Here is a 126,751-nt window from a genome sequence, read left to right as displayed (position 1 = left end):
ACAACACCTTTAAAATAAATTGGATAAAAACTGTATCAATAAGCCCTCATCTATATGGAATCTGATCCCTGATGTTGTTTTTTCCAAACTAGGTGGTTTAAGTTTCTTATTAATCTGTAACTATAACATCATGAAAATCCCTGTCAAATGATCTCTTTTTCATAGGCAAAAAAACACAATTTTACACCTCACTCGTATCTAATCTGGAATAACAAGAATCTACTGTATAAACACAAATCTCTTTTTTTTTTAAATCTGGTTATTTTTGTGTCTTAACCTTTCAATCAAAATGGTTCAATCTGTAATTTGAGTTTTTAGCTAAGCGTGGAATTCCTGTTCGTCTGAAAGAGTTTGCAGTTGTTGCTGATGCACTGCCACATGGGGTTCTCATGCTTTTTAGAGGTCTTTCTTTCCCAATCTCATGTCACTCAGTGGATCTTTGTAAAACATTTGTTGGAAAACAGTGTCTTTCGTCATCCAAGTCAAAAAACAATAAGAAAATTAGAGTTTTGTTTCAGATGGAGTCTATTTCTGTGCTTTATGTAATCTCTTATTGGAATGGTTTAGTAAGTGATATTCCTGGAAGAAAGTTTGGTCATTACCTCACAAATATTTAATTACTAACAAAACGAGAGAAATTGCATTTAAGTTGATTCATAGAATATAAGTGCTCTCTTAAAAGACTTAAGAATGATATTAATACCAGCTGTTCTTTCTGTTTAGAAAACAATGAAACATCTTTACATTTATTCTGGAGTTGCTCTTACACAACATCATTTTAGTGTGATATTCTAGACTTTATCAAATGTTATGTGAATCCTAATTTTATGTTTACTTACAGAAATGTTATTTTTGGCTTTCATGAATGTGAAAAAAGAAATGATGCTTATTTTATAAACCTTATTTTCCTGTTAGCTAAATATCATATTCATAAATGTAAATTTTCTAAAAGCAAACCTCTTTTTTTAAGATTCAAAATTGAACTGAACATGTATTTTGATTCAATTGAGTTCTCTACGAACTTGAAAGCATTGAGAACGGTGGCTTTGCCGAGGGACTTGGCGCTTCCTTTGGACTGAGAGACCCTGGATTGTTATGTTATTGTGAGTTAACAATGTTGACAATTGTTATTGTTCTTTTTCAAGTATTCAATCAAAAAAAAAAGAAGAAAAACTGCAGGGACTGCTCAGGATAGATTTTTGGCTTGTTTCTAATAATTTTGATAAGAATAATATTCAAGTTAATGTAATGGCGACTCCATTAACTGACCATAAAGCTATTTTTAAAATGAATATTTCTCCAAATGCAAACTGCAACAGGCAGCACTCATACTGGAAAATAAATAGCTCTCTGATAAAATTAAGTGAAGTTAAACAGGAAATGGAAAGACTAATGAATTATTATTGGGTTAAAGCCAAAAGTGAAGGATAGTTTCAATGTAATTGGGAATTATTAAAATTTGAAATCAGAAAATATCTGAGATAATTTAGTACAATAGCTAAATCAAAGCGTCACATGGAAGAGAAAACTGTTGAAGAGATTTTATCTTTAACAAGTATTCCTACTGATAATTTACTGGATGAGCAGAGAGTGCGCCTAATGGAACTACAAAATAAGCTTGATGATATGTACAGAACGCGAGCACAGGGAGCCTATATTTGATCGAGACAAAAATGGTTAGAGCATGGAGAGCAGATGGAAAAGATGGTAAAGAGCAGATTTAATATATGGTTACAGAGAGCTTTATCTCTTAAAGGTCATGCTCTGCTGGCTAAAGCGGAAGGCATTTCTAGGCTTACCTATGTTGCTTCCTCCATTCATTCAGATAGTAAAATAAATAAGATAATTGATCAAACAATGTTGAATTTTCTGTGGAAAAACCATGTGCATTATATGTGAAAATCTGTAATAGTTAATTCATATAAAAATGGTGGTCTTGATTATTTAGATTTTTCAATCTTAAATAACACTTTCAAAATTAACTGGTTGAAGTATTTCTTGAGAAACCCTTCTTCTATGTGGAAATCAGTATCTAGTACTGTTTTTGACCAACTTGGTGGTCTCTCATTTTTGTTAATGTGTGATTACAAAATTGAAAAATTGCCTGTTAAATTGTCAGCTTTTCACAGGCAAGTACTTTTGGGGTGGAAGTTAATTTACAAGCACAATTTTTCTCCACACCAATATTATATCTGGAATAATAGTAATATTCTGTATAAACACAAAAGTATATTTATGAAAACCTGGTTTGATAAAGGGATTCTTTTGGTAGGACAGTTGTTGAATTCTCAGGGGTATTTAATGACTTTGATGAATTTTGATGAATTTCTTTCATATTTTAATTTCCCTGTAACCCCAAAAGAATATGCCTCTGTAATTGGAGCTATTTCTTCTAGTATCGTGTCTTTATGTTGAGGTATTTCATACTCTAAACATGCTTTTTTACTTCACCTTGCTGATACTTTCTGTGGCAGAATTTGTTTTTCATCTGGCAAAAAATAAATAAATAAGTTATAAGTTTATTGTTTCAAAAAGAAATCGTTAGTAAGCCAAGTGCTATTTTCTATTGGTCTAAGTTTATCAGAAATATTAATTGGAGGAAAGTTTAGGTATTACCTAATAAATATCTCATTACAAATAAAATTAAAGAAGTTTCATTTAAGATACTGTATGAATTTTACCCTGCTAAGCATTTTCTAACCACATTTATTGAAGATATAGATGTAAATTGTTGATTTTATTCACGACACCCTGAAACGGTACCTCATATTTTCTGGCATTGTCAATATACAAAGAGGTTATGGTGGGAGGTTTCTAGATTTATAAATGACAAAAGTTTGTGCAATTTTCTTTTACTATATGAACATGTAATATTTGTTTTTTTTTAACTATGACAAGAAGTTTGAAAATGAGGCTTACATAATAAATCTCCTGATTATACTCGTTAAGTTTCATATTCATCGTTGTAAATTCAGCAATCAGAAGCCTCTTTTTTCTGTGGTACTTAAGGAATTAGAAATCTATATAAGCACCATTATGGAGAGTACAAATAAAAAAGCTGTAAAAACTGTGCATCTATTTGATATATTTAATTTATTGTGATTTAGTAAGGCCTTTCATTATTTCATTTTATTTTATTTTAATTTATTTGTTGACTTTATACATACATGTATAGTTAATATGTACTTTTTTATTATTATTATTTGTTTTTATTATTTGTGTGTATACCCTTGGCACTTTTGTTCTGTATTTGTTCAAGCATTAAAAAAAAAAAAAAAAACTGCAGAGACTGCTGCTGGGCAACATGTCAGCTTTATTTGAGCACGAGATGCATCACGGTAATTATAAAGTATATACATTTTGTTTTTCTGTATATTATTGTGTACATGCGAAAAGCGCATATTATGAACCCAATATGTTACAAGGACAGTTTATCGATACATATTTTTACTTGTCAACAGCATTTGTCTTGGTAAGGACGCCATATTTAATTTTTCACAAAAGAAAACAAGGCTCTGGGGGTGGATGTGCAATACAGTTATTAATAAAAAAGTCTCCACAAATAGGCTAACTAAAAGACAATTTGAAACATTTCAAATAAAACACGCATGCATCCAATAAATATACAATTAGGGCAATTAAAAGTTTTGTTCAATGGGTTGTAATGTTATAAACAAATAATATAATAAAGTTAAAGTTTTTCATGTAACCCGAATTCCAGAAATGTTGGGACATTTTTACATTTGAATAAAATGAAAACTAAAAGACTTTCAAATCACATGAGCCAATATTTTAATCACAATGGAACATAGAGAACATAACAAATGTTTACACTGAGAAATTTTACACTTTTATCCACTAAATGAGCCTAAGGACGTCAAATTTGATGCCTGCTACAGGTCTCAAATAAGTTGGCAGGGGGGCAACAAAGGGCTGAAAAAGCAAGAGATTTGGAAAAGATTCAGCTGGGATAACATTTAGCAACTAATTAAGTTAATTGACATCAGGTCTGTAACATGATTAGCTATAAAAAGGATGTCTTAGAGAGGCAGTCTCTCAGAAGTAAAGATGGGCAGAGGCTCTCCAATCTGTGAAAGAGTGTGTAAAAAGATTGTGGAATACTTTAAAAACAACGTTCCTCAATGTCAAATTGCAAAGACTTTGCAAATCTCATCATCTACAGTGCATAACATTATCAAAATATTCAGAGAAACTGGAGAAATCTGTGCATAAGGGACAAGGCCGAAGACCTTAGTTGGTTGCCCGTGGTCTTCGGGCCCTCAGACGACACTGCATCACTCATCGGCATGATTCTGTCATAGACATTACTAAATGGGCCCAGGAATACTTCCAGAAACCACAACCGGTAAACCCAATCTTCCGTGCCATCTGCAGATGCCAACTAAAGCTGTATCATGCAAAAAAGGAAGCCATATGTGAACATGGTCCAGAAGCACCATTGTGTCCTGTGGGCAAAAGGCTCATTTAAAATGGACTGTTTCAAAGTGGAAAAGTGTTTTATGGTCAGACGAGTCCAAATATGACATTCTTGTTGGAAATCACGGATGCTGTGTCCTCCGGGCTAAAGAGGAGAGAGACCTTCTAGTGTGTTATCAGCGTTCAGTTCAAAAGCCAGCATCTCTGATGGTATGGGGGTGCATAAAAGCCCCGATATACTTCAAACGAAGTTCGTTTTCGTTCTTCGTTTGGGGGCAAAAAGAACTTCGAAAAGGCTAAGCGGCGGTATACTGTTTTTGAACATTTTGACACCTCTTCGCTGCTGGAGGCGGGGTGTAAATTAAAGTAAACATGTGTCACGAGTCACGACACTCGCACGAATGCCCTAAACACAACAACGATGCAATGATGCTGTATCTAGGTCTTTTATTAAACTGGATAAATTATTACATGTTTTATTTTGGTTTATTATTGTATGTTCTTTTGGCATTTCATTTATTTTATACCTTTTAAATTCGCTAATTGAAAGAAAAACAGCTGCAGCAGTATGGTGTAACATTTATTTGAAACACATGTATTTGGTACTTGCTACCTTATATCTTTATGCTTTCATTTCATTCTTTTCATGGCTTTGGAAAACTTGCATCTGATGTTTCTCTATGTCGCTTTTTGCATAACTACGGGTCGTCGACACCAAGCTTCGTTGCAATTTCTCTCTAGGAATTAAATGATTTCTCTGAATCTTTAGAGTCTCTCTGCGAGTAATCGTACAGGTGCGAATATATTTGTGGCAGTTCAGTTATTCGACACAGTGTATTTATGTTGCTAATGGCTTGGAGATGTTGTTCTCCTGCCTGACCTTTGTTGAATGAGAAACAAACCGGGGAAAAAAAAATTGTGAGTCAAAGAAGGTGGAGCTCCAGAACACACCCACCGATTGCGTAATCGCCACGGACCAATGGTAGCTCAAAGGTGTTCAGGAGCCAAAACGAACTCCCCAGAAAGTTTGCTTTGGTGAGCTGTATCAAACTGCCAAAACTAACTCAAAACGAACTTCGTTTCGGCCTGATTTAGTTCGAAATGACGTCATATCAGTTCGTTCTTCGATTTCGTTTGAAGTATATCAGGGCCTTAAGTGCATATGGTATGGGCAGCTTTCATGTTTTAGAAGGCACTATGAATGCTGAAAGGTATATAAAGGTTTTATAGCAACATATGCTCCCCTCCAGATGACGTCTATTTCAGGGAAGGCCTTGTGTATTTCAGCAGGACAATGCAAAACCACACACTGCAGCTATTACAACAGCATGGCTTCATAGTAGAAGAGTCCGGGTGATGAATTGCCTGCAGTCCAGATCTTTCACCTATAGAGAACATTTGGCGCATCATTAAATTAAAAATACGTCAAAGACGACCACGAACTCTTCAGCAGCTGGAAACCTATATCAGACAAGAAAAAAAAACAAATTCCAACACCAAAACTCCAGAAACTCATAACCTCGACGCCTCAAAACTCATAACCTCAACCTCGTCCTTCAAACTGTTTTGAAAAGAAGAGGAGATGCTACACCATGGTAAACATGCCCCCCTCCCAACTATTTTGAGACCTGTAGCAGGCATCAAATTTAAAATGAGCTCATTTTGTGCAGAAAATTTAAAAATTTAAAAAGAAAATTTAAAAAGTTTAAACATTTGTTATCTTATCTATGTTCTATTGTGAATAAAATATTGGCTTTCATTTTATTCAAATTTGAAAAAAGTCCCAACATTTCTGGAATTTTGGTTGTAATTTAATGCAGGCCTAACAGTTTGGAGACTGGATGTGTGAATTTAGATTTTATTTCAGCATCATTTTAGTTAGTGAAGATAATTTTTTCATAGTTTTAGTTAACAATAACAACACTGATGGTAAGCTATATATAAGGACTTTCCTCACAGCCTCATTTTCATTTAAGGAAAATTAAATATGGTATCTTCCTTTAAAAAAAGAAAACTCATTACTTGGAAAAACCAAGTCTAAATTCAATCTAAAAGCTGGAGGCTGTTGGAATGTGTTTGAAGAAGCAAATGTCTGCAAATGTGAATTTGTGTACAGCTATAAATATAATCCTGTGACATAGATTCACACAATCTTCATGATGTGGATGTGCAGATCTATGTAGTCGAGTTGGCTCGTGGTGTGTTACCATTACTTTCACAGTCCATCTCTTGATCTGAAACAAGCCCAAGGCCTGTGTGACACAGCTGTCTCTCAAGCACTGTGATTCTTTGCTTCAGTCTGCTTTGAGTGGCAGTGAACTCCCCAAGCAACCGCGCAAATCGTGCTTGCAGAACATCCAGTGAGCCCTCCAGGCGTTCGACCTTCTCATCAGTATCCATGACGAGCAACCCTCCCTGTGCGGTGCTTTCATCCAGAAGCCCTTGCTTTCTCAGAATCTCCCTTCCACGCTCCTCCAGAACCTTCTGTGCATCTGGGTATTCGGTAACAGCCTCCATAAGGTCGTCCTTTGACAGGCAGAAGAGGTCAGAGTAGCCAATGCTGCGAATGTTAGCCGTCCGGCGGTTTCCCATTTTACTGCCCTGAATGTTAAGAATGCTAATCTCACCAAAGCAACCCCCAGCCGTTAGCAATGCAAACTGTGTCACTCCGTCATCAGCAACAACTGCTAATTTTCCCTCTTTAATGATGTACATCTCTTTTCCAATGTCTCCTTTTCGGCAGATGTAGTCGCCAGGACTGTACACTTGGGGGCGCAGCTTTAAAACCAGTTCTACTAGCAGCCCGGCCTCGCAATCTTGAAAGATGCGCACTTTCTTTAGAGTAGATAAATGAACATTGATAGCAATTTCTGCACGTAGCTTGTCGGGAAGATTCTTTAAGACTTCCTGTTCATCCACTGCTTTCTGATTTGTCCATAGGTAGTCGAACCATTTAATGACACGTGTCTCAAGATGGCGACTGACTTTGCGGAAGTGCATGTAATGTTTAATAGCATCAATCCGTGCCTGGAACTCTGCCCGTGTGGCGTTCATATTGGAAATCATGGAACCCACGTTACCTACAATGGTGGCAAAAATCAAGACTCCGACAAGAAAATCGAACACCACAAACACATATTCCTCGTCCCGTACGGGTGGTGGCATCTCACCGATGGTGGTGAGTGTCAGCGTGGACCAGTAGAAGCAGTATATGTAGCTCCGCCTCAGAGCTCCTTCCTCTGTGGATGAGATGTTGGGATAAACCCACTGATCTGACCCAAAACCTAGAGACTTCGAGATGGCATAGAAGATGCAGCCATTCCAGTGGATGATAACCAGAATGTAGAGAACCAAGTTCCAGATGCGGAAGATGTTTGGGTAGTTGGTTCTCGTCTCCGTCCGATTAAAGAACTCGAACATACGAGAGAAGCGCAAGAGGCGGTTGAAGCGTAGCTGTGGTGTGTTGATGCCCAAGATGATGTACGCCAGGTCTGTGGGGAGGATGGAGATAACGTCCAGTTTGAACTGAAATGTGTGAATGTAGCTGTCTCTGAGTTTCGCCAAGTCCTTCACAAGAAGTCCTTGCTCCAGGTAACCTGGGAGGGCATACAATGCTTTATAAGAGGCAATTCCAGAATACAAAGAAGATAAAAATCTGCACGTTGTTCAGCTTCCAAGATGCTGAAGGACCAAATGTTGTTTGAGTCTGAGTAAAGAATTGACAGTATATTCAATAAATTGTCTGTCATATAATTTTTTATTGTACATAAACAAAAATGTTCATGAGATGAATCTTCAATTCATGCCAACTTTTAATACAAATATGAACTGGCCCAACAACATGCAATTTTTTTTAACATGACTTTGCCTGAATAGGAAAATGGGCAACTTCGTAAATGCATAAAAATAAATTAGTCGTGACGTATTGTCAAGTATGGTGACCCATACTCGAAATTGGTGCTCTGCGTTTAACCCATCCAAGTGCACACACACAACAGTGAGTAGTGAACAAATGCACACACACACACACACACACCGTGAACACACACCCGGAGCAGTGGGCAGCCATGCTGCGGCGCCCGGGGAGCAGTTGGGGGTTCGGTGCCTTGCTCAAGGGCACCTCAGTCGTGGTATTGAGGGTGGAGAGAGCGCTGGAGATTCACTCTCCCCACCTACAATCCCTGCCGGCCGGGGTTAGTTCCATGAGAAGTGTGATCTCATGGAACTAACACTGAGCAAAATATTGTACTATTATTAGCCACATTAATTGTCAGGCAAAATACTGATTTTGATTTGATGTGCAGCCTTTGATGGCAAAAACAAAAGATTTGGGAAGGGTTGTCTCTTAAAAGTTTTTATTTTAAACTATTCACAATTAGTTATGCAACCAATAAAATGCAACTAAAATAGTTAGCTGCATTTTATTTGTGTTCAGCACTGATTTATCCATGCACTTCTATATCTCATACAGTCGAGCATGACGCTAGCAACACCAAGGTTATGGGTTCAATTCCCAATGAATGCATAAATTGATCAAATGTTTAACTGCAGTTTATTACATTTTCTTCCCAACGCAATGCAATGCAAGATTTTGCAATGATAATATGAAACCTGATTTCCTAAATAATGTTTGAGTGAAGGCACTAAATGAATCGAATTATTGGGATCATATGTGATATATAAATCAGGAATTTTGAGTATGTGTGTGTGTATATACCCGTCCTTAGCCGCATACATGAATCCAGTATGTAGACAAAGTCACACAAGTAGTCAAACACCAGCCAGACAACAGGATTCTCAGTCTGCAGCTGATCAAAACATGCTCTGTACACAGAGATGAAGAAGGAGAAAGAACATGAGAACCATAACTACTGTACACAGATAACCAGCACATACACACATCTGTACAGTAAGTCAAACAGGGGTCTCAGAGGGCTGTTCTGTTTGTGAAAGGCTGACAGGCGTAACGAAAGAGCGTTGCAGCACTGTAGCAATTAGTTACGCCAGAAAACAAAACACGCCAACACAGGGGACTGTGCTCTCTTTATGGTTTATTAAGTGCACATTAACGAAGGGTAATGTTGAATATGTAAAGGAGAACCACTAGGTGAAAAGCCGCACCTTGCCACAAGCAGTACCCAGTTATAAAGCACAGCAGCGGCGATAAAGAACAGCCAGTAGTAGTAAATATCATCAGAGGGATAAACTATAAATGTCTCCCATTGCTTCCTGTAAAAAAAAACACAAATTTGTAATGCAAGTTATCAAATTTATTCTCACTATATGCAGAATTATTTGCTTTTAATGTCCATTTGTCATTGCTTTTTTTCATTTTATTGTTTTTATTGAAAAGATAAATCAATAAATATAAATATCTGTGTCACAAATGTAATATTACTTTGTGATTCCCTTAGTGTTTCCATTGGCGTCTGGTTGGTTGTTGCTCCTTTGACTGGGTGGAGCGCGTACTTCGGGTCCCCGGAATCTCTCTAGGAAAGAATCGGGTCTCTCCTCCTCCTCTATCAGACTCCTGTGTGCCCAGTCTCTCAGAGTCACCACCAGAGTCACCAACCTGGCAACACAAGAGAGAAAGCTGTTATCCAGACACACGTGAGAATGTGTATGTGCATGTTTGTATGGATCCTGAACCTGGACAGGGCTCCTCTTCCTCTAAAAGAGTTTCTGGATGGTGCATCCTGAGGCTCTAGGGCAGCTACTCGCTGCAGCTCAGACGAGGTGTCATCACACGCAGACTGAGACCTGAGAGAATAACAGAAAGGAGACAGAGCATAGAAGCAAGAAATGTGTTTACAGTTGATTTGCAATATATTGAGGAATCATATTCACACCATATTTTATAGTATCATGGTGAACTCAGGTAAAATATTTTATGTTATATTGCTATATTGACAGCATGAGTGACTAAATTATTTTAATATTATTCAAAGTCAGTAAAACAACAACAACAAAAAAAGCAGTAATGTACATACCAAACAAAAGTTTGGGGGCAGTTAAGATTGTTAATTGTTTTAAAAGGTGTCTCAGTTTAAAAATACAGTAAAAGCAGTAATATTGTGAAAAATTATTACAATTTAAAATAACAATTTTAAGATATTTTAAAATGTAATTTCATCTAATTCTAATATGCTGATTGCACGCTCAAAAAACATTTCTTATTATAATCAATGTTGATAACGGTTGTTCTGCTTCATATTTTTGTGGAAACTGTCTCACATTTTTTCAAGATCCTTTAATAATTAGAACATTCAAATGAAGAGCATTTATTTGAAGTAGAAATAATTTGTAAAATTCAATTAAATCACTTCTGTAATGCTTGCTATCCATGCTGAATGAAAAACTACATTCTTTCAGAAAAAATTTTTATCTTTGTGACCACAAAGTTGGGAACGGTAGTGTTTTGTTACATCACATGAATAAAATATTTATAATAAATATTTATTAAATATTTAAATATTTAATTAAATATTTATTTTTAGTTATATAATTATTAGTCACAAATTTAAATTATATCCTTGTATAGATTGTAAAGTTTAAAGTGTATGATACAGCTCAATTTTGAGTTAATGACAGCATATCAACGATGCTGTTGATAAGAGTATTGATAAAGTAAAAAAGTAGATTTTTGAAACTGCTTTGTCCCATTATGACACTTCCTTCATGAGGACCACAAGCTAGGTCACCACAGTGGTTTTACTGTCATTGCAGAGAAGGAAAAACCAAGTCTACACACAGATGCACACAGTCACTGACCTGCTGAGCACACTCTCTGCTCGGTCCTGCTCGTCCTCTTGAGTTTGCACAGAGAGTTGATGAGAGCAGGGAGATCCCTCAGCAGCCGACTGGCCCGTCATACTGTACACACAACACACCTTTACTTACATACTATCCATTACAACTGTTATCTAAAGTTAAATATTTAAAACAATAATAATAAAAACCGATGTTTATGTAATTTATGAACAATTTGTTAATAACATTATAGTCTCCAAAAGAATATTTTATTAAAAGTTAGCTAACTTTTGTGGACATCCCCAGTTGGGCCAAATTTTATCCCCAAAGGCATTAGTGCAATCTCGTCAGTGCATGTGCCATTACATTCCACTGACGCTCGCTAGATTTCAGCAGAACATGGCCCTTCAGACTTCTCAGGAGCGCATGTTGGAGTCAGTGGTGAAGTGCAGAGGGACAGCAGGTCAGGGGAGTTACCAGCAAACACTTCTCACCTGGGAATGTGGTCACTATGACAATCACCTCAGCTTACCGTAAGATATAGACAGAACAGGGAGAGAGGGACAGCGAGAGATTTAATAACTACTGCTTCAAAAGCGGACTGAGGAATGATCTCATAATGATGGAACGGCTTTAGGGACTGATGGATGGATGGCTTAACGGACAGATGGATGGTACCATGTCTAGATGAATGATATCAATGTTTTTGTTAATTGTCTCATCATTAAAGAAACATAGAACACAGAGTGACACAGAACTCTTCCCAGAGGACAAACACACAGAGCTAATGTCCCACGAGAAATCATGGTTGCTAACACAAGTTTTTAAGACACACACACACACACTTACTGCTAGAGTTTTAGTTGTATCTTAAGTACAGATCATTGTCCTCTTTAACTAAAAATATTTTTGGAATATATATATTTTTAAGGTTTTTTTCCCCCCAATTATTTTACTGTACGAGCTGTAAATATGTTGTTCTTTAAAGACACTTCATGAATTAAGTATAAGTAAAAAAAAACAATTTGCCATAAATATTAAGAATTTAAGAAAACTAAATATTATTTTAATATATAATATTATAAATACAATAAAGAATACATACATTGTATAATATTATAAATTATTCCAATGAATGAAACCATGTTATATCTGTTCATGATAAATTATGTGTTCAAATTCCCTGACTCACCTTCAGCGGCTCCTCTTCTTTAGGATTCCCAAAAACTCTGGAATGTTGGTCCATATTACATCCTTATGCTCAACAAGAAACATACAAAGTGTGTTTCTGATCTTCATACTAGAAATGTACAGTTCTCTATTTATGATCTCTGTGTAAACAGAATAATACTGTGATCGGTCATACCATCTCACTTTCTCATCTCTAGTGTGGAGAGAGGTAGAGAGAGAGACAGCGGGTGAGATTGAAAGGCTGGGTATGCAGGGGCAGGGCAAAGAGAATGGGAGGAGAAAAAAATGAGAAATGGACACATAAATTAGTGAAATCTTTAATAAACACTGAACAGTGCACAGTAGCAAAATAGCATGGACAAGAGCTGTTTTCATTACTTGTGAAACACTACCAGAGTTTACCCTTGTTTTACCTAGTTTCTGTCTTTGTGTATTATGAAGTCTTTACATTTTAAAGTTGTCCAAATGAAGTTCTTAGCAATGCATATTACTAATCAAAAATAAAGTTTTGATATATTTACAGCAGGAAATTTACAAAATATCTTCATGGTACATTATCTTTACTAAATATCCTAATGATTTTTGGCATAAAAGAAAAATCCATAATTTTGTCCCATACAATGTAGTTTTTGGCTATTGCTACAAATATACCAGTGCTACTTATGACTGGTTTTGTGGTCCAGGGTCATACATATCTCATCTCTCTTGATTGTTTCAAAGTGTTTTCTTCATCTCTCTCATTGGTCTCTGCATGAAAACAAGGATTCTGATCATTATCTTCTACAATAAATATCTGCATATTTACAGGCGCCCACACAAAATCAGGTAAGACTCCAACGGGAAATTATATGAATATACTTGGTTTTGGTTTCTGAGCTTCTCATTTCACCTTGGACTCCAGATCCAGTGTACCAGTAACAGCTGCTGAACCCAACGGACCAATCAAAACATCAAAACCTATCACTGTTCTAACTCTTGAGCTCAAAGGACCAATCAAAATCAAAATCTGGTAAAATCACTCTGGACCCCTTACATCCAGCACACTCCCTCTTTGAACTGTTGCCGTCTGATCGACTCTACAGAGCTCTAAGCACCAGAACGGCCAGACACAGAAACAGTTTCTTCCCTCAGGTAATCCATCTCATGAACTCTTAACAATAAGCATGAAACACACAACACTATCATACTTTTAATTTTTTATTTAACACACATACTTATTACATAAATCCTCACATATATAATTTTTCTCTAAGAAGGAACATAGTTGTGATGATACTACCTTTTCTACTATCTTTGACAGAAAAGGGAGATTCGAGATCGGTCTGTAATTAATTAATTATTTGGGGTCAAGTTGTGTTTTTTTAATGAGAGGCTTAATAACAGGCACTTTGAAGGTTTTTGGGACATATCCTAATGACAATGATGAGTTAATAATATTCAGAAGAGGATCTATTACTTCTGGAAGCACCTCTTTTAGGAGCTTAGATGGAACAGGGTCTAAAATACAGGTTGTTGATTTAGATGATTTAACAAGTTTATACAATTCTTCGTTTCCAATAGAAGAGAATGAGTGGAATTGTTCCTCATGGGATCTATAGTGCACTATCTGATGCGATACTGTGGCTGACAGCTGCATGGTTACAATTTTATCCCTAATAATTTCGATCTTGGAAGTAAAGTAGTTCATAAAGTCATTACTACTGTGCTGCTGGGTAGTGTCTGCACCTGCTGATGTTATATTTTTTTGTTAATTTAGCCACTGTATTAAATAAATACTTGGGGTTGTGTTTGTTTTCTTCTAAAAGAGACGTAAAGTAAGCAGATCTAGCAGTTTTTAATGCTTTTCTGTAGGATAGGGTACTTTCCTGCCAAGCAATACGAAATACCTCTAATTTTGTTTTACTCCAGCTGCGCTCCATTTTCTGGGCTGCTCTCTTTAGGGCCCGAGTGTGCTCATTATACCACGGTGTTGGCCTCTTTTCCTTAATCTTCATTAAGCGTAAAGGAGCAACTGTATCTAAAGTGCTAGAGAAGAGAGAGTCCATAGTGTCTGTTACATCATCAAGTTGTTCTGAGCTATTGGATATGCTGAGGAACTGAGATAAGTCAGGAAGATTATTTATAAAGTAGTCTTTTGTGGTAGAAGTCATGGTTCTACCATATTTGTAACAAGGAGTTGGCTTTACAGCTTTAGCTATATGGAATATACACTAAACTAGATAATGATCTGAGATATCATCGCTCCATATGACAGTATTAAATCAAGAGTATGATTTTGACAATGAGTAGGTCCTGAAACGTGTTGTATAACACCAATGGAGTTTAGAATGTCTAGAAATGCTGATCCCAACGGATCTCTTTCATTTTCAACATGGATATTAAAATCACCAGTAATTAGGACTTTATCTGCAGCCAGCACTACCTCAGATAGAAAATCAGCAAATTCGTTAATAAAGTCTGTATGGTGCCCTGTATACAGTACAAACATCGCAGGGGATTTATCATTAGCACTTGTTTCTTTGGATAACGTTATATGAAAGCACCATTACTTCAAACGAATTATACTTGAAACCCGACCTCTGAGAAAAACTGAAAATATTGCTATAAATTGTGGCAACACCTCCCCCTTTACCTTTTGGACACGGTTCATGTTTGTAACTGTAATCTTGGGGGGGTAGACTCGTTTAAAGTAATGTGACTCAAGGCCCAACAGGCCAATCACACAGTCATTGTACCAAGTCTGAAAACCAATATCATCATAATATCAGAGATTCAGCGTGTCATTTTAGTCATAAACAGAGAAAAGAATCTGCAAAATGTTTATTTATATACACACAAACATATATATTTCTGTCATGATAACTCTCGGAGGGATTGGCATGGTAATGTACATGACAATGTTAATGTATTTGGTCTTGACGGAATAGACCTGCTACGCTGCTGCTGCGACAGAGCAAGTACCGAGACTTGCTACTGCCAATACATCCACAAAATGGTGCTGGAGCATGTAAGAAATACTGCTGCTGCAAATATAACATACATGAAATAACCCCCTATAGCATACATGAATCATGAATGGTTTCTGAAGCACGCTGCAAAACTGCTACAACAAGCACAAGTCATATATTTGAATGTTGAGCAGAGAGCTCATTGGCTGCTGATACAGGAGAGAACCAATCAGCTGTGCCATGTCAATGATGTCATTAGGTCAGATTGAGTTAGACCTACAGGAAGGTGCCATCTAGAGTTTCATGCCAGAACTCTGTGTATATACACATATGTTCTCATTTTAGCCAGCTTTACATTGCCAAAAGCTTTTTTTTTTTTTACATTTTGGATAAACCAAAATAAAATAAATGAACATAAAGATCAGTGTTTCTCTAAAGACATAAAAAATAAATAATCTGATAAACTGGGGATTTTACTGCTTTGGACAAAATGATGAGACTTTATTCAAATCATCATCTTGATCACATGCATTTTAGGATACAAATTCCCACAATTCATCGAAGCAGAGGCAAGCCATGTGTGCAGCAGGAAGAAACAGAAATCACGATTTTACTCAACATTTGTCTGATATTAACGCTGGTGCAGGTTAATGTAGTTACACTGGCATAAAACTTATTTGAAAGACAAGCAGGTATTTAAAACATGAACGCAAATAAAAAGAGCACTATTACAAAGAAATGTATAATAATCTTTAATTCAATTATTACTGAGTTCAGAGCAAGACCCCAGAACTAACCTGATGCCAGCAGCATCACCACGTAATATTTGTAATTTTGTCTAATTGAGATTCCTGTGTGTTATTGTGGATATTGAAAGCTGCACACCCATCCTGAACAGCATAAAAAGAAAACTAATCACAAATAAGCAATGAGTCCAATATTTACAGAGGTCAGTAAACAGGGGATATGTTTCTTACAAACTCGCATATACAGCATCTCTTTTTCACATACATACACACACACACACACGCACGGTTCTCCTTAAACCTGGTCTCTTAGTTTGGCCAGTCTCTGAGAGAGCTCGTCCTATAGTGACAAAGACAAATATAAAACCATCAGAGTACATATCTGACATGAGTTTGTCCGTATTTCTATATTTAAGTGTGTGTGTGTGTGTGTGTTATATAAAATACCTGTTCTGCAGATGCTACGCTGGTTCCCACAGATCCTGTCTGACCTTGAGGAAGCTCCATATTGAGGTCCAGCCTAAACACACAAGTACAGACATTGGTTTTTATCTTAAATTGGGTTGAGTTATGAAAAAGATTTCATTAACTGAATATTGGTAGTTATTGCCTGATTAAATTGTCTTAATAAATCAACAATTGAATCATAGTCTGATCTATGATTTAGTAGTAATAATTAATAGTACACTACTGTTCAAAAGTTTGGAATTAACTTCTTTTCTTTTCTATTGAGCAAATGCATTGAATTGACCAAAAAAGGATAGCAGTCATTTACCATGTTACAATTGGTTTCTATTAAAAAATGCTGTTCTTTTGAACTTTTTTTTTTTTATGAAAGAGTTCTAAAAATAATCTTGGTTTCCACAAAAACATTAAGTAGCATATCCTTTTTTACCATTCATATAAAAAAAAATGTTACTTGAACACCAGATCAGCATATTAGAATGATTTCTGAAGGATCATGTGACACTGGAGAGCTTTGCCATCACAGGAATAAATTACATTTTAAAATGTATAAAAACAGAAAACAATTATTCTATATTTTAATAATATTTCACAATATTATGGTTTTTACGACTTTTGAAAAAAATTAATAAAAACTTATCAACCCCAGACTTTTAAAGGTAGTGTGTGCGTTATAGTATCTACTTAATTTTTTTTTTAAATAATCTCAGCATTTGAAATGTTCTTACCCGGCCTCATCCGCCATTTCCATCATCAGAGCATCGACTTGACCCTAAAACACAGCACAGTGTCACAAACGGAAAAACAACTATGTCAGTGTATATCTGACCTACAGTGTGGTCGTTGTAGTAAGCGAGTGTATGCATCACCTGTGGTGTAGTGAGTGTTGTGGTGCTGCTCATTGTGTCCTCCATCTGAGCCGTCTGTACGTCCAGAGTTTCAAACTGACGCTCAAACTTATCCATTAGAGCTGAAATCTGACCAATCAGAACATAGGGAATTAATACTGCCAGTCAAATCTAGACAACTCAGATTACCGCAATTGTTTTTATGAGCTGCTCTGCTCAATGAAAATACTTCAAGAACAAAGAAGTCGTCCTCTCACCTTCTCAAGGTTCATGCTCTTCAGGGTTGCATCCATGCCTTTCACCACCCCAGCCATAGATTTGGTGACCTGGAGAATAAAAATCAAAAGTTAACTGTTAAATCTACTGGAAAATTACTTGGGTATGTCTAGTTTAAAAGAAAAAAAAGAAAAGCAGTTTGCGTACCTGGTTCATGGTGACTGCTGTCTGTACTCGCGCAGCCACCGCATCCACTCTCGCGCTCATTCTGAGGAAGTTCACGGATTGGTTCTTCTGGCGAATGGCGTTTTCTGCATGTATCCGCGCAACCTCCATATTGCCCTTCTGGACTGCCTAAGCAACACAAACATACGCAGTTCAGAGTGCTTTACAAAGTTTGAAAAATTAATGAAATTAGTCAATTTCAAAAGCTTAGCTAGGCAACATTTACTTTTAAATACTGTATAACTAAATGTAGTTAGTTTTTTTTTTTTATAACTTTCACTCAAGTATGTTTTTGGCTAGATATTTTGACTTTAAGATTAATATAATTCTTGACAATGTATGACAAAATCTGATGCTACAGCCTAAAGTTACTTTCTCTGAATGGATGTAGTGTCTAAATGCCATTCAGTGGCTATGTGTTTTGTTTTTGTTTGTTTGTTTACCTTCTTGACCTTGGCCTTCTCTGCCTTCTCTTCTTTGTCGCATTTCTTGGAGCTCCGCTGAAGTTCTTTGGCTGCAAATTTGAGGTTAAACAAATTCTCTGAAGTCAAAAGTCAAGGAAAGATTAAAAAAAAAAGAACAGCAGTGTTTGTGTTATTATCTGATCCCTTCAATAGATTTTAAATAATATGCACAATCCACACCTCAACATTATATATGAACAATGACATTATATGAACAATGACATTATATGAACAATGACATTATATACAAACAGTGTACACCGCCTCGAAACTGAACAAAGTAGTCTCACAGGCTGGGCTGAGAGTTCACCTAAATAACACATGGGCGGCGACATTACGTAATTCTACGTGACAGTCGTACCTGGCGGGATTTGACGATGTTTTTGATAACGCAATTAACAACATAATCACCTTTAACGATATAAACTGAGAACATTAAAAACAGTACTGGGAGCTCACGCCTTTATATGACTTTATATAATATGACCCGACCAACTAGTATATACTAAAATGTTGCCAACACAGAGTTAAACCCATAAATAACTCTCAGTAAAGGTGATTATGGTCCCATCGACAAAGTGAGTCTCGGGCCCGACCACTCCAGTCCGCGAGGATACTTTCCATGTTGGACAAAACAATCCGGTTCGGCTGCTGGCTGGTGCTTCTTGAGGAAGTGTGAAGATTAGACAGCAGTAGTCTTCGCCAAGCTCTTCGTGAGGATCACTAACTGTCCCCCGCTCTGTTTGTTGTAATTTTCCTGCATTCACTTCCGGCTTCTCCAAACAACTGGAGTGATGTCACAGTCATGCGCTCAGGTGATGTCACGAGCAAAACAGCGAAAGAGAAAGATAACGTGCTGACTGTTTTATTCTCTTTTTAGATTGATAGCTTGACTCTCTCAATCACGAATTTATCTTCTTATCTCTCAAAAAGCTTGGATTTGGTGACCCATTCTGTAAATTTGTAAGAACTCTCTACAATAACGTTCTTTCAATCTTAAATGGGGTACCTCTCCTAGATTTCAGTTGTCAAGAGGAGTTCGTCAGGGTTGCCCTGTCTCTCCTTATTTATTTCTTATAGCTGCACAACTTCTTTCCTCCTCCCTTTCAAGTAGTGATCTACAAGGTATTACTGTTGCCAATAAGCATATACTTATTAGTCAGCTAGCCGATGACACTACTTTGTTTCTTAAAGATAAATTACAAATTCCAGTCGCTATCGAACTCATTAAAAGCTTCCGGTTTAAAGCTAAATCTTGATAAATGTGAATTATTAGCCATTAAAACTTGTTCTCTCCTTCTCTTTACGGTATCCTAGTTAAATCACAGGGGACCTATCTTGGTGTGTCTATATGTAAGGATGATAAAGCCAGATGCAGGTTAAACTTTGACCCAGTTGTTGGAAAAGCTAAAAGGAAATTTAATTCATGGTTACAGAGAGATTTATCATAAAGAGGCCGAGCCCTCATTGCTAAAAATAATTATTTTTAAAAATAAATCCTTATTTTTCCCAAATTGGATCAATACTAATATTATTCTAGTTTCTCAGTTATTAAACACTGATGGTTATTTATATTCTTACTCTGAATTTCTAAATAAATATAATATTCCTGTCACTCCTCGAGAGTTCGCCATTGTAATGGACGCCATTCCCTGTGGGGCCATAACTCTTCTCAAGGGCTTCGCTAGATCCCAGTTTTCTGTGTCAGAGAATCATCCTTTTGATACAGTGATTGGGAAGATTTGCTTTTTATCTCCCTCTTCCGGTCGGAACCAAAAACCTGAAAACTGTTTCAGGCTGAGATAACTTCTCTCCCATATATTTTATCCCACTGGAATGGCTTATACGATAATATTCTATGGAAGAAAGTGTGGACTTTGTCATCTAAATATTTAATAACTAATAAGGTGAAGGAGGTTTCTTACAAATTACTTAATCTTGTTTACCCTGTTAAGCTATATATGAAAAAAATATTTCTAGATATTGACTCTTTATGCTCCTTTTGTGAGGCTAAAGATGAATCTATGCCCCATCTCTTTTGGGAATGTACATATACTAATTTATTTTGGAAAGATTTTTGTACATGATTTTTCTTCACAGAGTTTCTTTTTGTTATATAAGGATGTCTTATTTGGTTGTCATAACTTTACTAAAGAAGACAAGGACAGATATTGTCTGATAAACATTCATTTTTCTTGCAAAATTCTTTTTACACAAATGTAAGTTTCAAGGTGCTAAACCTTACTTTCCTGTTTTCTGTAAGGACCTTAAATCTTACCTGGACACTCTTCTTACATCCAACAATTACAACGCTCTTAAAACTGTCTCATTGAGTCATTTTAATAATATTTTCAGGATTTTGTAACTAATAACTGTATTCCTAATTGCACTCACCCCTGGCATTGATTCTTTTATTTTTTGTATGTTCTTTATGGCTTTTAATAAAATAAAAAACGCGCTGAAATTCAATCCATTTTTTCAATAAATATAATAATAATAACCCTCTACTATATAGTGTTGGCCTCAGGTAACGGAAAGTTTTTCTTATGCCCCATGTTCAGTACATATTTTTTAAATGATTGCAACCAATTAAAATGCTTGCAAAGTATCAAAGAACAGTCCAATAAGGTGTGGGAGTCACTATCAAGCACCATTTGAAGGTAGGACGTCCTGTTCTGACACATGGTCACAGGAGCACATGGTGTGAGAAGAAATCCAGATTATTTGCTTTAGTAATCTTATTTAAAATGATATAAACTGTACATATAAAATATGTGTGTGTGCGTGAAGGTGTAGAGAAGACTTTTGTCAGGTTTTATTAATTTGTTTTTATTTTGCATGTCCAAAAATTCTGTTTTTCTTTTCGTTGCCTCAGGGCAGCATTGTGCGATAAGGGCTAAGGAAGCAGGGGTCCACAGCTCCCATCCCTAACCAGGATTTCCCATTGACAATACATACGGGCAAATAATGTGACAAAAAGTGAAGATGCAAGGTTCCTGGGTGCACAGGAAAACCCAAAGTGATGTGCAAAAAGTGCAATGTGCACCTCTGTTTCACAGCAGAGAAGAAGTGCTTCTTGAAGTTTAACACAGAGTATAATCTCATTCCACGAAGAACATATGACACGACACAGTATACATCCGTGCTGGGAAACTTCGGTCCGGTTAGCACAAACCGTAATCAAACACATCAGAACCAGCTAATGAATGTCTTTTAAGATCACTAGAAAGCTACAGGCAGGTGTTTTTAATGGGAGCTAAACTCTGCAGGACAGTGGTCCTCCAGGACCCAATGCTTCCCAGCCCTGCACTACAACACAAACATACGTCTGGATCAAATGCAATATATCAATGTGTTTCAAGTGTTTTCCCCTTTTCACAATCGATTTGTGATTTTGTATTGCTCTCTGAACATTGTCTTATATGAACAGAGAATTTCCTCAGTGATTCAGCACCATTGTTGCACCATGTTGCCCTGAGGGGTGGTCAAAAAAATGTTTTATCAATAAAATTTTCCCAAATAAACCAAAAAATGATATGGAATAATTTATCATCATGTACCATCAAAATGCATGCAGTAGAGGGATAATAATAATATATAATACATCATACTTTTATCTTCATGTCATTTTGTCAGGTAGAGATCAAATAGATACTAATCACAGTTTTACACCTTTATTATAAAAAACAATCCAAAATGTGTAGGAAAAAAAAGGACACATACGTTAATGACATCTAACATCATGACCATCTTCACTATTATTGTCACTGAACAGATCGAGGCTTTGTTACAACATGACAACAGATCCCTGATACAATTTTTTTTTTTAAAAGTCATGAGAAATGGAAAGGAAATGAACAGACAAAATTAACTCATCTAGTCAACTCCTTTCTAAACAAAGGGAACGGCGCAGAACCTGAAGAGGTTAATGCTGTATCTGGATTGGCTGGGAAACATCTTTCAAAGAGGTGAGGACAAGCAGTTTAGGGGTTGGATGGCGAGGGTGTTTTCCAACTTTCCAAAATAGTGCAAGAGAGAGAAAAACAAAAGCGAGAAAGAGGGATAAACAGCAGAAGAGAAGGGCAAAACAGAATGAGATCGAGAGAGAGCTGTACCAATGTTTAAAAAAAAAAAAAGTTTGTACATAGCCTTTGACACCACAAACCAAACTCAGATTCAACTTATGATCTCTTCAATTTATAATGCTTTGTCTTCGTCATCCTGAAAATACACCAGTGAAACATACCATTGATTACATGATCACATGCGATGATTTTCAGAGGGTTTCTTGTTGTCTTCCTTGTTTAAAACATAACAGCCTTTTCAGTCTTTCATGATAATAGCATAGAGAAAAAACATTGCAAAAAAAAAAAAAAGGAAAATAAAAAGGTGAGAAAATAAACAGTCTGTTGCTCTTCAGATTTACATTAAATATCTGAACCAGTCAGAGTCCAGGATTCAGATATCACCTCACATCCACCAATCAGCTGCCACATATACTTGACATAAAATGTGCAAACATTATCAATACTAATGTTCTCCTTACTGCAAGATAAGAATGAATTAAAGTGTATCATACAAGAGTGGAAAAATATAAATATATTCTGTAAAAACAGTCTGAAGTGTTTTTGTGTATTTGAACAAGAGGAGAAGGGAGAAGTGCATTTTCTCCTACATTTCCCATAATCCTTCTCGTGTCTGTGCTCAAATGGATGAGGATTACCATGAGTGATCTGGAAGTAGTTAATGCATCTCAGAGGTTGCACCTGCACCAAAATTGATTATATTATTGAACAGAGGTAAATGCATAACCTGATTGAATAGTAAAGTCAAGTCAGTTGAATCACATGGTAAACTTAAGTGTTCTCAAAAAAAAAAAAAAGGTACGAAAAGAATGCGAGATGGAGACGTGAGAGGAGAGCAGCACCATCTTTCTGACAGAATAGATTCCTCAGAGTGAAAGAAGCCAGAAACCAAAAGAATCAAAGCCAAACAGGAGGAGGAAGGGAGGAAAGTTGACTCTTTTCCGCTCTGGACCAGAATAAGGCAGAGGTGGCTGATTAGTTGATGGCGTGGTAGTTTCTGTGGAAGCCACAGAGAAGAGAGAGCACCGCAGTCCAGCAAGAGTCATGAACATCAAGTTTCGGAGACGACAACAACAGCAAAAAAAAATAAAAATAAAAAAATCAAATCACAAAAAGACAGTACTAAAAACAAAATCCCTGCAGTATCGCTGTAGTGAGTCTGTGTAAAGATCATAAAAATGTCAATGTGTCCAGCCCATAAGATGGCTGACCCTCGCACGTTCAGTCATGCGACGGACCCTTCCAGACCGCGACATTCCTAGATTCAGCGGGTCTGTCGTCGGCCCCTCATCCTCAGAGTCATCGTTGTACAGAACAGTCCTTCGACCCTGGTTACGAGTGTTAACCCGCCCTGACTTTGGAGTCCTTTGATTTGACCCCTGACTTCCAGTTTTTGTTGATGACGAAATGACATCGTCTTCCTCCTCCGACTCCTCCTCTTCGTCATCAAGCTCCTCCTCTGGTTCCTCCTCTTCCTCCTCTGGTTCCTCCTCTTCCTCCTCTGGTTCCTCCTCTTCCTCATCTCTTTCATTTGCTCGCCGTGCTCGTTTCACAGGCGTTGTTTGCGCTTCTCCTTTGCGCTTTCTTGTTGTGTTATCGATGGAGGCCACTGCCTCTTTGCCTTTCTCTGTGTGTTGCGGGGCTTTGCTGTAGTCGTGATCGCCGCCATCGGCAAAGCTGCCCACCTCAGTCCCACTGTCGTCACTCTCAGACGAAGACGATGAGGTACCAGAGGAGGACGATGATGCAGATGTTGAGGATGATGATGAGCTGGTGCTCTCGCATTCAGAAACCTCTCCCTCTTCAGGTAACGCAGCCCCTCTCCTACGTGAACTTCGACCTCCGTTTGGCAGTAAGCCATGGCCACCTATATATAGAAGCACAGAGGACACAATTTCATGGTCAAACTGGAGGTAAAACAAATCCTTTGCAAAATACACTACAATTCAAAAGCTTGTGGTCAGTAAGATGTCTCTTATTCTCATCAAGAATGCATTTGTTTGATCAAAAATACAGTAAAAACAGTGATACTGTGAAATATTAATACAATTTTACACAACTGTTATATTTAAAAATATAATTTATTCTTGTGATGCAAAGCTGAATTTTCAGCATCATTACTCCAGTCTTCAGTGTCACATGATCCTTCAGAAATCTTTCTATTATGCTGATTTGTTGCTCAAGAAACATTTCTTATTATCAGTTTTGCTGCTGAATATTTTTGGTGTGTGACACTGTGATACTTTTTTCTTACTTAAAAAAAAAAAAAAAAAAAAAAAAAAAAAAAAAAGAAAGATCAAAAGAACAACTTTAAAACAGAAATCCATTAAAAAGTCCTTGCTGAATAAAAGATCTAATTTCTTTAAAAAATACAATCTTACTGTACCCATGCTTTTGAAAGGTAATATAGGTTTGTTTGTGTATGAGTGTGTACCTGAGGATTTGTTTGGTGTAACACAGCTGCGTGTAACTCTGTTGGCTCCTGCCTGCTCTGATGAAGAGGACAAGGAAGATGAGGAGGAAGAGGATGAGGAGGTAGAGGATGGCTGACTGTCTTCATCGACTGCAACATTCAAATCTTGTGAAAGAGTTGAACACTTTATTTAGAATGCATATAAACTAAATTCACCATTAGTATGATCATTTGCAATTCTGTTCCAGTGGTTAATTTTGACATCCCCAATTTAGAAAGAAAAAATCCATGTTGAACTCTCTTACCTTGAGAGGATTTCCGTGAGCGGCCTTTTGCAGACACCTGGGAAGTTTTCTTTCCTGCTTTCTGTTTACCTTTGGGGCTGCAGAAACACACAGGTTTAAAAAAGGGTAAAAAGGAATGAAAAATCTACAGGTGCATCTCAAATTAGAATGTCGTGAAAAAGTTCTTTTTTTCTTGCGAGTTATTTCAAAAAGTGAAACTCATATATTTTAGATTCATTGCATGTAAAGTAAAACATTTCAAAAGTTTTGTTGTTTTAATTTTGATGATTAGAGCTTACAGCTCATGAAAGTCAAAAATCCGTATCACTAAATATTAGAATATTTACATTTGAGTTTCAATAAATGACCATCCCTACAGTATAAATTCCGGGTATCTCTTGTTCTTTGAAACCATAATAATGGGGAAGACTGCTGACTTGGCAATGATCCAGAAGACGAACATTGACACACAGAGGGCCATTACTGAAAGGTGTAGCTGTTTACAGAGTGCTGTATCAAAGCATATTAAATGCAAAGTTGACTGGAAGGAAGAATTTGGTTAGGAAAAGGTGCACAAGCAACAGGGATGACCACAAGCTTGAGAATACTGTCAAGCAAAGCCGATTCAAACACTTATGAGAGCTTCACAAGGAGTGGACTCAAGCTGGAGTCAGTGCATCAAGAGTCACCATGCTCAGACGTCTTCAGGAAAAGGCCTACCAAGCCACTTCTGAACCAGAGAAAACGTCAGAAGCGTCTTACCTGGGCTGTGGAGAAAAAGAACTGGACTGTTGCTCATGGTCCAAAGTCCTCTTTTCAGATGAAAGTAAATTTTGCATCTCATTTGGAAATCAAGGTCCCAGAGTCTGAAGGAAGAGTGGAGAGGCACAGAATCCATGTTGCTTGAAGTCCAGTGTGAAGTTTCCACAGTCAGTGATGGTTTGGGCTGCCATGTCATCTGCTGGTGTTGCTCCACTGTGTTTTCTGAAGTCCACAGTCAACGCAGCCATCTACCAGGAAATTTTAGAGCACTTCATGCTTCCTTCTGCTGACAAGCTTTATGGAAATGGGGATTTCATTTTCCAGCAGGACTTAGCACCTGCCCACACTGTCAAAGGTACCAAAAGCTGGTTCAATGACTATGGTGTTACTGTGCTTGATTGGCCAGCAAACTCGCCTGACCTGAACCCCATAGAGAATCTATGGGGTATTGTCAAGAGGAAGATGAGAGACACCAGACCCAACAATGCAGATGACCTGAAGGCCGCTACCAAAGCAACCTGGGCTTCCATTACACCTGAGCAGTGCCACAGGCTGATCACCTCCATGCCACGCCGCATTAAGGCAGTAATTAAAGCAAAAGGAGCCCCAACCAAGTATTGAGTACATATACAGTAAATGAACACACTTCCCAGAAGGCCAACAAGTCACTAAAAATGAAGTATGAAGTATTCTAATTTGTTGAGATTGCTGAGAATTGGTGGGTTTTTGTTAAATGTGAGCCTAAATCATCACAATTAAAAAGAACCAAAGATTTAAACTACTTCAGTCTGTGTGCAATGAATTTATTTAATAGACGAGTTTCACAATTTGAGTTGAATTACTGAAATAAATGAACTTTTCCACGACATTCTAATTTATTGAGATGCACCTGTATGTGCACTCGGTATTGTGGATTTGACAGTGGGTGCATGTGTTTTACCTGTTGGGATAGGAGCTCTGTAATCTCTTGCTGCAACTGAGTCTCTGTTGACTCCTACGTTGATTCTGAACTGCAGATTTGTAGTCTGAGATTAAGGGAATGATCTGATTCTCAAAGAACGCAGAGAGACTCAGAGTCATACTGTAGATCTAAACAACAAACAATATCAAAGTCATACTGTGGATCAACTGTAAACCTTCTCTGACTATTTTACCGTAGCTGCATAAAAAATGCAGACAAAAAAAAAAAAAAAATCAGTCCAAGGAAGACTGCAAATCCATATTAAAAAAAAGACAGAAATATACGGTTTTAGTTATACAAAAGTACAGTTAACAGCACAACAGCATTATATATAAAAAAAAAGAAAAAAGTAATAATATTTATTTGCATTTATTTGATAAAAACAAAAAATAAAAACAGTAAAACAGTAAGATGTGTAATGTTGTTACAACTTAAAATACATTTCTTAAAATGTAATTTATTCCTGTGATGGCAAAGCTTAATTTTAAACATCATTGCTCCAGTCTTCACTGTCACAAGATCCTACAGAAATCATTCTAATATGCTAATTTGGTGCTCTAGAAATATTTCTTATTATCAGTGTTGAAAACAGATGCACTGCTTAATGTTTTTGTGGAAATGGGGATATATTTATTTAAATTTTATTTAACAAAGTCTTTATCAATTTAATGCGTCTTTGCTAAATAAAAGTACTTATTTCTTTCAAAAAGCCTGAAAATGAATACACCTTAGCAGGTATTGAAATTAACTTTTTAACTCACCAGCCAATGTGGCTACTAATTTAAGTTACCGGCCATTCATAACTTGTACTAGCCAAAAAAACCCAACAGAAATAAACCAACAGCTTGAGGCTGTCTACACTGGAAGTGACAAAGCAACCGTTACAAATCATTTTGTGTCAGTACTAGGGGTGTGCAATACTAACAAAAAAATTATCTCAACATTTTCTGGGATTTTAATCGATAAAGATAATTAGATGATTTTTGCGGAGTGTGTTATTGTGCTGGTATCTTAAGGACTGCCGTGGACAGCTGGCTCCTAAAGTTTTTGATATTCTTCATATTCTGTGTGGTCAGTTCACAGCAGTGATAGAAATTAATCTTTCCCAATAAGTTTAAAGTGACATTGATTTTTACCTTTTATGGGCATTTTTACCTTTATAAAACCTTTTTTTTCTAAAAGTGTGCATCATCTTTTGGGTCAAATTCTTACATTTAATCAGTCAATTATAATAATAATAATAATAATAATACATTTAGGCCGTTACTAAAATGAAATCAGTATCAATAAAATTCATCGTTACAGAAGATGCATCTGAAGTGGCATTTAGATGTATTTACACATGTTAATGTAGAAATGTATAAATAATGTTTTGATATTTTGAACATGAAATGTTGAATACTGATTTGAAATTATTTTTTAAAAAAAACGAAAAGCTACTGTAAATGTGAAATTAAAACCGCCAGTAAGTGGCATCAAGTCACTGTTAATTAGGGAGTCATTGCGATTGAACCGAATCATTAAACAATTGATTGATTCATTCAGTAACAAAACACCATCATGTTGCTCAGAGTGTGGCTGTATTTGGAATATTTTTTTGTTGTCGAAATAGCACAAAAACAGGAAATATGGTGTCTAAAACGTAAGTCTCTTGATATTAACTTATTGTTTATTGAACTGTTGAATAAAATCAATATAACATTTGCAACCATGCTGATTTTTTAAGAAAAAAATGGCACTCTTCGTGTGATATTGATTAACTATATGAATTGATATAAATATATACGTTTTCTGCCCCCTTATCTTGAATTGTGATTACTCTTAATGTATATTCTTCCATCTTAGAAACATTGCCAAGCTTCGAAACATGCTACCTGTTTCTGATGCAGAAAAGCTAGTCCATGCATTCATGACCTCTAGACTGGACTATTGTAATGCACTGCTAGCTGGTTGTCCTGCATCCTCAATAAACAAGCTACAGATAGTCCAAAATGCAGCGGCTAGAGTTCTTACCAGGTCAAGAAAATATGATCATATTACCCCAATTTTACAGTCTCTGCACTGGCTACCTATTCAGTTCCGTATCATTTACAAAATATTATTACTTGCCTATAAGGCCCTAAAGGGTTTAGCTCCTGCGTACCTAACTTGTCTTCTACCACGCTACAATCCAACCCGCACCCTAAGGTCGCAAAACTCTGAACTTTTGGTAGTACCTAGGATAGCAAAGTCCACTAAAGGAGGTAGAGCTTTTTCACATTTGGCTCCCAAACTCTGGAATAGCCTTCCTGATAACATTCGGGGTTCAGACACACTCTCTCTGTTTAAATCTAGATTAAAGACACATCTCTTTAGCCAAGCATTCACATAATGCATCTTATAATCTTGTACTGCATTTATATCTGATCAAATGTACGTTTATTATTATTCTTTAGCTTGGGTTGAACAAATAATTTTTGCTTAGATGGAACAGCAGCTACGCTAATTATGTCTCTATTTGTTTCTCTGTTTCTGCCATGGGATTAACATCCCATGGTAACTAGGAATTACAGAAGCTTCAGTCTGGATCCAACCCTTAAATGATCTGAGATGACCGAACACCTGAGAAAAGATAATGCCAACCCCTCAGAGGACCTCAGAGGATGCCAATGCTCAGACAACATACAGAATTACCAAATTTTGCCATAAGTTAAATATATTAAGGTTCTGCAATATATAAATATATTGTGGAAACTTAATTTTGATACAAACTTTGCAACGATTTGTATCATAAAAAGCGCTATACAAATAAACTTGAAACTTGAACATATTAATAGACTGAATCATGCAGTGAAAGAATGCACTCTAAATGCGCACGCATCTAACCAGACTTCATCACATAGTCGAGTGCACTCTGTAGGTCTGTTTTGTTTGTTTTTTTGCAATATACTCGATAATGTCATGATGTCTCACAAGTTCAGTATTTGCGCTAAACTTACGCAGATTTTGCTTGCATGAACTTCCACAAGAAATTAATGAGTGAACATAACTTACGAAAAGTAACCTGCCAAATTGGCTAGTGATTTGACAGCGTTACCCGCTGATTTTAATTTCAAACCCTGCACCTTATTAATTAATTAATTGTAATGTCTGTCTATCAACGTGCTGAGTGTGTTCATTGAACAGCTAGAAAAACGGGTTCTGGTCTTACTTGAGACTTCTTGTTGGGCGTGAAAGCCTTTGAATTACTGAAGATAAGACGCACGTCTTTGGCAAACTCCATGGGATTCTCGTAGTTTCCACCCATCAGGGTCTCAGAGACTGTGCCTAAATCCATAGGAGTGTCTATAATATCACGATAATCCTGATACATTGACAGAAAGAGAAATTAGGTCAGAATGATTTCCAACATGGAAAACAGGAAGTGACAAGCATAATGTTAAAGGTAGTGAACAGAAAATTATGGTAATTGTGAAGAAAGAGCGTAGCACTAAGAATGAGGTACAGGGTAGGTGAAGAGGTCGACAGGCTGGCGAAAAGGCTCTGAATCGGAGATTGCCATCATTCTCCTCAGAAGCTCTTTGCACTGTCCGTGCCATGCGTTGATATCCAGGACCACTCCACGCTTCTGAGGCACGTTTTTGGACCTCTGAAAATGGTGGAAGAGGTTAGAGAAAACATACCTGGTACTGTAACACTTTATAGTAAATAAATTATAAGATGAATTTTCTCACCGTCTGACCAGTGGAGGTGCCAGGAATATCTGAGTCCACATCCACAGTCTCCTACAGAGCAAACAGAGACAATGAGTTCCTCTGCTTAATATAGGGGTGTCCAATCCTGGAAGGCCAACACACTTACCTCTTCCTCGCTGCTGAATTCGCTCTTCATCTTATTGAAGAGATCCAAGATATCAGTACAGGTCTGATCCCTGCAGACACACATGCACATTAAGAGTGAAAATGCTCAGTATGGTCACTGAGCTCAGCAGGTGAACCAGAGGGATCGTAACCGATATGAATGTGTAAGTTTACTGCATTTTCTCTAACCTGATGAAACGCAGCAGGACGCTGCTGACAGTTTTGGCTGCTTTGACGATAGGGCTCTGCGGTTCGTTGAATGTTCGAGCATTGTGTTCAATGTAACGCACTTCCCACATTAGTGCTGAGATCCGCCTACACATACAGAGACACGTGAGAGAACTCCAACACTTGTATTTGTGAAGAACTAGAGGGCACTCATTTTGATGTCTGATGATGCTGTGGTCAGTAGGCTAAAATATAGTGTGTACCTGTAGAAACGGTGCACTAATCTTGTTCTGATGGTGCTGAGGTCAGTAAGATAGGCCACAACAGTGCAGTACAGTGGATATTCCCTCAAATCTACAGGGCAGGAGAACGCTTTTGCCACATCTGTAAAACACACAAGAGTAAAATTTAGCAAGGAACATGCTTTATTGTAAAAATATTCACAGATAAACAATGCAAGTATTTGTCTATAGCAAGGTTAAATTAGTAAAGTATTAAATCAATATTAATATACACTACAGGGTCAGATATTAAAGTGTCCCTATGATGGATTTTTGAAAATTACCTTTCATGAGCTCTAAGTGAATGAAAACATCCCACAAAGTTTTAAATCTGAAAGTGGATCGTGTATAAAGTTATTGTCTCGCAAAAGAAAGAGCCGACTGAATCATTGAAACAAGTCGTTTTCAAAACGAATCCCAAGCCGTTTCATGTTGAGGTCAATGACTGTCGTCCACCAACTTGTTGGTCTTTTTGCATTGGTCTGAATGAACATGCTAATTCATTCTTTGCCACTAGGTTCTGGGTCAAAATAGCAGTTTCCCCGGCAACGCTGTACACAAAGCACTACTGCACTCACAAACACTGCTTTATCAGGCATTACAGGTATGGTGAAATGAAAATGAGACCAATTGGACCAATTACCCCAGATTATCATCACGCAAAGTAGGGGTTTGGAAAAATTGATCGTTTGAGAGTCGTTGAGCAAGTAAGGTAATAATAAATTTGACCTTGCATGCATGTCAACATGTTGTTGGGGACTCCCAAAACCAAAATATAAACCTTTCATTACCCATAATAGGGGCACTTTAATGGGGCCTTGTAACAAAAATGTCCCTCAAATTCGACAATTAAATAATCACTTGTGGCTGTCATGATTATGAAAAGTGTCATGAAAAGTGTCTATCCGCAGAATTATATTTTGATTTGCACACTACAACAGATTGCTTTTTCTGCATAGTTTTTGGCAACACTGATAACCAATTGCACGCATTTCCGTTGATTTTAGGAATGCAATGGCCAATCAGAGGCGTTCAGATTAGTCAACGCTCAAAACTCTGGAGTTGTTGAGTGTGCACACTCACAGATTGAATTCTTTGTGCTCACTATTTCCCTCATCATAAACAATACTGCAGATACAATGTAAATAAAAGATTAATTTCGTAGCTTCAGTGATTTTAACAGGAGTTTTTGCATAACTAAGAGCTAGACTAGACTAACGTCATGGACCTACATGTTTGTCTGTGAAGCCAGAGCCAGAATATATGATGAGCCGTTCCTCTAAAACACAGACACAAAAAAGTTTTTATATGTTTTCTATTAATCGACATTAATAATAATAATTACAATATCAAGAGAAATAATCGACAATAATTTGTCATAAAATTAGCTCCTGTTTTTAAATCTATAATTTAGATACAATTTTAAATAGTTATTTTAGTTATTAGTTAATTTATATAATAGTTATTTTAAATAAGTGTTATTGTCAAGTTTAAAATATTTTGATTGAATGAAGTAATTGGTTAAATGTAAGTATTTGACATTAAAGACAACAAAGATACAATTATTAATGTGGTTGCCCTTTAATGGAAAAGTTAATGTCTGACCCTAAGACACTACCATTCAAAGTTTGGGGTCAGTTGGATTTTTTTTTAAAGAAATTAATACTTTTATTAAACAAGGATGCATTAGATTGCTTAAATTGCTCAGAAGTGAAAGTAAAAATATTTATAATGTTTAAAAGGTTTCTATTTCAAATAAATGCTGTTCTTTTGAACTTTGTTCATCAAAGAATGCTGATGTATTAGGGTTTCCAAAAATACAATGGTTTTCAACATTAAGAATTGTTCTTGAGCACAAAATCAATACATCAGAATAATTTCTGAAGAACCATATGACAAAATTCAGCTTTTACCTGTCATTACAGGAATAAATTATATTTTAAAATACATTAAATAGAACAAAAGTTATTTTAAATCGCAATGTTTCACAATATTGTTCTGACTCTTTTTTATGATATGAATGTAAAAACAGTGTATTACCTATATTAATATAGTGAAGGCTATACCAATCATTTAAAAAGCTTTATTTCAAACTTTTTTTTTTCATTTTCTGAATGGTATGCAATTAGATACCTCCTAATTTACATGTTTGTTCAGTTCACTGCTCGCAAATTATTTCTCTATTACTGACTTATGTCTACGTGAATAATTACCTGAAAAAATCTTCTCTCAACTAATACAAAAATATTTTCCTCAAATGTATTAATTATTTAACATCTGTAATAAAGGCTTTCGGGAGTGATCTAGTTTTGCTTTGGTATTAAAATTGGCTTGAGGTTCATAAAATTTCATTGTACTGGTATTTTGACAATGCTAATCAGCAACTGACACATAGAAGACCAACAAAGTTCAATATTTAAAAAAAAATTGTGTGCATTTGCCATACCGAGCGTTAGCAGCTGATCTATGGCTGTGATGACTCTCTCGCACTCGTCATCTCGTATGTGCAGCCCCCACTCGCCCTCCTGAGGGGTGTACAGCAGGGCCTGAAGCTCGTCCTCTGTGACCGGGACACTGCCCCCATGCTCCTCTGGAAGTGGAGCTGTGGATGGTCAATTACACCATTAGATATGCCAGAATGTGACTGGCTGAGTTTGTGTCATATTTTAAGTGTGTCAGTACCTTCTTCGGGTATGGGCTCTATATCCCACGGACTCATTTTCTCTCTCTCTCCATTATCCCACCTGCAAAACAACATACACCAATTATTAAAAGGATTTACAGCAATATTAAGCCAAAGGTTTATCTCTGTACTCTGGTACAGCAGTGATCAAATCTACATACCTGACAATGTAGCACTGAAAGAGGCTGTCTGGATAGTCCGATTGAAATGGCTCCTGATACTCCACCGAACCAAACCACCAAGCATCATCAATGATGCTCCTGAAATGCTGACCTAAATACAGATATTCACAGCTATTATTCGCTACTTATATGCTATTTTATGATCATAATAAATGTATTCGTCTTTACCACCACAGCATTAATAGATCAATAATCTATGCCACTAATCCTGCAAGCTTTATAGCCTGTTTCTATGCAGTTAATAATGTGTTATAGATGATTGTTTACTGGTTCAAATAAAAAGAAACCAATCAACCCACCCATAAGTCTCTTTTTTTTCGGTATGGCTCAGGCCCCTCTTTCAATTAGATTTGTTGTTTTGTTTTTTTTCACTCACTACCTTATCCACCAAGTAATAATGCTCAGTCACTTAAAAAAAGACAACCCGCCTTTCCTCAACAAGCACATACCACAGTTTAAAGCACAAACATACCAGGCTGCCAGTTGCGTTCTTTGGCCTCATTGTAAAACTGTTGTAGCACCAGAAAGTCAATGACATCAGGCATATCATGATACCTAAAGAGAGACACAGAGACAGCTATTATTAAACTCATTCATGATCAAAAACTATCCTAATATCCATTTTAAATGTATTTATCAGAATTTAGTATTTATCGTAATTTATTGTGCTATTCCAATACCAATACAAAATAAAAAAATAAAAATAAGACAATGTGCTTGTGTGTTTTTGAGAGTACAAGTGTATATACTTCAAGCTGAAGGATTCGTTGGTCATTTTCCCTGAGGTTGGGTCCAGGAGAGCCAGTTTGAGACAGCACAAAGTGGGCGGCCCGACTTCGTATTTAATACCCACGACCTTTACAGACTCCTGATCCTAAGAAAACACACAGACAACATACTTTCATGTTCCTGTTGGTCTGGATGCAGAATGGGCCAACCACTGTGATGCAGACTAAATTATGCCTAATGAGTGGGAATGGTGATGAGACAGGAAATAAGCCCCTTACCCTGAGGTTCAGGCGGTTCCAGGGCTGTTTCTGAGGGTTGATGCTGTAAGCTTTGGCACGACACACAGCTCGGACATATGCTTGATGACCCTGACGGAAATATATCAGCTACAGAACAAAGAAAGAGAAATGGTTTAAGAAAGATATGCATGTATGATGAAAATCCTCGTACGTACTTTTGATCATTTAGTGTGTGCCTACATTTATTGAAGGGACTCACCTCATCTCCCATTTGAGGTATAAAGGGTGATCGTCTTGGAATGGTCTCCATGATCCACGATGGGGGCAAGCATTCCTCCAAATCTCCAGCAGGCACAGACTAAATACACACACACATCAGCATAGAAGAGAAAATATGGATGGATAGATGGATGAATGATAGCTGTATGCTAACCTGTTGTTTAGTCTGTTTAGGTTTCTTTTTCTTTTCAGTCCGTTTACTCGATCTCTCAGCCTCTCCTTCTCCCTGCCCCGTCCCCTCCTCGTCCTCAGAGCTACTGCTCCCGGCAACACGAGCCGGCGGCCTTCTAGTTGTTCGCTTCGGAGGCTGGAGGTTGATTCCTGCATCCGCCGTCCAATCAGAATACTCGCTAGAAGAGTCACTGTAAAATATATTTAAACAGGAAAAGGAAAAAAAATGAAAATTCTTAAAACTTCACTAAACATTCTGAAAGCCTACTAAAAACTAAAATGGAAGTAATTAAAAATGGATAAAAAAAACAAAACAATAGTACTATCTATAATTTAATCTCTAATATTGGTCTAAATACAATTTGTTGTTGTTACACGAGTCTAATTCTATATGGAGTCAAGACTAATAGCTGCAAAATAATTAATGCTTCATTTAAACTTAACTTTAAGCTAGTTCTAGATCAAAATCAGAATGCTTTATCTGCATTATTGATGTTCTTTTATGTTGTAAAATATTGTGATTGGGTCTGAACCTGGAGCTACTATCATTCTCCCACTGAGCTTCACCATCAGAGGACACATCACTGTTCTCATTCTGTTCCTCCTCCTGCTGGGTGCACACATTCAGAAACATTATTTAATGTTTAATTAAGCATTTCAAAACTAGCAAAAAAATATGTAGTTAAAAAAAACAGGATTCACTAAAATAATTAAACCAACACTGCCTTCTTACCTCCACTTCACTGTCGGACTCTGCCACACTTTCCTCGTTATGGGTGTACGAGAGCACACTTGTGCTGCGTCTCCTTTCTCGAGTCGAGCGGGTCTGATACGCGTGTCTCCTCTGCTGAGGTCTGCGCTGAGGCCTCCGCAACATGCGAACGCTCTCTCCCACCGGCTCACTCTACAGATAAAGAGGTGAAAAATGAGGTTTAGGTTTATACTGTGGTTCGCCACTGACTTTATCTATATATGTCTTCATACGTATAAAACTCACTCCTGTTGTGGGTGCAGATTTCTTCTTCTTCTCAATATTGTAGAAAGACCTTTCTACCTCTCCTTTAGCACATCTACTGTCTTCCATCACTCTAAACATGCACAAATACATCACATCAGTGAGAAGGCAGTATTGGGTGTTAAACTCTCAAAGCTGTTCACACAAGCTCAGTTTAGTGTAGTTAAAGGAAACAATGGACATTTAAAAGGGGAATTCTAGTGAATTATTTCAGTAAAATCCTTAGAGAACTACAACCTATTATTGTGGAATGAGATTTGAGATTGATTTAGTCATGTTAACAACAACAAAAAAAGGTAAATAAAAACAGGCTTATTTATGTGCAACAGCTCTATGTAAAACACAATTTTATTGAGATTTTATCGGTAAACTGTTTTTCAAAGTAATATATTTAATTATGGTTTTTATAGATTAAGTTTAGGTTTACATTAGTTCCACATAATATATATGACTGATGGGGTGGTGTCGCCATTGTCTTTGTGGTGAGCCTTGCTTTCACGCTCCCCATTGGTCATTATATAGGTCATTATATAGGTCATTATATATATATATATATATATATATATATATATATATATATATATATATATATATATATATATATATATATATATATTTTTTTTTTTTTTTTTAAATACAGAAGCTTAAATACTTTAGACAAGTGTTTTTTTTAAAAAGGAAAAGTCATGTAAATGAATAAATTCTTATAACTCCATGCATGGGGAGTTTATAATTAATATACATTTTTAGCTATGCAAAGATCAGAATATATATATATAAACCAGTCTTAAGTTGCTGGTATAGATTTATAGCAATAAACAAAGAGTATAGTATGGGTCAAAACTATAGATTTTTTTTATGCCAAAAATCATTAGTACATTAAGTAAAGATCATGTTCCATGAAGATATTTTGTAAATTTCCTACTATAAATATATCAAAACTTAATTTTTGATTAGTAATATGCATTGCTAAGAACTTCATTTGGACAACTTTAAAAGGCGATTTTCTCAATATTTAGATTTTTTTTGCACCCTCAGATTCCAGATTTTCAAATAGTTGAAATAGTCTATTGGAGAATATTGTTGTGGACAATGGGGGGCCTTGGTGTCAGAAGGGTTGAGAACCGCTGCTTTAGATCAGTGATGAGCTATTCTGTCAAATTTGAAAGGCATTTAAGAATAAATTTCAGTTTTTTGGTAGCAATGTTGCTCTACCAGTTGCTACTTCTGTTTGATTTGTAAGCTGTTAAATTGTCATACTTGTACCTGAAAGTGCCAGACTGGACTTCATTAACCACCACGCGGCGGCTCCATGCCAGAAGGTCTCTCTCAGTGGCGATCTGACTGCGGGGGGCATTATTGTGCATCTGCCGTACACCCTCAACTTGTCCGCTACGTCGCAGCCCAACGTTAGGGGGTGACAGAGGACCACCTGCCACCTCAGCACCTACTGATCAACAGCTTTATATGTCACAACCTCTAAACTAACAGCTTTTATATAGGTGACCTTTAAGCCAACTAATGTCTTAAATGCAAAATCATTTCAATGCAATAAAAAGAAAAAAATATTATACTGTCGGCATTTTGCCCCTTCAATGTGCAATAATTGTACCATAAGAAAACAATGCTCCAGCACATCATTGAAATTTCTCTAAAACATTTTAGAAGGTTAGCTGTGGGTTGTTCTTACCTGTATGATTTCCTGAGTCGAGTCGCTCATCTTGCTGGTGCTGGAGCTGCCTAATCAGGTCATCCAATGGGCTTTCTTCATGAGACTCATCTGCAGTCTGCTGGCCAATCACCTGCTCAACCACTTCACCATCACCTAAAAACATTAAACGACTTTCTCAGTTCCCTGATAAAAGGATGACTACATATGGCATGAATATAAACAAAGGGAGCTTCTTATTTAATATGATTAACATTAGTCATGCAATGTGTGCAGGACACTACTGAGGTTGGTCACAATGTCCTGTTGAGCAGTCAGACAAATGACAAGCAGTAACATTTCTAGTGCTGTTGCTAGTCAAAAAGAAAAGTACCAGAAGGACAGATATACTGTAAGTATTTTGGGTTGAAGACTACGTCATAATTTTTATTTAAAAATAAAATGTAATTTTTTTTCCCAAAATGTATCAAGATTTTTTTAAATGAAGTAAATATGAACAACAGTGACATTTCATTGGTATAGACTACTGAAATTGTTACACAGTAGCAACAGACTGAACAGAATATTTAAAAAATTTCTACTACAGAAATTATTTATTAATGACTATAATTAGTTGTTTAGTTTATATAATATAATCTATATAATAATATTTACTATTACTACAGCAATAAGAAGCATGTTAATCATGCAGTAAAGCTTTGTGTAATTTGTTATTCACCATTTAAACTTAACTAAATTTACCATTAGCCATGTAGCCGAGCTGTGGCACAAGCTGCTCCTCTTTGCAGTTTTCTCTGCCCGGCACCAGGCGCTGGTAACGAGGTGAGTGGGGGTTCCCATCTACGTCCACCAGAAAAGGTGGAGGCATAAGATGGGGTGCCTGCTGCGTCTGCTCATCTAGAACAAAGTTATTGGAGTCACGGATCAGCGGCCGGAAATCCGTATGGAAGAACATTTGGTCTGGAATCTGAAAGCAGAGTGAAGCGTTGCAATGTGGTTTCAATCAACTGCACAAAAAGCTCAGAATTCCACATATCTTGGACACAAACGTACCTTTTCATAAGGCTGACTGCACCCAAATCCAAAGATGAGCAGATGACCATGAGAGTCTGTGCAAGCAAAGTGTTGCCCATCCACAGAAAATTTACAGTCAAATACAGCACCATGACCCTGGCCTTCAATCTAACACAGAAAATTAGAGACAGAAAATTACATTTCTGTGATGAGCAGTATTTCTAACAACATCAAGACACTACAGTTTAATAATTTGGGGTTGGTAAAATTATTTATAAATTATTATTTTTAAGAAGGAGGTCTTTTATGCTCAATATGATCAAAAGTGAAGCAAAAAAAATAACAATATTGTGAAATATGATTATAGTTTAAGGGGAAAGGGAAGTGGTGTGTGGCCAAGTACAGTGACCCATACTCGGAATTTGTGCTCTGCATTTAACCCATCCAAGTGTACACACAGTAGTGAACATACACCCGGAGCAGTGGGCAGCCAACCATTTTCAAACAACAACCATTTTCTATTTTAATACTAATTAAAATGCAGTTTATTCATGTGATGACAATGATTAATTTTCATCAGCCATTACTCAAGTCTTCGGTGTCAAAAGATTTTCTTATTACAGTTGAAAACAGTTTTGCTGCTTGATATTTCTATGAAAACTGCTAAAACATTTTTTAGGATTCTTAGATTAATAGAAAGATTAAAAACAACATTAATTTGAAATTCTTTTTTGGAACATTATCAACATCTGTGGTAATTTTTGATCGATTTAATACATCCTTGCTGAAGTATTAATTTCTTCTCCACTTGTTACCCCAAATCTCTGAAGACTAGTGTATATCTTTCTTATCTTTTCTGTCAACTACTTTTAAAATTGGTTAACTTTTTGGAATTAAAACGGAAGATCTGTTACATCATCTCACCATATTGAAGAAGTTTCTGATCTTGAGGCCTTTACTGAGGTCCCAGATGTAGATGTTACCATCATGACCAGCTGATAACAAGATTCTCGAGTCAAAGGGGTGTGCTTCCAAAACAAACACCTCATCATCATGACCCTATGAACAGAGGAACATTTGCATAAATGATCCATACATAATGGGCAATAAATCATAGGAAGCGCCTCTTTAGATTTACAAAACAGGAACCAAAAGGAACAGACTGAATTCTGCCTCACATGCATGCACACATACCGACAGCACATGTAGTAATTGGCCATTTGCTGAGTTCCAGACTTTGAGGAGGCAGTTTGAAACAGCTGTGATGATGGAGTGATCGTAACGATCCCATGCGACCATGGTCACCACCAACTTGGTCGATTTGTCATCGCCTGATATCACAGCACTCCTGTGAATACAACATATGTGTCCACACAGATGTAAAAAAAATACACATAATTGAAGGACCAAATACATTTTATTTTTCCAAAAGAACAACGTTTAAAGGGGTCATATGATGCCCATTTTCCACAAGTTGATATTATCTTAATGAAAAGTCTGTAACATAGTTTGGTTAAACTTTCTCATTGGTAGTGTAAAACAGTGTACCCTGTGAAAAACATCTCTTTTCAGAGCAAGCCGTATTGTGTCATTCTCCTTTAAATGTTAATGTGCTCTGCTGACCCCACCCCTCTGTTCCGAGCCACTCTCTGAGGGATTGTTTACTTTAGCCGCATTCATCGTGAAACTTGCCAATTAGCACATTATTTGGAAAGGATATTTGCAAATATTAATTTCAAAAACCTTGTGCTCACTTCTTCGGCGCATTCCCTTCAGGACCAAACGTAATCGTCTTCAGCCCCTCAGATGACGGGAGTAAACGACTACTGCTATGTTCATTATTACATCCAAAAATAAAACACCTCAATCGCTTGGGAGTCATTCTTGTCTACATCTGCTCCGGCGGTGAAACAACTGATGACAGCTCACTCAGGGCGGGTCTGAGGTAAGACACTAGTGCAGTCTGTGCTAAAACGCTACTGTCAATCAAACTATCGTGGGAACGGCCTTCGTCCGTGTGACGTCACACAGACAGGCATTAAAGATCGGCTCGATTTGAGAAAGGGGTAAAGATTTTAGAAGATTAAAAAAAAAAAAACACTGGGTGGATCTTTATCATTATAGGGTTGTTGTGTGCACACACTGCCAGCACACATTTCAGTTGTAACTTGTAAAAGTGTATTTAGCATTATATGACCCCTTTAATACTAACGTAAATAGATTTCATTCCAACTGTGCTTGAGAAACCTGCCTGTTCCCACAATTAACAGATATGTACACATACTGACCCTGGTAATCTGGTGGTCATGTCCAGCACAGTACTCTTCCATTCATGCTGTTGGTAATGCCACATCCGAGCCGTACCATCCCGACTACCACTCACAAACCTGAGACTGGATACAGAGGCAGCCAAAACAGAGTTAAAAACACCCAGAATAAAGACAAAAGGTACACCCCAATGAACAAACACAAAACGAAGCACATAGTGAATGCTGATAATAAACTCACCTGTCAGTGTTATTGCAGAACTGAATAGCTACAACTTTATCCTGTGATACAAAAACGTTGTATTTCTAAGTCAGTGCAATATACACTTATGACATTCAAACTTTCATTTTTAACATGTTCCTCATTTTCCAGTCTACAATACAAGTTCAACTTTTTCTGGTCATTATTCTCTTTTGTGATACTCCATCTCGCTTGCCTTCTTGTCTGCCTACTGGCTTTCTTCTCTATGTCTGTCGCTCTTACCGTGTGGGAGTCCAGGTCAGAAAACTTCACAGGTGTCTCTGTACCGAGGTAGTAAACTCTGATCATGTGATCTGTCCCTCCGGTGGCCAGAAACAAACCCCCTGGAATCAAAGAACACAGTATTTTAACCTTTTATTTATTGTCTGATCATGAGACTGTAATGATACTATAATAAATAAACATGAGAAAAATGTATGACAATTGATCAGAGTTAGTGTGGGTGTCAGACTGTGAGTGTGGGTAAACACACCAGAGCTGAAGGAACTGCAGGATATCTGAACTCCGGGACGAGAACGCTCCATAAACTTCACAGGCTGATCACTGCAAACACACACACACACATCTCATTGCAAATTTGCTCTATATAAAAACATTGAATTAATGTCATGAGACAAAATGGGGATATTTAAAATGGACAAATTACACTTACTCAAACTTCATACTGAGTGAGTTCCACTGCCAGAAACACACCATCCCATCAGCTCCAGTGGTGGCCAGATGCCGAGAGGAACCTAATGCTGATGGAGAAAACTGCAGAGATAGAAAGAAAAATCCCTTTAAACACAAACAAAATCATCTGAATTAATAGTACCTGTTGATTTTTTTTTTATTATTTTACAATATATCTTTAAAAGTACAATACTAATATTTATGGCCATCTTAATTTCTTCATTTTCAAACATTAACCCATTTAGCATTTGTTTTAACAGGGGGAAAATGCAAGAGCCCAAAAGTTTCTCTTTTATTGACAGCAGCCGATTTGTAAGCTTTTTATTAGAAGTTTGGGAATATGGTTGGCACATGTTGCTTCCCAAATGCAAGTGACCCAAGATCATAGCAGATGCAGAGTTGAAGCTTGTGTGGAGCAGCTTGTCCCGTGAACCACTGAAATCACCAGATCATGAGCTGCTTGAGTGTAAAAGAACATAGTACCATGCTTCACTCACACAGTGACTTTATAAAGAAAACTTGTGTTCACACACCTGTATGGAGGTGATAGAGGCTGTGTGCCCCTGCAACACTGCCACAGGTGCACAGGTACGCAGGCACCACACACGGATGATCTTGTCACAGCTGGCGGAAGCAAGGAGCGTGTTCTCGAAATTCACTGTCATGTCTGAAATCTCTGCCGCATGTCCACGCAGAGTGCCTAGGAGACGACCATCATCCGTCGCCCAGATCTTCACTAGACAGTCATCAGAACCCTGACAGAGACGTGAATAAACCTTGATTACAAGCGCAGATAAAACAAAACTACTGAATACAAGACACAAAACAGTGTTTCCTGGGTTTCTGTTATTGTTCAATTATTTTTCAACATTAACAATATTATGCAACACTTTTTATAACAAAAACAGGCCCAGAAGCAATATTCTGATCAGATGCATTTACCGTAAAAATGCGCCGCCCAGTGCGGTCAAACGCCACACAGTACACTGATGAGAGATGGCCCAGAATCCTTCGATGCATCTTCATGTGCTGATAGGTACAGGAGGGGAGGGCGTGGCCAAATCGAGCTACTCCTGTTTTTTGGCGAGCACCCATGATTGACACTGAACAGTGAGAGTTACAGAGAGATTACAATCAACTCTAAATCAAAGACAAACGACAAAAATCTAAGAAATGATAGTTGGGTTACTCTAAAGGAAATTACTGGGTCACTAAATTAAAATACTCTTGCATCCAGCATTAAGCTACGGTCAAACTAGACAAATGGACACTATATTGTAATATGACTTTACAAACTGCAGCACTTTAAAAAATTAAATTCAAAATATAATAAAATGTAAAAATATGCAATCTACTCCAGTTTCCCGTAACTCTGCAGTTCTGCAAATTTAAAGTTTGCATTTGTTTAATTGAGTAACACAGTGATGTATCAAACTTCTGTTGGTCACATGTCTTCATGATACGAATTCGCAGGGCAAAGTTCACCAAACTTGAACTTTGGAACCCAGTAAAATTTGCATGACTGCATTTGCATGCGTTTAAATGGAAGTCGATAGACGGGAAAGGTGTAGAGTGACTGGCCTTTAAAGTCACAATGAAACGAAATGGAGAAAAATGTTTTCGCTTGTATTGTGACAGACATCCGAGAGTGAAGGATTATTGTATGAGGGGAAAAAAAAAAAAAACTGTGGGAATTGCACTCAAAATGAATGTGAGCTTGCAGTTGATTGTGGTTTAAGTTTCAGTTGCATTGCTGTCTATCTATGGAGGGTCAGAAAGCTCTCAGATTTCATCAAAAAATATCGTAATTTGTCTCATGGGTCTCATGGGTTTGGAACGACATGAGAGTGAGTAATAACAGAATTTTCATTTTTGGGTGAACTGCACCTATAAATGATAGGACAAGTTTTTCATACATCACCAGAGAGAAGTCTGACGTTTTCACCATGAGATCAAATTATGACATTTTAATCGAATATTATCAAAATCTAAAAAATAGATAGGGTGAATTTTCTTAGCATGTCAACCTTAATTAGCTATCATGAATGACTATTTTCATTTGTAAAGCGGGGACTCACGCTATGTTCACAAACCACCAGTGACTCCTGAAACTCAACCTAAAAACAGCAGTGCCAGAGCACAACACAGCATTTCAGAGCACAGGACTCACCTATATTTGGTGGTTTGGCACAGTTGAGAGGTGGTTCTGGGGGCCGTCCCCTGTGCAAGGCGACTACTGCAGAACCACTCCATACTGTATGAGAAGAACCTGAGAGAGAGAACAACTGTTTGTCAAATATTTATCTGTGTTAGAGGGAGAAAACGAATGTGAGGGAAAGTGTTTGTGTTCATGTGCGCTATTCTCATCTTTGTTGCTTCTCATTGTTCGCTGCTGTATATAGTGATTGTGTGCATCTCACTTTTTGCTGTCCGTAGTAATGACTGTCGCCCGCTGCTCAGTAAACTGTGGACTCCAGGAACACTGGGAGGAATGTGTTTATCTATCAATGGGCCAATCTGCTCACACACACGCAACAGGTAATCCGCAGGTATGTGCTGATTTAACAAAACCTAAAACATACACAGAGGTCTTTGATAAGTAAGCTATGAGAGGCACAGCAAAGCTGATTTACATTGATTAAAAAACACTGCACAGAAATGTACATTTAGTCATTTAGCAGTTGCTTTTATCCAAACCAACTTACAATTGAGAACAGTAGAAGCAATCAAAACCAAGAAAAGAACAAAAATATCTAAGTGCTGCAACAAGTCTCAGTTAGCCTAATGCAGTCCACGGAAGAAAACAAGAAGATAGAACAGAAAAAGAATGGGGAACCCTAGTGTTAGAGTGTCTTTTTATAAATAAAAATAACAAGTCAAAAGAATAGAAAATGACTGGATAATGCTAGTGATAGTGTGTAATTTTTTTAATAATAATAATAATAAAAAAACAAATAGATTAGAAAAAGAACAGGGAACGCTAGTGTATATAGAAATACCTATTGCAACAACATGTTACATAATATTGAGTCTTCAAACTAGCGTTAATTTTGCTTTATTTTACCAAAATAATCCAGATTTACGCTCATTCCTAAAAGACCACCCTTTTCCCTCCACACACAAGCGTTCGCCTCGTGTCAGCCAATCAGAAGCCTTCTCCACCCTTCTGCCTAGTCTCTTAAGTAGCAACTGATGTTTGATTGGCTTCCGCCTTTAAGTGACGCAGCAACCCACCAATCCCCTCTCGCTCTACGTGCCCTGCCGTAACGCCTCTGGCCGGCACGCACAAAGCCTTTAATTTCAAAACAAATATTTTTATTTCGATTCCCGAAATTAAAACTTTCCCACACCAAAACCAATCCTCGTGTATATTACAGACTAGATTCCTACCGCCAGAAGAGCGCCCTCAATTCAACGCTTTTTCAGTTGTATACGCTGTAATATAAGTGAGCCAAGCAGCTGTGAGAGTTTGGTTGTGAACTTCACATGCGTGTGTGTGCGATAGAGTTAATTTAATCTCACCCAGTCTTCAAAGCTTCGCTTAAACTGCTTTCCATCCCAGCTCCAGCGCTTCGGGATGATCTGCAAACACACAGCGGGGGAAAACACACCACACGCAGGATTTAGACACGCAGCCGCGTTGGCATGAGGCTGATGTTGGGATATTTGAGAGACAAACGGGATTGAGTGGGAGAACAGGGATGAAACTCACCTCGTATTCCTTCAGCTCCTGCAGCAGCATCTGCAGAAACACACACGGAGGGTTACACACACCGTAACACACACTCACCGCTACACACCGACACTCACACGCCACTATCGGCCTCACCTGAGCGGATTTCTGACATGGTCCAGACTGCAGGAATCTGGCGATCAGGTAATAAAGTTCTGCAGAGAGAGAAACACAACAACACCAGTCGTTAGCTTTAGCTTAGCCTCGAAGGCTAATGCTAAAACAGTGCTTAAAGTCTTCCCAGCGATAAAGACGCGGGAGAAACAAATGCTGCCCACCGGCTTCAATCTGCGAGCACGGTTCCGCCGCCATGGCCCGGTCCAGGCGGTGGGTGGAGGTTCGCATGGAGGTCTCCGCTTGCTAAGAGCGGCCTGTGCTGTATTTGCTCTCAGCGTCTCGGCCTGCAGCCTCCGCTCGTGCTGCTTTGTTTGAGCGCCCCCGCGCGGCGGCAATACGCCGGTGCCCTGCAGTACCGCGCGCTTCCGCCAGCGGCGCACTGAGAGCGGACACAGGTGAGCTCACCATTTCCACGGCGGACATTTTGCATGGCATACAGTTGGGTGATTTATTGAACCCAACAGCAGAGCTGTTGCACTGCAATAAGAAGGAGTTGTTTCATGTTTAACATCGTCTCAACGATCACAGGTCACGTGTGTGGGAGAAACATAAAATCTTCACAATGAAATGTCCCATACTACAATTACTATGCCATGTACATGTGTGTTATTTAAGTTATGGTTTCACAAATATTACGCAATACAATTATGTAAGATGCATATATCGAATAAATGTTAAAAATAAAACCATCATACCTTTTGGTTCTTTAATAAAATGTTGGATGCATACAGAAATATTTTTTCTGGGTTGGTGAATATCATGTTTTTTCAATATTTTCTTTATTGTATGATTGGGTTCATGATGTAATGTGCATTAAACCTGTGATTTCATACAATAAAATAAAAAACTAAATTTCTCTGTCCTGTCATGGTGTTTTCTGCGTGGCTATGAAAAGCAGGGCTCAACAGAATATTTATAAGCTGTCAGTGATGCCTCTCAGATGATTCAAATTTAAGGTCATGGATGCTTCTGTTCATTCATCAACTACAGACACAGCAAGAGACCGAATCATAGCTTTCAAAGCTGTCTGAAGCTCTCTGAAGCTGTCATTTGTGTGCAGTTTTAATGACAGACAGATGCTCTCACTTCTTTTTCTTACACTCTAAATTCAAAAGGCGTTTTTTTCTAAAGCCACCAGGTGTTTACCTGATGTTTTCTCTGAATACTTTTTACGCTTTCTTTCCACTTTATCTCAGAACTTTTTTAAATTTAACATGATACACTAAATATACATTTATAGCAGCATAAGTGCAAATAATTTGATATAAAATAATCTGATTCTGATTCTAAATAAATAAGAAAGTAACACCAATAAAATTGGGGAGGGGAAATATACAAATGAACAGAGCAGTCATTTCATTTATCTGCCAATAGCTACAAGTGCCATATCATCCCAGCAATGTTGCAGGCCTGTTTAGTCTTAATAAATTGAATTGGTGGAAAATAGTTACAAAATTAATCTTTTTAAATCTTGAGAAACAAACTTTCGTCTTCATTTGATAATGATTCCAAAGGACATCAGCTTGAGAAAATACTCACCCATTAGCAGAAGTTTGTGGTATTTAGTTTATTCGTAGTATATGCAATGAATTGAAGAGTAAAAACCTATTTTGTCTTATGAATATTAGTTGAGACATAACTTATATTTGCATTTAGGGTGTTAGTCTCAGCTGTTGTGTACTTTGGTGGTATGGTTCTTAAAAAGCCAGGAGCCACTATCTAATGCTGAACCTGGAATGTAAGCAGTTCATTTTTAGTTGTTTTCTCTCTTTTTTTCTACATTTGTTGAACTCGATCCACTTTCTTTAAGACAACCAGTTACGTAAAAAAATTGAAATAAAACAAACCCTGTATAGAAACATCACAGACACCAGAGCAACAACCTATTTTGTCTTATGAATATTAATCAAGTCATAATTTATATTTGCATTTAGGGTCTGTTAGTCTCAGCTGTTGTGTACTTAGGTGATTAGGATCATTTGTTAAGATATAAGTGCAGTGTGAACCAATGGTGAACTTATATGAATATATATATATATATATTGCACCAACCACTTATTAACAGATAATAACTGATTATAGAACAGCATACACACAGAAACAAGTATATAATACCCAGTCAGCATAAAAGACCACAGAAGACATTTTGAGGAAAACTCCAATGATGAATTTTTATTGAGTGAGACCGAGAGCATTATAGGGGACACTAAGTACTTTTTCACAGATGAATTTTCAGTGTTAAAAAAATTCCAAAAAACCCTTTAAATTCTTTTTCTTTGAATCCCGTAATTTCAAAAAAGTACTCTATAACAACAGAAGTGTTTCTGGCCTCCTATCAAAGCCCAGTTATCTGTTTCAACAAATTGCAAAGGTGTTATGATTCTTAAAAAGCCAGGAGTCACCATCTAATGCTGAACCTGGAATGTAAGCAGTTTGTCTTTAGTTGTTTTCTCTCTTTTCTTCTACATTTGTTGAACTCATTCCTCTTTCTTAAAAGACAATCAATTACATTTAAAAGAAAAATAAAACAAACCCATTCAGAAACATCACAGACTCCAGAGCAACATCATGAGCACTAACGGACATACAGACTGAGAGCCTCCTCCCACTCCAAAACCAAGCTACAGACCATCCGCTTTAAAAAAAAGAAAAAAAAGAAGAGATAAAAACAGAAAATCAACAAAACAAAAGAAAGACGCCGCCTTTTTTCACACCTCTCGTGTTGTAGACACCTGATACAGCCGCGGCCGAACACAAGACTCGTTTAGTCAGCTTTGTTTTTTGTGCTAAAAACCTGAACCAGTATTTACAAATTCGCTGATAAAAATATTCTTCTGGTGGTGATGGGCAGAGAGGAGGTTGTTGAGAGAGCTGGAGAGGGAGAGAGAATATGGGGAAAGAGAGAGGAAGATAAAAGAAAGGAAAGCGGGGAAAGAATGGACGGACGAACGGATGGACAGGCGTGGTGTTACTCTGTCTTCGGGTCCTCCTTCTTGGTCTCTGCCGCCTCGTCTGGAGTTTTCTCAACCTGTGTAATAAAAAGGACAAACCAATAAGAGTCAAGCAAGGGCCGGTTGCATAAAAGGTTTAGATTAGTCTTAAAAGTTAGTCATCTAATTTTGTTCTTTAAGACTGGTCAAAATTTTTCAAATTCGGTTACATTCAAATGTAAATTAGTCTAAGCTGAATCCAAACTATAAGACTGATTACCCCTTGGTTAACTGCTAGTTTGTCAAACTAGTTCATAAGACACCAAGGCTAAGTTTTTTCTACTGGCCCCAGGACTGCCTCTGCACCAATCAGAATCTTTCTTTACAGATAGAGGAGGTCAGGTTTAGAAAATTCTCCTTAGTTTAGGCTGTCAGTGTCTTCTGGGCATTTGCTTTGACTTTGTTACTAAGTACTTTGGCAATCTCATTAGTAAATTTTAAATAAAACATTACGAGCATCATGGCCTGACATGTCTATGTATGATAGACACTGATCTGAGGTAGACTGTTGTGTATATACATATATACCTCATTGGTCTTAGTCTCCCCATTTTCTGATTGATTCTCCTCCTTGGACTCCTCAGCCTTTGCCTTTGCTTTCTTGTCTTCCTTTTTATCGTTCACTTCCTTCTCTTTCTGTCAGAGAGGAAACGACAGGGCAAAAGAATGAATATAGAGCAACACGTATGAGACTACACATCAAAGCATGGAGATAAGTGACACATGAGCGTCATTACAAAAGTGTAAATACCTTGGGAGTTTTTTTCGGTTTGGGTTCAGGTTTTGGAGGTGTTGGTTTCTGAAGGGAAAACAAAAACATGATTCATTCACAAACTTACTTTTTGATATATAAAAGGATATCTAAACAATACACATTCACATGAATAGTTGAAATAATGCACAGAATGGTCTATGTTGTTCTGCCCTATCCTGAATTCAACACATCATCTTAAATGACTGGCAAAACTATGCTGAAGTAAAAGAAAAAAACTATTTTTACAGATAATATGCTCAAAATAATAATAATAATTAAAAAACTTGGGCAGATATGATGTTTTCTGACCTTGTTGCTCTGAGATCAGTGGTTGGTAGCAGGATTTCAATTGTCAATTAACACAAAAAGTGCTAAAAACTATTTCCAAGCTATATTTAAAGTTCCTCAAGTCTTTGGAGGTCAAAAAAAGTTTTAAAAACTAAATAATGATATAATGGTAACATTAAAAATTTCAATAAAATAACTTACCGCTGATAATCTAGCAGACCTTCTCTGGGGCTACAAGAGGAAGAAAGAAACAAATCGAATTATTTAAGGACAAGTACGAGAAAATAGTTATATATTTCAAATCCTATTTATTAAAAATAAAGAATTGTTCATTCTCTTCAGGTCACTTCTAGTTTGTGTGCTTAGCGAGTTTATACTTTAAACTTGGAACAGTGTACTACAAATATTATTGGCTCTTATGACAAATTACTTGTGGTGTTTCACGTTTGTAATTTGATTTTGGATAAAAGCTGCTGCTAAATAACTAAATGTATATATATATATATATATATATATATACACAGTAATGCATATGTACTGGTTTTGATTACTTGAATATGCAACCCATAATTGCTTTAGATATTTATAATTTTCCTTTCTCACCTCCTCCTTGACTTCTCCATCAGTTCCCTGCAAATGAGCAAAACAAATACCACAAGTTAGAACATGAGCTATAATTTTATTAACATAAAGGGCGGGAAAAACAAAAAGGAAACTTGTAGAAACATTGGGATGTGCTGTTCTGCACGTTTGTAAATGTGAGCAACATGCTGGCTTGCCAAAACATGTGTTTTTTTTCGTTTATTAAAGCTTAAATGAGCTTTAGCTGAAGATTCGTGAATGTGTTTATTTGTCAGCGGACAGCAGCGCAAAATAATGCGCCGATTTTTTATTTATTATTTTTCACAGAGGCATTTCACGACACATTTGAATAAGGAGGAGGGGCGCGATGATCCCGGCTCAGCGCTGCCACCTGGCGGCCAGCAGGCGTCATGATACTCCTCTTCCACGGCGAACAAAGAAAATGCATTAAAATTGTTTAAAAACGCGACGGTCTTTTCGCAAAATTGTCACCATTCAGAAAATTAGAGTTATCCAGCTATTTTTTAATCACCATTCGACGGCGACTGAGACACGATTGCGCTTATAATCGTCGGTTTTCGCGTCGCGCTGTGCTGGAGATGGAGAGAGAGAGAGGGCAGCATGGCTGCGGTTCCACGGGCATGAGATCAAGCCGAGCTTCAGCACAGCGCTGCTCCACTAAAACCCTTCTGCTTAACGCACCACCGTCGACAAAAACACCGCGATCCGGCGGGAAAAAATCGCAAAATTGACAACGATTTTTTACCTGTCCTCTGATTCTAAATAAGTCGCCTGGATTTTTATTAAAAAACATTGTCTCGAGGGCTTCCTAATTTCACGACTGATTAGTAAGGGCAAAAGTGTAGCTCGGCTTTTCTACATACCTTTCTCTTGGGCATGTTGAGTTTGGGATATTTTTCTTCTTTTATGCAAAACTAACAGGTTATCTTTTGTGATTCGGAGTTCACAGTTCAGGAGACTGTCGTCCGCTATGCACTAATTCTGTAGTAAACACAGATCTACATTAGAGCCAGTGGTTGAATGGGAGGGTGGGGGCGGGGCCACGCTGTGACTGACGTGCCGCTCGTCCAATCAGCAGGCGCCTGGGTCCGCCACAGAAGAGGCAGATTCTTACCTCCGCTGTGCTTTTACGCGCGAAATCCTGAGGTGTAAATCCAACGGCGCACATTCCTGTAAAAATACCCCTTCCAACACGTTAAAAACCCATATTTTGATGCGCCTTCTGCACCAAAAAAGCTCTGCCATACAGAACTAATGTGAGGAGGAATAAGCCCAGTAATAAAGTCAGACCCTCCTTCATAACTATGTCTGTATGCGCTGTATGGCCACAGCATCTCTGCCTCAGTGAAGTTCACTAATTACTGACTGTATTTTTTGAAGTAGGTGAGCAGATGTATCTGCTTGCCTTATTTATGAGCTCTTTCTATGAAAACATGCTGAAGTGCAAATACTATGAAACATAAATTGCAGTTAGTATGTGGCAATCTGTAATTGAGAAGGGAAGCCACAAGACTTTTCTCACTTCTGCTTCATTCAAGCAGAGGCCTAATCTGTGTAAGTGTTTGGGTGCGGGGTGTGTATGTGTGTGAGATATATAACTGCTTACTTCCTCTGTTGCTACCCAGAGCAGAGACACCAGACCAGAGAAAACTTCTCAGCCATAGATAGATAGATAGACTAACTATCCAAAAGTGACACTATACATCGGACATTGCTGGATATTACTGTCACTCTTGAAATTTCTGTTTCTGCAGCCATAGGCCTACAAGGAACCCCACTCTAAAACATTTGGTAAGCTTCTTTTATTATAGTCTATAGCACTGCTCGAATTGAAGGGGGGCTGGGGGGATCCGGGACCCCCCATAAGGCATTAGGGACCCCCCATAAGAAGTAAAAAATAGACTTAGGGGGGTCCCTCAGACATTTTTACTTGGAGTAAGCCATTTAAAAGAAGAATAGTAGCTTATCTCTATTTGTTATGCAACATTAAATAGTATATAGTTATGCATATTATGATCAAATATATTGTTTATTTTGTATAAATTGTATATTGCGAGACTAACCCCCACCCCCACCAAAAAAAAAAAAAAGTCTGATGGTGGGGACCCCCCATAAGACTTGATTCAATTCGAGCACTGGTCTATAGCCTATAGAAATAGACAGCTGTGACTATAGAATTATATGCGGGTGTTTTGTTAATTATTTGTCTAAAGGATTTGAACAGTATTTTTGGGGTCTTTGATTGATCTGATAGTGAACTGTAGTAATCTTCTAAATTCTGAAAGTCTTAAAGGGAAATTTTACCCCCCAAAAAATTCTGTCATCATTTACTCACCCTTCATTTCACAAACCTTTATGATCTTTGTTCTGTTAAACACAAAAGAAGATATTTTGAAGAATGTTGGTAACCGATGTTGGTTGATGGTAGCCACTGACTCATAGTATTTTTAGCCATACCGTGGAAGTCGGTGGCTACCATCAACTGTTTGGTTCTTCAATGTATCTTCTTTTGTGCACAACAGAAGAAAGAAATGCATAAAATTTTGGAACAACTTGAGGGTGAGTAAATGATAATAGAATTAGAATTTTTGGTTGAACTATACCTTTAAATTTTGTCGTTTAATTGATAGATTCTGCTAATCCTGCTTATAAATCATTTATAGAGGAAGGAAGTGCAGTCGGTATGTTCACTGTGTGTGTGTGTGTGTGTGTGAAGTTTCCATAACTCAGTCATTCAGTTCTGGTAAATTCCTCATTTCAGTTTGATTTCATTTTATGCTTGATGTTTTTTTGATTATGTGTTTTTGTTATAAGTATTAAGACTATAGAAATACTATCATGCTCGGAGAAGCTTTCCTTCATGTTCTGAACTGCACAGAAGACATCACAAATCATGATGGACATACTCACACACACTCACCCACCCCCACGACCCGTCCTGAACCCTGCACAACGAATGTCGCTGCCAGATCTCCTCTGATACCACGAACTGTGAGAGGTGAGAGACCATTCTGGGTTATTAGGATGAAGTTGTGTAAAAATAAACTCATGATCATCTGACTGATGGCAATGGGAGATGTTTGTTTTTATGCCAGATAAAGCAAAATAGCTATTTTATTTGAACAATGGAGGAAAATTAGTTATAGAATACGAATGTAGCCCAGGTCCTGGGAACAGTCAGTAGGCTATATGTAAAAATACATTTTAGGAAGGAAGTGTGATGCTGCTGAGCATTTTAGCCCACAGATTGAAAAGCCACATAAATGTAGGTGTTAAACTGAGTAGAGTATACAGAACAGTTATAATTACAAACCTGTATGATTTTCAGAATACAAAATACGAATTTCTGAAGAATTAATACCCATACAATGTAAATAAATGGGGTCCAAGGCAACTTTCTTTTTATAGACAAAAAACACTGAGCCCTTCAAAACATTATCTTCTGTGTTACATAGCAGAAATAAATATGTATGCAGGTTTTTAAATGACACGAGGGTGAGTAAATGAACACAAAATGCTTATTTTGGGGTGAACTATGCATTTAAAGTCATCATGAAATCAAGATGGACAATTCTTATTTTTCATGAAATATCACAGTGTTTATTATAAAAGATATATCCGTGCACATCACTGTTTTTTTAAAGATTCATGTGCCCTCATGTTTAATCAAAAATATTAACTTCCCAACAATAATAACCTTCAACAACCTGTCAGTCACATGAGACTGCATCAACTCGCAAAGAAAATGATCCAGTCAATTCCACATTGACAAAATTCCACCCTCTTTTTTCTTGTTTGACTCGTTACTCAGGTACACTTTGCAATAGAGAAGAAAAGATGATCAGAATTTAATTTGCATGTCGACTCTAAGTGATAATAATGCGCAACAGTATATAACAAAATAATGTACCATTCTTCACAAAGTCCATTTTAGCATCTTTACTAATATTCCAATTCAGCTTACAGCTATGGCAATGCAAAAGAAGCTGTTTGAAGAAGTGGAAAGAAATCCAAACTATATTAAATTTTGTCAAAATTTTCCAAGTGCTTCCTCATTTAGCTGAGTGTCCAAGTGAATTGCACAAAAGCGGCATTTGAGACATTCAAACAGTCATTCAGTGAATTAAGTGAGCTTTACTTCAGTTTACTTCAGACTCTGGGCTTTCCCTCAAGTTTCCTCACAGTTTTTGTTAAGATGAGGCTGTTTTAGTGGTGCCTGACACGTTTTCTCTTCCTGTCAGCTGGTAGGCCCGAATGCCTGGAAAAGCAAGGGCAGTACCGAGCCTCTGCACCCAGCAAAGCTATGCCCATTCTCAGCTGTAGCGGGGAGGATCACTTGGGCATGATGCTGTATTGCTCCTGGTGCTGTCCCAGCTTCTGCAAGAACTATCCAGACCTCCGGCTTGCTGGTGACCGGCTGGAGCACTGCAGTCCTCATAACCCAGACCTGCTCAACCCACCAGATGTGGGGCCACTGCTACAATCTCAGGACCTGAGCTCTCTGGAAGCAGGTCAACAGGCAGAGGGTGTGACCCAGCAGGGTGAGGAGTATCTTGTCATGGAAAGTGTTCAGGGTCCTGGCTGGGAGAGAAGGCTCACCAACTCCATGTTGAACGGCTACCTGGAAGTCCAAATGCTGGAGGTGTTTTGTCAGCACATGCAAAACATGGCGTGCAATGGATCATCATTGCTGAGTACTGACGTCATGCCGGCACTGGGGCCCACCAGCCTGACTGTAGCCAAAAAACAGACAGCCAGACAGGAAGAAGAGCTGGATTCTTCATCCAATAATGTTGTGCATTATTTAAGCGCTTGTTCAGCTCCAGCCACCTCCCACTTCAGCTCACCTATGCTGCGAATCTCAGAAGCAGAGTAACCCACCTCATGAACACACACACAAACACACACACACACACACACACAGCTCATGCCCTCATAAAATATCCAATGTTGGGATCCTGTCTTTGACCAACACACAAATATTTTAAGTTATCTGTGTTGTTAAAGGAATGTTCTGCATGCAATACTGACAGTATTTGTGGTATGTTGATAATTAGTGATTTTTAAAAAAATAATTCCAATGAAGCACAAAAGGCAAAGCAATGAACATTAACATACATCATGTTTCAAAAGTATAGCCATATGATTTATATATTACATGTGTTTACATGAGTCTTAGGGACTTTGTCTATGTAAAGTTACAGTTACAGTTAGGATTAAAGGTGTGGGGTACGTTTTTATAAAGAAGTCTTATACTCACCATGAAGGCTGCATTTATTTGATCGGAAATAAAACAGCAATATAGTTAAATATAATTACATTTTAAAATAAGTTTTTATTTTTATTTTAGTATATTATAAAATTATAAAACACATTAATATATACATTATTAAAAACTTTTCAGCAGTCTTTTCAGTGGTCTTCAGTGTCACATGATCCTTCGGGAATCATTCTAAAATGCAGATTTCTAGCTCGAGAAACATTTCTTAGGATCAATTCTGAAAACAGTTGTGATACTTTTTGTGGAAATTGTAATCATTTTTTTTTTTTTCAAGATTCTTTGATGAATAGAAGGTTCAAAAGAACAGAATTTATTTTATATAGAAATCTTTTGTGACATTAAAAATGTGTTTACTGTCACTTTTTGATTGTAAATAGTAAGTTGTCCATATAAAAATTACAGTAACTGCACTTTTTTGCTTCATTTAAAAAAAAGAAAAGAAAAAAGGCAATATTTTCTTAAATTTTGTTGACAGAGTTGAATTAATATTAATTCTCTAAAGGAATGGTGTTGACAAAACAATTGCAAACAACAATATTTCTCCTCCTCTTTTTTCTCTTTACTTATCCTCCATCCTCCCCTCACCTCTGCTCTTCCATTGTAGCCTCCATGAACATGATAGCACAAGGTACTTTGGAAGAAGAGGAACCAAAGTCACACTGTCATGTGTATACTGTATATAGACGTTTTTAAATGTTACCACTTCCTCCTAAACAGCCAATCAAATGCTGTGTTTCTCCCTCAGTGTTGCTGCTGACTGTAACACTTTCACTTTCCTAAGAAAGTGTTTGAAAATAAATTGAAACTTTATTGGCTTATGTCCTCAGTTATGTTGCCATAATTCAGTTATATCCATTCAATAGATGTTTGTGGTAATGTTTCTATAATGTGAAACTGTTCAATAATTGTTATTAAATACTGACACCTGCTGTTCATACTGTGAAATGACACCCAGACGGAGAACACATGCTGACATGTTGCTGGCGCCCTCTACTGGGAGCATCCGGAACGGCGGCCAATGTCCCGATGAAAGGTTATGTCATACTGTCCATGAAATTATCCTTCACTCAGAGCTGTGAAAATTCTATTTTTATATATTACATCGATGTTTATAGCTAAAATACGCGCATTGCATTCAATATGTTATATTAAGCATCGCATTTTAATTTAGTAATGGATACAAGAAATAAAACCTAAATGCCTTTACTGCCATGAATGTGCTGACATACTGATTTGACGTCATTTTGACGTCACATTCAGGGAGGCACCGATATAACAATTAATGGGCCATGTGTGTGTGTGTGTGTGTGTGTGTGTGTGTGTGTTTGTTTTTATATTCCGGTGGGGACTTAAACCTGAATACACACAGACTCATGGGGACTTGTGTCACGGTGGGGACCTAAATTGAGGTCCCCACGGGTAAACAAGCTTATAAATCACACAGAATGAAGTTTTTTGAAAATCTAAAAATGCAAAAAGTCAAAGGGCTAAGTTTAGGTGTAGGGCAATAGAATATACGGTCTGTACAGTAGAAAACCATTACGCATATGGAAGTCCCCACAAGGATAGCGAAACAAGTGTGTGTGTGTGTGTGTGTGTGTGTGTGTGTGCGCGCGCATGCTGATATCCTGGCACCGGTACACAGAAGCCAAACTCACAGCATCATCAACAGGATTAACTGTTAACTGTGATCTGTAAATGTGTTTGCATGTGTGTGTGTGTGTGTTAATCTGTTCTGTGCCAACATGGCTACTTCACACTCTTGTAGCTGCTCTGTGGGCATCTAAACGGGCTCTTTAGCCTGGCACCATGTGGCAAACCATTATACCAGATGGACCGCTCTCGCTCTTTCTCTCTCCCCTCCCCAGGCTAGAGTAACATTCAATCTATTTCCTTGCCATATGTCATGTGGTACGGGACAGGAATGTAAATGCATATGGGTCAATGATGGCCACTTCTGTTAACATTTAAAAATAAATAAATTAAACACATTTAAAATAATTGCAATTTATAGACAAATAACTCATCTTCTTTTGAGATGTTTGTGGCAAGTTTTTAAATTTCTGAAATAAAATGAATTCAGGCTTCAGTTAAATTTTATTTAACTGAAGACTGAATTAAATGCTTGCAATTCCTAAAATGGAAAAAATAAATAATAAAGCAAATTATATTTTGAAATAAACAAGGCATAAAGCTTTTGCAATTTTATCTATCTATCTATCTATCTATCTATCTATCTATCTATCTATCTATCTATCTATCTATCTATCTATCTATCTATCTATCTATCTATCTATCTATCTATCTATCTATCTATCTATATCTATCTATCACCTTAAAAACTCTTTAAACAATGCATAATTTAAATCATGTATTTGCATAGTGCTTCACAATGCATTAGTGAATTTAATGTACAAAGTTTTTTAGTACTTTTCATTTGGTTACATGTCATTAAATCAATATTTTAGAGAAAAGTATATCAAACCAATAGGCCTATGAGCACAAAGGTTGTACATGTTTAGATCGTGGCACATGTGTTTCAAACTATTCTTCTTTCTGTAATCTCGGATGTCCTTATCTGTTACTGCCCCATTATCAGAGCCCCAGAACCACAAATCTGCTTTCTCTTTCTGTGCCTTTCGGATCATTGATGAGCACCTCAGACTTGTGTTCTCTGGCTATTTTATCGGGTGACCCGGTTTCCCTGGCTCGGTCGGGCGGTTGCGGTTACCTCACTGTACTGCGCAGCTATTGGTCCAGCAGGCGCACACTCCGACTTTTGCTATTCGAGTGATATTGGGCTGCGGTGACGTAAGCGAACGGGCGCGCAGAAATTTTCCAGACGCGGACAGAGGAGCGAGCTCGAGTAGACCCAAAACGGTCCAACCCAGAAAGTGAGAGAGAGACGCATACAAGCACGCATACCAAGTAGTCGTTTGCAAGGCACTCGGCTGCTTGTCGCGCTCAGTATCGGACCCAGTGGAGCTGTTCAGCGTTTATCGGTAGTGTCACTGAACAGTCCCCACGCTCACGGAACCGCTGACCCATGTGATACTGCAGCGTTGCGAGCGCGGAAGGAAGGGAGGGGGGTGAGAGACACGTTTTCCCTCCTGCATCTCTACTCGGTAGACTGGAGAAGCAGGTGCACACTTTGGAGAGAGAGAGAGAGAGAGAGAGAGAGAGCGTTGGAGGGGGGGCGGGGTAGAGACGCGAGCGTGGATCTCTCACCGTCGCAGTCCTCCGCGAGGATGTATCCAACAGCGAGGCTCCGTCAATGCAACGGAATCACATGTGCCCCTGTGATCTAACGGCGGTTCCATTCTGCTTCTCTTGGTTCGGATGGTCCGCGCGTTCCATACGCAATTCAACCGGGAAATCAACGCACACCAGCCATGGCGCTGGTCATGGAACCCATCAGCAAATGGTCCCCAAAGCAGGTGCTGGACTGGATGAAAGGTAAAAAATGTCTCCCCGCAGTGTCTCTGCATGACCTATAGCCGGTGGGAGAGGAATGGATGAGCGAGAAGATTGCCTTGCAGTGAGGTATTGATCGCGCTTGTGTGCCATTTTGCGAGTTTGCTCGGCGCACCATGGTGTGTGTGATCCGCACAGCGCTACACGCGTCGCGCAAGAGGGGGTGTGCGTGTGGTCTGGGTATGCGTGTTCTGTTTTGCAAAAAGAAGAGCCAAAAGATGACACAAAGGACGACATGGCGTTTTCATACAGTGCCTAAACACACACACATATGTGCACGCGTGCGCACGCAGATAGTGACAGTGAGAAAGAAACAGAGAGGCTGCTTCCAGCCTCAGTGAATAAATCTCCCCCTCGCACAATGATAACTAGCACCATGGACAGAACCAGCCCGTCGCGCGCTGTGCTGCGCTGCGGATGCGCGTAATCTAGGGACAGGGACTAGAAGAGGGATGGCGGTATCTGTGGAAGCCAGCTGAGCATTGACAGTGCCCCCATTGCGAACATTTATTCCTTTAAAATAACTTGTATCAGTTTTTATGTTACTAGTACGTGGGGTTTTATTACTGTAAGTAAACCGATAGTATATTTTTCAGATCTACTAGCAATTGTCTCAATTCCTGTGCTTGACTACAATCTATTAACTTTTTCATAGTACATATAGTGCCTGTTCCTTTGCTTCTAGTCACCTGCACAAGTAACTATTCCATTGTTACTGCGAACAGACTGTACATTTCTTCTAGAGTTTTATATTACCACCTATATCTGTTTTAGTAACTATTTATTACATTGAAAAAAAAAAAAGGTGTATAAACAATTCTCTGTAACACTTTAAGGCGTCATAATACAGAATAATTACATAATTAAGTACTTAGTAGTAGCCGTTGTATTTGCATGAAAAAAGTGTACTTATCATGTAACTAAGTTATAGAACAGCCTGTACTTACAGTTTGTAATTATGTAGATGTAATGGGCAGCTACTGTTACACATATGTAACAAACCGAGTCTGTTACACCGCTACTAGTACACTTAAGTACAATCTTGATACACTTTATTTTAAGTACCTTATGCCTGTGTAATATTCTGTAATTTTAATGTAATTAGAAAGGTATTACATGTATTTTAGCTGTGTACTGGTGGGTTAAATCAAACTAAGGTGCAGGATAAGGTGTACAGTATAGATACACATGAAGACAACTTAAGTACAATCTTGATACACTTTATTTTAAGTAGCTTATGTCTGTGTGCTTACATTTATAATTACGTTGTATAAAGTCTGCAACACATATGTAACAATCTTTTGGTTACATAAGAAGCTGTGTAACAGACTCGGCCTGTTACATATGTGTCACAGTAGCTGCCTAAAACATGTACATTATTACAAACTGTAAGTACAGGCTGTTCCATAGCTTAGTTACATAGTAAGTACATTTTGTTTCATGTAAGTACAACAGCTACTACTAAGTACTAGGTAATTATTCAGTATTTTATGGACACCTTAAAATAAAGTGGTACCCAATTACAAAGAAACAGTATGTAACACATTGTGGTTACACTTCATTTTAAGGTGTCCTTGTTACAGTCTAATTAATATTAGTTTTACTAATATTACTAATATTAGTTAACTACATGTTCTTACTATATGGTTAGGGTTAGAATTAGCGTTTGGCTTACGGTTACTTGCTTCTAATTATGCATAATTTATTGTTATTATAATAGTAAGTACATGTGTAACAAGGACACGTAAAATAAAGTGTTACCCACATTGTATTAAATGTGACATTTTGAAGTAAAAAGATTGAAATATTATTTTCTTGTAAAAAGTCCAATGATCTTTATTTTATTTAGATTTGTTTACAGGATATGTACTAGTTGACCCACTTATTTTTTCACTACTACTAAGAATCCTAATAGTTATTATTGTCTATTTCAGTTTTACCTGTACTTATTTTTATGAGAGACTGTAGTGTCTATCCCAATTACTAGTAATATTTCTCATTTTACTAGTTACAATTGCTTTTTTTCTTGTCATATGCAATCACTAGTCAGAAAATTCTGTTAAAATATTAGTAGAAATAATTAGAAGAGAACAATATGTACTACTGTATATTCAGGAACTGGAATATATAAAATTATTTAACTGGCAACATTATTTTCTTCTTGTCATATGCTAAGACATGTCAGAATGGTTAGTTCATAGCTCAGTTACAATATTAGTAATGACTGTAATACAAAAAACATGTTCTAATGTCTGTTCAGGTGGTACTAGGAAAACTGGAATTAATACTGTTAAATATTTGAGTATAAATAGTATTACCTAATTATTGAGAAAGTCCCAATTATATTAATTAATAATTAGAAATGATATGCTAGGAACATAAAAATTGAAAATGTTTAGTTTTAAGGAAAATAGGTTAAAACAGCTTTACAAAACACCCTACCCCATACACACTCTCCAGAAGAAAGCAAGAGAGAGTATCCGAATGCAGCTTCCACACCGTGCAGGTTTTGTCATGCACTCATAGCTCAGGGATGTGGACTTGGCCTTTCCTCTTTGGGAATCCCTGATGACATTTTAAAAAGCAACACAGTCATAACAATTGCTATCTGATTAGAAATCCTTTTCCATCAATGACATGCTCTTCTTCAGATGACATGTAAAGACACACTGATGGATGATACACAGATGCTATAAGTAGAACATAATGGAGCAGCTGTGATGGAGAGACAGAGGGCCAAAATACCAGCGAGATCAGACGTAATCTGAAGTGAAGTTTAAGGGCATTAGTGCACATGACATTCAGCTGCTCATAATCTCTACCAATGAGAATTTCAAAGGTCAGATAGCCTTTGCCACCAATCTAATATGGACAAGTGTACACGGGAGAATCAATAATGCTTGTGATATTACTGTAATGAATTATTTTGTAGATGCATGTAGACCAAAGCCCATTATATGGCTCTCAGGTCATAGATGGATCATTTTCTATTTTTTTGCTGTTATTGGTAGTGAAGGATTTGCAGGATTAATTAAAACCTATCTAAATATTTTTATTTTATTTTTTGTGGCTGATAAGAGTCGTATGTTCGTAAATGAGATTACACTGATCATGCTGTTGGAGAATCATTTGTTTGTGAATCAGGTTACCTCAGGCTGTATGTTTTTAGTTCACTGCAATTTAGATGCGATTATTTGTGAATCAGACTACCATGATCGTGCTGTATATGCATATAGAAAAGAACTGGTTCATAAGAGTCATTTGTTTGTGAATCTGTCTACACTTTTGTTTTTGTGCGCAAACCTGTGAGGATATCTCAAACGAAGATAACTTCTTGACCGACTTCAAACTCACAAACTAAATAAAATAGGCTAAAATGTGAAATATGCTGCTGAAAAGTGGTGCAGGATTACTGATTAGTTCTGCATTTGAGAGAACTAGGTTTCACGGCCAGTTGTGCAGGATGGTTTCCATTTTCAGGTACTCTGTTCAGTGTCTCAGGTGCATCTGTAAAGTAGCTGCTTGTGCATAATTTTCACAATTACTGCTGACAAAGAGTTTGTCAGAGCTCAGAGCACCTGGTCCAGGGTCAGTTTGACGGCATGCATGCCTGCTATTTTCAAACTTTGCATCAAATTTGTTTGAGATTCTGCACAAGCAAACATCTGTCATCGTGACTAGTTTTTTGTGTGTGTGTGTTTATTGTGTACAGTTTTTTTTCCTAAATTGTTAGTTGTTTTGGTCAACTGCCATTGCCATATTTCTGTTCTGTGTATTCATTCTTTGTTTTTTTACCCTTAGTAGAATGCCAATAAAAAAAACTTGCATTGGTGCAGAGATGTGGCATGTGCTGATGATGTCTGTAGGGATAATCTGCCTCCTCTAACATTACAGACAACTTGTAATATAAAACTGTGCTGAGTGCCCAGTTTTGACCTTTACAGCTTACATTTGAGAAATAATCATGCAGGTTGACATATGATAGGGTCTTAAAGCCCAAGATGACAGTTAGGACTGTGGCTCTGCATTTGGTTCAGCAGTTCAGTGATTTTTTTGGTTGAGGTTAGTCCTTAAGGTTGCATTAAATATTGGTTGTAGTTATGAAAAGTTTTTAGTTTAACCGAAAAAATACATTGCCAACGTACTATTTGGGTGATGATCCGTCTGCAGTGGTTCTTCAGTGTCCATTGTTACTGCAATCAGAACATTTATCTACATAAATCAGAACATTTATCTCCACTGTTCTCTTTTAACAAGTTGAGTGCACACTCCATAAGTCCTTGTGGTGCACCTGTTTCATCTAATAAAACCTTTCCAGAGACCTAGGCGTTTCATTTGCAAATCTATTCAACTTGTTTCTATCTCTTCATATTTCAGGGTTAAATAACAATACACCAGGGCCTTGGTCAGGTATTTAAAGCGTAACTTTACAGATTTGTAACAGGCTTTGTGTTGTTACATGTCAGTAGTATATGTAAACGAACAGTGTGTACTTTTCCCTGTGTTACCTGCATCCATTTATTTGTCAGCAAACGTTGGCCAGATAACAGAAAACTGCAGATCATACTTCCACATTTTTGTATTCTTGCCATAGCTCTGTTTATAGTCCAATTTAAGTTTTTAGTTTTACTAAAAGCCCATCTTGTCAGTGGTGAATTACCCCTTTACTTTGCCTCTTCAGAAAAACTGCTATCAAACTACTTTCACAGTTTCTGCAGTATATAGCATGCACATTTTCTCTAAGCATGGAAATCCCGGATGAGCTGTAATACATTTGCCAAAATGTGCGTTATACAACAGAGCTCACTGCCCTGAATACTGTATCCTATAATAGAAAGTGTTCAACTTTACCTTTAATTTGCTGTGTAATAAATACATGAGAAGAAATGACTCAACGCAGTATTTAATCGCACTGCCAAGAATTAAGACATAAGACATTGCATAAAATCTTTTTTTAAAAATTATATATGTATGTATATATATATATATATATTATTATTATTATTATTATTTTCATATACTGCTGTGTGGTCATGTGTGCAATATAGCATATTTCTGTTTGAAATGTTTCTCAATGCATACATGCATTTTCAGTAGACTAGAATTCTATTTGAGCACTACCTTTTTTTATCCAAGAGATAATGCTTTAGAACCTGTAGCTGAGATTCATAGTTTCATTGCAATTTGGCAAACCTATTCATCAAGCTAACCTTGTAGGGCACAATTAAAGCAGACCCATGACATCAAAACCTGGACATTCATGGCTTTTAGTTCATGTTAGCTTTGAGGCCATTACTTTTTTATTCATGTGTTTGAAAGAAAAAAAAAATATTCACTCTTTAAAATATCACATTAGAACATGCTGTTTCACTAGGAAATGTTCACATCTATGTATTCAGCAGATGCTTTTATCCAAAGTGACTTACATTGCATTCAAGGTACACATTTTATAATTTCTTGCTTTCCCTGGTAATCAAACCTGTGACCTTGGCATTGGTACTACTGTGTTCTACTGTATGAGCTACAGGAAGGCTGAATACGAAACAACACTGCACTCCTCAAGCCTTTTCGTGGAATTTTTAAGAACACAGTGGTTCTAAATACAGACAGGATTTCTAAAAACGTACGTTCTAAATAGACAAGACTGGCTGTCTGAAGGGGACATGAGAATAAAAGTGAACTCAAAACCAAAGAGGTCAGGCCAGTTTAGAAGATGAACTCCTTTTAAACATTCTCTCTTGTGCTGATTCAAGCACTGCAAAAGAACGTATTTGATGAATGCCTTCAGTTTAATAAACCTTAAACAAATTGACTGCAAAGTGCTCTGCTCTTCTTCACCTTATCTGAACTGAGCGTTTTATCACTCATTACCTGCTCTGTCTGAAGCTCTCAAGGTCAGGTTCTCTCACTAATACAGAACACTCCGGGCACTCATTTAAAATCATTTCAAATGGTGGATGACCTTTCATGAACCAAAACAAAATTGATCTAAAATTATTCTCCACCACACATACATAGTCCTCACCACTTAGAAATTTCTTAGGTTTTTAAATGTTTGCCCGGGGGCAATTTAGGATTTCAACCTGTCACAGTGCTTTCTGCTGAGTATCAGTTTGACATGGCTAAATTAGTTTTGTTAAGGGAAAAAAAAATCATTTACATGGGAAATTCAAATACCAGAATCTACTGAGCACAAACTAAACTACAGCAATAAACTGGATTCATTTAGATGTGCTGGTGTTTGTGTTACTGTCACTGTGTGTGTAATTTGCATGAAGCCAGACAGACGTCTATTTGCGAACAGTCGGTGAGTATTTCACATGTGTTAAAAAAGCCTTCTGTACTCGCACAGAACATACAGGACTGTTTCATGGTGCACATGGAGCACGTAAGCAGCATGGACGGTATTCAAACTGCATATAAGCAGCGCGACTATAAAGATATGCAATGTAACCTTTTTCCTGATAAAATCAACCTAAAATACATAGTAAATGCACTAAAACAAATGATCTCCACAGCGTTTTGCAATAAACCTGGTGCTTCTGAATGGATCTTTGTTGTTGACAGAATTGCTTAAGTGAGTGATTCAGGGAGTCACTCATAAGTACAGTTGCTTTTTTTCTTTTCTGAATGAATCAGTGTATTTTCATGATTCAGTTGAATGATTCACTGACTCACTCACAGAGATGGTTATTTGTCACCACATACAAATATATATATATATATATACACAATCTAATCTATTGTTGAATAGTTTGCCATCAGTTTTGGCAGTGATTTTGTTTTGGTTTTGAACGCAGTCTCTTATACCAAGACTGTATTTATTTTCTCAAAAATACAGCAAAAACAGTACTATTGTGAAATATTATTAAAATGATAAGAACAGTTTTTATATTAATATATTCTAAAAGGCCAGGGATTTTTGTTACATGATTATTACATGATGTTTTCTGTATTAGGTAATCCTTCAAATATGCTCATAATGGTACTCAAGAAACATTTTTTATTATTCTCTCAGTTGAACACAGTTGTGCTGATTAATATTTGTGTGAAAACTGTAATATTTTTTTTCTGGATTCTTTGATGAATAGAACATTCAAAATAACATTTATATGAAATAGAAAACATTTGTAACATTATAATTGTCTTTACTGTCTAATAGAGAATCTAATGGAGTGGGATTCCTAACGTTTTGGTGATATATTGAAAGAAAAGACTAGAGACCAGTGAGACAACATTAATGACATTTCTGGTCATGTGCGCTTCACTGGGATGATCAAAGAAGTTTAAATACAGGTGGTGAACAGATTTCAAAAAATGATTCCAAGATGTCCGGTGTCCACAGTGGGGTGTATCAGAAGCTGAAACAGCAGCAGCTGGCCTTGGAATGGTTGGATTTTTGTGAGCATGTGTGTTTGAGTGAAAGTTTGATCATTTTCTAAGGGGTTTCCTCACGATGACTCACCTCTCTCAGTGGGAGGGACCCGATACAGTTTCCCTTTGTCAGCTGTTCTCAGATCAGCGTAGAGTAATGTGTTAGCGCAGATGTGAGATGGTGGGCTGTAAACCAGAAGAGTGGACTTGAAGAGATTATGTGTGTATGTGTTTCTTAAAGGAGGCTATATACTCACAGAGAATTGAATGTAATTATGCATGATAATTAGCATTTTTTTCTATGATGAAGTACTATCTCCAGTTCTAGCTTAATATGCAGAGACAGTGACACTGGAAAAAGGGGAAAATGGCCAGTTTATACATCTGTGAGCTATTTCTAGCTGATCTAACACTTAAAAATTACACTTAACAACTGATTTTTCAAAGATAAAAAAAACAAGGCTGCTGGGTTTGTTTACGAGAAAATACAGTTTGAGTCTTTCTACTTCAAAACTTCTTGTTTAATTCAATGCGTTACTTGCTGCTTCTTTATAATAATTTGTGAAATTTACTAACACGTTTTTTTTTTTTTGTGCACTTTTGGCTGGTGAAATCTGATTGATTTAGTTATATTAAATATTATTTTATATTAAAAACAAATATACTAAAATGTATTTGAAATACATTTATTTAATGCTAAGTATACTAAAAATATATTTACATAGTTAATAAAAATACCCTGTAAGTGTACTTTTAGTATACTAAAATGGTATACTCCTGTAAGGAAATTGTGGATCATCTCAAGCTTACATCATGTCCACAAGATATAGTTCTTAAACAAATGAGTTTTTTCTTAAACAAATTATGAATGCAGTTGGCCCAAGTCTGTTATCACTAATTAATAAATGCTTACAAACTGGTACTGCACCAGTCTGCCTTAAGCAGGCTACTGCAACACCATATCTTAAACCAAACCTCGATCCTACATCTCTTTCCAATTTTTGGCCCATCTCAAATCTTCCTTTTATTTCAAAGATTATGGAGAAAGTTGTACTGGCTCAACTACAGTCTTTCTTGTCACAAAACTCCATTAATGAAGTCTTTCAATCAGGTTTTAAAGCTCTACATAACACTGAATCGACTCTGCAAAGTCTTAAATGACATATTTCTCATGACAGATTCAGGGAAACCCATGGCTCTTGTCCTCTTGGACTTAAGCGCTGCATTTGACTTAGTTGACCACAACATTCTTCTGTCACACCTGGAGTCTTGTGTAGGACTTCGTGGTATAGTTTTACAGTGGTTTCATTCTTATTTGTCAAATAGGTGTTTTACTGTTCAAATAGGGCACTGCGTTTCAACTGACATTCCTCTTGGTTGTGGTGTTCCGCAAGGTTCGATCCTTGGGCCTGTGTTGTTTTCAATGTATTTGCTCCCCTTGGCCTCCATTTAAAAAATATATGGTGTTTCCTTTCATCTATATGCTGATGATACTCAGCTTTATCTTCCCCTGCAGCGTAATAATAAGTATTCTCTTCAACCATTGTTAGATTGCCTAAATGAACTTAAGCTATGGCTTTCAAGCTATTTTTTACACCTGAACGAAAACAAATCAGAAATTATTTTGTTTGGTCCTAGGGAAAATGCTGATTTTAATTTCGACCTTGGTTTTCTTACTCCACATACTGTAATACACAGTGTGCCAGGAACTTGGCCATTTTATTTGACTTCAGTTTAAAGTTTGATAAACAGATTTCAGCTGTAGTTAAGTCATGTTTTTATCAACTTCGCCTTCTCAGTAAAGTTAAGCCCTTCCTATCTAGGAAAAATCTTGAAATAGCTATCCATGTCTTTATAACATCTCGCCTTGATTATTGTAACTCTTTGTATTCTGGTATTTCTCAGTCTTCAATTTCTCGTCTTCAATTAGTTCAGAATGCAGCCGCTAGACTGCTTGAAGGGAAGCGAACATATGAACATATTACGCCAATTTTAATGTCCCTACACTGGCTTCCTGTCAAGTATAGAATTCATTTTAAAATTGTATTATTTGTTTACAAAGCCCTCAATAATCTGGCTCCTCAATACTTAACCGATTTGTTGCTTCCGTATGCTCCGTCTACAACCTTGATATCATGTGACCTTGGTCTACTCATAGTCCCTAGAGTTAAACTTAAAAATCGTGGTGATTGCGCCTTCGCTACTGCGGGACCGAAGCTTTGGAATAGCCTTCCTCCATTTATCAGACGTGCCCCATCTATTAGTATTTTTAAATCCTATTTAACAACATTTTTTCACCTTGGCTTATAACATTCCTTAGTATGTTTCCTGTTTTTTTTTTTTTTACTGTACTCTGTTTATTTTATTTGTCTGTTGATGTCCTTGTTTCTCTTATTTTATTTGTGTTTTATTGTTTGTAAAGCACTTTGGTCAACCTCGGTTGTGTTTAAATGTGCTCTATAAATAAACATTGTTGTTGTTGTATACTTAAAATCTGCTAAACTGGAACAACTAATTTTGTGCATTTTAATTGTGCAACTAAAGATATACTTAAGTTTATGTAATTGTGCTGAAGTGGAACTATTGCAAGTATACTTCAGGCACACTTGAAATATCTTGCATTTAAAGACCAATATTATTCAAAGATCATATAATCCTCATCAATAGTTACATTAAAACACATTTTAGGCTTAATATTTAGTCCAATAGGTAGCTGAATTTGTCTGAACACTGCAAAAAAAAAAAAAAAACCAGACCAAAAAAGGTCTAGCAAAAATCCAATTATTTATTTTTCATATGCAAAAGTGAAAAAGTGTCAAAAGTGCAAAATGTATTAAAAACAGACCAGAGAGCAGACATTTCAGCCCATGCTTTCAAAGCAACACCACACTTATATAGACACAATTGCAAATTGTTGACAGCTGATCTTAATAAATGAGGGATAATTGTCATGCCAACAATTTCCCTTCACAAAAAACATACAAGATCCATCTCTTCATTTAATCCTGTTGGGGTTAATGATTTTAACTCAAAAATCCAAAAAGCCTTTCTTTGTAACAATTTTCTATCACGGTTACCACCTCTCCTATGTAAAAGAACCCTCTCAATGCCCAGGAATTTGAAATCAGAAAAAGAATGTTTTGCAGACTCAAAATGACGAAAAACGTCTCAGGTTACGTATGTAACCATGGTTCCCTGAGAGGGAACGAGACACTGCGTCCTCTAGAGGTCGCTATGGGGAACTCCATCTACGTGACCCGTGTCTGAAGCATATATACAAAAACACCAAATATTGGCCGGCGACAGCCTATGACGTCACTCCCGGTGCGACCACAGTATAAAAATGGCACTGGGAAAAAGCATCATACACTTCTTCGTCTGAAGCTGCATCCGAAGCATGGCCTAAAGTCTAGAGGACGCAGTGTCTCGTTCCCTCTCAGGGAACCATGGTTACATACGTAACCTGAGACGTTCCCTTTCAAGGGAACTTCGAACTGCGTCCTCTAGAGGTCGCTATGGGGAACGATATACCCACGCCGCCATGCTGAGGGGAGTGCATGCCATTCCACAAAGGCGAGCACTAAGCATCAACTCTACCAAAAGGATAAGGGAGTTGTCCCTGGGATGAAGTGACGGCTGTCAGTGACATTATCCCCTTCGGCCAAAGGCCTGAGTTGCATACCCCGGAACTCACATGATAGAGGCCGGACCTCCTGGACCCAGGGTAGAGCTCAAGGCTTGGAATCAGAAAAGGGATTCCTTTAAGGGGATACGACCAAGCGCTTAGGATAGTAACTAAGCCTGGTCTGTCACCCAGGGGCTACTGCTTGCTCCTACAAGAGCTCGCTGAAGGAACTGTATCAACAGATCCTTGGTAGTAGCCCCTGTTCAAGTAGTATCACTGGGGATACATAGGTAGAATGGGGCCCAAGGTGAAAACGGGTCTAACCGACTCAAAGAATGGGTACGAAGCCGCAGCGCGTAACCCATACCATACAGGATTTTAGAAAAGACTGCAAAACACTCGGTGTGCGATCTTACCACAGCGTGGCTTTCAGAAAGTGCACTAAGACTAGCGTGCGTACTTACCATAACATGGATTTGTAAACATCGTTCTTTTCAAATGCTCTGGAGAGAGCAGCATGCTCAAAGGTGACCCTCTATAGTGAGGGGAGCAATGCTAGCTCTACCAAGGCAGAGCTCTGGAGAGCGGAGAACTCAACTCTCAGCATGAGAGGAAACTCAGACGCTCAAAAGGGAACGGCATGCTCATAGGTGACCCTCTATAGTGAGGGGAGCAATGCTAGCTCTACCAAGGCAGAGCTCTGGAGAGTGGAGAACTCAACTCTCAGCATGAGAGGATACTCAGCACATACATAAGTAGTAGGTCTGGGTATTGTGACCAATTCTGCGATTCGATTCGATTCTTATTTTTATGGTTTCGATTTGATTCGATTTCGATTCGATTCGATATCGATTAGCTATCAATATTTCATTTAAAATGTTAGTTTTGCAGACATGGGATCCATATTTTGATATAAATGATGGTAACTGAAACTCTCCTACTTAAGTTTATTACTGAAATACACATCTACATTAATAATAGGGTGCACACAGTTGTTTTTTTTAGTGGAGTAATTCGAAAGATGGTGACACCTTCAGGACGAGAGGTGAATATTCATATCCTCTTACGTGAAGCATGCGCATTAAGAATCGATTCGGGGATTTCCCGAATCGATATCGTTGCGTTAAACTGAAGATCGATTAAAATCGGAGAATCAATATTTTTTACCCAGCCCTAATAAGTAGAGTGGGGCCCAAGGTGAGAACCGGGGCCTGACCGACTCAAAGAATGGGTACGAAGCCTCAGCGCGTAACCCATACCATACAGGATTTTAGAAAAGACCGCAAAACACTTGGTGTGCGATCTTACCACAGCGTGGCTTTCAGAAAGTGCACAGAGACTAGCGTGCACACTTACCATAACATGGATTTGCAAATTTTATTCTCCAAATGCTCTGGAAGGAGCAGCATGCTCATAGGTGACCCTCAATATTGAGGGGAGCGATGCTAGCTCTACCAAGGCAGGGCTCTGAAGAGCGGAGAACTCAACTCTCAACATGAGAGGGGACTCAGATGCTCATAAGGGAGCGGCATGCTCATATGTGACCCTCTACAGAGAGGAGAGAAATGCCAGCTCGACCCACAAGGAGAGCAGCATGCTCATAGGTGACCCTCTATAATGAGGGGGAGCAATGCTAGTTCCACCAAGGCAGAGCTCTGGAGAGCGGAGGACTCAACTCTCAGCATGAGAGGATACTCAGCACATACATAAGTAGAGTGGGGCCTAAGGTGAAAACCGAGGCCTGACCAACTCAAAGAATGGTACGAAGCCTCAGCGCGTAACCCATACCGTACAGGATTTTAGAAAAGACTGCAAAACACTTGGTGTGCGATCTTACCACAGCGTGGCTTTCAGAAAGTGCACAGAGACCAGCGTGTGCACTTACCAAAACATGGATTTAAATAACGTTTCTCACTATCAGATGCTCTCTGGGGGGAGCAGCATGCTCATAGGTGACCCTCTATCGAGAGAGGAGCAATGCCAGCTCGACCAACAAGGAGAGCTCGTGAGGGAGCAGCATGCTCATAAGAGACCCTCCATAGTGAGGGGAGCAATGCTAGCTCTACCAAGAAAGAGCTCTGGAGAGCGGAGAACTTAACTCTCAGCATGAGAGGGAACTCAGACGCTCATAAGGGAGCGGCATGCTCAAAAGTGACCCTCTAAGAGAGGGGAGCAATGCTATCTCGGCCAGCAAAGAGAGCTCCTGAGGGAGCAGCATGCTCACAGGCGACCCTCTAAAATGAGGGGAGCAATGCTAGCTCTACCAAAACAGAGAGGATACTCAGCATATATATACAAGTAGACTGGGGCCCAAGGTGAAAAAAAGGCCTAACCGACTCAAAAAATGGGCACGAAGCCGCAGCGCGTAACCCATACCATACAGGATTTTAGAAAAGACCGCAAAACACTCGGTGTGCGATCTTACCACAGCGTGGTTTTTAGAAAAGTGCACAGAGACTAGCGTGCGCACTTACCAAATATGGATTTTAGAAACCGTATTGTCAGATGCTCTCTGGAGGGAGCAGCATGTTCATAGATGACCCTCTAAAATGAGGGGAGCAATGCTACCTCTACCAAGAAAGAGCTCTGGAGAGCGGAGAACTCAACTCTCAACATGAGAGGGAACTCAGACACTCAGAAGGGAGCGACACGCTCATAAGTGACCCTCTAAATAAGGGGAGCGATGCCAGCTCAGCCAACAAAGAGAGCTCAAAAAGGGAGCAACGTGCTCATAAATAACCCTCTAAAGTGAGGAGAGCAACGCTAGCTCGACCAACTATGAGAGCAACCTGACAAGGAGGCCTAAAGAAAGGCCTGACGTGCTGAGGTTTCTGAATAACAGATCTCTGGGAGCGGAGACTCGACTCTCATATGAGAGGAAACTCGGACGCTCAGCAGGGAGCTGCATGCTCATAGGCAACCCTCTATAGTGAGGGGAGCAATGCCAGCTCGACCAACAGGGTAGATCTCGGAGGGGTACAGCAGCAACGAGGAGCAGGTTGTTAAGTAACAAAGCTCTGGGAGCGGAACTCTACTTTTTTTTTTTTTTTTTATTCATTTAGCTGACGCTTTTATCCAAAGCGACTTACAATTGCTATATATGTCAGAGGTCGCACGCCTCTGGAGCAACTAGGGTGTTAAGTGTCTTGCTCAGGGACACATTGGTGTCTCACAGTGGATTCGAACCCGGGTCTCTCACACCAAAGGCATGTGTCTTATCCACTGCGCCATCACCACCTTACAGAAAAAGAGGGAACTCACACGCTCATACGAGAGCAGTATACTCAAGGTGACCCTCAATCAGTGAGGGGAGCAAAAACTAGCTCTACCATGATAAAGCTCTAGAGAGCGGAGAATCTACTCTCAGCATGAGAGCTCAGACACTCAGGAGGGAGCGGCATGCTCATAAATAACCCTCCACATTCTAGGCGAGGGAAGCAAAGCCAGCTCGACCTACAAACAGAGGGATACCTAACAACCCGAACAAGCTGCTGGAAATAGTAACAGGGTAATAGGTAGCTGAACAGAAGGCAACAAGGGCTCAGGGAAACTGCTACTTAAACCCTAATAAGGGTGGGCAGTTCTAAGCTAAACCTCTATGCACCTATCATGGCCTCGTTTGAAGAACAAAAGGGCCAGACTTAGAAAATGCTGCTCCTCAGAGGCAAAGCATTGTAATAAAGTCGCTCAGCGCCACACCTGATACCAGCCTGCTTTAGTACTGGAAGAAAGGTAGTTTGAATGGTATAAAACACACATACCAGCGAATCTGATAAAATTGGATTGTACTCACCCATCCATGGATCCCGCGCAGAAGAACAGTCCAGTGTAGGGGCTGAAATAAGAGCGCAGGAGGTGCTCACCTAACCTCGGTCAGGTGGTAGAAAACTGAGGTTGCAGGGGAATTAGAGAGGGGAAGATGAGGGCTTTAGATGTACAGGCCCCCTGAGGGAAGGAGAGATGTTCAACTCTTACCCTGGCCTGGGCGAGAGCGTTGCAACGCCCCGTCCGGACCACCTCCCTCAGGTCTTGCTACCTCTCTTTGACCCACGCCACCCTTGAAGCCCTACCCGCAGGCGGGGAAGGGCGCGAGTCGCGACACTAGCCTTCTGTACCCATCTCTGATCCTCAGATCGGGATTGGCCAGGACCCCTGCGCTGTTTGGGCTCAAACCTGGACCTTCTCGTTTAAATGAAGGTTTTAAAAGCCACTGAACGTGCATTCGCCCCCTTAAACTTTTCAACTACCGACTCGACGGAGGTACCAAAAAGTACAGAAGGCGAAACCGGAGCATTGAGAAAAAAGCCCTTCTCTCCCTTCCCAAAATCTGCCAGGTTCACCCACAGATGTCTCTCCGTTACCACCCTGGCCGCCATAGAACTGCCCATAGCAGAGGCGGCCTGCTTAGTGGCTCAAAGAGCTAAATCGGCAGTGCGGCACAGCTCAGAAACCTCGTCAGGTATATATTTTTATTTATTTATTTACAAACCCTGACTTTTATCCAGGTCTTTCAACAGATCAGCCTGGTATGCCTGAAACACTGCCATAGTGTGTAATGAGGCGACAGCCTGACCTGCTGCTGCGTATGCATTGCCATTCCAGCGTTTTTTTTTTTTTTTTTTCTCAGATGACGTCAGCGAAATCGCGTCATTGTCATCCAACAGCCCGCCCTCGCTCGCGACTGACGAGCGCGAGAAGGAAAACCCCTTCTATAACTCATTGGCGAGAACCACCTGCAAACCCAATGAGCTCATTTTCCTCCGTGCTTCAGCAGCAGAGGGTCCTGAACCGCGGGAAGCAGACGGCTGCCCCTCTTTCCTCGAAAAGAGAGACAGACGAGAGCAGAGCTTTTAGAAAAACGCTCGCAGTACGCGCAGCGTGCAAACAAAAGACCCAAAGATCATGTGAGTCATCAAGCATCAGATAACGTGGACACAGATGCACACATCTCTTAACGCCTTGCTAGTGCTCGCATTACAAAAGTAAACCATACTTACCTCGTAAGATGCACGCTTCAAACAAAACAGTGATTGAAGACGAAGAAGAGGATGACGCTTTTTCCCGGTGCCCTTTTTATACTGTGGTCGCACCGGGAGTGACGTCATAGGCTGTCGCCGGCCAATATTTGGTGTTTTTGTTTGTCAATACCAAGTTCGCAGAGTCTGGACTTCCGTACTTTCGAGTTTGGACTTGCCAAGTTCGACTCAGAAGAACGAACTCTCGAGGACAGGAGGACGAACTGAATTCTGGGTTATGGCCCGTATCAAGTCCGCACAAGTCACCTCTCGATGCATCCTCGGTAAAAGGGGCGGATCAAGAACACATCCGGGGATTTGAACTGGACTTGGCTAGATGTGAACTTTGAATTGGAACAGTACTTGGGCAGCAACTGATGACATTTCACAAGTCCACAAGAACACAAGTACAGACAAGTACGCATATTGAGAAACGGCCTTTATATGCTTCAGACACGGGTCACGTAGATGGAGTTCCCCATAGCGACCTCTAGAGGACGCAGTTCGAAGTTCCCTTGAAAGGGAACCAGAGAAGTATGATCCTGTCTCCTGATAGCACTCATATGTTCAACAATTCTACTAAAACAAACAATTCTATTAAACATAATGTGCATTGTGCACTAGAATTGTTGAACATATGAGTTTAAATCATTAACCCCAACTAGATTAAATGAAGAGATGGATCTTGTATGTTTTTTGTGAAGGGAAATTGTTGGCACTTTTTTGGTCAGTTTTTTTTTTTTTTTTTGCAGTGTGCGGACAAATTCAGCAACCTATTGGACTAAAAACTTTCTTCTTTTTGTTCTACGCACCTGAGAACCTTTATTTTGTTTGTTCTGCTCCGGGTGTGTGTTCACGGTGTGTGTGTGTGTTCACTGCTGTGTGTGTGCACGTTGGATGGGTTAAATGCAGAGCACGAATTCCGAGTATGGGTCACCATACTTGGCAGTATGTCACTTCACTTCAGTATGTCACTTCAGTTCTGAGCGCACACAATTCCTGCTTTATAGGCTCAATATTTAGAAATGTGCATTGTACACAAGTAGTACTGCAAAGTAATTATCATTTTTATATCAATTAGTCTCGAGCGATATGTCAGTAAATATGTTAATAGATTTGAACTATACTTAGTATTAAATATATATTTTTTTTAATTTTAATATTACTTTTTTACTATAGGGAAAATATGCAATAGAAATATAATTTTAAATATTTTATTTTTATTTCCACCAGCTAAAAAAGGTCAGTTATTTCAGTCTTTTGCTGTGGTGTGTCAGTAGGAAATATCAGTTTACATTTCCAAGCATTCATTTTTCCATTAATTGTAGTAATCCAGTGATATTTATGTCAGACAACAGCCAGTGCTCCACACAGAGATCTGATCTGACTATCATCCAGTCTGTCTGAAATGACATGAAGAAACAGAACAAACTGAGACAGACTAAATCCAGAAGAACTGTGGCAACGTGTCCAAGACGTGCTTCAAACCTACCTGCAAAGCTACCTGAAAAACTATGCACTAGTGCACCGAGGGCAAAAGCTTTAAACGCAAAGGATGATCACACCAAATGTTGATTTAATTTAGTTAATAGAAGTTCATCGATAAAGAATCTATTTATGACATTATTTTTGACAGCATCCTCATTTTTCTGCATTTTTACACAAGTGCCCTTTTAACAGTACTGCATCTTTGCAGGTAGGTTTCTTGAAGCATCTTGGAGACGTTGCCACAATTCTTCTGGATTTAGTCTGTCTCAGTTTGTTCTGTTTCTTCATGTCATTTCAGACAGACTGGATGATGATCAGATCAGATCCCTGTGGAGCACTGGCTGTTGTCTGACAAAAATCTCACTGGATTATTACATTTACTGGCAAAATGAATGTTTAGAAATGTAAACTGATATTTCCTACTGACACACCACAGCAAAAGATTGAAATAACTGACTTAAAACCATTTTTTCAGCTGGTGAAAATACTAGTGCTCTTATAATTTTGGCCACCACTGTAAGCCATTCACCTAATGGTCTGTTCATCCAACCAATGGCAAGCAGGGGAGCATTCAAGAAACCGTGTGCAAAGACTCATCATATTTGCAATTCTGTTGGATGTTACAAGTGCTGCTTAAATCACAAAAATCTCCTTTAGCTGTTAAAACCTCTTGTGTGTGAAATGCACGTCTATGTTTGCAGTGTATGTATGCGTGCGCCTTTCCAGTATGGATGTGTGTATGTGTGTGAGTAGGACTGTAGGAAATGGAGGCCTTTATCATTTCCTATGCAGGCTTACCTCCCCGTCTCTAAGCAACGGTTGCCAAGCAGCCCATATTGCTGGAGCAGAACGAGAGAATGAAGAGAATGAGTACAAGAGAGTCTGTTTAGCTGAAGGACATCCTACACTCACACGACGGGAAGCAAACACACAGGTTATCTTGTGTGTGTATTTGAGACCACAGAGCTGGTTCTGAAGGGCAGATTCTGTGTATCTGCGAGTTCTGAATATTACGTGTGTGTGTGTGTGTGTGTGTGTGTGTGTGCACCTGGTATTCATCACGTCCTGGGGACCAAATGTCCCCACAAGGATAGTAATACCAGTAAATCTTAATCTTGTGGGGACATTTTTTGGTCCCCATGAGGAAACAAGCTTATAAATCATACAGCATAAAGTTTTTTGAAAATCTAAAAATGCAGCATGTTTCCTGTGAGGGCTAAGTTTAGGTGTAGGGTTGGTGTAGGGCAATAGCACATACAGATTGTACAGTATAAAAACCATTACGCCTATGGGATGTCCCCATAAAACATGGAAACCCAACATGTGTGTGTGTGTGTGTGTGTGTGAGAAATGCAGGTGTGTGTCTCGTTCTGAGAGACGTGTCTGTAATCACTAAGTGGTTTATCGTCTTTTTTTAGGATAAAGCACAAACTGTTACAGGAATTAGCCACTTGACATCACTGGCAGGTTTACGGTGTGTTTGCGTGTGGTGTGTGTGTGTGTGTGAGCGTTGTGTATTAATCATCTTAATGACCGCTCTCTGTATGGAGAGAAGCGCCATTACACTGGGTCACGTTTTAAGTTTATTACATGACATAAATGAATTGATCACATGGTTGTGTTGCACTTTTCTCTCTCTCAGGGTTGGACGACTGTTTGCTGCAGTATATGAGGACGTTTGAGAGAGAGCAGATAACCGGAGAGCAGTTGCTTCACATCACCCATCAAGAGCTGGAAGAGCTTGGCGTGACCCGCATCGGACACCAGGAGCTCATTCTGGAGGCTGTGGACTTACTCTGCGCACTGGTGTGTGTGTAAAAGAGACTGGCTGTGATAATGATGTGTTTGTTTTGTATTAATGACACAACAGACATTTTAATCAAACTCCGCTTAACACTGAATGATTAGCACCCAGCGGGGATCTCCCAACCAGTACACAAAAAGAGGAGGGAGTGTGTGGAGCGAAGGGAAGATGCGTTTTTGGTTTCGATTGGCTGCGGGAGGAATTCATGCATCACAGAGAGAGCGAGAGAGAGAGAGAGACAGAGGAGGAGTTAAATCGAACTAGTTAACATCCTCACAGATATTCATGCAAATTCATCTCAGAAGCAGAATTCAGGTTTTTTTTAGTAAAGAGCCGTTTGGGGTTAAACAATAAAAGTGGACAGCAATAAATGTAAATGGGGTCCAAAACAATTAGAGATCTGATCAAAGACGACAGCGAATTTTTCAAAAGTTTTTGAAATAGCTTTCAAAACTAGTATATAAACACTGATATCTATTGTTGAATTTTTTTTTTTCCTTTTTTCAATCAAAAAAAAAAAAAAAAAAAGTTTTAATTTACAAATGAAAATAATGAAAAAATTGGATTTTGACATTTTTTATTTTAGTTCATTCTAATTTATATTTAATTTTAATTTATTATGCTTAAATTTTAGTCAGTAATTTTAGTACATTAACTTAAACAACTTGAACATTTTTATCTTGTATATTTTTTATTTTAATTTTATAATTTTTTTAAATTTTACTATTAATTTTTATCTTAATTTAAGTGAATGAAAACAACTTTTACTAATTTTATAAATGTTTAATAGTAGTAAACAATAACAACACCACTTGACATTAAAATGCCTGTTTCTACAGATTTCAGTTTAAAGTAAATATATTAAATATAGAAATATAAAATGAATAATAATATTATAACCAAAATACATTTGAAAAATACATATTATATCAATTTAAAATGGTATCTTTTAAAAGAATATATATTTTTGACATTTTTGCCTTTATCATGACAGGACAGATCAGAACTGACAGGAAGTGAAGTAAGAGAAAGATAGAGAGGGCGGGATCGGTCCTCGAGCCAGGATTCAAACTCAGGACGCCCGTAGCACAACGGTGCTGTATTTCAGTGTGCTGGCCACAAGGCTATCGGCGCCGTTAAAATGGTATCTTATACATTAGTCACCAGTCTGTCAATCACTTAGCTAAAATGAGGATTTTTACATTTGCAATTTCTATCTGGCTTTAAAATAAAATAATATTTGAACAAAGTGGATACCTCACAAGACCTAACTGAAATATTTCAGCATGCTTGAATTTGACATGCAGTGATACAGACCATGTGAGGCACATCCTAAGTTCATTAAATGCATAAATTAAATTCAGCTTGAAAATTCTACTTAATTTTTCAACAGTCTACACAATACAAAATAAAAATTGCATTACAGAATCTCGCTGGAGTATGTTGGGTATCGTGAGGTGAACAGAATAAAAAAACAAAAAACAAAACAAAAGTGGAAGTGAAGCAACACACAACGGCTGCCCTCTGAAGCACCATCTCAAACTCTTTTTCTCCTCATAAATGTTGCATTGAACCTTCTTTAAAACAAGAGTCACCTGTCACCAGATCATTCCTAAATCCTCACAGGATTCTGCTGACCTTCCAGGGTTTGTTCTTTTAAAATCTTTCTCCTTGCTTTGGGTCTCTGCTATTTTTTCTGATATCCATAGGTACCTGAAAACGTATTTTGATTCTAAAGATGCCTCGGAGAGCTTTTACGAAGGTGCCATGAACAACATCAAAGATCTCACTCTTAGAAGAAAAGGTTCTATATAGAACCTTAAAAGGTTCTATCAGGCGCTACATATTTGGAACCCCTAAAATGTTCTATATGGAACCCTTTTTAAGGGTTCAATCAAAAGAACCCTTTAGGGTTTTTGTAACCAGGAAAAAGGTTCTATATAGAACCCTTTAGGGGTTTCCATCATGGGATCATTCTTTAGATTAAATTTTTGTTTTGTTTTAATTAAAGTTTAAGGCTTAAACAGCTCATATAACTAATTTATCACTAGAAAAACTGAAATATCCATAAGCATAACACATCAAGGTTTTGAGTGATCATTTAAGACATTTTTATTAGCATTTACTGTGACAAGCAATATATAACACAGCAATTCATAGTGCAACAGTTACAGAGATTAACATAAATCCATGTTTCTTTATTTATTCATACTTTTTCAAAAAAAATTTACCTGTCTAAATAGCACTCCCCATTTTAGAAATATTGATTTTTCAACCCCCTCCACCTTACTCACCCATCCAACATGTCAGTCACAAATATATGTTGATTGCTAAGAGACCACAAAAAAACAACAACAACAACTGAATGGAATGTTACTGAGCCCCTAAAGGGACATTGGCAAAAAATGAAGACTTTCTCGTGCGCGCGAGAAACTTTCGCGTGCTCACGAGAAACTATCGCGTGCTCACGAGAAAACTATCGCGTGCTCACGAGAAACTATACTTTCTCGTGAGCACGCGAACGTTTCTCGTGCGCACGCGAACGTTTCTCGTGCACACGCGAAAGTCTTAATTTTTTATTTTTTTGCCAATGTCCCTTTAGGGGCTCCGTAGAATGTTAACTTGCACAAATAAATAAACTTAAAGTTAACATACAAAAAAATATTATTATTATTATTTTTAAATAAATAATAAATTTACTACAAGTCAAATTAGAATGTGAAAGGTTTGTCATCAAATAGTACCGGTATATTAATGACACTCTTATTTTGCACTTTACCACCAGGTCATTACCCTTTACCTTAAATAAATGTCAAGTATTTACTCCACATTCTCCTATAAACCAAGTAGTCTGACTTTTTTTCTCTTTTTTTGCCGCAACTTTCCCCAATTCTGTAACCCATGAAAGATGGTGAACCACATGTTTCTGAAAAGGGAGTTAAAAGACTAACTATAGTATTGTTTTTAAATTTATAAGCATTAAATATAAATTTTACATTCATATAAGCATTTAGACAATAAAAACAAAGGACCCACGACAATTTCAGCTCTGGGAAGGTCTAAATAGTGCTGATTGAAATTAACCGAGTGATGGCTTTTGGATGCTTCATACGGAACAAAAAGTAGACAGCAAACAGATACTTCTGGCATCTCTGTGTTATTGGTCAGTGACGCATCCATTTTGATGCTAACTCTCCTTGCGATGATTAGGCTTGACATCCTAAGATGGGGATACAAGTCAGAGAAACATTTATTAGAACTATGGAGAGTACAGTACAACAGGAAAAGAAAGGAATCTCTCACAATTAAATCAAATCTTAAAACTTACTTGAATTAGTTAGGTGTGTGGTGTTTTCATCTGTATGTTGATGAACAAACAAGTAATGCTGCTCTCCAGAGTCCAGACCTGCAGTGACAGTGTAAAAAATATTTATTTATTTATCAATCAATCATAAGAACCTGCATGATAAAACGTGGAATATAGAAGAAAAAAAAGTTATCAGTAACTTCAGATTAGCTGATTGATGAGTTTCAGTTGGTACTGTGAGGAAAAAGAAATAATGTACCTTTCATGTTATTGTTTTGCAGCAGGTTGGTCATGTTTCCTCTGACTTCCACTTTTCAACCCTCTGATAAACTGGTGGTAAAACCTTTAAAAGTGAACATCTACAACAACCAAATACAGCATGTTTAGAATATTATAAAATTACTTCAAAACAAATAATTATATTTTACTATACTATAACTGCAAACACCAAATACTCAGTTATCCACAGAAAAAATGGAAACATCTCCATCAGCTGCTTCTCTGTTTGTTCTTCTTGGTGTTAATTCATGTTTTTAACGGCAGTCTGACGGTGATTTGACCAAAACTTTGTTTCATCTTTTCCTATAACGTTATGTATAGGTCCAATACAATCTACAGGGCAAAAAAAACAAAAAAAAAACTGTTACGTTAGACTATATCATGAACTCTCGCCAGCATTATTAATCAATTCACAACAGTTTTTTATCAAGATACTTTAGGGATTCATGTTAAAAATGACAAACCTCTCGGCAGAGAATTGCGCAGGCCTGGACAACGCGATAAACCACCTTTCTTCTTTTAGCTTCTAGAAATAAATCTGTAACGTTAGGCTAACTAAAAATGACAAGGGTTTAGGTAAAAGTAATTAAAATAAGCTAAAATGAATTCAGGTATTTCTACCAGATCAGTTTGTTGGAATAATAGGTTGATTCAGTAAATTGTGATTCATGTAAATTTTAAGTTTATTTTCTTTGGAATAAAGGTATGTCAAAGTAAAATTTAAATAAAAGCACAAATATAATTTAGTATAATAATTTTAAGTAGCCTAATGTGTAAATATACATAAAGCATGGTTTAGCCCAAAGAACCCTTTTGTGCCAAAAAGGGTTCTTTCTCCTTATATAGACCTTTTTGGCATAAAGGGTTCTTTGGAGTTGAGTATAGAACCCTATATAGAACTATATAGAACCCCAAAGAACCTTTTTTTCTAAGAGTGCTTACTGTTAAGCCTATTTATATAAGGATCTATTTATAATAATGGTTGGAACATTTAATGGATGTCTGCATATTAATATGCATTGTGGCTCTAATTTATGCAGCGATTGTGGCGCTTAGATAAGAGAACAACAGTCACAACTGTAGAAAATGGCACATCAGTGCTGCAGGTACCAACAAGCACCATATAAAGAAAAAAAAAATCAAGAGTCGGAAAACCCCTCCTGTCTATAAATGAGAGATGTTGGGTCCAGCTGATTAATACTATAAACAAACCCAAAACAAACGTGAGAAAATCTGCTGTTTGCCACTAAAAGCTTTGAAACAGTCAGTTGTGAATCAGAACGGGTCCAGTGATTGAACTATTCACCCGATCGATTCACAGAATTGATGGGTTTTGCAGTTCCACGGTCTCCAAGCAGCAGTTCTGAGAAAATGACATTTATTCCAAGTAATGCCTTTGCCAGATATGAATGGAGACTTGATTGTGTGCTTTATTTCATTTCACAGTGTAGGCAGTCTTTTATTTCTGAGTAACTCTGTTAGTGTGTATAGTGATGACCCCCTGTACATGCTGTGAGAATGCAGCTTGATGGGTTTTTCTTCTGCTTACACTTACACAGTGTCTCAATGATCAAATCAGCCGTAAGACTGACTTCTGTGCTTCGGTTTACTAACTTGGACCTTCTTTGACAAAACTGATATTGGAATTTGTAGTAAAAGGACATTTTAAAATAATAAAATCTATCAGGCCTTTCCAAACACCATATACACAAAAGTTTGGCGTCTGTAAGATCGTTTAATGTTATGTAAGAAGCTATGCTTCCCAAGGCAAACTACAGAAAAAATAGTAGTCAAGTCATGTCATTATTATTTGTAAAGCGCTCTTAACAATGCAAATTGTGTCAAAGCAGCTTTACATCGGCTTGATATAAAGTTGGGTGGCTTTATATCAGCTTTACAGTATTTAGACGGGGAAATAGTTTGTCGAAATAGTGTCATTCTCCTCTGGCCAGACAAAATCAGATGTTTAAATCTAGGCTAAAGCAGAATCAGATTGTGCAAAGGACTCATCTGGTGGTCTTGTCCAGATGGCCGTCTTGGAGACAGGGTCTTCACTGGGGACCAGTCTCTGGGGCTCATCTAGGTGTTCTGGCTATAGAGGTCATCTCTAGGTGCTGATCCACCACCTGATCTGGATACAGTCTGGATCTGGGTGGCTACGGTGACCTTGGAATAAGAAAGAAACAGACTAATATTAGCATAGATGCTATTCTTCTAACAATGTAACAAGTACATCAGGTGTTTTGGGAAGTGTTCCCGGTTCCGGTTGACCTAATTAATGCAGCCTAACAATCCTTTAACGGATTTGAATTATAGAAATGCGATAGTGTATTATCTGTAAGCCAGGTTAAAGAGATGGGTCTTTAATCTAGATTTAAACTGACAGAGTGTGTCTGCTTCCCGAACAGTGTTAGGTAGATTGTGCCAGAGTTTGGGTGCTAAATAGGAAAACGATCTCCCGCCCGCAGTTGATTTTGATATTCTAGGTATTATCAAATGGCCAGAGTTTTGAGATCACAGCGGACGTGAAGGACTATAATGCGATAAGAGCTCACTCAAATACTGAGGTGCCAAACCATTCAGGGCTTTATAGGTAATTAGCAAGATCTTAAAATGTATACAATGTTTAATAGGGAGCCAGTGCAGTGTTGACAGAACCGGGCTAATGTGGTCATACTTCCTGGTTCTAGTAAGAACTCTAGCTGCTGCATTTTGAACCAGATGGAGTTTGTTTATTAAACGTGCAGAGCAACCACCCAATAAAGCATTACAATAATCTAGCCTCGAGGTCATGAATGCATAAATTAATGTTTCTGCATTTGACATTGAGAGCATAGGTCGTAATTTAGATATATTTTTAAGATGGAAAAATGCAGTTTTACGAATGCTAGAAACATGTTTTTCGAAGGAAAGATTGCTATCAAAAAGTACGCCTAGGTTCCTAACTGATGACGAAGAATTTACAGAGCAGCCATCAAGTATTAGACAGTGATCTAGGTTATTGCATGCAAAAGTTTTTGGTCCAATAATTATCACCTCTGTTTTTTCAGAATTTAGCAATAAGAAATTGCTAGTCATCCAGTTTTTGATATCAACTATACATTCCGTTAGTTTTGCAAATTGGTAAGTTTCATCAGGTCGCGAAGAAATATAGAGCTGGGTATCATCAGCATAACAGTGAAAGCTAACATCATGTTTCCTAATGATATCTCCCAAGGGTAACATGTAAAGCGTGAAAAGTAAGGGGCCAAGTACTGAGCCTTGAGGTACTCCATACTGCACTTGTGATTGGTATGATACCTCTTCATTTACTGCCACAAATTGATGGCGGTCAGATAAGTACAATTTGAACCATGCCAGTGCACTTCCTCTAAGGCCAACATAATTTTCTAGTCTATTTAAAAGAATGTTGTGGTTGATAGTGTCAAACGCGGCGCTAATATCCAGTAGCACTAATAGAGAGATACAACCACGATCAGATGATAAAAGCAGGTTGTTTGTAACTCTAATGAGAACAGTCTCAGTATTATGATATGGTCTAAAACCTAACTGGAAATCCTCACATATATAATGTTTCTCTAAGAAAGTAACATAGTTGTGATGATACTACCTTTTCTAATATCTTTGACAGAAAAGGGAGATTCGAGATCGGTCTGTAATTAATAAATTCTTTGGGGTCAAGTTGGGTTTTTTTTAATGATAGGCTTAATAACAGCCAGTTTTAAGGTTTTTGGGACATATCCTAATGACAATGATGAGTTAATAATATTCAGAAGAGGATCTATTACTTCTGGAAGCACCTCTTTTAGGAGCTTAGATGGAACAGGGTCTAAAATACAGGTTGTTGGTTTAGATGATTTAAAAAGTTTATACAATTCTTCATTTCCAATAGAAGAGAATGAGTGGAATTGTTCCCCAGGGGATCTATAGTGCACTATCTGATGCGATACTGTGGCTGACAGCTGCATGGTTACAATTTTATCCCTAATAGTTTCGATCTTGGAAGTAAAGTAGTTCATAAAGTCATTACTACTGTGCTGCTGGGTAGTGTCTGCACCTGCTGATGTTATATTTTTTGTTCATTTAGCCACTGTATTAATTAAATACTTGGAGTTGTGTTTGTTTTCTTCTAAAAGAGACGTAAAGTAAGCAGATCTAACAGTTTTTAATGCTTTTCTGTAGGATAGGGTACTTTCCCGCCAAGCAATTCGAAATACCTCTAATTTTGTTTTACTCCAGCTGCGCTCCATTTTCTGGGCTGCTCTCTTTAGGGCCCGAGTGTGCTCACTATACCATGGTGTTGGCCTCTTTTCCTTAATCTTCCTTAAGCGTAAAGGAGCAACCGTATCTAAAGTGCTAGAGAAGAGAGAGTCCATAGTGTCTGTTACATCATCAAGTTGTTCTGAGCTATTGGATATGCTGAGGAACTGAGATAAGTCAGGAAGATTATTTATAAAGTAGTCTTTTGTGGTAGAAGTGATGGTTCTACCATATTTGTAACAAGGAGTTGGCTTTACAGCTTTAGCTATATGGAATATACACTAAACTAGATAATGATCTGAGATATCGCTCTGCTGCAATATTTCAACACCACTGACATCAATTCCATATGACAGTATTAAATCTAGAGTATGATTTTGACAATGAGTAGGTCCTGAAACGTGTTGTTTAACACTAATGGAGTTTAGAATGTCTATAAATGCTGATCCCAACGAATCTCTTTCATTTTCAACATGGATATTAAAATCACCAGTAATTAGGACTTTATCTGCAGCCAGCACTACCTCAGATAGAAAATCAGCAAATTCTTTAATAAAGTCTGTATGGTGCCCTGGTGGCCTGTATACAGTAGCCAGTACAAACATTGCAGGGGATTGATCATTAACACTTGTTTCTTTGGATAACGTTATTACTTCGAATGAATTATACTTGAAACCCGACCTCTGAGAAATACTGATATTATTGCTATAAATTGTGGCAACACTTCCCCCTTTACCTTTTGGACGCGGACACTGTAATCTTTGGGGTAGACTCGTTTAAAGTAATGTAGTCATCTGGTTTTAGCAAGGTTTCTGTCAAACAAAGCACATCTAGTTTATGGTCAGTGATCATATCATTTACAAAAAGTGCTTTTGTAGAAAGGGATCTAATATTCAATAAGCCAAGTTTTATAATTTGTTTATCTGTATTATATCTGTTTTTTATTTGTTGAACATCAATTAAATTGTTACTCTTACTTTGATTTGGATGTTGTCTGTATTTTCTAGTTCGGGGAACATACACAGTCTCTATAGTGTGATATCTAGGCGAAAGAGTCTCTATGTGCTGAGAATTAACTGACTTCTGTGACGTAAGGCGGCTAACAGACGGTCGGTTTAGCCAGTCTGTCTGCTTCCTGACCTGGGCCCCAGTTAGTCAAGTACACACTCTAAGACTATGTGCCATATTTCTAGAGAGAAGAGTGGCACCACTTCAAGAAGGATGAAGACCATCTCTTTTCAACAGGTCAGGTCTGCCCCAAAAATTCTTCCAATAGTCTATGAAACCTTTGTTATTCTGTGGGCACCACTTAGACATCCAGCCATTGAGTGACAACAGTCTGCTATGTATCTCATCACCCCGGTAAACAGGGAGCAGACCAGAGCATATTACAGTGTCTGACATCGTACTTGCAAGTTCACACACCTCTTAAACATTATATTTAGTTATATTATATTTTGTGAACATCATTAGTGCTAACGTAAATAACAATCTTACTGAATTTACGTTTAGCATTAGCCAGCACTTTTAAATTTGCCAAGATGTCAGGCGCTCTGGCTCCCGGTAAACATTGGACTATGGTGGCTGGTGTTTCTATTTTCACGTTCCGTACAATAGAATCGTCAATAACTAGAGCATTTTCATCAGGTTTCTCAGTGGGTGCATCACTGAGTGGGGAGAACCTGTTTGATGTTTTGATCGGAACGGAAGAGCGGTGTTTTGACCCGCGACTAGGCCGCCTCACAGTCACCCAGTTGCCCTGCTGCACGGGCTCAACCTGAGCCGAACAATGTACAGGACTCCCTGAGCTAGTCAAATCCAAAGCAGTATCTACAGCCCTCACAGTCTTACTGTCCTCAACTAAAGTTTGGATGCGTGTCTCTAATTCTGAAATCTTCTCTGTCAGCCTAACTATTTCCCTGCATTTATCACATGTGAATCCCTCATCGCCGACAGAGAGAGATAAACTGTAGCCTACATGACATGAAGTGCAAACAACAATAGCAGGAGAAGAAGCCATTACTCACCGCGATTGAAGAATGATTCGCTTACCACTGTTGTTTGATGAACTCGTGAAAAACGGAGTGAGAAAAAATAAAACAATAATAGGCGCGAATAGAACCGTTAGTGACAAGCTAACCGGCTAACGAATGCTAAAGCGCTGCACTCGCGGTTTTAAAAAGCGAACGATCAAATTAGTTTGATAGATAATACCAGAAATATGGAGGGAATTAAGTTATATATTATCCCTTTAAACAACAGAGAGTGAAAATAAGATAGAGATTCAACAGAAAAGCGAAGCTACACAGAGTTACAATCGCAAAACTCTCAGCAGCACAACAGACAGAAGCAATCTATCCAGTAATATTGTGAAATATTGCTACTATTACAAATAACAGCTTTCTGTTTAAATATATTTTGAAATGTATTTTATTTCTGTGATGGCAATCAGCCATTACTTCCGTCTTTAGTGTCACATGACCCTTCAGAAATCATTTGAATATGCTGATTTGGTGCATTTAAGAAACATTTCTTATTATCACAGTTAAAAACAGCTGTGCTGCTTTTTATATTCTTTACTTTCAGCATTCTTTGATAAATCTGAACAGCATTTATTTGAAATATAAATCTTTTGTAACAACGCAGAAGTCTTTATTGTCACTTTTGTCTCAATGTAATGCATGCTTGCTGAATAAAATAAAAAATAAAAATCTTACAGACTTGAAACTTTTGAATGGTAGTATAAATACCTCAACAATTTATTTTTCTCCCGTTGCAGAACTATGGTCTAGAGACTGAGAATTTGCGGACTTTGTCGCACAAACTCAATGCATCTGCTAAGAATCTGCAGAACTTCATTACGGGCCGCCGCCGCGGGGGCCATTATGATGGACGGGTGTCGCGACGCCTTCCCAATGACTTCCTGACTTCAGTCGTTGACCTCATCGGAGCAGCTAAAAATCTACTAGCCTGGCTGGACAGGTACTTAAAGAGATCTAAACAGGGCATGAGCTCACCTGGGCTGAACAGATCAAACCTGAGCGTCACATAATATCATAGAATTTAATGGGACTGTAATTACACTTGAATGTTCAGGCTTGTTGAACAGCCTGAACAAGCTGCCCAAAATAACAGACGAAAAGCAAACTAATTGCATTTTTTGCTTGTATAATGGAAACTATCCTGAAACCTAGGTTTTGAGTCCAGCCCGGGTCATGTCATGTTTAAAATGAGGAAAAAAAGAAAAAAGTAGCTCTTGTTGATTGGTATGGATAGTTGTTTCTCTTAGTGTATGTGTTTTGCTTTGTTTGCAGGTCTCCATTTGTCAGTGTTTCTGAGTACTCAGTGCTGAAGAACAACATTGTTCAGCTCTGTCTAGAGCTAACCACCATAGTACAGCAGGTGTGTGTGTGTGAGAGAGAGAGAGAGAGAATGTTTTGGTATTCAGCACACACAAACAGCAGTCATTTATTATTATTTTAATGTACGTGTTTCTCTTTTCCTCTCAGGATTGCACAGTGTATGAAACTGAGAATAAGATTCTACATGTGGTGAGTGTTTCTCAAGCCACACACACTTGCTTTACACACACACATACTTGTACACTCCCTATTAATTGTACTGAGAGCATCTAATTTTGATTACCAGAGGCAATTACTTTGATTCAGTAATGCAATAAAAATGAAAGTCATATGGAAAACCAAAGGGATAGTCACATTTTTGCTAAACCATTGACATTATTTTGTTTTTATTTGTGTATTATTTGATTTGTGAAAATGTCTAAATCCTGCTTTTAAGGTGCAACCACCTTTCTAGGTAAAGAAAATGTCCTTTAAGATGTTAACATAGACATTATTTGGCCACTTTATAAAAGCTTTTTTCAAGTGAGGAATATCCTCCATCCCTACAGGCTTATAAGACATTTTACTATACAGTAGTTGTGAAGTCTTTTACAAGTATAGTGAAGAAGCACACACTCATACACTTTTCTCACTCACACACAGCCTTTAAAAGTATATTTCAAGTAAAACGTGATTGTGGAATCACATGTATCTAGCCTGCTCTGAAGCAAAAATCTGTTATGTGTGTGTTTAGCCTAAGGTTGGATATCTTGAATAATGCAGATTGTGAATTTTTCTCGCTTCAGGATCACTGCCTGTAGAACAGAAAGAGAGGGAGGGAGGGATAGATGGATGGAGACAAATAGAGAGAAAAAGATGAAAGAAAGAATATAGCATATGACTTAATAATGATAATTCATTATACATTATGCGTATATTTCTTGACGCTGAATGCCTTTCATGTGAATGGTTCGTATTGTTGCAGAGTTGCCAGTGTTCACTGTTTCTTTCCAGTTCAACAGCTATAATTAGACTGAGAGATTTACTGTAGAACCGCAAACATGGACTGACAACACTGTCTGTCTCTCTCTCATTGTCTTTCTGTCTTTATCTCTCTTTGCAGTGCAAGACTCTATCAGGTATCTGTGAGCACATTATTTCATTGTCGTCCGATTCATTGGTGTCACAGTCTGCCCACCTAGAGGTTGTCCACCTGACAAACGTTATGCCTAGCGAGGGCCTGGTGAGTAGACAATGGCAATATCCCTTCTATAATCAACAGAAATATGAGAATCCACATGCAGAGTTATATTTTCAAAAACAACTATAAGACAAATATTTGTAGACATATGCTGCCTTAAAGTGCACCTGAATCTTATACCTCCGAATTGAGCATTCGGCATGTGATGCATTTAAGTTGAAACGTAACATGAAAGTAGCCTAAATACCCATAACTACATCTGAATTCAAAATATATGGTGCATAAATATATTTGGTACTTAACAATTTTTGATTGATTAACTTTACACTTATCTATGAGCTGTTTTGTGCATTGTATCATCTAGAATTTAGAGTTTCACAATTGTAAATAAGACTTAGTCATTCATGTGCTCAGAATTCGTAATTACAATTTTTCCGAATACATGGTACTATCTGTTTGTGTGACCAATAGCAAGAATGAGAAAGCTGTTTGAAAACAATCATTGTTTTTGCAGTTCCATTTAATGACAGAAATGATACACTTCAGCACCGTTTGAAAAATCTGTATAAATCTAGCTGTGTTGTACTATGATTTATTGATTGATTTTATGATTGACAACAGCCTTTTTCCTCTTTTTAGGGCATGTACATCAAGTCCACATATGACGGTCTTCATGTGATCACTGGAACCACAGAGAATGTGAGTTCAGAGCTAGATTTATTCTTTACCCGTCTCGTATAAATCCCACCAATCCAAACCCTAAAATTATAAACAGCTGCACGCCTCACTTCTTCCCACAATGTTTGGAGAATCCTGCCTGGGAATGCCAGGATGGTCATTTAAACTGTCGACCTTTTTCAGGTTTAGGGTTCAGGCAGGACATGAGATATCACAATGAATCAAAAGATCTCAGACAATGTGCTCCCCTAGTGGCTCTGAAAACAAGTATTAAAGGTGCTGTCATTGGTAAAATGCATAAAATGTCCTTTATACTTAGTTTTATTCATTTTTATGATGTAGCCCTAGTCTTGTCATTTTATTAGTTTTTTTCTATTCAGTTTTATTTATTTCTTCTATTAGTTCAACTTATTTTAGTTAGTTGATTTTTTGTAAAGTTTAAGTATTTAATCTAACATTATTTTATTTGAGATTTAAGTTACTGAAAATGATATTGATAGTGTCAGTTTACAGTAACCATACTAGCTTTTATGCTTCATGACAGTGTGTGACATTTACAGTTGATATAATTAATTATTTAATTTAATATGAATCCTGAACGTTCTGCGTGAATGAATGGCGCAGACGCGTGGTTTCGTTTCCTACACACATACGTGTGATGCTCGCTGTGTTTTCAGCCTCTGCCGCCAGATGAACACATGAACATAATTTCTAGAACTGCTCTGAGAGTCACTATATGAGTATTTTACTGTTTCTTGTGAGAAAAAGTATCGTCATATCATATACAAACAGAAACTCAAAGGTATTCAGTTTAACTTGAAGAAACTATGACATAACTATATTACATAATGCAATGGCAGTACTACTACTACTAATGAAATAATAAAAAATTATTTTTAAGGAATATTTACCAGCAAAATTATTTACCAGAAAAATGTAAACACACAACACAGTATTTGTGGAAAAAATAAAATAAAATAATAATAAATTAGCTTTTTTAATCAATTATTATTAAAATTTTATGAAACCATTCAAATGGAATCCAATTAATAGAAAACAGAATTTGGTCAAATAAAAGTCAATTTGAGAGAAAAATAGTTTCATAGGGCCTTATTAAAGTAAAATTTTGTGTTAATTTTTTAAATAAACTGCTGTTAAACCACGTAAGCTAGCTTCATGATTTGAATTAATTATACATGTTTAATTAATTAAATTTAATGTAATCATTAAAACAAAAATGGAATCCAGAAAAATTTAAATGGAAAAAAACTGAATTTGGGAAAATCTGATTTCATAGGGCCCTATGTAAAGCACCATCTGAGTTCTTCAACACCAAGATTAAACCCAGGTCAAGTTGTGATGCTGTGCGATAGGACTTCTTATCTGTAGGCAAACCAGCTCTGGTTTCCTTCAGATTGTCAGTGCCCATTTTAGGCAGTGTTGCTCTATAAAGCACATGCTGTGCTGCAGCTCTTCTGTGGGGACAGCAGAACCAGGTCATCCGCATAGAGCATGCACTTGATTTCAGAGCTGGGTAGAGTGAGGCTTGGAATGGTGGATTGTTCCAGTGCTGTTGTTAAATCATTTATGCACGTGTTCAGTTAGGTTGGACTCAAGCTACAAGCCTTTTTTAGCTGCTGAAAGAACAGAATTCATTGATTTCTAACTCTTAATGGACATTTACTGTTCAGCTATTGGACAATCTTACCTCATCAAGCTTATAGAACGACACAACGGAGCAAATGTAAAATCATCTGAATAATATTCTGGACTGGTGTGGCATGGTTTAGTGGTTAAACATTTGGGAAAATTGTTCAAACCCCAAAAGGTTTGAAAATGTCCACCGTTGTACCCTTGAGAAAGACATTTCATCTAAGGTTGCCCCAGGCAGACTGTCGCTGCAAGATTTGTACTGTAAGTCGCTAATGCATAGAATCATCATCTAATGACAGCTTACTGCGTTTGAACAGATTATGAAAATATTCTTTTAAATAAATATTTAGCTATTTGTTTACAGGCAGAAGTACGGTGGCCGAGAGAGCTCAACGTGTTGCAACTTCAGAAAACACATGCAAATAGAAAAAGCACCAGCAACTCAAGAAAACAGATTTGACAGCAGGTGGTTCAAATGCTCACAACACAAACAAATAAAGAAACGCTCTGCAAATGCTCACAATACAACCAAATACATTTTATTTGCAGTGCGTTTCTGTTTGGTTGTGTTGTGAGCATTTGCAGCGTGTGTGTTGTCAAATTGAGGAAGTTGTTTTCTTAATTTGCAGGTGGTTTTTCTATTTGCAGCGAGTTGAGCTCTCTCGGCCATACAGAAGAAATGAGCAGAGCTGCATTTCCCAAAAGCATGCTCTGTTGATTGTAGAAACCACTGGCACCAATGCTCTCTACAATCTTCTTTGGCTTACAATGCTTTTGGGAAACGCAGCCCAGATGAGTGAGATTTTGATTAAAAGACCCTCAAACATTTTTTATGTGTAATGTCAACATTTAGGCATGTATGATGCTGTACACGGAAATACCTGGTGTCCGATTTATTTCTATAATGTGCAGGGGTTATTCATCTCTCTACCTCTCTCTTGCAGTCTCCTGCAGATCAGTGTAAGAAGATCCACGCCGGTGACGAGGTCATTCAGGTCAATCACCAAACTGTGGTGTGTATCATTGCGTGGGTCAGGTTGACATCTGTTTTGACCTTGCATCAAAGCATATGTGCAGTAATGTTTGGCAGGTATGACTGATTATCAGCTGATGCTCAAGGGTTTTCAGGTGGATCTCATGAAGCCTTTCATAAACATGTCTGAAAATTTCAAATGACTTTATAAGAACTTATATTTTTCCTTAAGGAAAATGAGACCTAATATTTTTCCACTCTAACATTACCATGTGCGGGGCTTCAATCAATAATTTAATCCCCAGCCACCAAATTTAAATATTATATTCTAAACGTTTTTACAGACTTAAATATATATTAAAATGTATTGGAAAATATATTTATTTTGTGCTAATTATACTACAAATACATTTACATATTTATATGCTTAATAAAACTTCCTTGCATTTGTACTTTTGATATACTAAAATGGTATACTTAAAGTCTGCTAAAGTGGAACATCTAATTTTGTGCTTAATGCACTTTAATTGTGCGAAAGTAGTGCTGAAGTCCAACTAAAGTATATTTGAATTGTGCACAATCCTTGTCACACAATCCTTATTAATAGTGATATTAAAACACATTTTAAAATGCACATAATGTTAAGAAATGTGCATTGTGCAAAAAATAAAAAAATAGTACTCCAAATAAAGTTTAATTATAATTTTGTATCAGTAAGTCTTACATGATATGTCAATAAATATGAATTTGAAGTATACTTCGTATGAAATAAATGGATTTTAAATAAATTATGGCATTTTTTAGTAGGTAGTGAAACATTTATTTAGTTATATTTAGTTTCTATTTCTAAATCATCTCTATCTTTCAGGTGGGCTGGCAGTTGAAGAATTTGGTCAACTGTCTCCGTGAGGATCCGAGTGGAGTCATCCTCACGTTGAAGAAGAGGCCACAGAACACTCTGGGGTGCACTCCTGCACTGCTGAAGAACGCCCGCTGGAAACCGCTCGCCCTGCAGGTGTGTGTGTGTCAGGATAGTTCAATGTGTTTGTTCAAGTGTATCCATTTAATATGTAGTGTGTGCGAGTGTGTGCGTATGAGTGCATCTCAGAGCAGTGAATGAGTTCCGTACGGCTTGTTGCCATGGCAGCCAGAGTTCCGTGGTTGCTCTGGATACAAGTATCAGACAGATGTAGTTAAAGCTTGCACATGTGTCCTCTCCTCACAGTCACGACACAGCGGAGCAGAGTGGACCTTCACTCATGAATGAATCCACATTGGTAATCTAAAGGACATAATGCTTATTGACATAATTGCAGATCAATTTATGGTGAAAGAGGACTTTAAATCCTTCCTGAACGAATATTGTATGCTTGTGAATTACTGAATGGAAGACAGCTAGCAGTGGGCGATATGACCAAAATCATATATCACGATATAAGTAATTTTATTTCACAGTAAGGATATATATCAAAATATAGTTATTTTTGCTTTAAATAAGGTCATTATGATATCAAAATTTATCATAATTATTGTCACCAGTGTTAATATCAGCCTAAATGAAAAAAGAATCTGAAACTCACTGAAGTCAAGTAAACAATCAAATATGAATAAGAAACTAATTACAAGCAATAGGACAAAAAGAAATAAATAAAAATGCTACATTTTACAAAGTATTCAAATGAATAAAAACTCAGCATATTCTTCACTGTGTAAATTAAATATATATTTCCTTTTATTAAAGTTACAAAAGTGATTTAGTCAAGAACAGTGAGATTTTCTCTGTTGTTTGATTAACATGAATGACTAACAGCAGGAATTTTAGACTGCTGTCATTTTAAGAGCTACCTGGATCCAATATACTGTTACACGTTTTCTTTCTCAGCTGTTTGCCTTCACCTAAGACCTAAACTACTGTGTTTACGAGGATACTTGCAGAGACGGGCATTTTGTCACATAAAAGTATTTGTATTTAACTGTTCAAGGCCGATAAAACTGCAAAAATAACGTTCAATACTCCCATGCTCTATGTCTATGAGAAGCGTCTTCACGTGCATAGTCCAAAATCTCTACCGGCTGACAAATTTCTACAGATTAATCGTGTCAACTGGTATATCGCTCAACCCTACAGATGGCACTATGAATGAACAGCTGGATAAAATGACTAAAGAATAAAAGGACATATTTGTACTGAAATATTTATGTGCAATGCCCACTGATAACTGCTAATGATAAATCGATCAGAGTTTTTGTGTACATGATTCTTGTGTCTCTTGTTCCTGGGTTGCTGTCTGCTGCTTGTTGCTATGCTTTTCCTCATTGCTAACTGACTGATGCAGTGCTCATGGTTGCTAAGGGCAACACTATCATCATTTTTTTGAAACACACTCTTGGTCCTCCAATAGTCAAAGGTCTTTAGACGTGTGTGACTGATCTCTGTCCTGCCCTCTAGTGAAACTAACTGCACCAGACTAACATACTGTACAACTATATTTGAAAAAAATGTTTTTACATGTCTGGTATTTGTATGGTCTAATAGCTGATTTTGTTGTAATTCTTTTCTATTGCATTAATATAATAACAACAACAAAGTGTCATTAGCTTCATACTGAGGCTATTTTGTGCATGTTTTTGATTGACAGCCACTGTCCACAAGTCCGTGCAGTGGTTCTCCCACCCCACCCAGCACGCTTGGGTCAGTGGGCCTCTCACCTGGCGTGGACACACCTGGGGGACATGATGTTTTTATTCTTTCCCCTGTCTACGGACACAGGTATTCACATATGAAATATAAAATGTATGAAAAACTTCATTTAGCATGTACGTGTAATTGTATTCCCCTTTTTATTTCTTTCATTGGCTCTTGTTCTCACTCATTTAGAGAGGACGATCTGGATCGGGGTGGGTTTGGTGTGTTTGGCTCGGATTCTCCGGGATATTATGTAGAACAGGAAGTACTAGGGGGTCAGTACTTCCCCCTCCTGGAAGAGGATTCTGGGAGAAATACCGGACTGCGACGCAGAGACCGGACCCCAACTCACAGTAAGAAGATGCAATTGGATATTACAAATACGCAAAGATGAATGAAAATTCAAATAAATAATATTTACATGTAAACGGATTTTCACATTTTAATTATGGCTAATTGAAACCTTTTTATTTAAAGGGGTCATATGATGTTGCTAAAAATAACTTTTTGTGTATTTGGTGTAATGCAACGTGTTTATGTGGTTTAAAGTTCAAAAAACACATTACGGTACATTATTGTTGATTGACGGACATCGGGACAAGACTACAGGAACCAGATGAGTCCTTTGCATAATCTGATTCTGCTTTAGCCTAGATTTAAACTGCTGATTTTGTCTGGCCAGAAGAGAATGACACTATTTCGACAAACTTTTTCCCCGTCTAAATACTGTAAAGCTGATATAAAGCCACCCAGCTTTATATCAAGCCGATGTAAAGCTGCTTTGACACAATTTGCATTGTTAAAAGCGCTATACAAATAATATTGACTTGACTATTGTTGCTCCTCTATGCTCCGCCTTTCTGAAATGCGTCAATTTTTACAAAGCTCATCTTGAGAAGCAAGGCGTGCTCTGATTGGCCAACTATCCAGTGCGTTGTGATTGGCCGAATACCTCAAGCGTGTTACGGAAATGTTACGCCCCTTACCGTGTTGTGATGCCGTGTCCCGGCACGACGACACAAAAACAATAAACTCCCATTATAAATTTGGCATTTGTTGCACCCAGTGGGGAGATTACTTACTGATTATAATGACTTATACTGACTCTTTACGTGTGAATAGTGAAGTGACATTCAGCCAAGTATGATGACCCATACTCGGAATTCGTGCTCTGCATTTAACCCATCCAACGTGCACACACACAGCAGTGAACACACACACACCGTGAACATACACCCGGAGCAGTGGGCAGCCACAAGTGTTGTGCCACGTAAACATTACCATGTCTGCATTTGTGATCGTAGAAACGACAAACAACAAGTACTACTCTACACTGCTCAAAACTCGCGTTTGAATAGTCAGTGGCAAATTCTTTAAATATGAAAACATACTTACAGGCTGTGAGTCAGAAGCACCAGACTGTCCTTGCAAAGTTGGAATTGCCCCACTTTATAGAAACAGATTTTGTGCTCAGCTAGCATTGTAGGCTACTCTCCCAGGTTCAGGAAATAGTCAAGTCAAGTCACCTTTATTTATATAGCGCTTTTAACAATGCAAATTGTGTCAAAGCAACTGCACAATATCAAAATAGGAAAATAGTGTGTCAATAATGTAAAATGACAAGATTAAACACTCAATTTAAACACTCAATCAGTTAAAGGCATTTCATTATTGAATTCAGTGATATCATTGTCCAGCTCAGTTCACTTTAAATAGTGTCTCTGCAATCAGGTCGACAATATCGCTGCAAATGAAGTGTCCCCATCTAAGCAAGCCAGAGGCGACAGCGGCCAGGAACCAAAACTCCATCAGTGACAGAATGGAGAAAAAAACCTTGGGAGAAACCAGGCTCAATCGGGGGGCCAGTTCTCCTCTGGAGACGAACCAGCAGGTTAATTCCAACTGCAGCAAAGTCAGATTGTAAGGGCTCAACTGGTTCCAGTGGTCTTTTCCCGATGGCTGTCTAAGTGGCGGGGTCCTCACTGGGGATCTGTCTCTGGGGCTCATCTAGGTGTCCTGGTCTCCGCTGACGTTCAGGGCTGTAGAGTAAAAGTCCTCCGTAAAATGCGCTGCAAACACTCTAATATTTGGGTTGAACTGTTCTGGAACAGTGTTGTAAATGACTGATTTCTAGTTGTGTACTCTTTTGGAAGCCCAAACAAAGTACTTTCGCTTTCACAACAAAACACAGCGTCTCCAGGACATGGCGCCGGCGGCAGCAACAACACTACAACGAGAATGAAAATCACGCCCTCTTTCTTTGCATATACATTTGGGCGGTGTTATGCAAATCTTCCCACACAGTGATGTAGACATGTGGGGGCGTGTTTGAATGAGCCGTTTTAGGAGGGCACGGACAAGTCTTAACTTCTATAAAGAATATCTCCTTGGGTTTGAGACTTTAGTCTTTGCAACTTTAGGGATCTTATCTATGCATGAACAGCTTGTAACACTCCAAAGAGAAAGGAAAACTTGAAATCGCATCATATGACCCCTTTAACATTAAGTTATTTATATGTAATCATTATTGATGTCCTCAAGTAGTTTATTATAATAAATTATATTTTTTTATTAAGAAAATTTGCCCTTTTTAGGACCATAAGCATTTTTTTGCAATGTAACATTATTTTCAAAATTAAGCAGAGAAACTCTAGTTTTACTTACTGTAAATTTCCATTTATTTAATCAGGAACAGTAAGTGGTGCACAGGTGAGCATGCATGACAAAAATAAAAAATGCGTTGGGTAAATAAGTTCAGACCGCTTATTTATGTACCAACGTGGTTGACAGTTGCTAATGCACTAAAATTACTAACTGCAATACTATATACTTCGATTATATTGCATAAATCTAGGATACACACGGCTGGTTTCAGAGCAAAATGTAAAACTGTGACATTTCATTCACTGACGCGCTTCACTAGGCAGCGCTAACACTGCCAGCACATATACTTACTTACTTAAAATAAAAGCTTGCTAATTTTAAAGTTAGAAAATGTTTATAAAAAAAACAAGAAATTAAAAAATGAAAAATTTAAAATTGTATTAAATATTAGCATTGTATTTTTTAAGTGTATACACAATTAATGCTCATTTTAATCAAAATAATTATTGTGTCTGTACAGGATGATTTTTAATGCTATATTTTAGTTTGAATTTAAAAGACTGGTCTGTAAGTATTATTATCTGTTTTCTTAATTAGTTGTTATAGTCATAATTCTCAATTCAAAACGACATACTATTATTGTACATACTGTCTCTATACACTATATATAGAATACTGCATTCTCTGTTTTAAATAATATATGAAACTGTGCACTGTTTCATATATTATTAAATAAACTGTTGTATGCTTATGCAAAGTTACACAATGTACATCATGTCTGGATGGTCATTTTTTAAGCCGGACATAGACCCAGTGCACTACAGGAGATTAAGCCAATAGGGATCTCCAGCTTTAAACTGCAAATCTCAGCCATTTAGTATTTTGCCGCTGCACTACTACGTGCACTATAATACACACTGAGAGAATAGATGAAAGATGCTCTGAAATACACCAGTACATACACAGATACACACTTAAATGATGTATGTCTCTGCCTGTAGGTGACATCCGACAGGTTTCAATGGGAACTGAATGGCTGGCAGAGCCTCAAGAATCTGGAGTTTACAAAAGAGGAAGCAGAGGTGATGATTTTAATTTGTTGGCACATTTAACCAATTTACTCCTTTTTTTTTTTACTCCACTGGCACCAACTTGTACATTAATTTAAAACTTATGTGCCTGATTGTTATTGTAGACATTTCTGACACCCATGGCCAACACTGGTTTTGTCTATCTAGCGAGGAAATTAGAAGCGGTCCACTTAAAAATGCCATTAAGAGTTTTGTCTTTTAAAAAATGGACAAATGTTGGCCTCTGTGAGGATTTTTGGTCAGAGCTCAGTGTTGGTAATAAATGCTCCATCTAATGCTTACAGTCTCACTAGGAAAGAGAGGTGTAAGCCAGTGGGTAGGTTTCCCACTTATATTTCTAAGGAACTATGCACAATTTTCTTGCCCTAAATTCAGGAAGTGCCAGTCATATTAGGAGATCTGTGATTATAAAAATCACACATTATACCAAACATGTGTTTTCTTAATATGTGAATGTCTTTGTTAATGGTGGTAAGTTAATTACAAAGTTAGGATCTGCTTCTTGGTAACTATAATCTAGTTTTTCAGCATCATGTGGCATTCTTAGTTGCATATCCTGGCATTTGCAGTGTAAGTTGATTTCACAAGTACACATGAAGAACGTAAATGTCACAAAACTATAGAACTGACATTTCAGAGCATGAGAACTGAGAACATAAAGCTGTGAGGTGGTGACTTTGTTCTAGTGAACTTTGCAACCAAAAGCAGGAAATACTGTTACGCAGGCTTGTCTGTGAACGTTGAGAGTGGCAAAGAGTAGGACAGACTTCTTTGAGGAAGCCACCTGAGCTTTAGAGAGCAGGAGGAAATGTAAACAACCATTACCGCTGCTGCTGGTTGTTCAGTAAAGCGTAGCTTTTGTTTTTTTTTCTGAATATAATTTAGATTTTTTTCCCTCCCAAAAAGCACAGTGAAACTTGTTTGAGCGTTAATCTAGTTTAACTTAAAGAACTTTGTCAATGACAGTACCAACTTTACTTTTTGTTTTTTGGGGTGTGAAAGGTGACATGTAAACATGTCAAATGACTAATTTAGTACTTCCCTGTTTCTTTTTTGTGGAAACATAACTCTAAGAATAGAACAGAGATTGTGTAGGTGGCATTGGCACAGATATAAATAGAAAGCAAACCTCCTTGAGGGGAAATAAACCTCTAAAACCTCACACAAACCTAGCTTCGTGCTGTGGCAGATGGAGTCATGAAGAGTTGAATATTTTGCAGTACGCTTATGTTCCCATTACAATGTTTTTGGCTCAGAATGTGACTCACTGCTTGGTTTCTGTCTTTGTCCATCAGATTCTGATTCCTCCCTCTTGCGGTTCCTCAGTGATGATAGGATTTTGTTGATCCAGGAAGAGGCAGAGTTTTCCCAGCGTGACACAAGCAGGCGATCCAGGAAGAAGAGCCGAAATCCCAGCAGTCCCAGTTTTCCCATTAGTCCCTCTATGCTTGTCCCGCCTGTGCGTCTGGACACAGGTCCCCCTGAGGGGCTGCCCTTTCCCGTGCCCGACTCTAATACGATGCCACACTACCATGTAAGTGAAATGTCGAATCTGATCTAAGCTGTGACTTTTCTCACACAATTGCAATTGATTGATCATGTCAGTCAACGTCGATTTGGTCTTCAAATATAGGCATTTGTCTGATATCTTCAATATCAGACATTCTGACAATATTTGTTTTTGAAAAAATGTAAAAATTGCCTCATCTAGTGACATACTAATCAAATTATTGATCCATAATTTGATCACGTGATTGTACACAGTCACACGTCTCTGGAACAGTAGGTTTTTTTTTCATAACACAGAACAGGAAATTCAAATCGGTCTTCCTCTCTGTCTCTTTTTGTCTTTGTCATTCTGTTCTTTGCCCCAGAGAGCTGCAGACACACTTCGAGCAGATGCTGATAGGTAAGTAAACTTCATACCTTCCTTAAATTATCATATTTGTTTGTATTATTGAATTATTATCCCCTGGGGTTGACTTGTTAACACAAAGAGTAAAGGTTACAGCAAAAATTTCTTTTTTGGGCTGTTGTTTTCAGCTTTGTCCTCAATAATTCTTTGTAAAAGCTCCCTTGAGGGAAAAAAAAGTGCTTACACATGAGCTGTGGGTTGACTGTTGGGTCTAATATCGATTTGAACTGGTCCATGCTGTAATATGTGCCTCTTTGTATAACCTGCGTTACATTGTGACAGATTGAAAATAATATATCATAATCTGCCCTGCCATGTGTCACTCAAATGGTTTAAAACTAACTGAATATCCTTCAGTCTCTGATTCTCATCACTGAGCTAATTCAGAAAGGTTTTCAGGGCAGCAGGTGCTACACATGGCCAGATGTCTACAAACCACAAGATAAATCCAAGGATTTAAAAATTAGATGTTTTTGGAGAATAATAGTCTATATAATAATCTATACATATATATTGGTCTGGGGAACAAGTTTTGAGTTCTTAAATTGACAGCATGTCATCTTAGTGCAACAAAATATGAAGGAGAGGCGCTGCACACTTTTGTTAGAGCACACAACAGTCACCACAGTGAGGATCTTAATGAACTGCCGTTTATTTTAAAATGAGGAATAGAAATTCCTTGGCTGCTGTTTTAAGGAGGTTTTTATTTCATCTGTGACTGAAGCTGTAAGAGTCTGTGGAGTCCGATGCTGTGGAACGAGTCTGTGTGAACATGGAACGATCTCTGTTTCTCTGCAGTTACGATGCATAAAGAGAATTAGATTAAAGAGCGTTGTCTGGGTGCCTGAGGTTTAGTTGTAGTCCTTACTATTCAAAAATATTGTGTGTGAGAGAGAAAGAACGAGAGGAGGGTGTGTGTGTGTTTGAGGGTGTGTGTGAGCATGAGCAGCTGTGCTAGGGTGGTTTCAGTTGTAATAAGTTATGAAGTTAACCTCAAACCCCAGCATCCTGTCCACTACCTGAGCCTTTGTTTGAGTTCAGCAGGTGACAAAGAAAAAAAAAATATATAAATCTTGCTGCAAGTGGAATCATAAATTACACTGCTATGCTCAGGCAGTAATCACATAATTAAAACATCACTGAAAACAGAACTCTCTTCTTGTCTGACTGTCTCATTGTCTTTTTCCTGTTGTCTACCTCTACAGATATGCCAGTTCAGGACTTGACCGACAAGCAGGGGCATCAATGAGGAAGGTAAACCACAAGCGCATTTACAGCATCAGTATTAATGAGAATGTTGGGAACAAGTGGTGCAGATACAATTTTCAGTAGTTTTTTTTATTGATTGGAGAATTTTTGGCAACAAAAAATAGCTGTGGTAGTTAGACATTAGTTGATGAACACAAGTTTTTTTAATTATATTATTCAGGTTTGGACTTCAAGACAAAAAGTTAATTTTTGACTATTAGATGGGAACAACAAATGTTTTCATTTCTTTTTTATATCCATTTTTAATATCTGTTATATAACTATATTGTTAATTATATAAAAAAATGTTTTTTAAGATTAGATCATGCTCAGGACACTTTGTAGTAATGAGGATATATGCTTTTTATTATTAACTTCAACATTTTTTATTTATTTGTAACATATGCACGGAGGAACATGTATTTGTCTGTTATAAAACTTAATGCGTTTTAAATAGAAATCCTCAAGGCTTTGGTTTATGAGAATGACACAAGCAATTCTTTGTTCCTTATGTGTACTTCTTCTCCTCTCTCTAGTCTTTACATTACGCCTCTCTGAGGACCAAGCCCAAGAAAAAAACCAAAGGTACAATGAGATGCGATGCATACAAGCTCTTGGGTTTACTTTGAATGCATGGGTTGTGTGTTGTGTTGCACTGTGCTGTGTTTGTCAAGAAGAATATTATCACAACGTGTGTGTGTGTGTGTGTGTGTGTGTGTGTGTGTAGGTTCCCTCAGTAGTGCCAGCAGGAGGCGTATTGCCTGCAAAGATCTGGGTCATGGGGACTGTGAAGGCTGGCTATGGAAAAAGAAGGATGCCACCGGCTACTTCACACAGAAATGGAAGAAGTACTGGTTCGTTCTCAAAGACTCCAACCTGTACTGGTACACCAATCAGAACGTAAGTAAACAAACACAATTCCTTTCCCTTGGGTTGTGTGTAGAATGTATGAAAGTGTATAGCGTTCAATCTTTTATCCATTTCCACTTGAAATATTTCTGGGATCTGAAACAGCTTTACAGTTACACATCCAGCCAGTCAATCTCTACTATTATTACTAATTACACAATTATCAGCACTTTCATTACCTGCTGACTTCATTGATGGCCTGGTAACAGGCTCACACCCGGGAGTGATGTTTAGTTTTCTAGTTTTTGCATATTAAAGTATGCATCACATCTCTCAGTTTTAGAGAAAATCTGTGCATTTATACTGTCATGTAACTGCCGTAGTTATGATGCTGATGATGATGATTTCTCTTGTTCTTTATGTCTTTGCTCAGGATGAAAAAGCAGAGGGCTTCATCAGTTTGCCAGAGTTTCGGATAGACAGAGCAATTGAGTGCAGGAGGAAACAGTGAGTGTTAGAAGACAACAATAATCACTCTTTCTCTCTGTTGTGTTGGGTTAGTTGGTTTTTGGGTGGGTCTGTGTTTGAAACCCTTCGGCTAGCGGAAATTAGGTCACTGCAGAACTGCTGATCTTTCTTTTACAAACACACACACACACACACACACACACACACACACACACACACACACACACACACACGTAAACTAGATGTTTGTGTGTGAATGTCTCTTTTTGTCTTTTTTTGTTTCAGTGCCTTCAAAGCATGTCATCCCAAAATTAAGAGTTTCTTTTTTGCTACAGATCATTTAGAGGAGATGAACAGGTAAGTGGTTTCAGAGCCTGTTCAAACATCAGCTCCCCACTCTGTTATTTTCTCTCACATCTGTGTTTCCTGTTTCAGATGGATGAACCGTTTAGGCTTGGCTGCGATTGGCTACACGCCAGATGATCCGGTACCACGTCCTGATGAAGGTGAGATCACATCCTGTGATGTAATTATGAGCCCATAGTGCTGTGATCTCACTAACTCTAGTTTTACACCATTTCATTGTTCTGTAAGCTGTTGAAAAGCCTAATCTGACTATTGCAAACTATAATGTCATGTATGTGTGATTCTGATATTTTTGTTTAGATTACTGGAGTGAGAGTGATCAGGATGAGATTGATGGCTCTATGACGCTCAAACAGGAGGCCACGTACCACCACAACCCCTCTGTGAGTATAAACTCACGTCTAAGTACACATTGCATACATTCAGCCCAAAACACACTCTTTCGTTTTCTTTAACAGAAACTATTCTATTTCTACCATCACACTGTCACGATATTGGTTTTGGAGCCTGTTCACAATTTCCACTTAAACCTCAAATCAGGAACCAAAACAAAACTGCATGGCACAAACATAGGTTCGTTCTCCCATTGCAACACTTTGTTCATATTCCTATTCACTCCAAACATTGTTTCACCCTTCTGTCTGAAATTTATTTTTATTTGCAAATTGATTTTCAAATTTGAATTTATGAATATATAGAAAAATATTAAATTATTTTGACAACTTAATCGTAAAAAAGTTTGTATTTATTATTTTTTAAAACAATTTATATTATACACACACAACCATTCATTTGTTTGGGGTCAGTACTTATTTTTAAATTTGATCAAATAATTGCAGCCTGGGTGAGCGTAAGAGACTTCTTTAAAAAGTATTACAAATCTTACCAAGCCCAGCCAGCTCATAATGACGACATCAATGTGTTAAAATTACATTCCTTAAGATGAGAAAATAAGTTGCAAATAAGGTGATTTTCATGCTTATTTATAGGCAATATATGATGTAACATGGTTAGTTTGGCTCACAGAGAGGTTTGCTGAGCACCAGCTCCCACACCAGCACTATACTGGTGGAAAACAAAGACCTTCTTCATCTTTGGAGATAGAAAGATACTTTTGATGAAATCTGAGAGTTTTCTGACCCTGCATAGACAGCAACGCAACTGACACATTCAAGGTCCAGAAAGGTAGTAAGGACATTGGTAAAATTGTCTATGTGACATCAGTGGTTCAACGCACATCGAAGACTGACAAGGAAGAGAAGAAATTGTTAAATAAAGTTGTAGTTTTTTTCTTTGCGCACAAAAAGTATTGAACCACTGATGTCATGTTAAAAAAAAATCATACTAACCCAAAGCGGTTGAATGGTATTATACATTACCATTTTTTAAAAAAGGAAATAGAAAAAAAAAGTTACAGAAAAGCAGAAAATGTTACAGAAAATCACAGTCTGAATAGGTCCATGTTCAAATCTGTAAAATGAACGTAGAATTTATCTCCGTAAGCAAATCTAGAGGAATCTAGTGGAAAAATCTATACTGGTGGAAAACAAATAATGAACTGACTCCGTCGCTCTCTCTGACTGTCATCTTATACCTCTAGCTTTCTGACTGACAGCTGACAATGATAATGACCAGTGTTTCTTTTGTCCTCAGGCAACTTCGTCCAGTCCATTTCCTGAGCGCCATTTTTCCAGTGGCTCCACATTCTCGCATTCCTCCGCCGAGGAGTCCCATTCTTCCTGCCGATCCTCCCATCGAGAACGCCGCTCATGGCAGGACCTGATTGAAACCCCCTTGACCAGCACAGGCCTACACTACCTGCAGACTGCAGAAGAGGAGGAGCCAGCCCTGCTGTCACCTGCCCAGCACCAACAGGCCACGCTCCCCGCCCAGCATCGGCGTCCATTGGAACGAGACGGGCCGTTTCCTTTGACGGACAGCGAAGAGTCCCAGCCTCGCCATCACACTCACAAGCAGCGTAGTCAGAGCCTCCCTCGCCACCGCGACACACATGGACACTCGCACCGCAGCGCTCGTACGCACACTCATGCACACACACACGGCACTCTGAGGCCAAGAACTCATCTCCATGAGGAAGAGGAGGAGGAAGAGGAGGAAAAGCAGGTTCGGAAATCTAGCAGCAGGAGGCCTGAGAGCGAAGAGAAAGTGTCCGATGGCACAGACGGCCTGCAGGAGCTGTACCGATCACTGGAGCAGGCCAGTCTCTCGGCTTTAGGCCAGCAGAGGCCTTCCACCAAACAAGAGTTCAGACGCTCCTTCATCAAACGCAGCAATGACCCCGCCACAAATGAACGACTGCACCGTATACGGGTTCTCCGCTCTACGCTAAAGGTATGCAAACACAGAAAGCAGTTGACCTTTTTATACTTTTGGGTTTGGAACGTGGACGTAAACTATAACACGGTAAACTTCTATTATAAACTCCACTGCAGTCATGCTTTTTTGTAGATGAATGTAATACAACACAAAATATAGTGTTAGTACCCTACTGTGGTGAAAGTTTGGGATCTGTATGTTTTTTAATGTTTTTAAAAGTTTCTTATGCTCACTAAAACATTTATTTGATTAAAATGCAGTATAGCCATTTTCTATTTTGAGGCATTTTAATGTAATTTATTTCTGTGATAGTGACAGTAAAAAAGAATGGCATTTTTTTGAAAAAGAAATATTCTGGAACATTATAAATGTCTACTGCTACTTTTGATCAATTTAATGCATCCTTGCTTAAAGTGAGTTCACCCAAAAATGAAAATTCTGTCATTAATTACTCACTCTCATGTCGTTCCAAACCTGTAAGACCTGCGTTCATCTTCAGAACACAAATTAAGAGATTTTTTATTAAATTCAAGAGCTTTTTGACCCTGCATAGACAGCAAACGCACCTGATGCGTTCAAGGCCCAGAAACGTAGTAAGGACATCTGTAAAATAGTCCATGTGACATCAGATTTAATCAAAAATATCTAATTTTGTGTTCTGAAGATGAAAGAAGGTCTTACAGGTTTGGCAAGTATTGTGTTTGTTTCCTTTATTTATATAGTGCTTTTAACAATACAGATTGTGTCAAAGCACTCAACAGTACCAAATTAGGTAGAGTGTCAGTAATGTATAAAAATAAGATTAAACACTCAATTTTCAGTTAAGGCATTTCATTATTGAGTTCAGAGATGTCATTGTCTAGCTCAGTTTAGTTTAAATAGTATCTGCGAAATCAAATTGTTGATAATCACTAGAAATTAAGTGTCCCCAACTTCAGCTCTGGCCTCTCATTGAAGAGCTTAAGAGAGACAAAGAAGACGTAATGAACATTTATTATGAAATTCGAAATCTCACCACACCCTCCACCGACATAAGAAGAAGAGTTGATACATGTGAATCGGTGACCACAGAAATCATCAACATTGCCTACAGCAGAGCTATAGATGATGAAAGCGGGTTTAATGAGCAGCAGGAAAGACACCGCCTTCATGAACTGCTCCGCCATGACTATGCAAAGTCTGTCTATGGATCTGCAGCTTCACCATCTCAGTGAACTTGGAGCATGCATGAAGCTGGTGTCTATTATCTTGACAATGAAAATCACAAGTCCGAACAGAGGAAGGTTAAGACTTCATGTATTCTTTGTCAAGATAATAGACACCAGCTTCATGCATGCACCTTTTCTAGTATCTTTGACAGAAAAGGGAGATTTGAGATCGGTCTGTAATTAACTATATCTTTGGGGTCAAGTTGTGTTTTTTTAATGAGAGGCTTAATTACAGCCAATTTGAAGGTTTTGGGGACATATCCGAATGACAATGACGAATTAATAATAGCCAAAAGAGGATCTATGACTTCTGGAAGCAGCTGCATGATTACAATTTTATCTGTGATAGTATCGATTTTATGTCAGATTCAAAAATATATATTTATAAGCTTTTTATAATTTCTAATTAAAAAAACAGAATAAAAATAAGTAGAATAAGATACCAATCAAATGAAATCAGTATTTAAGAAATAAATTTGTACTACAGAGGTGGCACAGAAGAATACACAAGTGGCTTGTAGGTGTATTTTCAGATGTTTAATGAGGCTCGGAGGTTGCATAAGTGCAATTAAATTTTGAATGTAGAAACATTAAATGATTTAAATAACAGAAAAGATACTTTAAAAATTAAACTTAAACTGCCGATAGGTGGCGGTATGTCACTGATTTATCACTGAATCATTCATTTAATTCATTCGTTCGAACGGCTGATTCATTCAGGAATTAAGTTTTTTTTTTTACTTTATTGAACAGTGTAAACTTTACAACCATAAATGGCCTGGTACAAAATGCAAAAATTTCTTAATGAGACAGACAAGCATCATAACATAAGGAGAAGAGGAAAAAAAGAGAAAAATAAATAAAATAATACTAGGGGTTTTCAGCAAGTTGAAGATTTTCTACTAAATTACAGAAATTTACAGCATTCTTTTTCTTCATTCATTTCAGCGACAAAAAATAATGGCATAGTTCCTTGTGAAATACATAGAAATTTGGAAGAATTTACAAGAATCGGTTCTTATGCAAAAAGAACTTCCCAAGAATAATAATTGTGTTAATTGCTAAATCATGCGTTTCATCTTTCAAAAATAAACCAAATAATACCTTTTCCTTTGTTAAAACATGTAAATCTTAAAATTGAGGAAATAACCAGTAATGCAAATCTTCCCAAAAGGCACAGGCAAATTTACAATCATGAAAATGTTCCGTAGTTTCAATTTGATCATCATAAAAGGAACAGTTGTTAACATCAAGGCCAAATCGACATCTCAAATATTCTCTAGAAGGATATACTCCATTAAGAATTTTAAAATGGACTTGCTTTGCCTTTGGTGCAACTGGAAATTTCAAATATTTTGTTCTTAAAATTTTTACTTCATCCTTAGAGAAATATTGGAATACTACATTTTCAAAGAAAATGGATATAGTTCATTAACAAAAACATTCTGAATTACAGTATTGGATAAATTTATGTTAGTAATAGAAACTCCGTTCACCAAAAGCTGAGGAAGACAAAGTGTTACATTATTTTGAGATAAATTACAAGATATCTGAATTATAGATTGTGGGATAGCTTTGATGATGTTATCATATTGTTTTCTGTCAAATAAATTAAATTTGGAACTAAAAGTTTCAAAAGACATTACTCTGGTATTATCTAATATTTGCAAAAGAGACCATATTCTTTTCTCCCACCAGTTTTTGTAGAATAAAGATTTGTTCCTAAATACAACATATCTACAGTTCCATAAAGGGACATTATGGGGACTGAAATTATGCTTATAGATCATTTTCCAATAAGGTAAAACCTGTTGATGAAACCCTGATAACTAGTTATAATCGCATCTAAGGAAAAAATGGATACCTCCTAATTTCATAAATATTTGACTGGGGATATGAAACCAAAAACTATTTTCATTTTTCAAAAAGGATTTTAGCCAATTTATTTTAATTGTTGCATTAATGGCTTTTAGGCTTAAAGGGCTTTTAGTCCTCCTTCTTCATATTCTTTGACCATCATTCCTTTTCTAATGTAGTGTGTTTTTCTTTTCCAGATATAATTAAAGTTAGCTTGGTTTATAGCTTTTATTGCATTTTTAGGAAAATAGATTGAGTAGGCTGGGTAAATGAGTCTAGAAATGCATTCCATTTTTGTAAGACAAATTCTGCCAATAATAGAAATATCTCTTTGAGACCACGAGTTTAAATAGGACTTACACTTATCTGAAGTATTCCAAATATTGAGATTATTAAGCGAAGTATTATCCTTTGTAATGTGCATACCTAGGTATTTAATAGTGTCTTTAACAGGAATATTGCAAACGGTTGACAGAGGGAAGTTATGAATCGGTAGTAATTCATATTTTTTAAGATTTAATTTGAATCCAGATGCCTTTGAGAAAAACTCTATGGTTTGGAGAATTTTTGGAACTTGGTCAATGTTTTTCATGAATATGGTTGTGTCATCTGCCATTTGTCTAATGATAAACAATTCACTGCTTTTTCCACTTCCTCATACTGATATCTGCATCACAAATATTTTTAAAACTCTCATCTATTGTTGGGATCCAATCCTTAATGTGATCAAAGAAAGCATCAGCATCTGTATGTGAATAAGAGGAGGAGTATAAATTACTGTTAGAATTTTTTTCAGGATCTGTATGTTCTTGATCATTAATTAGTAAAACTTTAATACCGTTACGTTCTTGTCTCTTTTTTTCCGGTCTACAAAAATATGCTGAACTCCTTTCCCCCTCCTCTATCCACTTTGCTCTCGATCTTATATATGCTCCTTTGACTTTATCCACATAAATGTTGTCTAATGAGGATTGAAGAAGTAGTTTTTGTTTGTCATTTTCACTTAAGGAGGATTTATTTCTTTGATCATTTCCAATTCTTTTTTTTTTACTATTCCTGCTTAATAATTTACCGTAAGATATGGAGATCTGACATACTTTATACTTTAAATATTCCCATTTCTCTCTATAAGTTTTATAATTCAAATCTCCATTTATATTATTAATTGTAGCAATAATTTCGTGACAAAAGGGTTCACTATGTAGAAGGTTTGAATTGAATTTCCAATAACCTTTTCTCCTTTGATAGACATTTGCAGGTCTAAGAATAAGCTAAACCATGCAATGGTGCAGCAGAAACTATAGAATCTGACTCCAGACCAGATTTAAATTCAGAGACTAACCAGAAATCTAACCTGGATTTGGCTGAACCATCAGGTTTAAACCATGTGAAAACTTGAATACCAGGGTTTTTAGTGCGCCATACATTTATCAATTTAAACACTACAAAAGTCAAGCATTATGGGATTGTAATGGTGTCTCAGGTATTTTGAAGGAGATCTATCACGCCATTCGTCTATCACCATATTAAAATTCCCTCCAAAAATAAAATCTTCAGTAGGATACACTTGGCATAGATCCTTAACAACTGTTGTAACCTCAGTGATTAAAATTTAGTTTTGGTTATGATTATTATATCTATATATATTTCCCAAAACCAAAACATTTTAACTTTTTTCAAAAACACAAATTATCCAGTGACCACAAGTATCCCTAACAGTATTTAAAATCTTCCCAGGAAAGTTATTTAAAAGGACGGCAACACCTGCTGACCTGTTAGAACCATGAGAAAAAAGTATTTGATCTCTCCATTGGTTTGACCAGAATGTTTCATCCAAGTCAACAGAATGAGTTTCTTGAAGAATTTCTGCTATAAAATGCTTCAGTCCCTTCTTAAAATGTTTACTGTGGGTAATCTTGATCAATTAAAACATTAAATTTTCAAGTAAATTTAGGGGCAAATTAACGAGAGCTTAGAAAGTGCTGCTTGCCCGGTCTGCCATCTTGCCGACTCTTGGCCATTCAGGAATGAAGTACCGTCTTTATGAATGGGTAATTGAATCATTGACTCACTAGATTCATTTAAAAATGCAGTTCATTCATAAACGAAACACAGCTGTGTTTGAATGGAGATGAGCAGCTGGGACTTTGTTTGAAACTATTTTCGTTGATGAAATAGAGCAAAATAAGGCCATAGTGTTGTAGTCAGACAATATAAGTAACTTAATATTAACTTCTTGTTTAATGACCTGTTGTATTAAATCAATATCACATTTGCAAACTCCCTTAATAATCATTAAAAGCTGTCCCTCATCTTAGTTCATCGCGCTCTCACAAAAACTCCATTATAATCAACGAAGCTCCTTACACTGCACAATGAATCTCTTATTTTACACTCAGTCTACACTTTTTTTTGTTATAATGAGAGAATACGTCTGTGATACATTACTCAACGTTGCAAGAACACGCAAGTACGTTAGAAACCTTTAAAGCTCCCTCAGCACAAACACAAATATGCTGATCAGGTCGGTCGCACTGGTGCTCCTAAATATTTTTTCATAGTCGCACGCAGTAGTTTTCAGTCACAAATGCGACTGAAACGGTCGCACTGTAGAGCCCTGTCCTAATGCATCTTTTTCATTATCGACATGGATATTAAAATCGCCAACAATTAAGACTTTATCTGCAGCCAGTACTAACCCAGATAGAAAATCAGCAAATTCTTTAATAAAGTCTGTATGGTGCCCTGGTGGCCTGTATTCCTGTCAGAATTTTCATCTTTGGGTGAACTATCCCTTTAATACAATTATTTAAAAAAATCATACTAACCCAAAGCAGTTGAATGGTAGCATACATTACCAATTTTAAAAAAGTAAATAGAAAAAAAAAATAAAAATTGCAGAAATGCCATCACACTCTGAATAGGTCAAAGTTCAAAAGTGAGCTTAAAATGTATCTATATTAGATTCTATAGGAATCTAATGGACAATTCTAGAGGATCTCCATAAACATTTAACAAGAGTAACCGTCAGCTGCCATCTGGCAAGGGTGTAGGAACTACCTGAAAAGTAAAAAGGACATGTTTTAAATCTTATTAGCTTGGCTCATGAATATTAATTAGGTGACAATGTTTGTTTAGTAGTATTTGTTTTGGAGCTGATCTAGGATTGTATTCTAAGGTGGTTCTGATTTCTCTAGCCTTCCTCTTAGTGTGTCGATTAGAACACAGGAGTGGATCAAGCGGTTAACTTCAATCAAAGGAGTTTATTGAACACTGAAGATGGATTTGGGGGGTGTATGAGGATGTGTGTATGGTGTGGTTCTACAATAAAACAGAAATATAGAAATAATCAGCATAACAATACTTGACTTCTGTATCAAAGCAAATCACATTAATGTATACAAGGTAGTAGTGTGTAAATACAATATACAGTATTGACTTTCAGTGGTAATATACACACAATCTTGCGTTGTTCTCTTTTATGCAAACATAATTGGCACGTTAAACTGACAGTGCCCAAATACTTGCAATAAACCTCACAAGTCAGAACAATTAAGTACTCTTAAACTTATAAACTTCACCGTAATAATTACCAATGTAGCAGCATGAAACCGGATAATACTAATAGTGATAGCGTATTTGTAAACACAACTTGTGCGTGCGCTGAATGCGCTAGCATAGCCTTACATACATTTCACACGTTCAATCGCGAACAGTGGACAAATACCAAAATGTCTCCGATATGATTATTAGAATAAACAAGAACAGTCCCTAGAGCTGAGCAGATACTCACAATTAGTCACCGACGCACACAATAACACACAAAAGGAGATTATTTCTCTCGCTCTCGGGACAAGTCTCTCTCTCGCTCTATTCTGCTGCGTCCTGACGATGATTGACAGGTGCACTAAGCCCCGCCTTTCCAACACTGCCGCCCCCAAATTTAGTTGTAAATTTGCTCCGTGAGAAAGTGATTCAGGTTTCCTGTTGTTTGTCTTTACTTCCAGGGAGCTCATCCTCCTCAGGGATTTCAGGAAGCACAATCAGCCGAGCAATAGGCCGGGTATACGTCTTGTCCTTTATCTGGATCTCCACTGTTCTGACATGTCCATCTGCTCCCGGGTAGACTTTTGTTACTCTTCCAATCTGCCACAAGGACCGAGGTAGTTGTGGGTCAACTAACATGGCGACAGTGCCAGGTTCAATGTCAGGTGAGGATCTTTGCCACTTGCCTCTTGTCTGCATTGTTGGTAGGTATTGCCTTATGAACGCAGTCCAGAATCTGTCGGCTAATACCTGGGAGTGCCTCCATCTCCGCTTTGTGAGGAGTTCAGACTCTGGGAACACCACTTGAGGTAAGGAACCATCTGGCCGCCCCATCAGTAGGCAACTTGGTGTAACAGCATCCGGATCGGCCAGATCTGCTGAAACGTATCCTAGAGGCTTTGAATTTAGGATGGCTTCGACCTCGATCAAAACTGTCAGGAGTACTTCCTCAGACACGGTTTCTGAGCCTAAAGTGGCACGAAGAGCAGCTTTTATCGACCGGATCTCCCTCTCCCACACACCTCCAAAGTGTGGAGATGCCGGAGGATTGAAGTGGAACCTTATCCTTTGCTTGGCTAACAGCTGTTGTAGGTTTGGACTGAGTTTGCTGAAAGCTTCTCGGAGTTCAGTATCTCCACCTCTGAAATTTGTGCCTTGGTCGGAGTACAGTTCTGCAGGCTGGCCACGTCTCCCAATGAACCTTCTCAGTGCCATCAGGAAGGCGTCACTGTCCATAGAGGTTAGCAATTCTAGGTGCACAGCCCGAGTGGTGAGACACTTAAACAGGAGACCCCACCTTTTTTCCGTCCTGCGTCCCAGTCTTATTATGAAAGGTCCGAAACAGTCCATTCCTGCGGAATAGAACGGAGGCTTAAATAATCTGAGTCTTGGAGGGGGAAGATCGACCATCTTCTGAGTTGCTGGTTTTGACCTCCACTTACAACACTCGATGCATGACCTTTGGTGTTTCTTAATGGCCTCTCTGCCTCTCAGAAGCCACACTCTCCTCCGGAGCTCAGCAAAGACCCGCTCAGGTCCTGGGTGATGAAGTCTCGTGTCACAGTCCTTAATAAGCAGTTGGGTGTTAGGATGATGAGGGTCGAGTACGATAGGGTGCACTGTATGTGGGTCAAGGTCTTCTGCTCGCCTCAGTCGTCCTCCGACTCGTATGAGTTGATTTTCTGCGTCAAACTCTGGAGAAAGACATAGTAGCCGACTATCTGAGCGAACTGGCTTGTTGTTTTTCAGCAGACGATAATCCTCAGGGAAACTGTCCATCTGGATCCTTCTCAGAACAACAGTCTCTGCCTCTCTATAAGTATTAGCTGGAGGGGAATTATCCTGGGCGGCCGCCCCATGCAGTTCCTGTGCGACTGCCTCCACCAAATCTTTCCAGCTACTGTATTTCTTTCCATTGGGAATCACTGGCATGGTGATAGTTATCCCACAGAATGTTCCTCCTTTAAGTTCAGTGGTGTCTTCAGTCTCAGAAATGCGTGAGGTAGGATGAGAGGGCCACTTCTCCTGAGCTTGTAGTAGGAACTCTGGACCCTGAAGCCATCTGTTGGGGGCAATAAGATCTTGCAGGTGCTTGCCACGAGTCAGATCGTCGGCAGGGTTTCTTTCCGAATTTATGTAACGCCATTTTGCCTGGTTGGTCAACTCCTGAATCTCCGCTACCCGGGTGCCTACAAAGACCTTGTATCGGCAGGACTCGGAATGGAGCCAGTGCAGCACAATGGTGGAGTCAGTCCAAAAGGTGATTTTGTTCAAATTTAAAGTGAGCTCATTTGCAAGCAGCTTTGCCAACTGTGCACCTATCAGAGCGGCGCAGAGCTCAAGCCTCGGTATTGACTGTTGCTTTCGTGGGGCCACTCTGGATCGCGCTAGAAGAAAGGCAAGGTGGGGTTCCCCTTGGTGACCTTCTGAAAGCAGGTAAGCTACAGCCCCATATGCCTTCTCAGAGGCGTCACTGAAGATGTGGATTTCCCGTGCTATGTCAGGCTGATCCATGTATGAGGGGTTATAGCATCTGGGGAGCGTTACTTGGGGAAGATATTTAAGCTCCTCCTCCCAGGTTATCCATGCTTGCCGGAGCTCACCAGGGAGTTGTGGATCATCCCAGTCCCGGTGGGTGGCCCAAAGCTGCTGCACGATCACCTTGGCTCGGGTGGTATATGGAAGAATGACTCCAAGGGGATCGTACTGACTCGCCATCACCCGGTAAATGCTCCGCATTGTCAAAGCATTGTATGTGATAGGTCTATGTTTGAACCCTAGCTGGTCTGTCTCACAGTGCCAGCTCAGGCCCAAGGTTGACTCTCTGGGGTCAGCTTTATCTTGAGAGAGCCACAACTCCAGCTTAGTGGATCTGGCTTCAGGAGGTAGGTGACTGACAACTTCCACGACATTACTGGCCCATTGGCGGATGTCGAAACCACCAGAGGATAAGAGGGCCCGTAACTTATCCACTAGCTGACGTGCTTCTCCTGCAGAAGGTAAACTTTGTAGACAGTTGTCCACATAGAAGCATTTATCGACTGAGAATCTCACATCCTCTTCAGGAGTACTGTGCTGAGCCACATGTCGCTGGAGGGCGAAGGTTGCACAGCAGGGGCTGGATGTAGTCCCGAAGGGAAGGACTCGCCACTCATAGGTATCTGGTGGCTCATTTCGTCGCAGGTCACGCCATAGGAAACGTAACAGTGGTCTGTCCTCAGGTAGTAGTAGGACCTGATGAAACATCCCCCGTATATCTCCACTTATGGCTACACAATGCTCCCTGAACCGCAGGAGGACGCCCAGGAGAGAGGGGCTTAAAACTGGACCAGGTAGCAAGAAGTCATTAAGGCTCAGCCCCTCGTATTCAAAGGAACAGTTGAACACTAGGCGGTTTTTACCGTTGTGAGTGATCAAATGGTGTGGAATATACCATTTCTCTCCTGCAGGTCCCTGTCCCTCCTCTCGCAGTTTAACGGTAGCACCAGTCAACTCCAGCTTCTTTATCTCAGACTTATACACCTCTGCCTTCGCTGGTGTCCGAGCGAGCTGACGCTCCATTCCTCTGAGATTAGGCATGACTGCTTCTTTTGGAGCACAAAAGAAGGGAAAATCCCTCTTGCGCAATAACGGTGTTGCGTAGCGGAAGATTCCGTTGACATCGACCCGCGTAGTCTTGGCTTCCAAGAGACTGATAGCCTCTCGATCCTCCTTGGATCGGGTAGCTTGCTTCTCACAGCGGTATGGCAAGACATCGATCTGCCAAAGCCTTTCGACATCCCTCTTCAACTGTAGTTCGGAGGGGGTAAGGGACAAGAAGAGACACTGTTGTCTTGATAACTGATCTTTGAAGAGTCTTACAGGTCCCTGCAATGTCCATCCAAGCCTTGTCTGAATAGCTGCAGGTCCTCCAGCAGGGCCTAGACGAACAGGTGATATAGGGGTAATGAGGTGAGTATTGTCAGCTCCGATTAGCAGCAGTGGGCGTACTCCCTCGAAATCCTGTAGGGGTAGGTTCTTCAGGTGCTGATACTTCTCCAGGATACTCAAAGAGTAGGAATGGTCTGCAAGTCCGAGGCGTTCAGCGGTGAAGGCAGACGAAATTCCGTATAGCTTCTGTGGTTGAGTCACTGGAGAAATCTGGAAGGAGACTGAGGCTCCAGTCACAGTTTGTACATCCTGCCGGATAGTCCGCAGAGCTAGGCTTTCTTCAGGACCATAGATTCCGAGTTTAGTTGCTGCAGGGGAAAGGAGAATTGTCCTCTCCGAACCATCATCAAGGACGGCATAGGTATCCAGGGTTTTTTCTCCGTTACGAAGCAGAATTCTAACAACCTTTAGGAGAACTTTCCTACATCCCGTAGGTCTATCTAAATACAGAGTCTCGGTCGCTGAATTAACAAGACAAGAACCTTCAGTCACGGGTTTGGAGTTGACTTCATGAAGGATCTGCAAATGCCGGCCTTTACAGATACTACATGGCTTCTTGAGGGTACACTTGGCTGCTTGGTGTGCACGCCCACAACGCCAGCAGCGGTGATTCGTTTGAATCCAATCTGTGATTTGCTGTTTATTGAAGGTCTTGAAAGTAGGGCATTGACTGAGGTAATGATCGGTCTTGTCACAATACGGACAGAAAGCTTTGGCCTGTACTTTGAGGACCCCTGAACTGGTTAATGGGATCGGAGCTGGTCCAGATGGTGGTTTAGCAGGGCCCTCGTCTGATCCATGGAGTACAGTAGTGGAACGGCCAGCAGGGTTCCCGGCTCTCCCCCAGACTGTCTTCTGCTCTACCCTCCGTTTGCGGTCTGATATCTGACTCTCACTGCTCTGACACCAGGCCTCATATTGTAACCATTCTGAGAAGTCCAGGAGGTTATACACCGCACCGGGACGACGAAACATATGTCTTCTGAACTCCGACCTCATTTCAGGAGGAAGTTTGCTTAGCAGCCTCTCCACATGCGAACCACACCTCAATTCAGCCTGTCCTTCATGGCCCAAAGTCTCCAGCATACCAACCAAGGATCTGATTTGCAAGGCGAACTTGTCAAAGCCTGTTGTGTCACCTCGTCGAATGTCAGGCGCATCCATAACTTTCGCTATCCTTCTGAGGGCTAGCTTGTACGGTTGTCCAAACCGCTCAGTCAGAGCTGCCATAGTATCCCTGTAAGGGAAAGGTGAGTTAAGATAGGAGTCAGCTACTAGACGAGCTTCATCTACTCTCAAATGATCCATCAAGATCTGATAGCGGAAGAGCTCAGTAGCATCAGGAGGTAGAAGGTTCTCAAGAGCAATCTTTAGTCTGGTAAACTCACTAGGGTCCCCTGTGGTGAAGTCTGGAATGGTTGGAGTAGGTCCGCGATAAGTGCTCTCTCTCTCACCTGGATGTAAGGTAGAAGCTCTGTGCCTAGGCGTCTGATACCCAGGTCTCCTTTGCTCATCGCTTTCATGAAGGGGAGGCAGGTGGGCAGCTCTAACAGGCTCAAACTTCTGCTCCGGATACCAGCTTGGATCATGAGTATAGTTACTGTAGTCGATAGGTGGCGGCGCTAATCGGCGGGTAGTTGGTCGGACAGAGTCATCGGGATAGTTAGCAGGAATGGAATCTGGATAATTAGGAGGCTGAACTGACTGTGTGACTTCCCGTTTGGCTGGCAGTTCCGTCTGTATGTGGTCTCTCATCACTTGCAGCTCACTGAGCATCTTACCCAGGAAATCTACCAACACATGCTCTCTCTGCGACTCCTCAGCATTCTTCTCTGGTCGTCGGGGCAAAGCAGAATGATCTCTATAACTCACAATCTGCTTGGGGTTAGGTAATGAGCTACAATCATCTTCATGGGATGAAAGAACTGAGGTTACTGGTGCAGCGATTGTACTGGCCAACGGCAATGCCTGACTGATGGCAGATGAATGTGGAAGTGGCATTGGAAGAGACTCGGAGCACACCAGAGATTGATTAGGCCTGTGTGAGGTATTAACGACAGTTTTTGGAGATGACTGACACCCAGTCTCTTCCCAAGGCCGGTGAAATGGTGAAGACTGAGCAGGTTGAGTAGATGGCATGGAAGCTCTAGACTGTGACGCTTGCTGTCTTTCATAAGAACGCTCTCCGTCGAAGGCAGCCAGGGGCCACTCATCGACCACTTGCCATGAATACTGACTCACCGGACTGGAAGCTCTGTCAGATGGGGAGGGAGAAATCTTGGCAGCGTCTGAGGTGCCACCTCTCCATGACTCCTCTGCAGCGTGATGCAGTGTAGGCGTACTGACTGGTCTACGACGTGTGGCTGTGAGATCGTAGTCCTCAAGGTAAACGGGAGGATGAACATGACGTTTAGGTCTGGCACCTTCAGGATTCACCCCTTCTGGTTGCATATTAGGGCTGATAGATCCTCTGGATCCAAGAGCAATGGCTGAGATCCGGCTCGAAGGACCAATTTTGTTTTGGAGCTGATCTAGGATTGTATTCTAAGGTGGTTCTGATTTCTCTAGCCTTCCTCTTAGTGTGTCGATTAGAACACAGGAGTGGATCAAGCGGTTAACTTCAATCAAAGGAGTTTATTGAACACTGAAGATGGATTTGGGGGGTGTATGAGGATGTGTGTATGGTGTGGTTCTACAATAAAACAGAAATATAGAAATAATCAGCATAACAATACTTGACTTCTGTATCAAAGCAAATCACATTAATGTATACAAGGTAGTAGTGTGTAAATACAATATACAGTATTGACTTTCAGTGGTAATATACACACAATCTTGCGTTGTTCTCTTTTATGCAAACATAATTGGCACGTTAAACTGACAGTGCCCAAATACTTGCAATAAACCTCACAAGTCAGAACAATTAAGTACTCTTAAACTTATAAACTTCACCGTAATAATTACCAATGTAGCAGCATGAAACCGGATAATACTAATAGTGATAGCGTATTTGTAAACACAACTTGTGCGTGCGCTGAATGCGCTAGCATAGCCTTACATACATTTCACACGTTCAATCGCGAACAGTGGACAAATACCAAAATGTCTCCGATATGATTATTAGAATAAACAAGAACAGTCCCTAGAGCTGAGCAGATACTCACAATTAGTCACCGACGCACACAATAACACACAAAAGGAGATTATTTCTCTCGCTCTCGGGACAAGTCTCTCTCTCGCTCTATTCTGCTGCGTCCTGACGATGATTGACAGGTGCACTAAGCCCCGCCTTTCCAACAGTATTAACTGAATTTTCTTACATTCTTTCTATGCACAGTGGTTGACAGAAGCATCTGCTTGGTCTTAAGCCACTGTTTTTTGCACCTCACTACAATATAATGATTACTTTGGATGAAGTGTAGAAATTTAGACATTTTTGAAAGCAAACCAATCACACTAGTTGGTAAAGCAGAATAATTTGACTATCTAAAGTCCTGAATCAGAGTGAATTTCCAACCTCTCTCTTTCCCCTTCACCAACAGGCAAAGGAGGGAGACTTGGCAATAATCAGTCAGTTGCTGGATGACCCTTGTTTGACCTCGAGGAAGTTTCGCGAATGGAAGCAACGTAACCACGAGCTCTTCCTGGATATCTGTGAGTTCAGCTCTGCCCCACTGGAACCGCCCAGCGAGTCCAACGACCTTTCACCTCTCTCGCCCACGCTGATGATGCACACTCACTCTTTCATAGAAACGCACGTGTGAAACACAGTCCCGCACCCCCACGACGAACAAACAGTCACATGTTAAAATACAGACATAAAGGTATATGAATAATGTGAGTCGTGCTTTTCAAACCCACACACACACACACACACACATACTTTGAAAAACACTGTGGATCCAGACTGTCTTCACTTTCTCCTTGACGGATGACCTGATACTGCCCTCCTCCTGATCGCGAGTGACACTGGATTGAACCAATACACTGTAAGATCAATGTCAAAGAACTGACCCAGCCTCCAGAACTACTGCAGACAGACACGCAGCCACTGAAACCGAAAGGTGATTCAAACTGCTCAAACATCACGGAAGCGAAAGTGTTACCTGCACATTTACGGCTCACTGCAAACTCTGTACAATATATTTCATCACAGCCACATTTTGAGACGGATGGAAGAAAGGCCCCCGTGAGGTGCCCACTGCATGCCTGAAGAAACATCTTTTCAGATTAATTGACAACCTGTTAAACAAAGTAGGACCGTATATAAAAACAAATCTTTTATTTTTCTCTCTGATTGGAGTTTTAAAAAAAACTTTTTTTTAAAAGATATCTTCTGAAGATTTTGTTTGTTTGTTTGTTTATTTTATATATATATATATTATTTTTTTATTTTTTATTATTTCCTTCCCTCAGAATGCTGCAGGAAGAGCACTCATGTAGCCATGGGCAACAGGCTTTACTCTGTTACCAAGCAACACCGCCCTACTGTGTTACTCTATACAACTCTCAAAGCAAGCAAGAGTGTTGGAAAGTGTGTGTGTGTGTGTGTGTGTGTGTGTGTGTGTGTGTGTGTGTGTATTAGAGAAACGAGAGAAAGACAGAAAACGAGTCAGTTGGATGCCGAAGAGTCTCTTTTTGAGAGTTTGATGACATTTGCATTCAGGAAAAGATGAACTACTGGCAGGTAGTAACGTGTTTAATTTGGCTTCTTTAGAATATTTATATTATAGCTAAACTCATGCATGGTTTAAAAAAGTATTACTATATGCTATCAGGCCAGAGAACAGTCTGTATATAAGAATATATTATTTGCATAGCTGCATCCTCTGTTTAAAACTGTGAACTGTACTCGTGAATGCAATCTTTTGACTCTGCGAACGCAGAACCTTTCTACTCTCTATTTTTTTCTACAAAAAAAGATGACAAAAGATGAAAATCTTTGCTTCTCTGATGTTATGACTGTTTTTGCTTGTTTCCGAGTCTTTGCTGGTCATTACCTCTGAGCTATGGGCTACATTCAGGTCGCTAGTTTCTGTTTGCTGATGTACGTGTCCCTTAGACAGACTCCACAAGCCTAAAGCCAACGTTTTATTCCCTTTCGCAATTCTAGACGTCAGTAGCTCAGGATTCTAGAATTGCATAAAGTCAAACGGGAGATAATTAGAGGTTAAAATAAAAAAACAACAACAATTGGTTCATTCCCGGCAGTGGAGCGCAAAACATCCCCTTTCCAAATGTTGTGTGTGTGTTCTCATTCGTCCACATTACAGACACATTGGTTTTAAACGCAGCCCTGCATATGTGCTCAGTGTTACAGTTATGATTGATTGTCACTTTTTAGATTCTTGTGGGATGTATTTTAATTGAATAGAATGTACTCATTCAATAGCTTGTTAATTGTAAATTTCATTGGAACAAACACACACACTGCCCACACACAGACAATACTTTTACGTCCGTGGTTGATGCTTTCTTACCAAAGCGACTCTCAAAATCACATCTGCCTGTTGCAGTTACCTTTTTAATGATTCTTTTTATGTAGAATGTTACACTCCACTGTGTTTCATCTCATGAGGTGTGTGTGTGAGTGAGTAAGTGAGTGTGTGTTATCCAGGCCATCGGGGTTTCACTGTGGTTTTAAGGGCATGTCCCCCCCTCTCTCCCCCACACGGCTATGCTGTATAAGGTGTAAGTTGCACTGCAACATTGAGACGGAACATATTGCTCTTTTTTCAAGGTTTTCTTTCAAAAATTCCCCTTCTGTATATTAAAACACCAGGAAGAGCCTGATATTTATTCACAGTATTATTCAAAGCTAACCCTCTTTGCTTTCAGAAATATAAATACATATATAAATATATATAATACAGATTGTAAAATGTTAAACTAATAAACTGAGTTCTCTGCACTCTGCATTTGTGTTCTGTGATGCTTTCCAGCTGTCTCATCTTGTGTGATGATTCAAATGTCCAGTGAAATCTCAGGCTGAAATGCAACTGCGTGCGTATGCTTAGTTCACCAAAGATTTCATAGGGCTAGATGGCTTTCTTTTGAAAAAAAGCAAGATCTTTGCCACTAAACAAGCATCATTTAGATTTTAGTTAACACCTGATTACCTAGGTTGTCTCTGCTCATTAACCTGGAATAGGAGACAGAGCCAGTGGCGTAGAGAGTCAGCCCTGGACCCATGAGCGTCATTCTGTGTAAACTCAATCAGAGGTCCCTGGCTCAAATTTTTGATTTTGTTAATATATATATTTTTTAAATTAAGATAAACATGTATTGTGATGAAAGACAAAATATTAAATGTCTTGGATGCATATTTATTGAGTAATCCATAATAGAGAGGGGGTCAAAATGCCCATTTTCACCTGAGATTTGGAGCCAAATTACAGGAGTATAAAAATTACTTTAGAAAGCTGGCAGCATCATTAGTTTATTTTTACACAGAGATTGGTAGGTCTGTTAGTAAAATCTGTCGACTTTAGCAATCATTGTTTCATTATATGCCAGCGTTGACAGTTCAAAAACGGCAAAAAAAAAAGCACTTGTGTTTTTTGCCTCAAGTTTGCATCCCTGTAACTCGAGAAGTTTAATATTCTTTTAGATTCTGGTTCTTAACAAACGTTCCTTTTGGTATTTTCATTTTAAAGGCCCTAAATGACTCAATCCCAGAGTTACGGAATTAGACCTAAAAATCAATAAAATACAGAGCTTGCTGAAGTAAATTTTACCCTCCCATAATTTGGCTCTGAATCTCAGGTGAAAATGTAATTTTGACCCCCATCTACAACATAATTACTCAATAAATATACATCCTTGACATTTAATATTTTGGCTTTCATCACTATACATGTTTATCTTTCTACAGAAAACACATATTAAATTGAGCTGGGGAAGTTTCCGAATTTTGGTTGAATTGACACCGAATTACCTATATGCATTTTTTTAACGGCCCCAAACAACAAGTGCAACAAAGTAGTGTTTATAGAAGTTCATGTCAATACCAACCAAACACATTCGCAAAAGACAGTACATCTCTTTTTTTTTTTTAAACCGAGTAGCCTTATTCAGTGGTGGCCAAAATTATAACAAAATTGATTTGAAGTCAGTTATTTCTATCTTTTGCTGTTGTGTGTCAGTACGAAATATCAGTTTACATTTCCACACAACAAACTGAGACAGACTAAATTCAGAAGAACTGTGGCAACGTCTCCAAGATGCTTCAAGAAACATACCTGCAAACCTACAGTACTGTTAAAAGTTTTAGGCACTTAAAATAAGGATGCTGTCAAAAAAAAATGTCATAAATAGAGGTTCTTTATCAATTTTAACTTTTATTAACTAAATTAAATTAACGTGGTGTGCCCATCCTTTGTGTTTAAAGCTTTTGCCCTAGGTGCACTTGCACATAGTTTTTCAGGTAGCTTTGCAGGTAGGTTTCTTGAAGCATCTTGGAGACGTTGCCACAGTTCTTCTGGATTTAGTCTGTCTCAGTTTGTTCTGTTTCTTCATGTCATTCCAGACAGACTGGATGATGATCAGATCAGACCTCTGTGTGGAGCACTGGCTGTTGGAAATCTCACTGGATTACAATTACTGGCAAAATTAATGTTTGGAAATGAAAACTGATATTTCCTACTGACACACCACAGCAAAAGATAGAAATAACTGACTTAAAACCATTTTTTAGCTGCTGAAAATACCAGTTTTCTAATATTTTTGGCCACCACTGTAAATATATAATCTTTGTAAAGCACCAAGCATCCAAATCCAACATAAGAGTAATTATTAGTTGTCTATTCAGCATAATAAACCAAGGTGCGCTGCATAAAACGCAACCTTGAGTATACGATACCTCTACCCAATACCTTTGACAAGACGAGTCTTAAAATAACCTCGGCTGAGCAACACTTCGGAATGTCAATACTAAACTACTGAATACAAACGATCTTGGCACGGCGGCCCCAAGAAATACTCACAGACATAAAAATGTAAAATACACCACTCACTCATGTAGTTGCACTCTCCGGCCTTCTTTTTGTTAAATTCATCCACAAATATCCGTGCGACTAACTTCTGCTACCCTCGTTTTTCTACTTATGTGTTCGTATTTTTGTCCATTAACGTTCTTTTCAAC

General features: G+C 38.3%; 6 protein-coding genes across 7 annotated transcripts; 2 read left to right on the top strand and 4 right to left on the bottom strand.

Moving 5' to 3' along the window:
- Positions 1-6,612: 6,612 nt before the first annotated feature.
- LOC306869490 (cyclic nucleotide-gated cation channel-like) lies at positions 6,613-11,309 on the bottom strand (the record flags this gene model as incomplete). Its single annotated transcript, XM_079416258.1, has 6 exons — positions 6,613-8,033; positions 9,155-9,261; positions 9,559-9,666; positions 9,836-10,009; positions 10,087-10,197; positions 11,209-11,309. The coding sequence occupies 6 exons, from the start codon at positions 11,307-11,309 to the stop codon at positions 6,613-6,615; spliced, it is 2,022 nt and encodes a 673-aa protein (XP_079272384.1).
- A 3,856-nt stretch (positions 11,310-15,165) lies between these two features.
- On the bottom strand, positions 15,166-19,089 carry LOC306870471 (charged multivesicular body protein 1b). The gene is made up of 8 exons (XM_079417772.1): positions 18,908-19,089; positions 18,270-18,367; positions 17,809-17,955; positions 17,643-17,711; positions 17,407-17,514; positions 17,266-17,309; positions 16,520-16,592; positions 15,166-16,412 (listed from the first exon to the last, which is right to left on the bottom strand). The coding sequence occupies exons 1-8, from the start codon at positions 18,912-18,914 to the stop codon at positions 16,368-16,370; spliced, it is 591 nt and encodes a 196-aa protein (XP_079273898.1). The 5' UTR covers positions 18,915-19,089; the 3' UTR covers positions 15,166-16,367.
- A 2,860-nt stretch (positions 19,090-21,949) lies between these two features.
- On the bottom strand, positions 21,950-46,430 carry LOC306869742 (bromodomain and WD repeat-containing protein 3-like). Of its 2 annotated transcripts, none has more exons than XM_079416637.1 (40): positions 46,277-46,430; positions 46,095-46,153; positions 45,978-46,007; positions 45,788-45,847; positions 44,686-44,836; positions 44,436-44,534; positions 43,208-43,368; positions 42,799-43,020; positions 42,246-42,346; positions 42,066-42,136; positions 41,816-41,916; positions 41,573-41,613; positions 41,353-41,457; positions 40,259-40,412; positions 39,989-40,123; positions 39,104-39,232; positions 38,792-39,017; positions 38,072-38,206; positions 37,648-37,831; positions 36,364-36,454; positions 36,100-36,270; positions 35,900-35,976; positions 35,350-35,557; positions 35,176-35,274; positions 34,956-35,063; positions 34,698-34,822; positions 34,421-34,503; positions 33,928-34,039; positions 33,766-33,827; positions 33,530-33,685; positions 31,066-31,186; positions 30,824-30,949; positions 30,636-30,705; positions 30,509-30,559; positions 30,280-30,423; positions 29,986-30,138; positions 26,775-26,923; positions 25,094-25,170; positions 24,810-24,953; positions 21,950-24,242 (listed from the first exon to the last, which is right to left on the bottom strand). In XM_079416637.1, exons 1-40 carry the CDS (start codon positions 46,341-46,343, stop codon positions 23,557-23,559), a joined length of 5,244 nt encoding a protein of 1,747 aa, XP_079272763.1. In that variant the 5' UTR covers positions 46,344-46,430; the 3' UTR covers positions 21,950-23,556. The 2 variants fall into 2 exon arrangements, with proteins under 2 accessions (XP_079272763.1, XP_079272764.1); XM_079416638.1 differs by having other exon boundaries at positions 37,648-37,828.
- Positions 46,431-48,263: 1,833 nt separating this feature from the next.
- LOC306869428 (uncharacterized protein) lies at positions 48,264-51,803 on the bottom strand. The gene is made up of 6 exons (XM_079416200.1): positions 51,614-51,803; positions 50,751-50,777; positions 50,349-50,378; positions 49,857-49,904; positions 49,634-49,741; positions 48,264-49,143 (listed from the first exon to the last, which is right to left on the bottom strand). Exons 1-6 carry the CDS (start codon positions 51,626-51,628, stop codon positions 49,084-49,086), a joined length of 288 nt encoding a protein of 95 aa, XP_079272326.1. The 5' UTR covers positions 51,629-51,803; the 3' UTR covers positions 48,264-49,083.
- Positions 51,804-52,373: 570 nt separating this feature from the next.
- LOC306869678 (uncharacterized protein) lies at positions 52,374-56,036 on the top strand. The gene is made up of 3 exons (XM_079416540.1): positions 52,374-52,541; positions 53,565-53,748; positions 54,992-56,036. Exons 2-3 carry the CDS (start codon positions 53,589-53,591, stop codon positions 55,624-55,626), a joined length of 795 nt encoding a protein of 264 aa, XP_079272666.1. The 5' UTR covers positions 52,374-52,541; positions 53,565-53,588; the 3' UTR covers positions 55,627-56,036.
- Positions 56,037-59,263: 3,227 nt separating this feature from the next.
- Positions 59,264-122,508, top strand: LOC306869989 (connector enhancer of kinase suppressor of ras 2). Its single transcript, XM_079416991.1, has 23 exons — positions 59,264-59,487; positions 78,650-78,813; positions 89,437-89,639; positions 89,972-90,059; positions 90,167-90,208; positions 91,122-91,241; positions 91,839-91,898; positions 94,475-94,543; positions 95,372-95,518; positions 97,143-97,273; positions 97,382-97,542; positions 100,795-100,875; positions 102,180-102,418; positions 102,759-102,793; positions 104,005-104,053; positions 104,584-104,632; positions 104,775-104,947; positions 105,330-105,403; positions 105,650-105,721; positions 105,800-105,870; positions 106,031-106,113; positions 107,384-108,082; positions 122,151-122,508. Exons 1-23 carry the CDS (start codon positions 59,424-59,426, stop codon positions 122,370-122,372), a joined length of 3,096 nt encoding a protein of 1,031 aa, XP_079273117.1. The 5' UTR covers positions 59,264-59,423; the 3' UTR covers positions 122,373-122,508.
- The last annotated feature ends 4,243 nt before the right edge of the window (positions 122,509-126,751 follow it).

Source organism: Barbus barbus, assembly GCF_936440315.1.
Source record: "Barbus barbus genome assembly, chromosome: 5".
Taxonomy (NCBI): Eukaryota; Metazoa; Chordata; class Actinopteri; order Cypriniformes; family Cyprinidae; genus Barbus; species Barbus barbus.
Note: the sequence above shows the minus strand (reverse complement) of the source record. Positions and strands in the feature narration are given on the sequence as shown.

Excerpts from the sequence above, each read along its gene's own strand:
- LOC306869989 (XM_079416991.1), top strand. The coding sequence starts at position 59,424 with ATGGCGCTGGTCATGGAACCCATCAGCAAATGGTCCCCAAAGCAGGTG. Across the intron at positions 59,488-78,649 it reads GGTGCTGGACTGGATGAAAG|GGTTGGACGACTGTTTGCTG; the intron begins GTAAAAAATGTC and ends TCTCTCTCTCAG. Across the intron at positions 108,083-122,150 it reads TTCTCCGCTCTACGCTAAAG|GCAAAGGAGGGAGACTTGGC; the intron begins GTATGCAAACAC and ends CTTCACCAACAG.
- LOC306869742 (XM_079416637.1), bottom strand. The coding sequence starts at position 46,343 with ATGCGAACCTCCACCCACCGCCTGGACCGGGCCATGGCGGCGGAACCG. Across the intron at positions 44,837-45,787 it reads AGCGAAGCTTTGAAGACTGG|GTTTTGTTAAATCAGCACAT; the intron begins GTGAGATTAAAT and ends TGTATGTTTTAG. Across the intron at positions 34,504-34,697 it reads AACGAATCCTTCAGCTTGAA|GTATCATGATATGCCTGATG; the intron begins GTATATACACTT and ends GTCTCTCTTTAG.
- LOC306869428 (XM_079416200.1), bottom strand. Across the intron at positions 49,905-50,348 it reads GGTCTGCTAGATTATCAGCG|AAACCAACACCTCCAAAACC; the intron begins GTAAGTTATTTT and ends TTTTCCCTTCAG. Across the intron at positions 49,144-49,633 it reads GGGAGACTAAGACCAATGAG|GTTGAGAAAACTCCAGACGA; the intron begins GTATATATGTAT and ends TTTATTACACAG.
- LOC306869678 (XM_079416540.1), top strand. The coding sequence starts at position 53,589 with ATGCTCGGAGAAGCTTTCCTTCATGTTCTGAACTGCACAGAAGACATC. Across the intron at positions 53,749-54,991 it reads GATACCACGAACTGTGAGAG|CTGGTAGGCCCGAATGCCTG; the intron begins GTGAGAGACCAT and ends TCTTCCTGTCAG.
- LOC306870471 (XM_079417772.1), bottom strand. Across the intron at positions 16,593-17,265 it reads GAAATGGCGGATGAGGCCGG|GCTGGACCTCAATATGGAGC; the intron begins GTAAGAACATTT and ends TTGTGTGTTTAG. Across the intron at positions 16,413-16,519 it reads GCGTAGCATCTGCAGAACAG|GACGAGCTCTCTCAGAGACT; the intron begins GTATTTTATATA and ends TTGTCACTATAG.